Source organism: Numenius arquata, chromosome 8 (genome assembly GCF_964106895.1).
Source record: "Numenius arquata chromosome 8, bNumArq3.hap1.1, whole genome shotgun sequence".
In the NCBI taxonomy this organism is placed as follows: Eukaryota; Metazoa; Chordata; class Aves; order Charadriiformes; family Scolopacidae; genus Numenius; species Numenius arquata.
The window spans coordinates 13,536,066-13,674,322 of NC_133583.1; the positions used below are offsets into that span (position 1 = coordinate 13,536,066).

Sequence of the window (138,257 nt, forward strand, 5' to 3'; positions counted from 1 at the left end):
TTAAGGTGAAATTTATTCAGATGGAGCTGGTTGCAGGACAGGGGGTGAGGGATGCCAGGGGGTGAGGGATGCCAGGGGGTGAGGGATGCCATACAGGGAGGCACCACCTGGCCCAGGGATACAGGCAGTGACCCCTGGCAGAGAGCAGGGGGAGATTTTGAGGACCCGTGGTGGATGCAGGGAAGGGGAGGAGGGTGTTAGATGACGGAAGGGGAGCGCAACCATGCCAAGTCCCAGCTCAACTCCCAGGCAGCTGGAGAGTGGGCATGGGGCCAAGTGCTGTCCCATTGGCAGCAAATAAGTTAAAAATCAAACTGGGAACAGCCCAGGAAACCTGCAGGTGGGAAAGGGGGTTAAGAGCTTTGGGGGAGGGGGGGTGAGGTGGGGGTGTTACCATTTGATGAAAATTTCACCTTAACAGATAATAAAACTGATATGAAAGGAAAAACCCGTGAGCAGCAATAAGACACGTTAGAATAGCACCAAGTTCCTGCTGGGGGCTGGTGGGCATGCTGCCCCTGCCACTGTAGGCAGCCCAGCCCCAGCTGGGGTGGCAGCCAGGCCCCCCCACTGCCAGGTGGCCCTGTCTGCTGGGACACTGCCCACACCTACACCTTCGGCTGCCCTCCCACCTTGCTGCCGGCAACGCCGCGGGCATCTGCAGAGAGAAGTGAGGCGATGTCAGAGCCGAGGCAGGGGACAGCATTGTCCCCCTGGCTCTGGGTCAGCCGAGCCCACAGCACCAGGTGGGGATGGTGCCAGCCCTGCCAGTGCCGGTGGCCGTGCTGTGCCATGCCTACCTGTCCCTGAGTGCTGCCCGCAGTGCAGCTCACACTCCTCCTTGCTGTCAAAGCGGTTGAGGTTGCCCCGGCAGCCGCTGTAGACAAAGGGCCGGCACTCTGTGACTCTTTGGTTGTAGTACCACCGCAGCGTGTAGCGCTGGCAGTCCCCCTCATCCAGCGGCAGGCTGCAGGGCTCGGCTGTGGGGGCAAACGGCAGTGGTGAGGGCAGGCAGGAGCTGGCAGCGGAGGCAGCCAGATCTGCTTGGCAGAGAAGCAGAAACCCCAGAAGGGGAAGGCAGGGAATGGTTCCCAGCTGAGTGCAGGTAGGGTTGGCTGGAGGGGACATCTCCATGCCCTGCCCAAGAGCTGAGAGTGAGGGCAGGAGACTCTCTGGGCAAGCCTTCTACAAGGGGAAGCTCCCAGCAAAGGCTGGAGACAGAGCTGGGAGAGAGGTGGCACAGGGACATGACAGCCACAGTATCCCTTGGAAGGGTACAGGAGGGACCCTCTGCATGCTGCTGCTGCCACCAGGGCTTCCCTGCTCTCCTGGGGACTTTGGGATCACTCTTGTGGTGACCAGGAGCACAGGATACCTGCTAGGGCAGCAGATCTCACCAGCCCAGCAAACCACCTGTCACTGCCACTTACGGCTTTGGTCGGGGGACAGAGCATGAGGGTCTGCATGGCATGGGCAGCACAGTGCTGGGATGGGGAACATACACCCCACCTGGATGCCAGCAAGAGGGCTGCAAATCCCAAATCACCCCAGTGGGTGCGGGGACCCACTGCCAGATGGGATGTGAAGGCATCACCCCAGAAAAGCCTGGGCAGCTTCACAGTTGCCCCTACTGGGTCCATCCTTGGTGCCAGGTGGGTGCAGGGAAGCTCACCACCCATCGTGGGCTGCTCCGAGCTGTCCATCTCTGGGACCTCATCATAGTCCTCGTCATCCCCATACATGTTCTCGTACTCGAGGTCATCGGTGTCGAGCATGACCCGCCTGTCCTGCCCTGGGAGACAGCGCTGAGCGTGAGCAGCCCTCGCCTCCCCCTCCATCCTGCTCCCCCCAGCCACAGCCCCGGCTCTGCACATGCCTGCACACACATCTGCATGCCTGCACGCACACACACACACTCCTTGACACCCTCTCCCCTCCCCACTCTTTAATTAAAGCCTCCTGGGACCGGCAGCACAGCCACTGATGGATTATTCCTCAGTGCCTACGAGCGGAGCTCCGGGACGTAACCAGCCACACACATGGAGCAGGGGAAAAGGGGGACGACGACTAAAAGCACAGAGATGACACTCACCCTCCTCTTCCTCCGTGTGTGACAACTTGAGCACAGGGACTTCATGAGCGCTGCCAGCAGGGAATGGGCGGGTGGGGAAGAGCCCTGTGAGAAGAAAGGACACAGCGCAAGTATCAGGGAGGAGGTGATGGGGCCTGGGCACTTTCCCCCTGTCTCCCGGGGGAAACCACCCCTTGCAGGTGTGGAGCAGCCCAGCACTGCCCTGGCACTGCTGCAGTGTGCTGGGTACATGGCCAGGGGTGGGGGACCTACAGACAGCCCCTCCTACTGCACCACAGACCAAGACTGCTGGGGTCTCCCAGAGGAGGGACAGGCAGGAGGAGCTGCTGTCCAGTGAGACAGTGCCCACTGGGAGCCCAGCAGGATGGGGATAAAGATGGGTACAGGGGGGCACGTGCCCATGGGGCCGGATCTTGTATATCCCCTGAGCTCTCCATCACCTGTTTGGCCATGCTCCCTCTCCTGGCGGACGATTCTTCCTCCTCCCTGGGCAGAGTGGAGGCTGCTCCTGGCCTGAGCCCCCCAGCCTCCTTGGAGAGAAAGCACCCACCTCATTCCAGTCCACCCCTTGGACTGGAATCCCTCCATCCCACTCCTCCATCCCACCCTCCCCTCCACCAGTCTTGGCCCCTGCAAGCCTGCCTGCCCCAGCTCCAACACTCAAGCATGGATGGGCCGCAGTCCCCGTGGTCCCTTCTCGACTGGGCAGACCCTGGCAGCACCCAGACCCCATTGGCACCATCCCGAGCCAGCTTCCCCTGGGAGATCCCTGCTGCGCCATGACTTCTGCCATGCACCATCCCTCCTTCCTGCACATGGTCCCCCGCTGATGCTGGCCCTGACTGAGGAGGTCCCAAAGGGTCCCAGCCACCTCCAGCACTCCCAAAAACAGCAGCACACCTGGGTGCCAGGACCCCTTTGGTGTCACATTTGTGGGGCGGGGGGGTAGGAAGAGAGAGTCACAACCTGAGTGCTCACGTGAATCCAGGCGCCGAGGGAAGTTGCCGCCACAGGCTGCAGGAGAGACGAGGCAGGGGGTCAGGGGCAGTGGGGGCCAGACCCCCAGCCCCAGGGCAGCAGTGGGGGATGCTCACCACAGTGCTGGCTCATCTCCTGTCTGACGAAGGCGCGGATTTCCTCCTCCTGCCAGGCACATGGAGGGGCGAAGGACCCACATCGTAACAGGGGATGGTGCAGTTAGAGAAGAAGAAAAACCCTTTCCCCAGGCCCCAGAAGAGCCCGGAGGTGGGGGAAGCCCCTCTATCAGTAGCAGTGGGACAGATCTGGCATCTCTTCCCACCCCGCCGACCCGAGTGCCATGAACCTGAGCCGTCTCCCCCCTAGCTCCTTACCGTCATGGCCGGCTCCCCCTTCTCCCCACGGAGACCCTGTGTGCCAGGACTGCCCTAGGGACAAGCAGAAGGGAGGTGGGAGGCTGACCCCAGCTGGGGCTCGCCCAGGCAGGGCCAGGCACCCAGTCACCCACCTGCTCTCCTCTCTCGCCGGGGATGCCAGGCACACCACGAGCCCCTGGCACCGACTGCCCAGGGGGTCCTCTCTCCCCCTGCAAAGGACACACGCTTGGGATCTGGCTGGCGGCTCTGGAGCCTCTCTGCTCTCCCCGGAGCCATGCATGTGCTGCTTTCCCTGTCCCCGCACCCCAGGGATGCCTGTGCAGGTGGGGGTGGGGACAGGGACGGGTCCAGTCCAGCCACAGGACAAGCAGGTTCCCAACTCCCCAGGGTCCCATCCACTGGGCAGGGGGGCACAAGGGAGGACCTCTAAGCCAGCAAGCTGGCAGAGCAGGGAGAGAGCTGGGACATGGCTCCTGATGCCACCAACTCCTCACTCACTCTGGGGGCCCTCCCTTCTTCATGACGCCCGGACGGGGACCAGCAACCCATGGCAGGCACTCACCTTCTGTCCCTGTATGCCCTCAGGACCTCGTGGGCCAACGCTCCCTGGGGGCCCGGGGGGACCAGGAGCCCCGTCACTACCCCGGGGACCGGGGCCACCGATAATGCCTGGGGCGCCCTGTGGGAGAGCAGAGGGTGAGGCTGGGGGTGTGGGAGCCCCCCAGCCCCAGAGCAGGCGCCATGGGCATCCTCCAATCCCACAGCTGAACATTGCCAAAGCATTGGCACCGGTGCCTTCTTGTGAAGAGTGGGGATTTGTTGTCACTTATAGTTTAGTAATGTAATTTAGAGCAGCACTGGACCGCTCTTCCGGGAACATCAGGCTCTGATGTTCTTCTGACCAAGGCCGGATGCTGGCAAAAGCAATGTGGTGCAACACATTCCGTCCCTTTCCAGTCTGCTCACCCGGTCTCCTTTCTCCCCCTGGTCTCCTTTGGCTCCCTGTTGCCCATCGAATCCCCGGTCACCCTGTGAAGAGGAAGAAGCAGGCAGCCGGGGACAGGCAGACAGGGACAGGCAGCTGGGGAAGGCAGCAGGGGACAGGCAGCAGGGGACAGGCAGCCAGCCGAGTGGCTGAAGTGCCAGCACAGCTTTTCCCAGCACCGCCCTGACCTACCTTGGGTCCCATGAGCCCCTCCTTCCCAGGGATGCCCGGTGGTCCCGACAGACCCAGCTCTCCCTGGGGGACAAAGCAGATGTCTGTCAGCCACCAGTCACGCATTCCCATCCCACCGCGGTGTCAGTGTGGTGCTTACCGGCTCGCCTTTCCTCCCCGGCAGCCCTGAGCGCCCCGGGATCCCTGGTTGTCCCTACAGCAGGCAGAAGAGAGGCAGGGCAGTCAGTCCTGCACCCCTCAGTGCTCATCCCAGAGCTGTGGGCAGAGGAGGGGACCCCATGCCCCTGCTGCGGAGCCTCAACCATTTCCTTGAGCCTCCAGCCTCAACCATTTCCCTGCTCCTCCCGGCTGGCAGAGGGGATCCAAAGGACTGCAGCCCCCAGGCACCATCCGGGCTCCTGCGGCACCCCGCATGTACCCACTCACCTTCTCACCCTTGTCCCCATCGAGGCCACAGGCGCCTTTCATTCCTCGATCACCCTGCGAGAATGAGGAGGGGAGTCAGAGCCACACCGAGCCAGTGTGGGTCCTGGCCAGGAGAGCACTGGCAGACAGAGGAGCCAACCCACCTTGGGGCCACGCATGCCCAAGGGTCCTGTGTCCCCCTTCTCTCCCCGGGCTCCGGGGATCCCATCACGGCCAGGCTGACCCTGCAGGAGACCACACAGCGTGACGGGGGTCCACTCCTGCCCCACAGAGGGGTGGCAGTGGCACTGAGACACAGCTCCTCACCGGCTCGCCAGGCTCTCCTGACGCTCCAACCTCTCCCTGGAGAAGGCAAAGGCATCAGTTAGGGCCAGTGAGAGGGACAGTGCCCCCAGCAGCCCCCAGCAGTGGGGGGTGCCCCGGTTCTTACCTTCTGCCCACCAGGGCCGCGTGCCCCAGGGAAGCCCGTGGAGCCCTTCTCACCTTGCTCGCCCCTCGCGCCCTGTAAGCAGAAACCCAGATCAACACAGGGGAAGAGGGAGAGCTCTGGCCATGGCATGGACACAGCGTGGCCATAGTAGCTTCTAAGGCCGGCTTCAGCAGCTCCCTTTAGCAAGGTGCCAAACACCATGTCAGGCTGCCCATGCGGCACAGGGATGCCATCATGCCCTGGTCCCTCTGCCCATCACCCCATCAACAGCCCTCTATGGTCCCCAACCCAGCAGCCCCCAGCCCCCCACAAGTTCCACCAGGCCCATACCTTCTCTCCAGGTATGCCTTGCTCCCCCTTGTCCCCCTTGTCCCCTTCCGTGCCCTTCAGACCACGTTCTCCCTGCAAAGGGGGAAACACAGGGAGGGGTCAGCGGATGGGGAGACGCTCAGACACACATCAGGGTAGGGAGGACAGATTGCCCCAGGGCAGGGACATGGGGGTCTGTAGGGTGACTGAAGGAGAGGGGACCACATGCTCCGTGAGGGAGGGTCTCTCAGCAGTGAGAAGCCCCTCCAGCTCTTCTGGTAGGCGGAGATGTGGGAGGGGTGTCCTCTGCCACTTGGGAGAGGGGGTGCAGGATCAAATCCATAGGGCTCAGAGCTGCTCTTCACCGGGAGCAGGGTAGGCAGGGTCTTGGGGAGGGGAATGGACAGGAAATCCCCCGCCCCTCAGGACAAGGGGGACAACACAGAGGGGGACAGGGAGGATGGGGGCAGCTCTTACCGGCTCCCCCTTGTTGCCCCGTGCTCCAATGGGCCCTTCCACCACCACAGTATCACCCTACAAACCCAAAGGAGAGAGGTGGGTGTGAGTGGGAGGGTCAACGCTGCTGCCCACCCTCCTGCTGCTCCCTGCCCCGGGGACTCACCTTGTCTCCTTTGGGCCCCGGGGCCCCAACATCTCCCTGCAAGGAAGAGAAGATGGTGAGATGCTGTAAGGATGTGTGTCGCAGGGAACCCCAATTCCTGGGGGTGCATCGTTCAATCCCCTGGCTCTCCAGCCCCCAGGGTTCCTTACCTTGTCCCCGCGCTCCCCCCGGTTCCCAGGCAAGCCCTGTAGGAGAGAGAAGGGTGGTCAGGAAGGATCCCAGCTGGGGGGTGCAGCCAAGAAGGGGGGTATTTACCGCCGGCCCACGATCCCCTTCTGGTCCTGGACGCCCGTCTTCACCCTGCAAGAAGAAGGGGATAGGAAAAGGGACTCTGGGATGGGGACACCCCCATTGTCACCCCACCCTGGGGACAGGTGTGGTGCTGGCTCACTGTCCCTTCAAGGTTGCACCGTGGGATTTCCTGTCCCCAGGACACTGAGAGGGATGCGGGGGGAACTCTGGTGATACCTACCCGTGGCCCTGGGTCTCCACGCTCGCCTCTAGCTCCTGGCAGCCCGGCTCCTGGAGCGCCCTGCCGAGGGGAAGGCAAGAGCTCATCCCTGTCTTTGCTGCCCATTGCTCCTCCACACACACTAGGGGACACCCACAGACCCCCCAGTGCCCTGGGTGCCGGGCACAGAGCAAGCTCCCGGGTGCCACCATCCAGAGTGGTTTCAGCATCACCCAGGGGTGGCTGCAGCAGGGATACCCCATGAGATGAGCAGCCCCACTCCCCTCATGCTATAGGTCTGTCCCCTGTCTTACCTTGTCACCCTTCAGGCCAGAGGCTCCTTGTATGCCCTAAAAGAAAGGAGAGGGGTGAGCAAGCCACAGGAGGAAGGTGATGCTGGGCACCCCACAAAGCATCCCTGGGGCTCCCACAGCGGCTCCCACCCTGTGTCAGAACCCTCAGCAACCCCCAGCCCCAGGGCTGGGAAGGAGCAGGGTAGGTCCCCATCACCCTGCCCAAGCTGGTGGGGCAGCCAGGGCAGAGCTTTCCCCCCCGAGGGACACTGTGGCACCAGAGCCCCGTACTCACAGCTGGCCCTGGGGGCCCTGCAGGTCCCGGTGGTCCAGATGTGCCATCTCTCCCAGGAAAGCCGATCAAACCCTGGCAGGGAAATACTGGTGAGCAGGCAGGGGCCATGTCCAGGAGTCGGTGGGGCTTGCAGGGATCCCCATGGTGCTGCCCAAGGGTCTGGGGTCACCCAGACCAGTGAAAGCGAGCGCTGGCCATAGCATTTACCCTCTCTCCCGGGGGACCAGGGGGGCCAGGCTGCCCACTGTCCCCTCTCAGGCCAGGCTGTCCTGGCGTCCCAGCGATGCCTGCTAAGCCTGGGGGTCCTGGTGGTCCTGGCAAGCCAATGTCACCCTGGAGCAGGGAAGAAAAAGATGGGGCCTGTGAAAACAGTCCCTTGGGAGAATGCTTCTCCCTCAGCCAGCCAAGCCAGGGCAGTACCCAGGTGCTGGGGGCATGGTGAAAGCCAGTGTGACATGGGGACAGGGGTTACCTTCAAGCCTGGAGGCCCGTCCTGTCCTGGTGGTCCCCGTACACCGACACCCGGTGATCCCTGTGTGATGGCAGAGAGCACACAGTGTGTCCCCCAGCTAGCAGGTATGGGAGTGCTGAGGGCACTGTGCCACCTACAGTGGCCCCCCCAGAGCTGGAGAGCAACCCACACCCCTGGGACCAGGGGACACTTACCTTCTCCCCTTTGGCTCCTGACGATCCCTTGGCTCCCTGTGAAGACATCAAGTCACAGCAAAGGGCTGGACAGTGGGTGGCAGGGGCACAGGTCCCACTCCCAGCAGCATCCGCTGCCCCCAGCATCCACCCCCCAGTCCCCATGTGCCTCCTACTCACATCTTCCCCAGGATCTCCTGGCTCCCCAAATCGTCCTGCCTCCCCCTGGCAGGGGGAAACAAGCAAAAAGCAATGGCATGTCATGATGCATGGTGGGGAGCAGCTGTGGCCAGACCCCCCTGCCATGAGCAGGCAGCCAGGGAGCTCACGGCCACCATGGCCCCCTCACCACCGGCCCCCCAAGCAGTGCTCACCTTCTCGCCCTTGGGGCCTGGCAAGCCTCGATCACCTTTGGAGCCCTGCTAGGGGGGAGAGTGGCGTTAGGGAAGAGGGGTGGCCACAGGGCTGGCTTGTCCTCCAGAAGTCAGGGGGTGGTGGTAGGGGGGATAAGGTTAATGGGGGTGATGAGGTTAATAGGGGGGACAGGGTTAGTGGGGCCAACTCACGGGCTCTCCCAGCAGCACGCCCTCCAGCAGCGCCGGCTCACCCTGCAGTGACACGTGGATGCTCAGACATGCCAGCAGCAGGTGCCAGCACCCTGTGGACCCCTGCCCATCCCAGCCCTGGTGGCTTCGGCAGCAACCAGGGGTGGGTGTCCCTCCGCCTCCCACCCTGGCTCCTTACCTTCTCGCCTTTGGCACCGGGAGGGCCAGCAATGGCCTGGGGCACAGAGGAGAAAGGGGATAGGTGAGCAGGGCTGTATGGTGATGCTACCCCTCATCCCAGCCCAGGAACACTGGGGAAGCTGCCGGCCACTGCGGAGGCAGCTCTGCACTAACCTGCCCCGGTGCTCCGGCATCCCCTGGCTCTCCCTTGGGACCAGCAGGGCCCGAAGGTCCCGGCACACCCTGGTAAAAGCAGCACAGCCCTCAGCCTCAGCTGCAGACATCCCAGGCTGAGCCCCATGGGACTGCAGCTGGGATCGGTCGGGGTGAGAAGCAACGTACCATCTTCCCAGGCATCCCTGCTTCACCATCCTTCCCTGGAACGCCGTCCCTGCCCGGCACACCCGGCTTCCCGCTCTCCCCCTGCAGGCAGTAAGAACGGGGCTGGGGCATGGGGGTCCACAGCCCCGCAAGCAGCCCAGAGTGCCCACACTGATGGCAGCTGGGCAGAGGGGACAATACACTCACCACTTGTCCTGGCAGCCCGGGGACACCCGGTGGGCCCTGCAAGGGAGACATCAGCAGAAATCAAGTGGCAGCCCAGGCACCCGGAATGGCCAAGGGGCAGGTTGGGAGGGGACTGCAAATACCTACCCCTGGGCCAGGGGGACCGGGAGGGCCGGGCAGCCCCATGTTGCCCTGGGGACCGGGCAAGCCCTGCAATGGAAACAGCCACATGAGAGAGGGGATGGCACAGCCAGGACCGTGGCTGCCCCCACAGAAAGGTGCATGGTGGGTGGGCTGGCCAGCTTTGGGGGGAGGTGAATGGTTTTGGGGGTCCAGGTGGGTGCTGGTGGGGAGGGCAGGAGTGCTCACCCGGATGCCGGAGCCAGGTTCCCCTGGATCACCCTGCGAAGAGCATGCCCATGTCAGTCCCACCACCCCAACCCACCAGCCATCACAGCCACGGCCACGTCACCGCGCCTGCCATGGGGCTGGCTGGATCCAGGAGTGAAGCCAGCCTGAAATGTCCCTCCCTCCAGCCCAAAATGTCCTGAAATGTGGCCCTTCCAAACCTGGCAAGGCACCACTTTCATCTACCAGGTGACAAGTAGTGATGCCGATGCCATACCTTGGTCCCAGCTGGGCCCTGGGTCCCTGGTGGGCCAGCGCTGCCCTGCAGGGGACAAGGGGACACTATGTTGAGGTGGTGCTTGCTGGTGGCACAGGACAGGGATGGGGCAGCAGGGCAGCACAGTCCCAGTACTGCCCACCCACTCCCTGCCCTGGCTGATGTCCCCTTTGCATGACAGTCCCAGCACTCCTTACCGGAGGTCCTGGGGGTCCTGGGTCTCCCTGGCTGCCCTGAAAGGAGGAAGAGATCGGGTCACTGCAGGGATGGGTTTTCCCTGGTGGGTGCATGGTGTTTCCCCTGGGAGAGGAGACCCAGACAGTGCCAGCAGCTCTGGTAAGCACCCACACCAAGTGAGGACAAGCCTGGCCAGCTCCTGGCAAGACGCCTGGGGCCAAGCACCCACCCAGCAAGCGGCAGGTGGCAGAGTGACATGGGGGGCACACAGACACCTACCGGGCGTCCCAGCACGCCGGGGAAGCCTGGCAAGCCCTGCAAAGAACTATGTCAGAGCGAGCAGGCGAGCGGGAGCCTGCCACCCCCAAGCAGCCCTGCCTGCCCCCCAGGGATGCCCCCCATTCCTGGTGTGTGGTATCCAGCCCAAGGTATTTAAGGAGGGAGGTGGGGGTGGGCCAGGAGGTTCCCTAAAGCCCTGGAGACCCTGCACAGAGGGAAAGGAGGTGAACAAGATGTGAATGCACCTGCTGGTGCTGGTGGTGGCTGGTATGGGACCACAGGACCTTGCCCGCACCCCAGTGTGCATCCCCCCACCATGTCCCCACTCACCGGCTTCCCCTCGGGGCCAGCCAGCCCTCTCTCACCCGGGAGGCCCTGGAGCAAGAGATGGGGCTGGGGTCAGGGCCAGGCGGGGGACAGGGTCAGCGCCAAGTTGTGGGGACAGTGTGGTACTCACCGGGGCACCGTCCCTGCCCTTCTCACCAGGATCCCCTCGCTCGCCCCGCGGGCCACCTTCACCCTGCAGTGAGGACAGGAATAGGGTCGTAGGACAGGCAGGGACCTTTCTGTCACCCCCCGGGGTCTGCTGACACCCAAAGAGGGGTGCCCCCAGCAGTGCCCCTGCCTGGGGCTCCATATGGCTGCCCTATCAGTAGCAGGAGACTTACGACCACAGACCTTATCTCCTTTGGGTCCCCGCTCGCCCTCGGCTCCAGGCTCGCCCTGTGTTGGTGAGAAGACAGATGCCATCAGCCCTTGCTGCCCTGCCCCCCCTGGGGATGCTCACCCTAACACCACCCTCAGTCCCAGTCCAGCTCTTCACATTGACCCCAGCTCGGTTGCCTTGGCCACCCCACTCCTTTCTCCCCAGACACGCACCTTCGCTCCCTTGGGTCCAGCGGGGCCGCGCTCGCCTGGGAAGCCCATCAGGCTGCCCTCCACCACGTCTGCCTGCGGGCAGGGCACAGTCAGGGACAGCACCCAGAGGACCACAGGAAGATCCCCCAGGGGCACAGCCCTCCTCGAGCCCCTATGCCAGGGGACTGGATGTGGCCACCCATCCCCAGAGGTGCAGGCTGCCACCCCTTGGGGATGGTCCCAAGCAGCAGCCATCACCTACCTTGGGCCCTGGGGGGCCTTGGGGGCCAGGCAAACCGTCTCTGCCCTGGTTGGGGGGAGAAAAATAGGTCGAGTATCAAAGGGACAGCAAGGTACAGGGGGAGCAGAGCCATCCTGGTATGGCCACTCCTGGCCCCCATAGGGCATCCTCCGTCCCCCAGAGAGCCCCCTGTCCCTCCAAGAGGTACACAGCACGGGGCGGGCAGAGGGGACCATGTCCCCATCCCAGCTCACCTGTTCACCCCGGTCACCCTTCTCACCCCGGTCGCCCTGGGAAAACAACGTGGTGGCCATCACAGGGCTGTCCCCAAGCCCCTGGACCAGGTCCCCCAGCCCTCACCCCATGCCTCCGCACACACTCACCTTCTCGCCGGGCCGCCCGGCCTCCCCCAGCTCCCCGGCCCGTCCTGGCACGCCAGGGATTCCTGGCTTGCCAGGCTCCCCCGGCTGCCCAGACGGCCCCTCGGGACCCCGCTCACCCACAGCACGGCCTGTGGGGCCCTGGGGGCCAGGGGCACCTGGGTCCCCTTTGTCACCTTTGGGTCCTCGTTCACCAGGGAAGCCTAAGGAGCCCTGCAAAACATAACGCCGTGCTGCCAGAGCCAGCCCTGCGCCGTGGGCTGTCAGTCCTCCCAGAGCATCCCTGGGCTGAGCCGGCTGCATGGCCCCCCCAGCCAGCCTGGATAGGGTGACAGCAGGGCAATGTGTTTGGGCATGGCTTCACGCCCAGCTCCTCTCACCTCTCGGCCTGGAGGTCCCCTCTCTCCTGGCTCACCCCGGCTGCCCTTTTGGCCCCGCAGCCGCTCGGACACCGGCAGAAATGAGTCCGAGCTCCCGTCATAGGCACCCGTGAGCTCCTTCAGGGATGAAATCTGGGAGGGAGGAAGGAGGCACCAGTCAGGGGGTCAGTGCAACCCAGCCACAGTAGTACCCGACGGCCCCACCAACCCATCCCATGTTGCTCACATCTCCCACCACCTCCCGTGTCCCCCTTTCCTGCTGCTGTGCGGCAGGAACAGACCCCAGCCCAACAGCCAAGGACTACGTACCTTGATGCCAAGAGCTTCCAGGCTACGTTCAATGTTCTGCAATAAAAAGACATTAAAAACAAAGCAGGTGTTGGCCTGCTGCCACCGTGGGGGCTGCGGAGGGTCCTCTGTCCCCCGGCACTGATGTCCCAGCCCAGCAGATCACGGGGGACTCACCACTGCAGTCCCAGGGTCTCCACGTGCTCCAGGGTTGCCAGGTCGCCCCTAGGTTTGCAGAGAAAGAAGGAATGAAAGACGTACAGAGGTGCGGTAGGTGGGGTGAGCTGTCCTAAGTAGGTTTCAGAGTTAACACTGCTGGTGCTGCCTGGGTAGGGGCTGCAGTTGCCACCACCCTGGGGTTGTCGCAGCTTGTCACGCTTGGTGCTGGGTACTCACCGGCTCTCCTCGCAGTCCAGGCTCCCCCGGATCCCCCTAAAACACAGCAAAAGTGTCAAGAGGGGCAGAGCAAGGCTGCCCAGCACCGACTCCAGCGCCAGTGTCCAGACCTTCCACCTCTGGCACAGGGTCCCCCAGACCTTTGCCTTGGAGGGCTTGGGGGGCAGGAGCACACCTACCTTCGGTCCAGCCACCCCACGGAGACCCGGTGAGCCCTGGAAGACACAGAGGGGACACGATGGCACCCAGCACCCATTGACATGGGGCAGTGTCCTGAGGGAACCATAGGCAGGGGTCCTGCCTGCCCCATGGCAGCCTGGACTCCAGGGTCTGGTGCTGGGTGGCACTGTGGGCTCAAGGACTACGCACCTGACCTGGGGGGCCAACCTGCCCTGGGACGCCGGGGAGGCCAGGGGGGCCGAGGGGACCTGGAAGACCTCTGTCCCCCTGCTCACCCTTGGCACCACTGTGGCCCTGCCAAGAGAGAAGTGTCACTCTCAGGATGTGCGTGCCCAGGTCTGTCCCCAGAGGGGGCATGTACCCAGCACCACGCTGCTCTGCGGGGAGGTACTCACATCTCTGCCAGGGGGTCCCGCATCACCTTTGTCTCCCTAACCAGGAGAGAAAGGAGTTACAGGGATGCTGCTCCATCCACATGCCCCTGGATGATGCTCCTGGACCCAGGCAGGGAGGAGCCACTGGACATGTGGGGACCATGTGAGGACCATGCAAAGACTTCAGAGGGACAACTGGGGATTCAGCTCGTTACCTTTCTCCCATCTTCTCCTGGCGTCCCATCTTCTCCCTGGGGACACAGGCCACCAGTCAGCACCGACACCCCAGCACGGGCAGCACATGGGATGGGGACAGGCACCAGGGGCATGGCTCAGAGCTTTGCCACACTCCCCCCTCGCCTTTATGCTGTACTGGGATCACTGGCCCTCAGGACCCCCGGGTGATCCCCAAAGCCAAGACCCGCTCCTCCTACTCACATTCTTGCCATTGAGGCCGGGTTTGCCATCATCACCAGGTTTGCCCTGTGATGAAGCAGAAGCAGTGAGAGAGGCTCCCTGGTCCTCTCCCCAGCACCAGTACCCAGGGGTCCCTGGGCTCCCCTGTGACCCCAAGGTGCAGGGAAGGGGGAGCTGGGCACAGGATGAGTCCCAGCAGATGGATCCAGGGCAGGGTATCTGCAGACCCTGCAGAGAGCAAGGGCAGGATGCCCTTGGGCACCCAGGGCACAGGGTGGCTGGTACTTACGGGGACGCCGGGTGGTCCCAGGGGTCCCACAGAGCCAGGTGGTCCCTGCTCCCCACGCAGCCCAGGCAGCCCCTGTGGGGAAAGAACATGGGAGGAGCACAGGGTGGCAGGGCACCTGTGTCCTTCAGCTGGATCTGGGAGAAAGGACCGAGTCAGTGGCACCCTGCTGAGGACAGGGGACAGTCCCGCTGCACTGCCCCGGACCAAGCAGTGTGAGACGGGATGTCGGTCCTGTGCAAGTGCAACGGCCCCAGCAGGAGCTGAAGCCAAATCCGCCCCCTACAGAGGTACTTACATCCCGGCCAGGGTCCCCCTGCTTCCCCGGGTCCCCCTGCAGACAAGGAGGAGGTGAGAACAGGGACATCCCCACTCTGTCACAGGACCCCATGAGCATCCCCAACCCAGAGCAGAGGGTGTCTGGGGGGAGATGCTCTTCTCCCCCCATTGCCCCTCTGTCCTGCAGCCCCCACCAAGCTCACCCGCAGCCCGGTGGGGCCCGGGGGCCCGGGTTTGCCTTCCAGCCCATTGCGGCCATCCAGTCCTGGTGGGCCACGGTCCCCCTGTAAGAGAGCAGGGCAGGAGGACTGGAGCCGTGAGGCAGGACAGGGGTGCCATAGGGCAGCCTCTAGTCCCCAGCCCCCTCACCTTCTCTCCCGGCAGGCCTCGGTCCCCACGGTCACCCTGTGAGTGAGAAGAGAAGTGAGCATTGTCCTCCTTGAACAGGAGCCAAGCAGGATGCAGACCTCCCACTCAGACTCCCGTGGGGAAGGGGGCACTCACCCGTGCACCGGGGGGGCCGCGGGGGCCCTCCACACCCTGCAAGAGAGAGACACACTCAGCAGTGGGGCATGGGGGAAAAGGAGGGGGTCCTGGGTGCTCGCCCATCATCCTTGCACACTAGGACCCTCAGCTCTCCTGCAGAACATAGCCTTTCTTGCTGTCCCACTGCCCCCCACACCAGACACCCGGCACTTACCCTCTCTCCAGGCAGGCCAGGGGAGCCAGCATCACCTCGGGCACCCTTCGTGCCATCCTCACCAGGGTCCCCAGGGTCCCCCTGCCAGGGAAAGGCACTGCGGTTAGAAGGTACTGCTAAACGCCCGTGCCAGAGCCCACGCTGAGCATCTCTGCTTATGCTGCAAGGTTTAAGGGCAGGATAATAGCAAAGGTCTCAAAATAGAGGCACAGGCTGAAAAAAAGAGGTTGCTGGGCTCAATGCAGCTCCCAGGTAGCCAGATAGTGCTCGCAGAAGAATGCAACAAGCAGCACTGCTGCGCCAGGAGCCAGCTGAGCCACAGCTGGGGATCACAATGCCATCCAGCACAGAGCACAGCCCATGGCCAAAAGTGCCCCAAGCCTGAGCTGGCTTGTAAAAGCAGAACCCCCAGAGCGCAAGGTACTGCTGTGGGATCCCTGCAGGGCTGGGGAGCCATGAGCATGCTGGGTCCTTCGAGGACCTCAGCCCTACAGGGATCTCCTACCCTGGCATCCTGCTCCCTGCACTGGGCAGGAGCATCAGCCCACGTGTCCCCCTGGTTCCCATGTGCTCCCCTATCCCACATGGCTCTCAGCCGTGGTGTGTGTCATTTCCACCTGGCAGGGGCTGTTTTGGGCAGGGAGGGCTTGGTGCACCAGGATCCCAGTGCATGGGCAGAGCCCAGCAAGGGACAGCACAGGGAATCCCACCACCAGCATCCCAGGGGACCCACTCATTACCTTCTCACCCTTCTCTCCGCCTCCTCCGAGCCCCACGTCAACCTGTGGAGCAGAGAGGGGCTGTCAGAGCACACAGGGCTGGGCACCAGCCCGTGGGCAGGGAGAGGGGTGGGGGCAGAGCTTACAGTTCGTCCTGGGGGTCCGGGAGGCCCCTGAAAGAAGGGCAAGAGAAGTGCGTTAAGGGGAGCTAGCATGGCCCTGGGGAGGCCAGGGCTGGCTCCGGGGCGGGGGCCAGGCATGTGGCCCCACATCACTCACCGGCTCCCCACGGTCACCCTTGCTGCCTTGTGCTCCGGGGCTGCCCTGTGGGAAAAAGGGATGGGGTGAGGGCAGGACGGGACACATAGGGTGGTGGGTCCCGTGGAGTAGAGGGTACCCCTGGGGTAAGGGTGGGTGCAGGGCAATGGGGTGGTGGGTGCCCACAGGGCAGTGGGCGCATACAAGGTGGTACTCACATTCCTGCCTTCGGGACCTGGGTCCCCTGAGTCACCCTTCTCCCCAGGGGGGCCGCGGTAGCCAGGGAGACCCTGAGTGAAGGGTAGAGGGAGGGTGGGCATTAGCAGGAGCCACCCTGAGGCCACGGGGCATCTCACCTACCCCAGTGTGCCCGCCAGCCCCACACTTACCCGGGGACCCCTCTCTCCAGGTTTGCCAGGTAGACCCGCTTCGCCCTGTGGGGAGAGAGGGAGTGAGTGCATTGGCCCATCCCCAGTGCATCAGTGCATCCCCAATAAGGAGGGGAACAGTGGTCCCGGGGGGCCCTCACTTACCGGGGTGCCTTCATCACCCTTCTCTCCACGCTCTCCCTGCGGCACAGGTCAGTGAGCACCAGCCAGGGGGACAAAAGCACAGGTCACCAGCGTCTCCCTGCTCCCCACCAACCCATCACCTCCTTGGGGCCATGGTGCCCCAGGGACCTCAGTCCCATTGCCCCCCTCGCCCCATGTTACCTCCTTGCCGCGCAGCCCAGTCTGCCCTGGGGTGCCTGCTCGGCCCGGCTCCCCCTTCTCACCCGGCTCCCCTGGGTCGCCCTAGGTGGGGGGAGGAAAGGGGCAATGAGTCAGGGCAGCGTGGGGGCTGCTGGGGGGAGAAGGGGCTCAGCACGGCACCCTCCATTCCCCAGAATGGCATCGCAGCACAGCCCACAGGGACAGACCCTCCAGAGCCCACTGGATGGATGGACAGAAGGACAGACAGATGGAGGGGTAATGCCTCCTGCAGTGACATTACCTTTGGGCCGCTCCTGCCCGTGAGGCCAACGATACCCTGGTTGTTGGAGAGGAAGAGAACGTGTCACCAGGGTCTGGGGTGTCCCTGTACCAGGGAAGGTACCAGGGCCACTATCCGGTGCCCCCAGGACAGAGTCTGGCCAGCCCCAGGCCCAGGGCACACCCAGACTCACCCGGTCACCCTGCTCGCCTTTGGGACCAGCCGGTCCTGGAATGCTCAGGCCAGGGGCACCCTAGACATGAAGGTACACAGCTTGGAGAAACAGCATGGGCACCGTGAACCCAGGCGGGGTTGTGCCATACCCCCTGTACCCCCTGTCCCTGGCAATACTCACACGGGCACCTTTATCTCCCACATCGCCCTTGGGGCCAGGAGGTCCCTCTGGCCCTGGGAAGCCTCTCTCACCCTGGAGCAGACGAAATGGCACCATCACCCCCCCACCCTAAGCCATCCCACCTTCCCTCTGCCACAGCTGGGGACAGCCAGGCCTGGGGACCAGCACAGGCATCCCCTCATGTTGATGCCCAGCTGTGTTGTCCCCCCTCCCCAGCCCATGGCCATGCCCCAGGGGGTGCCAGCAAGGGGCCAGGGGGCATGGCCAGAGCAGGGTTACCTTCTCTCCAACACCAGCCACGCTGGGAGCCTGGGGGAGAAGAAGAGGAGACCATGCTGGGCACTGCCCATAGCTCCCTGTCCTGGGGATGGGGCAGGCAGAGATGGACCTGCCAGGCAGCATCACTTACCGGCTTGCCAGGTGGTCCCGGATCACCCTGCAGAGAGATGGGTGTCATTGCAGGCCCCTTCCCTGGCAGCCCCCCACCAGCCCACTGGAATCCCTCTTCAGCCTCACCTTCTCCCCCCGGGGGCCGGCCGGTCCCGGAGCTCCCTGTGGCGAGACAAGCGACGTCAGGGGGCTGGTGGTGCCTGGGGACATGCACCCAGGGCACGGCAGACCCCTGCTCCCGGGGTGCAGGGTCCGCAGCACTGCAGCCACTGCCCTGACTCACCTCTCTGCCCGATGGCCCCGGGCGCCCCGGGGCTCCCGCCTCACCCTGCAGGAGGGGAGGAAGAGAAAAGTGTCAGGGGCATCCTCCCACCCTGTGCCGGGGCAGCTGCTCCAGGGCAGGGCAGGCATCACCCCGGCATGGCCACGGCCAACCCAGCCCACCTACCTTCTCGCCCTCAGGGCCTGGCACGCCGCGGTCCCCCTGTAGAACAAAGCAGAGGAGAGTTTCAGGGAGCATTCTTCCCTCCACACCACACTGCACCCTGCCCCAGAGCCCCAAATCCCATCCATGACCACTGGGCTCTGACAGTGACCCCTGGACACAGCCACCACTGGGCCACAGGGACATGACGACCCACTGATGCTGCCGAATGGCATGGTCCCCCTCCGGCGCCATCTCACCTTCTCTCCTGTGTCTCCCAGCTCACCTGGTGCCCCACGGTCTCCCTGGCACAGGAGGAAGATGGGGTCAGGGGCAGAAGGACCCATTGGGGATGGCATGAATCCTGCCACGGCACCCAGACCCCTTTTCACCCTGCCAAAGGCAGGGCGAGAGCATCCCTTTGGTCCCCGTGCCACTCACCTTCCTGCCCTGCTCCCCCGGTGGCCCCCGAGGGCCCTGCAAAGGAGGATGGAGAAGATGTCACCTTCAGCATGGCACAGAAAATGCCTAGGCTGTCCAGAGTGGGGGCCCTCCAGGGTGTCCTCAGGGCTCGGCTCGCTGGCGGTGCCAGCTTCTGCCCACCTTACCTTCTCTTGGGAAACTCACCCGGTCTCCTGGGTCCCCGGGGCGGCCGGGTGGCCCTGGGAAACCTTCTTTGCTATCACCCTGGGGATGAGGAAAGGCGATAGCCATGCCCGTGAGATGGCGATGCCCATGAGATGGGGACAGGCATCCCAGCTGGAGAGTGGTGCAGGTTCCAGCCCCAGTATGGAACATCCCCACCACCCTCTTACCTTTTCTCCCTTCAGGCCGGGGGGCCCAGCAGGTCCCCGGGGCCCAGGGTCACCAGGTAGCCCCTGCAAGAGAGCACAGCTCAGCCCCTGGGGATGCAGCTCAGCCCCAGGGACACATGGCTGCCACGGCCCTCCTCCCCTCTGCCATCCCCGCTGCCCTAGGAGCTCAACTCACCGGGGGGCCGGGCTCCCCTCGAGGCACTGCCCCATCCACAAGTCCAGGGGGGCCCTGCAGAGACAGGGGTCAGCTCCTGTGTGATGGCCCTGGAGGGCTCAGTCCTTCCCAGCACCCTGGGGGTGCTGCAGTGCCCTCAGGCACCCATGGGACCTCTGTCCAGGAGGGCAGAGAAGCCAGGGAAACATGGAGCCACTCACCCTTTCCCCTCGGTCACCCTTCTCACCCTGCGAGGGCAAAAAATAGCAAGTAAGGGCAGGTCTTTCCATGTCCCCCTCGAACGGCAGGGGAACATGCTAGATAGAGCCCATCATCAGTGGTATCAGAGCACGTGCATGCCACGTGCCTCTCCCCATGCCAGCAACAGCCTATGCGTGTGTATGTGTGCATGGGCAGCACCGGTGGGGGGCACAACCCATGAGCAGGACCAGGAGGAGTGAATGGGGGAGCAGCTTCAAGCTGCTGGCTGCTCCTCCATCCGTTTGTCCACGCATCCCCCCAGCTGTCCCCACACAGCACTGGGGGGAACGTACCTTCACAAACTCTCCTGGAGGTCCCGGTGGCCCCACAGGTCCAAGCGGACCTGGGGGGCCTGGATCACCAAAGGGCCCCCGTGGGCCAGGGCTACCAGGAGGGCCAGGGATGCCCTGGAGGACAGAGATGCTCCATTAGCTGGGCCTGTGGCATGGGCTGGGGGTGGTGGCAGGAGACCCCTTGGTATCATGACCCCCGTACCTACCGGTGTGCCCGGCTCCCCTTTCCTGCCTGGCAGCCCCTGTCCTCCATCCACGATCACCCTGGGCTCTCCCTGAATGAGGAGGGGGAGGAAAAATCAGTGTCCCCATGTGCCCAGTTATGTCCCCAGTGCAGGACGGGGGCCACAGTGCCATGAGCCCGGCAGGGAGACAGGGTGACCCTGGAGTCACCCAGACACCAAGTACCAGGAGATGCCAGGGGCTGATATGTGCCCAGCAGGGTCCCCACTGTTCCCCAGGGACCCCCATGGGGCAGCCCCATGCCCATCACCTACCGGCTCGCCCTTCTCCCCCTTTGGGCCAGAAAGCCCCATCGGCCCCCGTGTGCCCTGGAAAGGAAGGATGAATGTGAGGGGGGGAAAGGGAGGGTAGTGGGGTTGAGGAGGGGTGGTGCCATACTCACAGGATCCCCTCGGGGGCCAGGGATGCCCTGGATGCCCTGAAAAACAACAGCTCAGGAGGTGAATGTGTGTCCCTGCCAGCCAGGGGAGCAGGGATGGGATGGGATGGGATGGGATGGGATGGGATGGGATGGGATGGGATGGGATGGGATGGGATAGGGGCTCCAGATAAGGCAGGGGTGGACAATCCCTTCCCAGCACACTTGGCCTGGGACACACACAGGGACAGCGGTGACCCTGCCAGCTATGGAGACACTCAGCACAGGGAAAGAGTAGGCAGAGGCCAGCTCAGGGAGCAGACAGGGTGATGGGAAAAGCCCACTACGCAGCACCAAACCTAAGGGACACCCTCACTCACTGGCTGACCAGGTGATCCAGGGTTCCCAGGGCGGCCGGGGCTTCCTGGTGTCCCATCAGCTCCAGGGAATCCCTGCAGGAGAGAGGAGCATCATGCCAGCACCCGGTGCACCCTGGCACTGCCAGACTCCACCAGTGCCCCAGGCAGTGCTGGTCCCAGCACTGGGAGCCCAGGACAGCCTCATGACAGAGCCAGATTCTGCCTTTCCCCTGCTGAGCTGGGGTGTGAGGGAGCAGCGTGGGGATGGACCTGTGGGGCTCTCCAAGCAGAAGCCTCCTCTGGCCTGGGTGAGGAGATGAAGAAGAGAGGGACGAGGGGCAGAGAGAGGCCCCATGGGGCCAGGTCACTATGCCCAGGGACCCTGGGGTGCCTGGGTGAGAGGGGTCAGAGGTACTCACCCTATCCCCCTTCTTGCCTGGCCGCTCGGCACTCTCTCCCGGCAGACCCTGTGGCCCTGGGGGTCCTGGAGGGCCAGGCAGTCCATGGCGGCCCTGGGGCGACAGCGGAGAGGAGAGGCTGGGTGGCGAGTGGTGGCCAAGGGATGTTCTCTGTCTACCCCTGTGTCAAGGGCTGGACAGGTCCCTGGCCCACACCCACCTGCCAGCAGGACAAGGGGATGCGGGGACCATGTCCATGCCCCCTGCCAGGGAGCTGCCCCCCATCTCCCTCCCCCCATCAGGATATTACCGGCTCGCCAGGGGGACCTGGTGGCCCCATGCGTCCTTGTGGTCCCTGTGGAGACAAAGTCAGTGGTGAGCACCCCCTGTGGGCTGGAATCAGCATGCTTTGGGGTACACAGCCCCCCCCAGAGCCACCAGCCAGGGGTGGGACGCCAAAGCACTCACTGCCTCGCCGCGGTCTCCCTTCTCGCCCTGTGAGGAGACAGAGGGAAGGGGTTAAGGGCTGCACCCCCATGCTCAGCTCCCCACTGTGCTGCTACTGGCAAGCTGGGGAGTCCCTGATCCATACTGAGCCCCTGTGGCACAGCACGGCATAGCACGGGGTGGAGATCCTTACCCTGGGGCACTGCACAGTGCAGGGCTTCGGCTTTGGCTCTGGCTCTGGCTCCGGCTAGCAAGAGAAGAGAAACCTGTGTGAAGCCAGCGGTAGGAGAAGCCCCTGGCCCCCACAGGGCTGCTCCCCCTCCACACCCCCCAGGGCACCCTGGCCCCTTACCCTGATGGAGATGATGGTGCAGAGGTCATCGGTGAGCTCTCCCTCCAGCTCTGCCAGGGCGCCACCGTCCTGATAGATGTACCGTGGATCCTCACTGGTGACCACGCGCCGGAGCTGCTCCTGGTCCGCCCCCTCCAAGCTCACAGCCAGCACCTGGACCCCTGAGCCAAGAGCACCCTCAGCACCCAGCAGAACTCCCCGCACACCCTGCTGGGACCCCATCCATCCTCACCCCCAGCCTTGATATCCCTGGCCGCAGTGATGGCGTCGTCCCCCGAGGGTCCGTCAGCCAGGACCACCAGCACCGCCGGCACGCCAGGTCGGCGTCCCGCGCCAGGGCTCAATAAGTAAGTCCTGGCAAAGGTGATGGCTGCCCCTAGGGAGGGATAAGGAGGGGGCAGACGGTCAGCAGAATCCCACCAGCCACTGCCCCGGCTCCCAGTGCCGCCTCTCACCAATAGCGTTGCCGCTGGGCTCCTCGTAGCGTATGGTGCGGATCTGCTCCAGCACGGTAGGCAGGTCACTGGAGCGGTTGAGGAGCAGCCAGGGCAGGCTGCGGTAGCTGTACGTGGCCAGAGCCACCTGCGAAGGTACAGGGGAGCAGTGGGCACCGCTGCCCACCCGTGCCCCCCACGGGTCTCCCACCACCGCAGCAGCCCCCTACCTGGGTGCCCTCAGGGCCCAGGCGCCCCATGGCGGACACGGTGTTGGAGAGGAGGGTGCGGATGGCATCAGCACCGGCGGAGCTGTCGCGGGTGCCATGCACCAGGAAGACGATGTCACCGCGGGCATCCCTGCAGACTGCGGGCAGGGCAGGGGTGAATCCGCCACCAGAGCAGAGACAAGCCCAGCCTGTCCCTCTAGTGACCCCACCGTACCTGTGCGCTCGCTGATGGAGGTCTCAGCACCCGGTGCGCTCCCCAGGAGCGGGCGAAGGGTGAAGGTGTAGCGCTGGCCCAGGCGCAGCCCAGAGACCTGCTGGGAGCTGGCAGCACCAGGCAGCGTCCGCCTCGTCTCCCCACCGGCTGACACCCAAGGGACAGAGTCAGGGGGGATGGCAAGCACCCCCTTGCCACTGTTCCATGTCCTGGGGCCACCCACCCATCTCACCTGCAGGGGGATTCCAGGAGAGGACGTAGCCGGAGGCACCAGGGACAGGGGTCCAGGTGAGCGTCACTGAGTCTCTCCGTACATCTGTCACGCGCAGGCTGGCGACACGGGCTGGGGCAGCTGCTGGGGAGGAGGAGGAAACGGTGTCCTGGCTCCACAGGTCATCCCCTACTCCACTCCCAGCTCCCCACCCATCTCCCTCCCCAGCCCAAGGCTGGGAAAGCCCAGTCCCCGGGCACACCTCTGGCCTCCAGCCCTTCACCGTGACTCCGATGCCCCCTTGGCACCACGCAGTCCCTTACCAGTGATGGCAGTGACAGTGGCTGGCTCGCTCTCCCGGCCGCTGGCCAGGCTGGTGATGCTGATGTGGTAGCGCCGTCCTGGCTCCAGCCCCCCCAGGTCGTAGGAGCTGGCAGTGGCTGGGAGCTGCTGGCTGCGCTGGGGGCCCCCTGCCCAGGGTGAGAGAGGGGTGAGGGGGTGCGGCACAGGGGTTGGCAGGGATGCAGGGGTGCCAGCCGGCCACACTCACCCTCAGCCAGGCGCCAGACCAGGCGGTACCCGGCGCTGCCGGCCGCCGGCACCCAGGCCAGGCGCAGGCGGTGCTCTGAGGCCTCCGTCACCTGGAAGCTGCTGACGGGGGGCAGTGGGGCTGCCTCCGCTGTGGGACAGAAGGGTAGGCGTTAGGGGCAGGAGTGCCCAGTGCCATCCCAGGATGCTGCCTTCCCCCTGCACAGCACTCACGGGTGGTGACGATGATGGAGACAGGGTTGCCCTCCCGGTTGCCAATGAGCGCTGTCACCTTCACAGTGTAGGAGACACCTCCCTCCAGGTCAGGGATGTCAAAGGAGCTGGTGTGGCCGGGAACCCGCCGGCTGTTCTCCGAGCCCCCTGCCAAGGACCATGGCATCAGCTCTCCACCCCGCTGCCCTTGCATCCCGCCTCCATGCCCATCCCACAGTACCGTCCCTGCGGCTCCACACCACACGGTAGGCAGTGGCTCCCGGCACACCGACCCAGGTGACACGGGCAACGTTGCTCCTGGACGCCTGTACCTCCAGCTGGGACACCGTCCCCACCTGCTCAGGCGCTGTGACACCGAGAGGGCCATTGTCACCTGGGCTCCCAGCAAGCAGCACCAGCCAGCAGTGACGGGTAGGGGGGACACCTCACCTATCCGTCCTGTGGCAGTGACAGGGCTGCCCTCACGGCCATCCACAATGGCTGAGACACTGACGGTGTAGACAATGCTGGCACGCAGCCCCTCAATGGTGAAGGTGGTGGGGTCGGCAGGGAGGAAACGGGATTGCTCCACACCTAGAAGAGGTGGCCAGGATAGGGAGGGCTCTGGCACCACCGCCACAGTATCCCGTGGTCCCACACTCACCATCACTGCCTCGCCAGGTCAGCAGGTAGCCCCCGGCGCCCGGCAGCCCTCGCCAGGTAACCCGCAGTTGGCTGGGACCGGCCTCCATCACCTGAAGCTCTGAGATGCTGCCCACCGCTGGGTACTCTGCACCACCACACAGCACCGTGGTGTCACCTCAGGGTGCCCAGAGGAGCCCCACAGCCACCGTAGCACCCTGAGGGCTTGCCAGAGGACAGAAGACAAAGGCATGATGGGGGAGTAATACAGTTCAGGGACTCTCGGTGCCAAACCCTGGCATGGACTTACTGAGGCGGATGGTCAGTGTGGCGGGACTGCCCTCCCGGCCACCCACTAGCGCCGAGACACGCACCAGGTAGGCAATGCCCTCCCGGAGGTCACCCAGCTCCAGCCCTGTCTGGCTGCCCGGGACGCGCCTTGTCCTCTCTGTGCCATCTGCCAGGAACGAGGTGGCCGCAGACCCTCAGTCCTGGCCAGCCAGGGTCCCATGGGTGCTGCCTGCACCCCTGCCCGCACGCTCACCTTGGTTGTTGCGCACCACCACTTTGTACTCGGTGGCACCGGGGACGCTGGTCCAGCCCAGCCGCACTCGCCTGCCCGACTCCTCAACAAGCCGCAGGTCTGATACGGCACCCACAGGCACCTCCACACCTGTGTGGGGACATAGTGAGGCACGGCTGGAGCCACACAGCCAGGATTGCATGGCCTCCATCCTCACCCTGGCCTGTGACTGGAGAGATGAGGGGTCTCATGGCCCAGGGTGAGCAATGCCACATGGGAAGTTCCTCCATCCCAATGGCTTGGAAGAGGGAGGGAGAACCCAGGGTACCCACAGTGATCACTCACCTGTCTGGAAGGTGGTGACGGGGGTGGCCACCTCCCCACCATCGTAGAGTGTGTAGAGGGTGATGCGGTACTCGGTGCCTGGCTGCAGCCCCGTCAGCTGGTAGGTGTTGACACTGCTGGGGAGCAACATCGTCCTGGGGGGCTCCGGTCCTGCAGAGAAAAAAGAGTCATTGCCAGCTGCCAGCACGGGGGGTCTGTGGGGGTGACCAGGCACCCTGAGCCCACCTGTGGCTCTCTTCCACTCCAGGCGGTAGCCACGGGCATCACGAGCGCCAGTCCAGAGCACCTGGATGGACGTGGGGCCCAGGATGTTGGTCCGCAGTGTCTGCTCCAGACCTGCCTCTGCAAGAGAGACCCCGTGGGCCAGGCTGACATGTGCTGCTCTGCCACAGGCCACCCACCCCGGTGTGTCACCAGTCCTGCACATGGCAGGGTGGGGAGCATCACTGTGTTGGGGGGCTCATGGGGGATGGTCCTCACCCCATCCTGCGGCAATGGCACTGGGGTAGAGCTAGAGGCCAGCGGCAGGATGGCATCACCCGTACCAGCCACCTACCTGTCCTCTGCCGCACAGTGGCTGTGGGCCCCTCCAGCTGCCCGAAGAGTGGGGCCACCGTCACAACATATTCAGTGTTGGGCTGTAGCCCCCCCAGTGCATGTGATGTCCGCCCGGCATCCAGGTCCACCCTGTGCCTGTCCTGCCCTGCGAGAGCCACCACAGAAGTCCCTTGGGGGGGTCTGGGTGCCACCACCGCACTCCTGTTCCTCCTCCCTGGCCATCAGCAGAAGGGGGGTAAGCTCTGGGATGGGTACCTACCTGTGAGGGTTGCCCAGGAGAGCCGGTAGCCGGTGGCACCGCTGACAGGCTGCCAGGCCAGCAGCATGCTCTGCGCCGAGATGTTGTGGACGGCCAAATGCTGCACACCCAGCAGGCGTCCTGTGGGCGAGAGGTGCCCATCACATCCCCCACGCAAGAGCAGGGCAGGGGGAAGCACCTTCACCTGCAAACGCACCTGCTCGGGGTGGGGGGAAGCCCCCTTACCCCCTCTCATGGATGCTGAACCGCACTGAGGTCAAGGAGCGCAGCCTGCGCCCAGGCGGCTCCTTCAAAGCACCCCCGCTCCAGCAAACTGGAGCTCAAACGCCTTCCTCTTAATGCCTTAAATACTTTCTGCGGGTTCAGACTGCCTGGGGCAGCTGCAGGAATCGGTTTGCCAAAATTTGAGGCTTGTAAAGGTGTTGCCCTGGGGCCTCACCCCGGCTCCTGCCCGGCACTGCTTTCCACCACCCTTGCAGAAAACGTGCTTTCCTCCCAGAGTGCGGTGCTTGAATTTGTCAAAAAAAAAACCCTGCATTTTTTCGGTCGACATTTTTACGTCACGTGGGGAAAGCTCCAGCGGAAACACTCCCACAAGGCTATGAAGGAGGTGGGAGAGCACACAGTGCTGCATCCCCTCCGGGAGCACCTTTTGGGGCTGGGAGCATCCCCTTGTAGTTGCGCTGGGACAGTGACCGGAGGGGTATCCTTGTGCTGGGAACTCATCCCAGTCCCCGGCTGAGCCCAGGGACGGGCACGGTGCTTACGTGTCCGGGTGGTGAGGGTGGTGGGGACACCCGGCTGCTGTGCGTAGCGGGGCCGGAGCATCACCACGTACTCAGTGTCGGGGCGCAGGTTGCTCAGCGTGGCTGACTGTGCGCTGGCCCCCAGGCTCTTCTCCTCCTCTTGGGCTGCTCCTGGGGGGGGGAGGGAGGCGGAGGGGTGCGGGTGGGCGCAGGGGCACGGCATATGCCAGGCCCGGCAGGGAAGGGGTGTCCACGGGCCGGCACCCTGCCCCGGGGATGCCAGGCGGTGCCAGGGGTGGGGAGCGTGGGGTGAGGCTGGGAAGGCGGCCAGGGCAGGGGCACCCCCCGAAGCGCCCGGGGACAGGGAGGGGCTGCCAGGTGTGCGGCTCCAGCCCAGCGCCTGGCTGGAACGGGGGTCTGCCACCCGCCCCCCACATGCAGCAACCGTGGGGGCACATGCAGCAACCATGGGGGCACACACATGCCTGCACTCCCAGCCCCGGGCCGGGGCACACACTGGACCCCTGGCCGTTGTGTGCACCCACACGCACCCCTGCACACCAAAGCCTCTGGGTGTAGGAACACACACGCCGCCTCCACGCCTCTGCACACACGCATGCCCCACAGCCAGCACACGAGCGGCAGCCACCATGGCGAAGGCAAGCACGCACACAGCGGTGGTGCACTCAGCATGCTCCCCTGCATCAACCCTGCCGTGCACACACCTCCCCGTGCATGCACCCTGCCCTGCAACCCCCTGCATGCAGCCCCCTGCCATGTCCTGCCTGGCCCCCAGGGCTGCGCAAATGCAGGGCATCCAGGCAGCACCATCCCCTCACCTTTCACGGCGTAGCTGAGGCCGTAGCCCTGGGGGGGCTCGGGGCCGGGCTGCCAGGCAAGCCGTAGGAAGGTCGGTCCAGTCTCCACCACACGGAAATCCATCACAGAGCCGGCACGGCTCTCTGGGGGCACACAGAGCCAGGGATGAGCCCCCAGCCCCGTGTGCTGCGGGCACCCAGCACCTGCCCGCGTCCCGGTGGCATGGACACTCACGGGTGCGTGCTCGGCCGGACACCGACTCGCCGATGCTGTTGGCGTACTGGGCAGTGACAGTGACCAGGTACTCCGTCCCCACGCGTAGCCCCCGCAGCACGGTGCTCGTCTCCCGTGGCCCCAGGCTCACCTGGGCAGGGACAGTGTCACCCCCTCGCCATACCCAGGCCACACACAGAGCCACCGAGGACCCCCGGGGACTCTGAACAGTCAGGTGGGAGCACTCACCTCCTGCCTCTCTGCCACGATCGGCTGCCCCAGCCCCGTCAGCGGCACACGCTGCACCCGGTAGCCGGTGACGGGGCCGCTGGCCGCCGTCCAGCGGATCTGCAGCTGGTCAAGGCCCTGCTCCAGGATCTCCAGGTTGGAGGGGCCTGTGTGGCTTGGCCCATCTGCAGTAGAGCACAGAAGCCATCAGCTCCAGGGTCCGTGGGGCGGGGGGCGAGAGCTTGCCAAGGTGGCACAGCCACATGCCCAGCAGGACAAGATGGCCAGGAGGGCATTTTGGGGAGGATGGGTACTAAGTGTGTACCCAGGGTGAGTACAGCCCGACATCCAGCACCACCGGCACCCACTGCCTGCAGGGAGGAGGATAGGGATCCATACCCAGCCGGCGCAGGGTGCCTCCAACACTCGTGCACACCCTGCGTGTCATCAGTGGCACCAATGTTCCTAGCAGCTTGAAGTCACCAACATAGAAGAAGAAGGCATCGGTGGGCATTGAGGCCACGCGGATCAGCTCCTTGTGGTCAGCGTTCTTGATCCCTGGCAGAGACGGAGATGATGGCTGAGGACAGGGACCCTGAACCCACTGGGAGAGCCCCTCTTCCGGCACTGAAGCCTTGCTCACCTACGGCAAAGATCTTGATGCCCTGGTTCTTCAGCTTCGCTGCTGCACCCTCAGCATCATCCTGGGACTTGCCATCTGTGATGAGGATGCAGATCTGCAGCATCAGGCAAGAGCTGTGAGACCCAGCACAGGGCCACATCCCCCCCGGGGTATCCCCAGGGCCACTGCCCTGCACATACCTGGGGGACCCCAGGCCGGAGCTGTGTGGGGCTGAAGAAGTTGTCAGCAACATAGCGGAAGCCGGCACCAGTCCGTGTGTTGCCACCCTTGTAGCTCAGCTGCTGGATGGCCCTCCGGATGCTCATCCCGTCAGTGTATTGGGAGAAGGAGAACTCCACCCTGAAGGATGTAGGGGGACATGTCATCTCCTGGCCCTGCTGCCCCACTGCCCTGCCTGCCTCTTCCCTGGGGCTCACCGTGGCTCGTCGCTGTACTGTGCCACGGCGAAGCGCACCGCCTTCTCACCCACCACCTGCACGAAGGGCCCCACCAGGTCGTCCATGAAGGTGCGGACGGCGCGGAAGTTATTCCTGCCGATGCTGGACGAGCCGTCCACCAGGAAGGCGATGTCGGCCTCCAGCACATCCTCACACACTGCTGCGGGAGGGTGACAGAGCTCAGGACACGGTCGGGCACCAAAGCACAGTGGTGCCAGGCCCCTCTCACTCCCTCCACACCCAGTGCTCAGCACCTACCTTGGCTCCTCTTCTGCGCCGTGGCAGCCGGGGGGCCCAGGAGCGTGGGGAGCACGGCGAGGAGCAGGAGCCTGCCGCTCATTGTGGGAGCCTGCAAGAGAGGATGCTGCCATCGCTACCTGGCCTGTGTCTGGCCAGGTGGGCGCAGTGCCAGTGGCTGTCCCATGGCATGGCACTGGCCGGTGGCAGTGCTGGGCACGGGACGGCACCGTCGCGTGGATGCTCCACGCCAGCCAGCACCTGGCCCCACTCCAGTCCTCCCCGTGCAGCCTGGCCGGTGGCCCCGCTTGCTGCCCGATGCCCGGGGAGCCGTGCCCCGGCCGGTGGGCGGCTGCCAGCCCCGGTTGCAGGGTGTGCGCAGGCTCTGCCTCCACAAGCCCTTCCCGCTGCCTCCTGCCTGTTCCACACCTCGGCACCGGCTCACCCCGGCAGCTCCTGCCCGCCGGTCCCCCATGCCTGCGGGGGCTCCCCGCAAAATCGGGGTGCTCTAAGGGCAGCGGGGAGCCAAGGTGGGCAAGCCCTGCCCGCGACACCCCCACTCCCTCCATGCTCCTCCGCTTCCCACGCACACGGCTGCGGTGGGCGCGAGGCTGCGGGTGGCACCCGGCCTGACACCACCGTGATGGCCGCGCCGGGTCCCAGCCCAAGCACAGCCCGGCCCGGCTGACCCCGGGAGGTGCGAGCCCCGCAGTCGCCCCGGCGCGGGAGGGCGGGCGAGCGCCCACGGGTGCCCGCCCGGGTGGCTCGGTCCTGCCCCGCAGCGACCCCCTGCCTGCAGCGGGGACCCCCCCGCCACCGTCCCGTCCTTCCTCCCGCCTCCCCAGCCCCCAGCACTCACCCGCCGCCCCCCGCGGGGCTGCACCGAGCCGTGCCGCTCCGTGCCGTGCCGTGCCGTGCCGAGCCGGGCGCAGGCGGTGCCGGCGCCGGGCGGCCCCCGGCGCTCCCGCCCCTTTATTGAGGGCGGCCCGGAGCGCGGTGCCGGGAGGAGGTAATGGGGGGGGAGCGGGAGAGGAGCGGCCCCCGCTCAGCCCGGCCCCCCAAAAGAGCTTTTCCCACCCGCTCCGCGGGGAGGGGAGGAAATAAGTTTTTCGGGCTGTTTCCCCGCAAAGCGCTATCCCGGCTTCCCGCGCCGGTGGAAAAGGGTTGGACCCCTCCAGGCAAGGGTTTCTGCTGGGCTTGCAATGGAAGAAGCCCCTGTGAGGCTCAGGGTAGATTTCCCTCCAGCATCTCCATCCTCCATGTCCTTGGAACGTGGTGAGTGGCTCCGACCTGCCAGTTTGCTGGCTGCACACCTCCATCCATCCCGAGGGAAAGTGTCCCTAGGAACCTCAGGGCAATGCCTGGCCCTGGGCAGAGCTGGATGGGGTAGCCACAGGGACTGAGCCCCTGCCCCCCTCCCGGTTAGAGCCTGGCTCCAAGCACCAGCCCTGGGGAGGACGATGGTGGTGGAGAAGGACTGCTCCTCATGCCAGCGCAGCTCCCACGGGGCTGCAGGATGGCAGGACCTCGGCCAGGACCTTTCCTGCACCCACAGGTCATGGTACCCATCACATAGGACCCTAGTACCCATGGCTCAAGTACAGAGACTGCCCAGGAGCCTGCTGTGGGGCATCTTCTCACCCTGATCTGGACACCATCTCCCACCAGAGCAGACTGATGTCCAAGACCTACCCCAGAGCTGGAGAAACATGCTGGAAAGCCACTGGTGATGTGATTGCAGTTGGTGGAAGGTAGCAAAAAGGAGAGGATGCCCAGCAAGGTGGGCAGGGACCCCGTGCTGCCCTGCCCTCACTCTCTTCCCACCCAGCAACTAGCAGGACTGTCCCATGGGGCTCATCCTTGGCCCAGGGTGCACCCCATGGGACCACACTGCTCCTTGGGACACATCATGCTGGACCCCACCCTCCCCACTGGTGCCTGTGCTCACCTGGGGCTGTTCCCAGCTCATAGCCCCAGCATTTGCTCTAAGCCACCTTCCCTCTGTCCCCTTGGCCACCCTGTATCCCCCTGTCTCCATCACCCTGCATACCTGTGCCCTCCCGGCCACTGGCCCATGGACTCCCCTCTGGCTCCTGGCAGAACAGCAGGCAGGTCCGGGGGCATCTTCCTGCAGGCAGCGAGGGAAGCGACAGTGGGGGTCCTTGGGGCCCAGGGCCACCTCACAGCTGGGGGCCCAGGGCAGGGCCACCTGCCACCGGGCAAAGATGCTCCAGGGCCGGCTGCAGGCAACTTTCCCAGGCACACACTGTTCCCAAGCAGGGGAGGAGCGGTGATGCCCCCACTCTTCTTAAAGGCACAGCAAGCAGTGCATCCCCTCCTCTTCATAAGCCTTCCTCTCGTTAGACCCCAGTCCACCAGCTTCAAAGTTCACCGTGGCCACAGGTTTCCCCCTGTCCACCCCAGCTCTGTGGGTCCAGCCGTGGGTCCAGCATCCCCAGGTCAGGACCATCCCCAAGCCCTCCTCCCACCAGAGCTCACTTAATGAAGACAGGGCGGCTTGTCCCAATTAGACAAGGGGCTTCGCTAAACAGGGAGTGGAGGGGTCTGCCAAGGGCTCTGTGGCTGGCCCCGGGCCCGGAGCTGGCGGAGCAGCCCCACAGCACGGTGTCAGCAGCAGGGCACAGGCGGCCAGGGGTCACGCTGGCTAACAGGGGCAGCGCTGGGGTGAGCATTGCCCAGCGGGCACCGCAGGCAGAGGCACCAGGGCAGCAATGCTTTGCAGCCATGCCGGGGACTCTGCCTGCCTCTTCAACTCCCAGGAACGTGGCAGGCACTGGTGTGGGGTGCTCCCCAAACGCTGCTCCCCCAAAGGCAGCCCGGCAGCCCAGGAGCATCTTGGCCATCTTACCACCAGCCTCCTCCTTGCATTGACATTGGAGGGGGGTTACACAAAGGGGATGGTGGGTCCCCAAAACCAGAGTGCCTCCCCCTCCGTGGTGTTTCCCAGCTCACCCCCACATACCAGGGCTGGGGAAGGAATCTGCGGCCCCGGGCGCAGGATGGTGCTGCCTCAGTGGAGGGAGAGCACCAGGTGTGAGTGACTCATGCGGCCGTCCTACGCCGCTGCACGCCAGTCCCTCCAGGAACATCCCGAAAAGCTGTCGGCCCTTTCCCAAGCCTGGAGGGCTGGCAGACACCAGTCCTCATTCCCACAGCCCAGGCTTGGGCTTCCCCATCTCCTGGCTGGCTTGGCCCCGAAGCACGGTGACTCCTCTCCACTGACACTGATCAAAGCTTGCAAGGCTGACCCTGACCCCAGCCCCAGCCCCTTGCCCTTGCGTGCCCTGTGGATGCCATCCCAGTCTCCAAATACCACTTACCAGCTGGCTATGCACCCTCCACCACGGCACAGCCTCTGCTGCCCCGTAAGTCTCAGATCACAAGATGTCCCAAAACATCTCCCCAGGTCTCACCAGCCCGGCTCCCTGCAGGGCACTGCCCTGGCTGCAGGCACAGGGGGAGCACCAGCTCCAAGCCCCACAGAGGGCCACCCTACCCCCAGGAATGAGAACCCCCTGGTTTGAGGGTGGGCACACGGGAAGCACCGGGGCTGAGCCTCTCCCTGCCCTGCACTTGCCAGCCAAGCGGCCTCACTGCTGCCTTAGAGGGAAACAAGAGGAAAATCTGTTTTCTTCAGCCCCAGGTGAGGTTTCAGCTCTGCATCAGGGAAGATGAGTCACGCAGCATGGTGAGACGTGTGCTGGGCTGCAGAACCAGCTGCGATCCCATCATCTGCCCGCGTCCTGCAGCCACTGCCTTTGGTGCTGATCTGGCACGGACTGGGATTTGGCACAACCCTCACAGGATTTTAGTTTCCTGGCCCTACGGGGGTCCGACAGCGCTCCCTGCCATGGTACAGCATAGGCATCCCCAGCTGGCAGGGGTGCATGGGGCAGCCCTGGGGTTGCTGGAAGGGAGCTGCCCCCTCTCCAGGCCCTCTTAAATCTGAGGGCTTTCAGGTGGAGGGGAGCGATGGGGGTCTGGCGCTGAGGCGGGCAAGGGGAGGAGGAGCTGGCCGGAGGGGGAACCTCGCCTGCCGCAGGGACCAGTTGGGACACGCTCCAGGAATGTCTCCCAGCACCAGCCACCACCAGCTCCCTGCTGCGGCACTCAGCCGCCTGCCCCCAGCATCCCAGGAAACGAGCCTCTGGACCCCCGCTGCCATAACCAGCCAGCTCGGGGAGAGTGCTGGAGGGCCAGCACCACGCTCATGGTGTGGCCCCAGGGACCCCCGTGCCACTCCACGGGACTCCCCAGCAAGCCCAGGGGCCATGAAATGGGCCAGGGAGAGGACCTGGTCACCCCTTACCTCCTGCTGACCTGTCCCAAGGGATTTGGGGTGGGAGATGGCCGTGCCAGCCCTTCGGGCTGCGCTTCCCAAGGGGAACGGACAGCAGGTCCCCAGCTCCTCTGTGCTGGAGGGGACATCTCACAGCACCCCCTGTCCTCCTGCTGCCCAAAGCCACATCCCTGCAGGAAAAGCAAGCAAAGGATCACATCAGGGTGAAGCCATGACTGGCGAGCTGCCCTCTCTGCCCAGCAGCTCTGGGGATGCTCCCAGCTATGGGACCACAGGGGCTGTGGGGGCAGCAGCAGAGAGACTCTGGTTGGTGAAGGATGACAGAGGCTCACCATGGGGCAGGCGTGTGCCCTGGCTCCCCCCACAGCTGCTGCGGAGGGATAGGAAGTTTTTCCTGCTTGTAAATTGTTGTGTCTGGAGGCTGCTGCTGGCATGGCCAAACACCAGCATCTCACGAAGCTTCGCTGGACTGTGGCCAGGCCCCTGCTGTCCACACAGACAGGACTCAGGGAGGGAACGGTGGCACCACGGGGATGTGACACCCCCTTTGCTGAGTCAGGCAGGAGAAGGCAGCCCTGCTCAGGCTGACCACAGAGACTGGGCTGGCTCTCAGGGACAGTGAGGGAGGGGAAGGGCTGGTGGCACTTTGCAACGGCATGGGGCCAGCATGCCAGACAGGGAGGGTGATGGGGGAGGACACAATGGCAGCGGGATGAGGAGCCAGCAGCACAGCGTAGGGGCCCAGAGTCCCTAATTAACAAGCTGCTTTCATCAGCTGCATCCTGTGGCTGGGCTTTGGGGGTTGCTCGGGATGCCCAGAGAGGCTACACAGTGGCTGGGGCTGGGTGTTGGGGATGCAGGGTGCAGGCAGGGACTGAAGTGCCCCCAGAGGTGATGTGGCCCCACCACGCAGCCTGCCTCATCCTTCAGGAATCTGGCTTCTCAACTGATTGAGGCAGGAGCTGCTCCCCTTTGCTTCTGGCCCTGTGGGACCCCACCCACAGCAGGGATCAGGCTCCATAAAATAAACGTGGCTCACACCCAAGGATAGGGATGCAGGAGAGGATGGAAACTCGGGGACCGGGTGCCACAAAGCTCCCCCAGCACCTCCATGTGGGGCCAGAGCTGCTTTTTCCCCATGCTGACAGCCCCATGGGGTGCACATGCCTTGGAGATGCCCCAGCCAGCCCAGCACACGCTGCTGTGGAAGGGAAACTCTTGGTCGGGACAGACAAATTGCCTGCCTCGGGGGCACAGAGGATTAAGGCACTCCCGGCCCAGCCCTGCCTGCGGGATTTACAGGCAGCAGCAGGCAGCATCCAGGGCACAGCTGGGCTCAGGGTGCACGAAGGGGGACCCATCGTGGTTCCAGAGCAGGGGCTGGCAAAGTGAGCATTTACCCCTTGGATGTCTGCAGGAAGGAGAAGATGAAGAGGAGCCAAGGAAGAGCTGCCAGCCCAGGGCACGCGCTCAGGGCATGTGCGGGCTGGGTCCCCGGTGCGCAGAGCGTGACTCAACACGCCGGGGCTCAGCCAGCCCGTGCCCGCCCGCACCCACCGCTGATGCCCAGCCTGCCTGCCCACCCCGCACGGCCGCAGGGGGCCACAGGGACCAGCACGATCCGTGGTGCAGCACCCTGGGCCCGGCAACAGGATGAAGAGGTGAAAGGTGGCATTCCTGCAGCTGTCCCCTGGGAGAGTGGTTTGGGGCAAGGCCAGGTCATTGGTGCTTCCCGGCAGGGCCAGGGATCTTCTAACCTGCAAACACCAAGGTGTCACATCCCTGGCTGCCTCAAGCCCTCACCAGTCATCTCCCCGGGAAGGTGTGCAGCACATGGCGCAGCTCAGCCCCCAACTGGGTGCTGGGGGAGGCTGTCACCCAGGCAGGGGCTGCTCCTGGCATAGTACCTGCCACTCTGCACCAAACCCTGCTCCCAGGGGCAGGGCAGGAGGGGCACCACGGCTTCAGGGGACTGGAAGGACACACAGGAGCCCAGCATGGCTCCCAGGAACCTCACAGAGAAACTCACCAACGCCATGGGCAGGATGGTACCATTGATCTCTCCTTCACATCAGACTGCCCCAGTGAGCAGCTGAGCAGGGGCATCTGCAGGAGCCCAGGACACAGAGCCCAACCCTGCAGAGCTGGGGCACTTGCCAGCAGCACAGCAGCCCTTGCCACACATGGGGACAATCTGACCACAAGGTCCCAAACCCCACAGCACCTCCACACCCCATCAGAGGGGGACGAGCACCATGAAGCCATGGCTGCCCCATCCCTTCTTCCCCAGCCCCAGAGCTGGGAGCAGCTGGTGTAGGGGGAGATGGGCAAGGCACCACCACCTTCCCTGTGCACGGGAGCAGCTCTGCTGCCCGACACCAAGATTTTTCCCCTCTCAGGGTAGGGAAGCAGCAGCTGCTCGGCTCTCAGCATGGTACCCAGGGCCACAAGGCCAGCTGAGGACTAACCTGGCCATGTGAGTCTCCATGGACCCTGGAGACCCTGCAGGAGCAGGCGGCAGCATGGCAGGGGTCATGGGGGGAGCAGGGTGGTGGCAGGGGCACACAGCAACCGCTTGCCAGGCAGGCGAGAGGAATGGCAGGCAGGCAGTACATCAGCCTGGGAAGCTGGAGCTGTTCCCGGGATGCTGCCAGCTGTGCTGCAAGAAGCTGCTCCTCGCAGGGGGTTCACACAGCTTCATGGGGCCAGGAGTATTTGTTCCTCCCTCCAACGGCAACAGCAGATGCCTCTTCAGCTGCAGCGGCTCAGGGCAGCTCTATTCCCACGGAAGGAGCGTTGCCAAGAGGAATAGCTAGAGTCCAAGGAGCTGACCCTTGGGGGCCCCTATCCCAGCCCTGAAGGACGAGAGCAAGGACACGCTGGACCACTGTCCTAGGGCCCTGCTGCTGCACCAGGGCTCACTGTGGACAGTCTTCCCCAGAGACGGAAATAACGAGTCACTAATGGCTAGGGCATGAGCCCTCCTGCTGCCGAGCCGCAGGCAGAGGCAGAGGCACAGCCAGCCCAGGCAGAGCAGCAGCACAAGAGGGAGTTTGCCCACCTCAGCTCTCCAAACCCCTCTCCCACTGCCCTGTGCCAGGGAAAGGCTGCCCCTTGCTTGCTCCCCTTTTGGCAGATCGTGCTTTCCGTTCACCACTTTCGAGTCTGGGATGTGGTTCTGGTGGCTGGGACAACAGGGTGGTTGCTCAACACTTCCTCTCTGCCTCTACTCAGGCGTTTCACAATCTGCACCAACACCCCCCCCTAAAAATTACCTGCGGCTCCGTATAAATTTCTGGCAGGGCTCATGAAAGAGCCCCCATCCTGCTCTTCATGGGGCTTGGCCCCTCCTTGCGCAAGGGGGGCCCCGATGGAGCCGTGGGGAGCATCACCTGGGGCTGGAGGGCTGGTGGGAGACGTGCAGGGCGGCACTGCAGCCCAGCAGGCAGCCGCTGGCACATGTTCCACTGGGGAGGGGATGGCGCAGCTCACACCGAGGCACTGGAGGGAGCCCTGCACAGGACAGGTAGGGGCATGGGAGGGGGTATGTACTGCTGGTGAGCTGGGGGCATGCTGCAGCCCCCCAGGAAGGGGCTTTTGCAAGTCTTGGGTGCTGGTGAAAGTAGGTGGATGGCACAAGCTCCTTTACCATCGCACCTTCCCCCACCAGGGTGTGCCAGCTAACAGCGCTGGACCCCCAGCAGCTGTAGGATACCACCCCAAGCGTTTCAAACAGCAGACATGGTCCATGGGAGGGATGATAAAGGTTTGACCATCAATCTGCTGGGGGGGTGAGGAAGGTGGGGGGGAACGCAGCACCCAGGGGCCCAAGAAAGGCTGCAGGATAGGCTGGGAGCACCCTTTACCTGTGGGGCGGCAGTCAGGGCACAGCGGTGGGGGGGGGGAACAACTGTGCTGCGAAGGGATTTGTGCAGTTCACGAGACCAGACTTGTCCTCATGGCTCTCCCCCGTGAGGCTGTGCCATTGCTCCTTCAGCTCCTTGGCTGGGTGCCCAACTCCAGAAGAAAAGAATAAAAAGGACGGAGCACCCGCCCTGCCCCGCCGGGGTGAATCGCTGTCTGTCACCATGGGAACTCCTCCCCCCGCAGAGCCCCCCCCGGGATGACTTCATATCTCCATCGAGCAGGAGGGCTGCGTCACCAGGATAGCACGGGGCGAGTGGCCACGTACATACATCTCACGCAAGGACCTTCGCAGACGTGGCAACGGGGGACACGAGGCAGGATGCTACAGAGCTGCAGCAGGAAGACTGAGCAGCCCAGGCGGGGGTCCCACAGAGGACCACACAGCGCATCTCCAGAGGAACAATGACAATGGGCTCTCAGAGCTCCAGCTCCTTGCAGAAAACATGTCTGCAGCCCCTCTGCATCCCATCTCGTTGCCATAGAGGTGGGAGGAGTACAGGATCCTGTCTCTGCCCCCCCTCCACCTTTGGGAGTCACCAGCCTGGGACCATGGGGACCTCATCTCTCTCCATCCTCCTCAGCAAAGCTGGGGCAAGGTCACCTGTGAGTCACCACTGCGCGTGCGAGGCAGAAACAGGAGATACTTGCGTTCCCATGTCATAGAGGCTCCTGCCAAGCGCTGCACATCTGGAACAGCCGTAAACAAAGCAGGGGAAGTCGGAGAGCCACAGCAGGGAGCAGCGGGGACCTCCAGCCTCGCAGCAGCAGAGTGGGGGGGAATGGGTAGAAATAGATGTAGAACCACCACATGGAGGCCAGATGCCCAGGGTTTAAGCACACTCACCCACCACCTCTTCCTGGAAGCCCCTCGGCACAGAGGGCATCTTCTGCACCAGGTGAGCGGAGGCAGGATCCTGCCAGGGACACACTGCCTAGGCTCTGCCAGCTGCTCTGGCTCCTACAGCCACTGCCCACCAAGCCTCCTGTGAGAGGCCCCAGCCCTACGCATCATGTCTGTGGTAAATTATCACTTCACAGATCCCTCACCTGGAAATCACACCCTCCAAGTTTCATCAGTAGCACCAAGTCTGTTTCTCAATCACCACGAGCACTGCTCAAGAGCAATGCAGTCCGAAAGGAGAGGTCATGAGCTTGGGATATAAGAATCTGTGCAATGCTCAACTGTACACTGTACCCTGAGAAACTCCGAATACAGTTTTCTGAAGCTGAAATCCATCAACTCCTAAATCTTGAGGAAACACAACTTTAATTCCCTAGAATAAACATTCAAATAAGGAAGAAAAAATCCCCCCCAAGAAGAGTCAGCTTCCCTAAATATAACAAATAAAAGATAAGCAGCATGTTCCCCTTATAGCATTATCCAAGTGCCTACTCTGAGTAAAAGTTACATGCAAAGTAGAAACTAGTGCACAGTCTGGGGCTGTTTTACACACCACTTTGCACATCTGGGTCACTGTGTGCCGAGGGCAGTGCACGCGGAGCGGCTTTATTCTGTGCACTGCACCGAGTGTCAGTACCACATTCACAGCAGGGCAACGCAGCGCCCAGAGAAGCTAAACGCTCGACATCACACCACAGGCTCTTAGCGAAACTAGGAAGAGCACTCCGATATTCAGGCTCCTTCTTCAATATCTTAATTAGCCTCACTCAAATCAGGTCATGTGGCATTTGATCCAGCTTCCTTCACTGTCCTTGTGCTGTCTGTGCTATGCCGTTCTCACACCAAGGCAGCGTGCAGAGCCTGTCCCGGTTTGAAGTAAAACCGAACCAATTTTCTGTTCTGTAACTTTACATCCTAGCTAGGCCTCCTCTAACTCTCTGAAATTAACGGCATATTGTGGAGAAAACTGCTCATTTTCAGAGTGATAAGACCAATGTTTGTGCTCCATGCCAAGGAACAGTATGCAGGGAGGCCCTTGCTTATACTTATTGCTATAACAACCAAGGTCAGCCAATTTCATTATTTGCCCCCTTAAACAATCCCAGAGCACAGCCAAGGCTCAGCAATGGATGGTGGGACACCGAGCAGGAGCAGCATCTTCAGAGCATCTGGCAGATGATCCAGCACAGGTACTACTCCTATCGACACCACTTTGTACAAAAAAAAATCCTGCCTGCTCTCACAGACCAGGGCTGGGACCTCCTCATGCTGCCACCCCCAGCACCCTAATGCTGGGCCACCAGCTCTATTTTCCAGTCTTAGGCAGGTGAGGAACCTGGGCAGATCCTCCTCCAGGCACCACGGTTCTAGTAGCTTTTCTGGGCATCCCCAGCCATGGGCTCAATGAGCAGCAAAGCAGAACTTCAGCCTGGCAGCCCCACTAAAAACCTCAGAGCTGGAGGAAGGAAAATGTGTAAGGGGAGAGAGCTGGAAAGAAGAGATTTGCATGGGAAAGTGAGAACTACTGATCCTCTTTGGATGGCGTGTGGGGCAAAGCAGCTTTTAATGAGGGTGTTCAGGGCTCAGACTCGCCCCCTTTCAGACACGCCACTGAAGAGAGAGCCGAGACAAAGACAAGTCCTGCTGCCGAGCCCTGCTCAGCCTCGTGCCTCACAGCAGCCCGGGACGGCTGCTGCTGGCAGTCAGGCCTGGATGGGCCCTTTGTCCCTTGCTTTTCCACCTAATGAATACGCTAAAGCTTTAGATGAGCTGTTTCCTCTTCAAATAGGATACAGGATTTCTGGATATGATTCCGGATGCCGCAGCTCATCTTTCCTCTCTCCTGGTGTACAAAGTCCCCACGGTGCACGGAAGGGCAGGGTGAAGTGCAGGAGGCCTGGGCAGGGCGAGCCTGGGAGTCTGCCAAGCATCTGGTACCACCCTCGCCCTCCTGGGTGACACTTCATCACAGGGAGAACTCGGCCCTCCTCTGAGCAAACCACAAGATACAGGGGCTGGCCAAGGTGGTGCCGACACCTCGGTTCATCCCTGCACCAAGGGGTCCAAGCAGCGTGAGGATCTGCCAACAGGAGACACCAGCAGAGCTGCGCTTCTCCTGCCCTGTCTTCTAAACCCTGCCCACCTATGGCTCCCACTGCCATATTCCACCAGCCTCGGCAGGAGAGCGGGTAGAGGAGCAGGCCCGGAGGGCTGTGGGCTCTCCTCCCAAAAGCTCTTTGGCACCAAAGAGCGGCACAGCTCCAAGCCTCTCATTTCTGTGAAAGCCTCTCTGCAGCTCCCTGCTTCCCCGAGGACAAGCTTGGCTCAGCACCTATGATTAGTATCAACTGTACTTTCCAGGGGGGGTAATTAGTTCAGGTGAGGCAACTACTGACAGTTGGCTGCTGTGGCCCCTCTCTTGGCAAGCGCCCGGATCCCAAACAAGCAGCTCACATATCAAAGGGGCTGCCTGCTCCACGAGCAGATCCACCCTGTACATCTGCCCTGGCCCTGCAGCCCCACGCTGGGGGTACCAGCAGCTTCTCCTGCTAGAGACCAGGGAAACCTGGAGCACCCAGCACAGGGCACTGGCAAGCACTGCCCATTCCCACTGCTAGATTTTAATGTACCCGGAATAGCTTTGTATGCTGGAAAAAAACTCACTGAAGCGCTGTGCGGGTGGCATTACAGAGCCTTGCGTTGGGTGCACAGAAGGATGCACAGCATCCTCTCTTCCAGCCAAGAGACAGAGCGGCAAGGTGTCAGAGAGGGCAAGCAATTGCCTAGAGGGAGGCAGAGGGTGCGAGCTTCAAAGAGGGAACTTTACCGTGAGAGGACAAGACAGTTCACACTGCGCAGAAGGGGAGGGAGCAAAGGCCAGTTCATACACCAGACTAAATTTATCATCACCGTCTAATGGGATCCCAAGTAACCTTCCAAGTGAAGTAGCAAAACAAAACACTTAAGCCATTGAAAACTAGACTGGTCAAAGAGCCCCGCTGAACAATCCTGCATTGTCCAGGGAGCCAGGAAACAGATTTATTAGGTCACCCAGGCCATCTCCAGTTTCAGTGAAATTGCCCTGTTCTAGGGATGGTTCCAACTCCCTCCTCTGGCACTGCCACTGTCCTTCACTGAGCAGCGGAAACCACAGGAAGGGGAGGGGAGAGGTCCAGCAAAAGATCTCGATTTTCCAAGGTTCGGGAAAAGCACTGAGGTAGGAACACTTCCACCATGCCAGAAATTTCCCATTTTGGATTCCCTTGGACTGAGGCTGCTCCGGTGGAGGAACAGAAACACACCCCTACGGCTCAAACAGCAAAAGACCTGCAAACAAGATCAGAGCTTCAGTTCCTCCAGCACCAAGGGATTCAGCTGCCAAATGCCTGACAACTCTGCACTAATTCCATGTTACACTTCCCAAGCCCCTCACTATAGCTCCGAGTACGGGTGTCTCTGCCAAGCAATAACACTCTCCACTCCTGAATAGGTTTCCCCTCCCCACCTTTCAGATCCCCAGCCTGGCTGTTTCTTGTTTACCAAGCAAAAAATGGTATCGCAAACCTTTCAATTCTTAGAGCTGGTGAGACGCCCACGTTTCTGGAAGCAGAGACTGCCCCAGCACCCGAACACGACAGCCACTACAAGGCAGAGTGCCACTGGAACAGCAGCCAGATGATGCCGGGCACGGTTCAGCCTTGACTCCAGGCTGTGGGCACCCAACACTGCCCTGCACCCAGTGCCACTCACCAGGGCATGGTTCCTACACCGGATCAGCCCAGACACTCAGATTTCTACATGGATAAAAGCACCTACAAAACGCCCTCTAACCCTGCATAAACCAGCCACCCTCACAGAGTTGCAGCCTCCTGGTCAGGAGGGAGCGGGTGTCAGTCCTCACTGGAGCACTGGGAGCACGCTGCTCAGCGCAGCCAGCCTGCTGCTTTGGCAGAGAAACAGGGCAGGATGGAAAGCAGCTGTCACAGAGGGGTTTGAATCTGTTCCTAGTACAAAGCAGTGCAGGAGGGCCTGGGGAATTACTCAAGGAGAACAACCATTCCCATGCAGATACCTCCAGAGAAGAAAACTTGTAGGAAATGCTAAAGCAAGGACGTACATATCCCTTTCCTTGTATTTCTCACCAACTGCAAAGCACCCTGGAAGCTCACCTGGGGGAAGGGGAAACATGTAGCAATGGAAGACAAAAGAGGATTACAGTCTGACTGTAGTCACAAAACCAAGACAGAACCATTTACTGGTTCCACAAGGCTTGAGGCGTAAGTGAGATTGTTTAGTTTTTCAGCCCTCAGTGCACTTGTAACGAGCCAGAGCTTGCGACGATAGTTAAACCCAAATTGCATCAAGAACATTTAACAGTTTCAAACTTGCCTAGTATAAGCAATGAGTTCAGACACACTGACTCTCTCATCAAGAATCCAGATTCAGCACAAATGATTTAGTACACTGGATTAGTCTCAAGTGTAATGACTAACTCCTAGAAACTTTTACACTATTTTTAAATCCCACTTGCCAGGGCAGCACCTGGAAATTAAACGAGAATCCCAGGGAGATTTATCCCAAAGACAAAAATTAAAGAGGAGTACCTCGCAGCTTCCAAAGGTAGCTCCGACAGACTAGTGCCACCTGGTGGGAAGCTTTTCTCCATCCCCCTTGCTCAGTTTCATCCTTTCTGTTCCATGTTCCAGCTTCCCAGAAGCAAGACAATGGAGCAACAACCAGATTAACACCAGAAAAAGCACGAAGGGCTGGGTAGCTCTTTCAACTACTCAGACCTAGATATTATCTTCCAGCTGTAGGCCAGGTCACCCTATACTTCAGGCAGCAGCTTCTCAGCTATTTCATAGCTGAGATGGACTGGATCATCTGCAAGAGGAACGTGTAGACAAAACCCAACATACTCCATAGCAATCTCTACTCATTATCAAGCTGGTTTACAGGTAACAAGCAAGCTTAAGATGAGAGGTAACATATCCCCGTACAGGCTCTGGAAAGATGTTTGCTTAGCAACAGCTCCACCTCCTCACACCATCCTGACTCTGCTAGAGATAACCACCACAATTGTACTGAGACATCAGCAGGCAAGGCCAGGCTGTCACCAGCTTCACCAGTTAGGGAGAAAGGGGTTGCACAAACTGCCCCTCCACAGAGACAGTCACTCCAACAAGGGTGTCACAAACAGCCAGGCCAGAAACACTACCACCACATCCCAGGGACAGGAAGCAGACCACTTTTTCACAGATACATTTTGATCTCCTTGACAAACAGGAGAACACAGAGGTCCCCCTCAGCTGAGGGCCCTTTGTTCTTAGGTCTCTACAAACAGCAACGCTACAGCCCAAGTTTGACCACGCTGCTGTGTGCACAGAAGGGCACAGTGGAAACAGCTAGAGGTACCCTGGCAGCCTCATACCGGCAGAAAGACTACCTTCAACCAGCCTAAAGACAGAGCTCTGAAGACACTGCCAGGTCAAGACAGAGGAGGCGGGGCTGCAGACAGACACACAGACAAGTTTCTAGCATAAGCCCTGACAAATCAAGACTGATTGACCAATACCTCACCAATTTGGCAAGATTAACAATGTCTACACGCACAACCCAGCAAGACACAGTTGACTCCCAGCAGAACCAACTCCATATAGGATACATTTATTTTTATACATTTAACACCGAGAAGACAGCCATTTTGATGGGACTCATCTTGCCCCTGGTGCACAAGACAGTGCCAGAGGGAACCTGTCACAGTCCACAGCTTCATTACTTCCAACCTGCGGGGACACTTCCTAGAAACGGACCCAGTACATGCCACTGCGGATACGGTTGTAATCCAAGAGCTGTTCAATGGGACCTGGGTGAACAGAAGAAGAGTCAGTCATTGGAGATGTAGTTAAAATCCCTGTGCAGATTCCTATGGTCTTAAAGCAGATGGTGGCAGAGCAGGCTGTGCTCACTATCCAGAGCACAAAACCAGGCAACTACAGCTCAAACCTGCACAGGAAGACCAGCAGATACCATTGTCTGACAGAGAAACTGTTAACTTGTTTCCTCAGAATAAGTTATTTTCTCATGCAGCTCCACAATGCTCAGTAGAGCTCTACATACAGGTATGAAATACAGGGAGCCACCAAGTCACTGAGATTGTGGATAGTTCTTTCCAACTTCCTGCTCAAAACCCCTCTCCTTTTTCCAAGCTGCTTCACTTTGAAGGCCAGAGGAAACAGCTGCACAGAGGAGGGGAATCCACAACACACAGGAGGGAGGCAGCAGAGCAGAGCTGAGCTGCTCAGGCAGGTTTTCTGAGAGGAATTTGTCCTTGGCCAGACAGACATGCCAGAGCAGCGCAAGAGAATCAGGTCCCTTCACTTCCCTTATGTAAACCACCATGACCCCAGGGTAAGGACACCTGGCAGACGCTGCTGGGCCCACACCCAGCTATGGGACTCCCAGTCTTAGTCACAGCTCCATGGCAAGTAGAGAGGTGGGAGGACAGCCAGCAGCTTGCTGCCACTGCATCTCCATCACCTGCAGGTTCCATCTCCTGGCAAACATGCCTTGGCACATCTAATGTGCAGAGGTAGGAGAATACCAGCAAAGAACCAGAGTGGTTTGGAGGCCAGAACAGACACACACGAGAAGTGCCTGCAGCTCACCTCCACGCAGCTCTTGATCCCTACCTGTTTTTTGAGCTATGGTGTACTAATTGCCATGTACTACTTACCAACTGCTGCAATTGCTGGGCATTTGTCATAAATGTATTTACTGCAGACTTCTCTCACCATTCTTGCATCAACGGCCTAGTAAATATCAAACAAGGAATTAACGACCCTTCTAACAGACCTGTATTTCTCAGAGTTGGAAGTTACTGTTGCCTTTAGATATCAAGATCATTAGAGAGATACTGTCAGACCCTTGAGAGCCATCTGTATCAACTGTGCAGCTCTCATCTGCAAGGAGGGCCGATGTTCTACACGGCACACTCTAAGGGTACAGAGGACATGGCAGTCCAAAATCTGAACTCTTCCAAGGGATACAGTGGCTGCAGAATTACACAAACTAGATGCTGGTCACCTCTAGGGAAACTGTTACGGGAATTTCAAGTTGTGCTGCCTAACACAGGCGTATGCCTTCTTTCCGGGATGGACTACACCCAGCCACAGGGACACAAGATACATTGAGTCTATGCCAGAGATTCTGACACACTTGTATTAGCATCAGTGAGCTGACTGCCTGGACTGCAGGCAGCTTGACTAAGGGGTGTGTGCCATGTCACTGCAGCAAACTAAGCCCAGAAAATGCTGACATCACCCACGCTCAGGTACCCCAACCAAAAGAAAAGAACACTTACAGCAATCCTGGCATCCCATTCCTCCAGAGGGATACGGCGGCCGTAGTTTAAGAGATGGCTTCCAATATTCTCACACACTGGGGTAGTACCTAGGTGTTGAAGATAACCACACGGTCAGCACAGCAGAAAGCCTTCCAGAACTGCACAGCCTGATCATCATTCAAAGCAGACAGAAGAAACTCTAGCCGTTAAACTGGCCTCTAATGAAGTACCAGCCATAGTTACCACTCTGAGCAGCTCTGGCAGAGGTTAAGCAATACAAAGACCGCTTCCCCAGTCTCCCAAAGCGTTACAGCCAAGGCAGACCTGTTTGAGGGTCGTGATTCTAACTTTACTCTAACAACATAATAACTAGAAGTTTACAGAGTCAGAGCCAGCCTGGAGCACAGCAGGCTGGGGTCAGCTGCTTTGACATGGCAGGAAGGATGCAGAGCAGGGGAAAGGAAGTTTTGCCCAGTGCCTGCCAGCAGTACTGCTATGTCTAGCAGAGCTCCTGCTCCCCAGGAAAGTCCTAAGGGGTAACCCTCTGAAAGCTGCACAGTGGTCAACCCATAAACCAGAACATACCATCCAGTTGAGCCACCATGGCATTTCGGAGATAGTTCTTGGCTCTCTTCACCTCTGACTCTGTGGCACTAGTGCACAGACGCATCCTGGAGAGGAGATGGAAAGACCACTAAAGCTCTTAAAGGTGTTTGTCTGATCAGACACAAAGTGAGCTCCTCCCTTTCCCAAGCCTCTGCAGAAATGAGTTATTATCACCACCGCTTGTCTTGCGGGCTTGAGATTCATTCTTTATCACTGCAGAGCAGCTAAGAACTGGGGAGCACTGAAAAGCAGCAGGAAGAGCTCAAGCTTACAGGCAGGGGATATCAGCCAGCAGCTCACACTCGCAAAGGCCTAAGCAACCCCGGTGCCGGCTGTAGCCTGCCCGTCAGGCACAGTGGCAAGCAGCCTGCGGTTCGCTACATAAGAGAAGGAAGGCGTGTGAGCTATTCCCATACATGGCAAGCTGCTATGGAAACTGATGCTGAAAGAACAAGGCATTTCCACAGAGCCTGCTTGGACTCCAGCTGCTAAATCCCTTCCTCCCCTGCCAACTGCAACATCTCTGGGGCAAGGGCTAACTCCATCTGCTCCATACACAGCACAGCTCCAGATCTCAAGATGTATCCTCAAACCATTAGTGGGATATACATATATACAGTAAGACGTATAAACAGAAGGCCCCCAAACGCTGGCATGACTCCAGCAGCAGGGCATTTATCAGCCACGACAGTCTGAGAGGCAGGAACTCTGCTGGCTTTGCTCAGGCTTAACAAGACAATGGAGAGACACCTCTTTGGCACCTGGTAAAGCCTTGTCTCTAAGGAATAATCTCACTTGTATATCAAAAAAACCCCAAAGCCTCAGTGCTAATACTTGGAAGCATGAATGAAAGACCTGAAAAGTCCTACGGGATTAAAATAGCTCCTCAAAACATTTTCAGAAACCACTTATAGGATCACTTAACCAGAATGTGAGCTACCAAGAAGTTCATAAAGAAACACAGCTCTCTGGAGAGCTAATATGCTCCCCATGAGCTCAGTATCCCACAAGAAGGTCAGATTTTAAACAGGAACTTTTGCCAAAGTTGTACTTACCACTCCCCCTGAGCACAATACATCATATCATCTATGGACAGAGGATCGGAAACAAAATGGAAACCAAAGAGACCAGTATCGGAGTAAGAGGTGTTGAAAGTCTGGAAACTGTGGCAGAGATTATGCTCCACAGCAAGCGTAGCCAGCCTGCTGGACTGATTCTGTAAACAAGGAGATACTGTCAGCCATTTCAGTTTTACAGCTTCCTCACAGCTCAAATTCTTTCCAGCTGAGCTGTCTTCACAAAGACCACAGACAAGACAGAGCGGAACAGTTTGCTGAAGGAGAGCTTAATTTAGGACCTTCATGTGGTCAACAGATGAGATTTGCTGGTGGAAAAGCCACAGACAATGGCCTGAGAGCCCATCCAGCAAAAGCATTTCCTTTCCCAGCTGCAGATGAGGAGCTGGAACGCATACCACCGTAGGAGTGGGAGAAAATGGGAAATGCAAGGTCTCCCAGTAGCAGGGCTTAGAACAGTTATGCAGACCAGACAGATTTCAGACAAGAATGGATGTAATGTTGAGGTTTTTCACAAGTTCCACCTGCTTTGAAGTGGTAAGGCAAGCTTGCAGCATAAGACTATAGACGACTCTGTCCTGCTTCCATCACCGCCCCCACTGAGTGGTTAGTTTGTGAGTACAAGAATAAGCCACTGAGAATTCATCGGCTAAACCTCTTCCAAACTTAGCAGAGAAGGCTCAGTTCATCTCCCAGCATCACCTTGATTAGCCTTGATTGCACTTCTATCTTACTTTCCAGAATCCTAGCCACTTCACAGCTGGAAGCCAACCACGACAGCCTCCCATAAAGCTCACTCACCCAGGGTCTCCCTAATATTTAACAGTTCATATTAAAAGGCTCCAGGTGCTCCTTATCACAGTCATAAGCCTCTTACCTTACCACCTCCAAACGTGCGGTCGTAGCGTCCAATGATAGCATTAGCCACATTGAGGACAATGTTGTCTGGATCAGCCCATCCTGGCCCCTCCACAGCAAGAGCAATATGGGCAACAGGCAGAGCATCATCTCTGGCACGGATCTAGAAAGTCATCAAGGAACAGGGGAGAACTGCATGAGCACTGTGGCTTTCTCTGCAGCCTGCTGTGACGCCAGGCCGACAAACTGGAGGACTTGATAATATCCCAGTGAAATGACATAGTCTCAAGCACTACTGAGCACAAACCAGCTGCTCTGGTAAGAGTTTTCTAGCAGACGATAATAGAATCATAGAATTGTCTAGGTTCGAAGGAACCTTTAAGATCATCTAGTCCAACCATCAACCTAACTCTGATGAAAAAACCATCACTAAACCATGTCACTAAGCACTAAGGTGTGAGCAACAGCCTCATGTTCCTAACTCATCTGAGTTCTAAAAGGCAACATGTTGGGGAAATAAGCCCCAAGAACAGAGCATGGAGGCACTACCAAGATGCTGTCTCATCAGCTTCTCCAAGATTTACAAACAGTTTTTTCCTCTCAGAAGCCGCTATAACTGGTTTCACATTCATTCAACAGTTTGGCAACAGCTGCTTGTTTTGTTCGGGATCAAAACAACTTTACCTCACTCCCAGTGAAGCGACAGCGTGGGAGGGCAGGCACAGCATCCTCTTTGTATGTAAAAGGCACTCCACTGAAATGTTGCCTCGCTGCATCTACCAGCTCTTTGTGGGAAATACCTGGCAATGCGAAAGAGACAGATTTGCAGTCATAAACAGCTTTAACAAAATCATCTGATTTTACATCAGAGATGCATTACACAGGTCCAATCACCAGCTTGAAAATACCCAGGCTTCCAAGAACCACAAGGATCTAGAACTTACCTCCAGCAGCTGCCAGGACCATACGAGGTGCCTTGAAGTGAGTATCAACGTATGAAGCTAGATCTGCCCGAGTCAGATGCCTAGAAAGAACAGAGAGACCTCATATATCAGCATTTTGGAGATGGAGGGATGAGAGGCTTAAGAGAAGCAAGTTCACAGTGCAGAGACAGCAATGTTGTTGTTGATTCTCTTAGTTGTGGGGTAACAATACTTTTTAGAAGGAAGACTACACTGTCCCTGCTTTCCCTGTCCTCTAATTCCTAAACACATAGAACAGAAAATAGTGGCCAAGGCGGAGAGTTAAGGATAAACTTCAATACAGAATAGAGCACTGACCCTGGTCACTGAGCTACCAGTATCCTAACAGTGTGTAGGCTCAAGGCCACCGCTTTAATGAGCACTACTGGCTCTTAATTTCTCTAATGGTGTTGAACTGACAGGTGTGGGAGAAGGTTCAACCTGGCCCTACCAACCTCACATCTTAGATGAGGAGGATCCTAGAGAAGAATGCGTGCAGCATTACATTTTCACCAGCACTAACAGAGAAAACAGAGTCAAGACACAACAAGAAGCCCATGGCACAGATCACCTCTGTGCACAGACTGGTTTCCTCATGCAGTCACCACTGCTGAGAAGCAGCAGCCGTGCACCCCAAGGACTGAACCCACGAGCTGCATCCAGCCTGTTGCTCACTTGATGTTCTCTGTGGTCCCCTCGACAGTGCGGGCCAGTGGAGTTCCCTGGAAAGCAGTGGCATGAAGGTAATCAAAGGTAACATCCATCAAGTTGCTGTCGATTTCTTTCATCTCCTGAAGGATGACACCACGCTCCTTCTCGATCTGAGACTCCTCCAGCGCGCAGTTCTGCACGATGTCAGCCAGAAGCTCTACAACTGCAACATATTTCCTACGTTAGCAATCCCACTGCCTGACTGCTACCCAGTGCTGCTGACAGGAGAAAAGACACACAGCCAGCAAGGGCACCAGAAGAGGACCGAGCAACAAACCACACTGGGGAGTGGATGTAATGTAACAGAGATGCGTGCTACCCATTCCCACAGCACCAGAGAGACAAACAACACTGTTTAAGCATGAAGTCTCCAAGTCAGCTTGCCAGCTCATCGCTGCCAGTGGAAAAGGCAACAACTGCAGAAAGGGAAGCATGTCAGTAACAGGGTATTGTTGCAGAAACATGCTGAATGTTTATAGAGAACTTGTGACATCTACAGCGTAGCCCACATCCACAATAGGGCCCACAGCTCTGACTGTAATCAGCATCTCTGGACAAAACCCACCCAAAGAGGAGTCTGCACATGGTAGCACAGAGCACAAGCAACACCCGCAAGAGCTGCACCGAGCACTCCTGGCACACTAGCTGTCGCTGACCTCAGTTTCTCAGCTCCATAAAACAGCCACAGGCTACTGAATCCCCCCCTCTCTCTCCTGGCAATATAGTGCAGCCTAACATAACAAGAGCTTTGCAACACTGGTTTTAGGAACACATGAACTTGGAGCCTTGAAGCACCCATCGTGGCAGTGCTCTCTTCAACTACCAACTAGAATCTCCAATTTAGCTCAGCTACAAGTTCACGCCTTGTTCTGTTGTTAGAAAGGACGCTGGTGGGGGAAAAACACAAGCACACATGCTCGCTTCATCCTTAACCTCCGAATGAGACTTTGCCCGCTGGCTACCCTACCTTTGGGCATGTCCTTGGACAAGGCTTTTATGTAATAGGCAGTCTGCTCACGCGAGGTGTACCCGTTCAGGTGAGCGCCCATACTCTCCACCTCCTTCTCAAAGGCAGCGCAAGGACGCTTCTTTGTGCCCTAAAAGAAAACAAGTAAACACAATTATGAAATGAACAGATTCCCCTCTTGGGTAGAACTAAAGCAAGGAAAAGAACAATAAAGACCTAAAACAATAAAACCTGTCACATGATTCATGAAAGCCAAGACCAAGTGCAGAAAGCAAGAGATTTAAAACATGGCTTATTTACTCTAACTAAAGGATGGCTGAAGTGTATTTTGAAAGACCAACAAAAACCCAGCATGGAAAGAGAAGATCTATGCTAAGAGACAACAGTGGCTGAAGTGACATCAGTGGAAGTAAACCAAGAACAAGCCTAAACCAAAAATAAGCAGGTTTCTAGCTACTCATGTAGCAATATTCAGAAGAAGCCAGAATAGGAGCAGAAAACTACTTTAACACACAGCTCATCTCTTAAGGAGCAAGCCAGATGCTGTAGTTGCTTATGATGGCACAGGCTGGACTTGAGTCAGCAACTCCCAGGTTTAGATGCCTTCTGCCCTAGGACTGCTCAGCAGACACATTATTAGAAAAGTAAGAGCTGTAGGCTCTAAACTTGGCTGGTCCACTAAGAAAAACAAATTAAAATAAATGGCTACAGGTAATGATGCTTTAAGCTCTGCCTGCTAACCTGAAGAAACATGCTTCATAACATAGTCCTGTATGTACGCTACACGGTGGCTGAGATAGTCAGGGATTGGAACTGCAGCGTCAAAGACTCAGTCTCACTTGTTATTTAAAATATTTTTCCCTTTAAAAGGGGAAATACCAACTATTAAATAAGAGTTGTCTTAATTCACGCATGCTTGCAAGTTGCTGCATATGCAAAGAGCACCACATAGGCTAGATACTTCACACAGTATAAAAATGAACTTCAAAAGGTATCTGGGACTCAGATGACCTGATTTACACTCTCTTAACAGCTACAGCCTCTGAAGCAAGAGCGCAATATACAAGTGAATATTTAGAACAGCTCTCCATGCAGCCCTGTGCCAGACCCAGCATACCTCCTCACCTTAAAGGCCAGGTGCTCCAGGAAGTAACCAGCTCCGTTGTTCTTCTCATCTTCATGGCGGCTCCCCACCCCGATCCACACGCCCACCTAATGGCAAAAGCATCAACTACACATATTAGAAAAGAAAACAAACAGCTTGCTCAAGCCTCATTCCACAGATATAAGAGCAGGGACAAGAGGTGTCCTCCACAGACAAAGCACTAGTAGCACCAAAATAAGAACAAGCACCATACACTGTTTCCCATAGACATTTTGGCTTTTTACCTAGCAGCTTTGCAAAAGCCTAGTTTTACCAGAGATATGACTACTACTGGTCACTCACTGCTCACACAAACAACATAAGGCTAAGAAAACTTGTAGGGCATGAAAGCCGGACTACAGACTTACACTATGCCAGACTAAGCCTTCTACTGCTACATTAATCCCACCAGTTAACAAAGAGAAGGGGTAGGGATCTCTGTCAAAAGCTTCAGTTCAAACAGAGGTTTGCTACTTTTGGAAAACGAGCTACAGTCTAGGCAAGGCTGACTGTTCCAAGGTGGGCCCTTAACCTATCTAAAACTTACCGTACACGTTGGCTGATTGGACTCCTCTGAAGCTACACGGAGACCATTGTCCAGAGTGGTGACTTGGGTCTCAGGGATATTTTGGAGTGTCTGGGCATAGGTGGCAGCACCTCGGTTCCTTGTCAAAGTCAATAAAGCTGCCTGAAAAAAACCCCACAGACTGCTGGGCACACAGCTGACCAAAGCTAGGCCAGACGAGCGCTTTCACGTTAATACCTCTGCTTTCGCGTTCCTACTGCACACTGCTTGTTAACCGGAGGGTTGGAAACCCTCTGCAGCGGCAAAGGTTTCAAGCAGGTCGAAAAACCCAGGGAAGAGTCCCATGAACCAGTTAAATCCCAGTACCGGGGCGAAGGACGGGAGAGGACGGCAGGCCGCCAGCAAGCCCCGCAAAGGATGAAAGCCACCGCTGCCCCCCGCCCGGCCCGCCCCCATTCCGGAGACAGGGGCTTCCATGGTGACGGCCGCCCGCCCCGCACCGGCCGCCGTGTCCCCGTGACCTTCCCGGCCGGCCGGGAGGCTGGGCCCAGCAGCCTCACCGCACGGCAAGGCCTCCCGCTTCCCTCACCGGCCTCCCCCCGACCCGTCTCGCCGCTTCCCCCGCCGCGGTGACTCACGGAGGGACGAGAGCCCCGCAACAGGGCCCGTCCGACCGCACACCCCGCCCGGCAAACAGAGGAAGCCGCCATGTTGTCCCTGCCGCCGCCGACCGACCGGGCCGCACCGCGCCTGCGCAGGACCGAGGGGGGCGTGCGGGAGGGACGGCGCATGCGCACGAGGCCGAGCGGCAGCCAGAGATGCGCATGCGCACGAGTTGGGGGCGTAGGCAGAGGGGAGCGCATGCGCAAACGGGGCGGTGGGGCGTGCGGCGGCGCCCCCTGGTGGCGGGAGGGCGCGGCGGCGGGTGAGGCCAGGGGAGGGACCGGAGAGGGGTCGCTCGATGGGCCCCGAGCGGGTCAGAGGAAAAAGTGGCAGAGAAGGGCGTGGCGTCACCTTTATTGAAGAAAATGTGTTAAATCGAAGCCTGAGTAACGCCACAGGGTTTTATCCGCGACAGCAACCGCGCTTGGCCAGGTCTGGGGGTCCGTCCGTTGCCCCCCAAACCTGGGACGGGCCCATGGCGGGGCACGGCGGGGGCTCCCGGCAGGCACCTCGGCGTGATGGCCTGCGGGGGTCACACCGGGGGCTCACGGCCGGGGCAGGGCCCCAGCTCCCAAAGTCCGGAGGGGCCGGTGGAGGCACAAGGCCTCCGAGCCCCAGGGTGGGTGAGTCGATGCCATCGGGGCGGCAGAGCCCCCTTCGTCCGCCCGGCTCCGTGGGGAGACGTCCCCCTCTCGCAGGGCTACATTCTGGTGCTGCGGTCCACCTAAGGGGGACAGGCAGGGAGGGTCGGCTTGGCTGCCCCCCCCCTGCATGGCAGTGATGGGGACGGTGAGGCCAGGTGCTTACCGAGGCCTGGCGCTGCTCCCCGGTGACATGGAGCACGGCGTCATGCACCGAGGGGAAGAAGCAGTGCTTGGTGATGGCCGAGCTGAAGAAGTTGCCCCGCTCCAGCTGGGCGAGGACGGGCGCTGTGTGGAGGGAGAAACGTCCAAAGCTATGGCACCCGTCTGAACCCCCCACCCCAAGCAGCCTCCCTCCCCTTGTGCTGCGGGGGCACCGAGGCCTTCACCAGGGATCCAGCTGCCTCGCAATGGGCTGCGGGACTCAGACAGGATCCCTGGGACAACCTGCGTGACCTGTCCCCAGGGGAAACCCAGGCAATGGGGACACCATGGAGGGCAGCGAAGCCCCAGGCCAGTGGCTGCATCCCGAAGGGGTGGGCATGCCCGGCAGGGGCTGGTGGTTCTGCAGGGCCACCTCACCCGGGCAGCAGGCAATGAACACGTCCACTTCTATCTCACGGAAATCCCTGAAGATCTGCAAATAGCAGAAAATACGTTTCACCCAGGAAGAGGGACAGGCAGCAGCCAGCAGGCCACTCCCTGGGACACCCCCAGCGAGGCTGCTGGCCTGTCTGCTCCCCTGGTCCCTTACATTCTTCAGGATCTTGATGGAGACAGTGTCCACGAAGCTGACAGGGCTGAAGTCCAAGATGACAGCGTGGAAGTCAGGCTGGGGCAGCCCCAGGGTGTGCAAGGTGGGCTCAGGGGGTGCACTGCCCTCTGCCCCGCTCAGCTCGATCACTGACACTCCTGGACCATTAAGCCCATCCTCTGCGCCCTGGGAGAGGGGAGGAGACCCGGCCTCACTGTACGGGGGGCTGGCGGCACCCCTGGCTGGGCAGTGTTTCCCCCTGCGCTCGCCCTGCCCTATAGCGCAGTGGGGCCAGGCAAGGCTCTTTGGCTGGGCCAGGGCAGGGGCAGTGGGTGGCCATGGGAGTGGGTGACTCCCTTGCACCTTCACCTGCTTTTGGGTTCTTCCCAGATTCCTCAAGATCTACCCCTCTCCCCAGTGACCGTCTCCAGAGGTGGGCTTATTAGCTGGCGCCAGGTCAGCCTTTGCTCCTGCTCTTAATTCTGATTAACTCACCAGGTGGCTAATCACTCACTGGCTCCAACACTTAATCATTAACGGCCCAGCTTTCCCCATGGACCTTGGGTGTGACACCGTGGCCTAGTTTTGCCCCAGTGCTTCTTCTAACCCAGTGGCCTCAGATCGAACCGTGAACCCCATGGGCCACCGAGCCCAGCGAATGCATGGGTGGGAGGGCCAGGGCCAGGCAGGGAGATGGTGCAGGGTAACACCGGCAGGGTCCCCTGCAGCAGGGAAGCACCTTCTTTTTCCTTTTTGCCTTCTCCTTCTCTGCTTTCTTCTGTTGTTTCTTCAGCTTCTTGAGGGCCGCTGCCTTCTTCTTGATCAGGCGATCCACGTCGATGCCGCTCTACGAAACAATGCAGTGCTGTGTCCCCAGGTGCCCCACCACCACCCTGGTGCGGGCAGGCAGGGGGACACAGGGAGTACCAGGGGGTCTGGCGGCTCTCCTACCTTCTTCTTCAGAGCCTCAGCATACAGCTCCACATTGGCAAAATAGAGGGTGGAGGAGGAGCGGAAGATCTTCACACCAGGGATCTCCTGTGCCTGGGGGCAGATGGGGAGAGCACTACCCCTGGATGGGGCCCCCTGCTCCCCTTCCCTCCCTCCCCCAAAGTGCCCCCCGCTCCTTTCCCCAGCAAACAGCCCCTGGGGGTGCTTTTGAACCACCACCACCCCCAGTTGCAGGCAGCTCTTCTCCCAGCCCCTGGTGCTGTTACCATCTGGTAGTCAGACACGTCCCTGTAGACTTCGGTGTCAGAGATGCGTCCCATGATGGAGTAGTGGGGGCTGTGGGGAGAAGAACAAGGGGCTGAGGTCACCATGGGCAGCTTCCCCTGCCCTCGGGACACAGCACTGGCCCCAACCCCGCCATACTCACAGCTGGGTGCGGAAGATGACAGTGAGCAGCCCAAAGGCCACTGAGGCCCCCAGGCCGATGTCCAAGTTCAGCATGAGGGTGGCCAGGAATGTCACAACCCAGACAATCTGGAAGGGGGACACCGTCAGGTGCAGCTCAGCCTCCTCTCCAGCATCTGCAAGCCTCAGGGAGGGTGGAGAAACCCTCTCCAGGGACAGAGCAAAGCCCCCAGGCCCATCAGCACCTTACCAGGTCCACCCGGTTGGACTTCCAGAGCATGCGGATGTCTTTAAACTGCTTGAACATGCCATGGAGGTTGACAATGATGATGGCAGACAAGATGGCCTAGGAGAGAAGTCCCTGCAGCTATGAGGGCAGGTCTGAGGGGGGCCCTTGGCTGTTCCCCTGCCACACCACCTTGTCGTGGGACAGGCACGGGGGTGAGACACGGCACAGAGGCTGTGGGACCTGATATACCTTGGGCAGGTCCCAGAAGAGCTCTCCGATCTTCAGGATGGTCACCAGGATGACCAGGGATGCGATGACACCAGCTACCTGGGGGGAAGGAGAGTGGGATGTGAGGGGTGAGTCCCCCACTACTAACTGTGCTCCTTGCCCCCCATCCAGCCCCACAGAGGGAGGCAGCACTGCCCAGACCCACCTGGCTGTTGCCCCCTGTACTCTCCTGTACCAGGCTCCGTGACATGGAGCAGCTGATGGCGAAACATTGGAAGAAGCCACCCAGGAAGTTGCAGAAGCCCAGCGCGATCAGCTCCTGCAGGGACATAGCAGCAGTGGGGGAGCACCATGCCTCCCCCTGGATGCAAGAACACGCTTGGTTTTCCCCCGAGGAAGGGGCCCTGCACATCCGAGCATCACCTGGTTGCTGTCCACTTTGTAGCCATGCTTCAGGGCAAAGATCTTGCCCAGGGAGATGCAGATGGCGTAGCCCACCACAGCAATGGCGAAGGCATTGCCTGCCACCTGCCCAAAGTGGCTGAAGTTAGGGACCACGGGTGGCTTCAACCTACAGCCAAGACAGGGAGACAGGGCTCAAAAGGGGGGGTCCTGTGGGCAGAGCAGTGCCCCAGCTCAGACACCCTCATGGCCTGGCACTGCTCACCCACTGGGGATGTTGCCCACCACAGAGATGCCAAACTTGGCATTCAGGTTGACGCCATAGGAGATGCCGGTGGAGACGATAATCTGGGGGAGGATAACTGGAGTGAGGCAGGGTCTTCCTGTGCAGGGACCATGGTGGAGGAGGAGGGGACACATGCCTTGGAGCAGCACTCGCCAAGGCACCTCATCCCACCCCTCCCCACCCTGGAGGGGATTGGGCCACCCATGGCTGCATCCCCACAGGGAGCTGGGGCAGCTCTGGGTACCGTGATAAGCTCGATGGGGATGGGCATGGGCAGCTTGGCAGCAAACTTGTGGTTGAGCTCTTTCACAATGAAGATGACCACCATGGCAATGATGGATGTCACCAGGGTGCCCACATTTGTCTCTGGCAGCTTCTGGCAGATCTCGATGAAGGTCTAGAGGACACAGGAGGAGGAAACAGGCTCAGGAAAGCAGATGCCTCCCCTGCAAGTGTTTGGGGGCCTCTATGTGCCCCACAGGTGAGCATCCAGGCACCTGGGCAGCAGCGAGCCCCCACTCACTGTGAACAGGGAGAGCGGCCCCGAGTGCTCGCCCAGGGAGATGCCGAAGACATTCTTGAGCTGGGAGATGAGGACATGCACGGAGGCAGCGGTGGTGTAGCCACGCACCAGCGGTTCTGAGAGGTAGGTGACCACAAAGCCGAACTGCAGGAGGCCAAGGGCTACCTGGAAAGAGAGGTGGCAGAAGTGACCCACAGCTTGCGGCCCTGGGGTACCATGGCTCCCTGTTCTCTGCCAGACTAGGCTGGGGCCCTTTACCTGGAAGATGCCTGTCAGGACAGTGATGGTGGCCACCAGCTCCACCCTGGCAGCATCCCTCTTTTCCTCATTGACCGTCATGTTGCTGCCATTGACAGACTCCAGGAAGTTCTCGCTGGGCACCAGGGACTCCGTCAAGCTCCCAATCATGACAGAGATAACAGCGAAGGGGCCTGGGGACAAGCAGGGTGTGGGCAGGGAGCCCAAGGTCAGCACCAGGACCTCTCTGAGGTCCACAGGCAACTCCCCCTTTGGGCCGGGCTCAAAGCACGCCCACTGCACTTTGGGTCTGCTATGGCCAACCACCTTCTTGGTGGATAAAGGGAAGAAAGGTTCCCCCCCCAGCCCGTTGATGTGTCAATGCTGTGCCATGGATAAAGGCTCATCCCCTCATCCTCACTTCCTCCCCACCATCCCTGTGGGAGCACGTGGTCCCTCAGCTTACCCACAGAGTTGTGCCTGGACGTCCCAAAGAAGAAGTAGAGGAAGACAGGGTAAAAGGAGGAATAGAGTCCAGTGACGGGAGGCAGCCCGGCCAGCAGCGCATAGGCAAGTCCTGGATATGGTAGAGCAGAGAGACATGTCATGGATGGCCAAGCCCTTGGCCCCCCACCTGTGAGGAGCCCCTGGCAGCCTGGGCATGGCATCGCTTACCCTGGGGCAGGTGCATGATGCCCACACTGAAGCCCGAGGCGATGTCCCCTGGGAGCCAGTCCTTGATGGGGTAGCGGGGCAGCCAGGTCAGGAAGGGCAGGAACCGGAAGAGCAGGGACTTGGCAGTGGAGACTGAGCATCTGGCAGGGAAGGAGCAGGAGACAGGGATGAGCACAAGCATGAGAGCTTGGGGACATCAACGGGGGTGGACAGGGCCTCATGGGAAGCAATGGGTCTCACCAGACCCCCAGCTCCAGCTGCTGGAGCCAAGTGTCCCTCCAGGCAGGAGGACAGTGTAGGGACAAGAGTGTTTGAGCTTGAGGGAACCAACCCCCAGGTCTGGACCATTTCTGTCACAGAGACCGAGACAGCCAGAGCTGGGGTCCCTGTGGCAGCAGGGCTGGGGCGCACAGTGCCTGGGGGGGTCTAGACACATCTCTCTGGCCAGCACAGTCCTACCTGGTCTTGTGGAGACAGCCACGCAGCGAGGGCTTGGTGGGAGGTTTCCGCTGCGCCACCTCCTCCAGTTCAGCCTCGCTCAGCACCTTGTGGGGCACCCGGTGGTTCAGCGCCATCTCTGCTGCCGTGGCCACCTGGCCCTCCTGAGGACTGGCCCGCTGTGGGGAGATGAGGGATTGCTCAGCCACGTCCCCACAGCTGGGGACACCCAGAGCCCTGCCCACCATGCAGCCCCTCCTGCAGCCCCGCTCTCCTCACGGAGCCATCCCATCCTGGCCAGGTGTGCAGGATCGGCCCCAACGCCAGGGGTGAGCTGAGTTTTGAGAGTCCCGAAGCAGCGGCAGGAGCTCGCACCGGAGAGTGGCCGGGAGCCGGCATGGGGGCAGGGGGGGAGCCGAGGCCTCAGAAACCAGCACTGCCCGCTCCTGCCCCACGCCAGCCCCATCGCCCCGCCGGGGTGCATGGGTGGGGGCCACCCAGGCAGAAGCCCCCTCGATGCCAACCACCCTTTTTCTCCACATACCACAGCGCAGCCAGGGCAGCAGCTACCACAGCCACCGAGCAAAGCCCCAGCCACCCCACAGCCCCGTCTGCAGACTTTGTCCCTTTACACATGAGGGGAGCAGGAATGTCAATCCCCGGCGAGCGTCACGGGCTCGCCATCTCTCCACCAGCGCCCTCCCCAGCCCCCCGCGCTGCGGAGCAGGCTGAGCCCACGGGCAGGGAGGAGTGGGGCTGGGACGGGGTCTGTCTTTTGGATGGTGGGACTGATGCGTCTCCATACGGATCTGCAGCCGGACCTTGCTCAGGACTTAAGCTGAGAGGTGCCACCGTCCCACCAGGCTCGCCCAGCTAAGTCCTGAGATGCTCATCCACTTGCCATCAGACCCGCGATCCACTCGTGTGGTGCCCCAGGCTGTGCCAGCCCAAGTCCCTGCTTTGCCCCCAGCCCTCCTACCTGCTGTGCCCCAGCCGGTCAGGTGCCGCCAGCCTGGTGCATGCTCTGTTCCCTCTTATTAATAACTGCTCGTGATCTTTGAGACACCAGTCCCTGCCTCCTGCCCTGCCTCCTGCCCTGCCAAGGAGCTGCCTGCTTCCCAGCCCCGCTGCTCTGTGGCACCCACCACGCTCCCCCACTGCCCTCTTGTGCTGGGCGCCCCCAGCTGTGGCCCAGGGCTGTCACCGCTGTCCCCAGGGCCATCCCATCCTGAGGACTCTCCTGGCCAGCCTCAGCTGCTGGCCCACAGCTGTGCCCAGGTTCCCGCCATGCCCCAGTGCCCGTGCCAGGTGCAGGGCAGGGGTCTTCTGGCGCATCCTGGTGCCAACCTCCTGCCAAGGGCTGCCAGCACTCACCTCCCTGGGGACTGCTTACCTGCTGCAAACGGGAGTACTGCGCCCTGTGGACTGTCCCACTCTATCCCAGCACAGGGACCCAGCCGTTATCGTGTTCCAAAGGTCCCCAGCGAGCACTGGAGCTCTGCTGAACCCATCGCACCTTCCTGGGCTCCACCACGATATGGTACCACCACTGTTTTCAGAGAATGGCTGAGTCACGCTTGGCCCATGCCCACAGGAACACAGCAGTGGAAATGCTGGCATCCGTGGGCTGGGCTGATGGGTGCCAGGGTGAGGGGTGAAGTTGGTGGGCAGGGCAGGCACCTGGAACTCCTGGGTGCCCTGGGTGGTGGGATGAGGCTGCTGTGTGGCACGAGTGGTGACCATACTCTCTGAGGTTGGAGAGACTGATTCCCATCCCTGTTGGCTGAGGGGGAGGCAGCCTGTGGCCACCCTGGCTCGCAGGACCTGGGTCCCACAGCAGCCACATGTGGACGACTCAGCTGCCTTTCAGCAGTGGGGCTGCACCCCCACCGTGCCCATCAGTCCCACGGTGGCCAGGTAGCGGCATGCAGATGCCAGCACAGGCGCCAACACGTGGTGGCTGCCTCCCTGTTGTTTATCTGCTCACCTGGCATGGAAGCAAAGGCCACCCCAGGGCTCCTGCTTGGCAGCAACTGATAATGCCGGGTGCCATTTACTGCCTCCTTATTGCTGCTTCCTGTGCCCCAACCTCCAGCCCCCCACCAGCACCCCCAGATGGGCTGGCTCCCCCTCGGCCACCCCAGCCCCCCTCCAGCCCTCCCTGTCCCTTCACCCCCAGCCAGCCTTGGGAAGAGCTGCAGGACAGGACCACCCAGCACCACCAAGGTGGGATTAGCCAGGGGCCACAATGATCCCAGCCTCTGGTGCTCAAGGGCTGCCCTGTGCTGGGTCAGGCTCAGGCCAGCACCAAGGAGGGAGCCTGTGAGGGACAGAGGGTCTACAGCTCATCAGTGGTGACCCTTGCTCAGGGTGCCATGGATCAATACTGCCCTTTGCTCACCTGCTCCTTCCCCTTCAGCAGCAGGAAAAGAAGGGACGGAGGGCACTGGGATCACGCTTCCTTCTTCCACTTCTCCTTCCCCGCAGCCCAGCTATGCTGCCCTTGGCCTCACCCAGGCTACTGGCCAGGGGTGCCGGCTGCCACTACACAGAGGGTCCATAGCTAACCACAGCCATCGTGGTGCCTGTCAGCCAGGGCCAGGGCCACTGAGAACCACTGCAGCCAACCCCATCTCTGGGTGACCTGGCCTGGACACAGCCACGTTCAAGCAACTGGCAGCACCTGAGGTCACCTCGCCCCAGGGCACGGTGACCCCCTTTCAGCCCAGAAGCTGGCTGTGAGCTCCTGCCCAAGCCCCCTCCCAGCATCGCCTCCAGCCCAGGCGCTGTGCCTGCAGCTCCAGCTATGGTTCCCGAGTGCAGGGAGAGATAGCAGAGAGGCCAGCACTGTTTTATAGACTTTTATTTCCAAATCTGGCGCTTCCATGATACACTTTTACACAGCTGGGGCGGGGGGGGCCACGAGCATCTCCCCGCTCCCTGCCCACAGAATCGGGAGATGGAGAGAGGGGAAAAAAAAACCAAACCAAACCAACCAAACCCCCCAAAGAAACAAACCCAAACCTAAATCCAAGGAGGATGCTCCCCAGAGCCCAGGCCACGGCACTACAATCAGGGACCGAGCCACAGACTGACTCCTGCGCCTCTTGCCTGCCCCAGCTCTGTGGGGACTGACACCGGCTCCGCTGCCCTCTTCTTTTTTGGCACTTGTCACTTGCTCTCTGTTTGGCACCAACACAAAGCACTCTTGTGCCAATCTGGCAGAAAAGTGGGCCCTACAGCATGGCAGGGACAGGACGTGGGTACCCACTGGGGTGCCAAGGGGGTAACATGGCACTGGCTGAGGCACAGGCCAGGGCTCCGGTGCTGCGCAGCCAGAGAAAAACATGTAAACAAGATTGTTCACGAAGGCAAAGATGGGCAGCACAAAGGAGCCCAGCTGTTCCTGGCACCCGGGGCCGGCAGGCTTTCCCTCCGCGTGCCGGTCCCAAATGGCATGTAAACACATCAGCAGGCCCTTCCCTCTCCATCCATGGGAGAAGGGTGGCAGTGAGCCTGCCATGGCACCCCCATCACCCAGCCCCTCTGTCCCCTCCCTGTCCTCCCTGCTGACTCAGGGACATAGCCAAGAAGCTTTGGCCTGCCCAGAGGCCAGCAGCACAAGTCCTCTCCCGTAAACACATCAGGCTGGGCTGGAGTGAGAAGCTAGAGCAGCGTGGCAGTAAGGCAGTGGGGAGCGCGCTGTCACGCAGCCCCAAGAGCACCACGGGGGCAGCCGAGCAGAGGCACCACGCTCGGCCGGTGAAAGGGAGCGTGCCGGCCCCCCGAGCCGGCTGCCCCTGCCCCAGGGCTGGGGTAGGCACAGAGGAGTGTCACCTTGCGGTAGGGCCAGTAGGAGCCCAGGGCCAGGCTCCCAGTTGAGCAGAGAAACCATCAGGGAGGCCTGAATTTCCAGAGAGGGCAAACTGCTGTTTATCCCCGTCTCCCAAAATCCAGGCCGCTCTGAGCTGGGGTCCTCGGCCAGTCAGAGAGCACAGGGATGTGTGCGTATGTACGCAGAGCCCACAGGGAACCAGCTAAATACAACTTTTGTGGGCAATGCTGGACCCCGACACTGGAGCCACATCATGTTCATGCAGATGCTAATCCCCCACAGGGCAAGACCAGCTCTGGGAACAGCCTACTGCAGAGCAGGGCTAGGGTCATCCAGCTCCTTGCCTGGACCCACAAACCAACAGAGGTTTGCTCTGTAACAACACAGGCTAAAGAGCACAACATACAGTGGGTAAAAACATACTGCTCATCTGCTGAGTGGAGGAAACCAGCACTTACAGGAGTGGGACCATCCTGGTACAGGACAGGACTGAACAGCAAAGCTTGTTTCCTCCCCCAGCGGGTCCCTGATGCCGAATTTGCTGCCCCGCTCGCTCGTGCTCTTGCTGGCACACAGCCCTGGCTCACAGATGGGGGGCAGCCCCAAAGGTGGTCCCATGGGAGGTCAGAGGGGGGCCTGGCTGTGGGGCCAGCACAGCTGCAGGGACCTGAGGGACACCAGGCAGGAGGACGGCACTGAGACGCGTGGAGCTGCACGGTGGGAGGGCGAGAGTGGCAGCAGGGCCAGCTGCCCTGCAGTGGGGATGGGACGGAGCGGTGCTGGCAAAGCCATGAGGGCTGCCTGGCACTGTCCCTCCAGCCCCCCAGGATCACAGTTCCTGGTTCCCCCAGGGAAGCCGGCAAAGGGCTGTTGGTGAGACAAATGCTCCAGGTCCTGGGAACAGACCATCCGTAAAAATAACCATAGAAATTTCTCTTTTCTCTGATTACAAAGATACAAAAAGGTAGAAAACCCTCCCCCACCCCCACATCCTGGGCTCCATTTCTGTCTCCCTGCCCCTGCCCACCCTGTGTACAAATGGGTCGCGGAGGAAGAGCTTGGCCCCAAGGGGTCGGAGAAGCCACCCTTGCCCGAGCAGGCTCCTGCTGTACCCGTCACACCGGGCAGGCAACAGGGAGCATGGTGGCAGCCGAGAGCCTGGAGGCTGCTGGCGGTGGGAGGTGCAGGCTGCCGACCCCCCAGCCCAAAGGGCAGGGGAAGGCAGGGTCAGTGTTGGGCCTCTGACCACCATCAGTTCTGGCCCCTGCCCCCTGGGGACACCAAACCTCAGCTGGCAGCGCCTGGATAGGCGAAGGGCCCTGCTGCTTCTGTCTCTCTTGTGGACAGCTTCGGCCCCTCAGGAATGGCCCTCGTTTCTCGTTATTCTTCTCGGAGGAAAGAAAAACAGTATTAAGCTGTGGCATCTCCCCTGAGCTTCAGCTGCCTCCCCCAGCTATGCCAGATGGGGACAGGGCAGAAACCCATCCCTATGTCGGGGCAAGAACAACTGTCTCCAAGCCCCTGAGTTCAGGGAAGAGGAAAGGAGGGATGGGATGGGAACAGTACCAGCAGGGAGCAGAGCTGGAGGGGAAGAAATGACAGACTGGGACAAGGTCCCTGGGGAGAAACTTGGCTGGGGCAGGCAGGGCTACTCAAGGACTTGGGCGCCCTCCTCCTCTCCAGCCACCCTGGCCCTCACACACATCCACTCATCAGGACTTACAGCTGACATTGAGCAAGGCAACAGCCATGAGGTCAGCCTGGCTGCACAAAGCATCCTCCCTGAGCCCCGATAGGCCACAAGTGAGGGCCATCGCCTCTGGCAAAGCAAGCAGACTCAGACACACTGATGTTTCTGCTCGTGCTGCACTACAGCACCCAGAGCTGTCACACTTGAGGATTTTCCCTGCCCGGTCACAATTCAGGACCAGGAGACACCAGCCACTCACCCTGGGGGCTCACCCCTATGCAGCCCTCTCCCCCCAAACCAAACCCTCCTTGGGAAGAAGCCAAGCAGGCCAATGGTGCACAAGACCAGGTGAACAAGGCCTGGCTGAGGAAGGGACACACTTACTCTGAGTCTGGTGACAGCTCTGAAATGCTGTGGGAGGTGGCGGAGCGAGGCGTCGAGGGACACATTGCGGAGGGCGTCGAGGTCTGCATGGCAGAGGGGGTGGCGGTGGTCTGGGGGCCTGAAGGCGTGCTGGAAGATTGCACCGAAGACAGGACGGAGGAGTTAAAAGAAGCAAGGATGGAAGAAAGGATATCTAACTGTTCAGTGGAAGGATGTCGGCTGGGAACGGCCTCCAGGTTCTCTCTAGAAGGCTGTCTCCTTGACAGCGGCTCTAGGCTTTCCCTAGACAGCTGCCTCCTAGAGAGACTCCCCAGGTTGTCCTGCGATGGATGCCTGCTAGGTACTGTGTCCAGAGGCTCTCTGGAATTAGATCTTCTGGAGAGAAAGTCCAGCTGCTCCCTTGACGTTTGTCTAGCCGATGCTAGCTGATCCCTTGAAGGCTGTCTTCTAGAAAGCAAATCCAGTTGTTCTCGAGAAGGATCTCGACTTGGCAACGTGTCTATTCGGTCTCTGGACACTTGCCTACTTGGCAATGTGTTTAGCCACTCTCTAGAGACCTCCCTTACTGGCCCACAGTCTAGCTGCTCTCTCGACCCAAATCTGCAGGGTAAAGTGTCGAGGTGGTCTCTGGAGCCCTGTCTCCGGGGCAGCGTGTTCCCATGATTTCTCTGACTGGGCCTAGCAGCCAGTAGATCCAAGTTTTCCCTAGACCCGTGTCTGCTTGGGATACTTTCCAGGTGTTCAGTGGAGCCATGCCTGCTAGGGATTGTGTCCAGCTCCTCCCTGGACCCGTGACGGCTGGGCATGGCTTCCAAGCACTCTCGGGAGTTGTGCCTGCTCAGCTGCTCCCGGGACATCTGTCTCCTCATCAGCATGTCAAGCTGCTCCCGTGACGAGTACCGGCTGGCTGGCTGCGACAGACTGCCTGCCCCAGAGTAGATCCTGCCATAGGAGGCGGCGGGGACAGCCCTGTGACCCAGCGTGGAGGTCTTGTACCATGTCAGCTCGTTGGTCATCCGGCCGACAGATGGCAGGCCTTGGAGAGTAGGAGGGTACTGGAGGCGGTTCTTCAAAATCCCTGCACCGGACAGAAAGAGAAGTCAAATCTCTGCATAACAGTGAAAAGTGCATAAAAGCCAGGGGAGATAAGCCATACCTCCCCAAGGACATGACAAGATGGAGCTGATGCTGAGCCTTCAGGGCCATGACAGCCTGGGACAGGCCAGGCCACCCTTGCCTGCTTGCTCCAGGCCGTTACCTTTTCTTTGCCGTTGGGTCTGGGTGAGGGAGTTCTCATCCCCGCTGGTCAAGGCCAGGTCTGGCTGATTATTGTTGGCCGCATCCTTGTTGATGTCGAAACCCAGCTTCCGCTCAGAGCCCCACTTTTGCAGAGAGCAGGGGTGAACCTCGCACTCGCCCAGAGCCGGCCAGTACGACATGAGGTCATTGCCATCCACATCTGGTGAAGAACACAGCAAAACAGGCCCCAGGAAAATGGGAGAGAATATTTCTGTGAGCAGCAATTGAAGTCATCACTAGACACAGCCTGGCCCCCAGGGACCTGAGCTCCCCCCTTTCCCCTGTCAGAGCCCCCGGGACTTGCCTTTGGGAGCGGTGTTGGTGGGGTCAGTGAGGAGGCGTTCGCTGTGCGCCGCCCGCTTGAACTGGCGCTGGAAGCGGCCCCGCAGGCGCACATTCTCCTCGCTCTCTGAGGATGGGATGGAGAGGCTGCGCTCTTCATCCAGAGACAGGTCACTGTCCGAGTCCGAGTCCTGGTCTGTAGGGACACAGGGGGCATTGGGGAGACATTTGGAATGAAGGTGGGTGAGGCTTTTCAGCCCAAATGGGGAAGGACAGACGTGCGTGTGAGCATTTGCCAGTTCAATGACTGAATCCCCAAATGACGGAGGCAGGGAGGGACCCAAGGGTCTCTGCTCTGACCCCTGCCCAGGGCAGGGCCAGCCAGGCTCTGACTGCCTCCGGGAAGGCAGAACCACCCCAGGGCTAACCACCCTCGTGAGGACAACAGCCTGTCTGACTCCTCACTGCCCTTCCCTCCACAGCAGCCTGTGCCTGCTCCACCTGCCCTTCCACCAGGCACCTGTGAGAGGAACCTGGCTCCATCTCGCTGCACCTCCCTGTAAGGCAGCTGCAAACAGCTGTAAGATCCCCTTTGCCGCCTCTTCCTCCAGGCTGAGCAAACCCACCTCCCTCAGCCTCTGCTCGCCTGTCCCACGCCCCAGCCACAAGGGTGGTCCCCACCAGTCTCACTCCAGTGGGTCAGTGCCTGTGCTGTACTGGGAAGCCCAGTGTCCTCACAGACCCCACGACAGCCTATGCCCCTCCCTGTGCCTCCTCCATTTCCAGCTCCTTGGAGGCTGGCCATGCCCTTTGCTCTCTGTCCAGGAGGAGGCTGTGCTACATGACACAGCTGCTGCCTCTCCATATCCATAGCGTGTTTGGGGGTCACACCTGAACACAGGGTGAAGGATGTAACCGTACAGCCAGAGCCTGCACCAGGAAGGATTTCCTTAAGCCAGGAGTTAATTTGGGATGTGCTGGGTCAGCCCCAAACCCGGGCACCGGGCTGAGTCTTACCTCCCCCAGCATCACGGTGGAACATGGCCACGTCGATGTCCGTGGGGCCAGCGTGAGCCAGCAGGCTGTGATCCAGAGCCGAGCCCTGACGCGCCGTCACGTTGTCTCTGAAAGAGAGGAGGCCCGAACGGTCATGGCGGCAGGAGCCCTCGCCTCTGCCCGGGTGCTCCCGGAGCCCCGCGCCGCTCTCACCTGAGGTAAGCCCGCTGGCTGGAATAGGTGCGGGCAGAGCGCACGCTGCTCACCGACGAGATGGTGGAGGCACCCAGGGTGATGCGGATGAGCCCGCTCTCCTCAAACAGTGCTGTGTTGTTGTAGGCGTTGGGGCCCTGGAGAGGTGGGGAGAAAGGGACATGCCCTGTTTAGAAGGTATCGCGGCAGCCCAGGGATGGCCTTCCCACCCACAGCAGGGATGTTCCTGTCAGCTCCTGTCCCAGGCAGGGAGTCCGTCCCCAGATCCCTGGGCTGCTCCAGCTCTTGCCCACCTGGGTGCTCCTTGTGGTCTCCTCGCTCTGCCCCTTCTTGCTGAGGCAGGCCAGCTTCCAGGCCTCCCGCACCTCCTCGTTCAGCACGCAGAACAGGATCAGCACTGCCAGGCCCTGCAGGGAGAGATGCTGTGAGAGACAACCCCTTGCTGCTGGCCAACCTGCTCGCCCACAGCACCAGATCCTGGCCGCTCCCTGGCTCCTACAAAGCCCAGCGTGTCAGCCCTGGTGGCCACCAGGACAGGGACACACGAAAGTTCCCCTCAACACTGATCAGCACTAACCCCCATGGGTGAAAGAGGAAAGGGTGGGGTATCCCCCTGGCTGTCAGCAGCCAACAAGCGGCTGGCAGGGTCCTCTGCAGCAACACCAACCATGGTGGTGGCAGGAGGTCTGGGGGATGCTGCTGTGGGTCACATTTGGGGTGCCTGATACCTCTGTTGCAGGCCACCCTCTTGCTCTGCTCTCCGAGAGCAGGAAGAACCATTCCCTCCCAAGATGGTCCTTGCTGCCCCCTTGGATGTCACCTCTGAACCAAGCACCTTACAGCTGCCTCCTGCTCCATGCCACCACTCACCACGGGCACCGCAGCGAGGACTGTCAGGAGCCACTCGCTACCACAGCAGTGACAATGGAAGGGACAAGGAGCCCAGCGGGATGCTGGAGGCTCAGCATGGGGTGCCCACTCTCCACAGATGGCCACGGGGACCACAGGGACGCTCTCCTGGGCTGACCCGTGCCCTCCCCTGGCAGAGGCCAGGCAGTTACCTGGAGGCTGCAGAGGACAGTGTAGAGGTAGTGGAAAGCCAGGACACTGTTGTTGACAGCCAAGAGGCCAAAGAGCCAGGTAGTGCTAATAATTAGAAGCAGAACAAAGGAGCTCCGTAACGTCATGCTGGAGAGAGAGAGAGACAGACAGGCACACAGACACACACCGAGAGGTTAGTGCGTGTTGTTAATCTACAGTCTAGTGCTCGCAGACAGATCCAGAGGGGAAAGTACACTCCTGCCCAGCCCTCCCTGCTGCACCCAGCGCTGCGGGCTCATCTCTGCTCCCCCTGACTCCTGGCCTTCCCTTCTGGATCACACACGGCAACACAGGGGCCCAAACGACACAGGTCATTTGGAGCCACAGAGAGTGGAGCGAGGCTCCAGTGCTGGCCCAAGAGGGAGCAGGGAAAGGTCTCAGAACGAGCACGTAGGAGAAGAAAAAGCAGGTGCTGAGAGTTGATAAGGGCTGAGCGTTGAATCCGAGCAGACATAAGGGGTGGCTGTGAGGGCAGGCGGTGAGGGGGACAGGCTGGCAGGACAGTGTGGAGATGGGGACGTAGGAACAAGAGGAAAGGACAAAGTTTAGGAAGGGTTAATGTGACCGGTAGGTGTGGGAGAGGAGAGCAGCTGCAAGGCTGACACTGATGCACAGATGCTCTGCAATGGCAAAAGAGGGAGGATGATCACTGAAAATGCTAAAGCCCACACGAGCTCTGCTGGGAGTTTGGCCACTAATACTCACAGAACTGATTTCTTCTTGGTCTCCTTTTGACCTGGGGAACAGGACATCTTGGCCACAAGCAGGAACATGACCCCATTCATCTGAAAGCGTTGGCGCTGATTAGAAGCTGTGCCAAGGGCCAGCTCTAGCCTGACGTCCCCAGCACAGAGCATGGGCAGACTCCAGGTCCACCAGGCCCATGCAAACGTCCCCTCCTTTCCCCTCCATGCCTGAGCCATGGCCTCCCCCAAGTGGAGCGAGGAGGGACAGAGAGAGGGCCTCTGACTGAGGAAGGAAAATACAGAGAAGGGGGCAGGCAGTGGGCAGCCAAGGGAGGGGGGAGTGCCCATGGTGCAGAGAAGGGAGGCAGGAGAGGGCTGTGGGTGAAACAGGACAGGGTTTTACCACAATGACGACAGTAATGGGGCCTGCAAAGCTCCAGACCAGCTTATCATGAATGGATATCCAGCAGAAGTCAGGGTTCCCGTAGCCTTCAGGATCCAGGCCAACAGCCAGCCCTGCAGAAGGAAGAGAGAGGTCAGGTCCAGACCGAGGAGCTTTGGACTTGCCCAAGCCATGTCGATCCCATCACAGCATTGAAGGCCACGAAGGGGCTCTCTCGCTGCTCCTTGTCCTGTGCACAGGCTTCCGGCCACAGGGGAAAGAGCCAAGACTACGAGCCCCAGCTCGGGGCCTTTATTTCCTTTTCTCCAGGAGTCCCTGACACAGCCCAGCCCAGCAGGCATTCACTGCCAGCAACAGATCATTCAAGCATGCAGGCCTGGGAAATGAGTAGACCTTAACCACAAGCTCTGGGACAGCAGGGGGCCCATGCTCATTGACCAAACCATGGGGACATGTGCTGAGGAACTATTTCTCCCCAGGAGGCACGACAGCAGTTCTTGATAATGTCGTTCTCAGCTGACCACCACAGCACTGCTGGCTGTGGCAAGCCCATCCTCAGCTCTCCCCACTGGGTGAGCTGGGCAACACCAGGAGATCAGGAGGCTGCTGAGGACCAGCGCTTTTGGCGTGGCTGTAGGACAAGTAGTTCTTACCGGTAATGATGGCGGGCACTCCCCAGCCGATGGCATAGTAGAAACGCATGGCCCCAAAGTTGACATTGCGGGCTTCAGTCTGCATTCGGTAGATGTGGAGGCCCTGGACGAAGAGCCAGGCGAAGGTGGAGAGGAAGAAGCAGTGGAGGAGGATGGCAATCACAGTGCAAAGAAACTGGGGAGATAAAAGCCACTCAGAGATGGTCCCACTGTGCCAAGGCTACTGCATCATCCACGCCTGACCCCCACCCCAAGGACGTGCTCATTCAAGCCCACAGACCTGGTTCTCGGTATGGTTGATGCCGAGGAGAAAGAGCAGCTCAGAGAAGAAGAGTGTGACTGATATGTTGGAGTGGATGCTACGTGTGTTGGACTTGAGGCCTTTGAGGCAGGTCAGGAAGGAGAAGGTCAGCAGCAGAGCCACCAAGGAGAGAGACACCAAGGAATAGGTGACAATTGCCAGTGTCTCCAGGTCACCTTCCAGTTGCTGCAGAAGCAATGAACCAAAGGCAAATGGCTGTGTTAGGGGCAGATGCAGGAAGCCTGCTGAGCTCTCAGACTCTACTTGTGTCCCACAGGGAATTTTCTGCCTGTGCCTGCTTATTCTGGGACCCAGTGGCTAACAGCCCCCACCACCGCCCACAGCCCTGCGGGCTGAGGTTACCTCTCGGTGCGAGCTGTCCATCAGAACCCCAAAGGTGCCAAACTGGGAGCACTGGCAGTGGACGTGTGTGGTGTTTCGGTACACAAGCTCACAGTCCCTGGCTGTCCAGAAGCCGGAGGGGTTGGTCCTGCAGCCACCAAAAAGCAGAGCGCACTTAGGAGAGAAGACAGATGAGTGTGGTGTGTGGGAAAGGAACCACAGAGAAGAGGGGCAATTGGCAAGGCTTTTCTACCAGCAGATACAACTGCACTCCTACAGCTGAAGTACTGGAGCCAGAGCCCTGCAGGGACCCTCCCAGCAGGAATGAATGCCCTGGGAGAGGGTGGAAACCCCCATGTCCCAATGCTGCCCAGGCACACAGCCTGTCATGGCCAGGGAGACTTGGGGAACAAGGAGGTGCCTGGGGAAAGCAGCTCAGAGTGGCCCAGCTATGCTTGACTCACGGGTTGGAGTGGTTCCACTGGACGCAGAGAGGTTTGCTCCTGTTGGCCGTCTCCAGCAGGTGAAATTCCAGCACAAGAGGGGTGTCCAGGGGTCCCCGCAGGAAGGTATGATTGCTGAACACAGACACACTCACGATGGGGGAGTTCATCACAGGATTCTTGGGGAGCCTGCAAGAAGCAACAAAGCTCTACCATCACCGTGCCTGGCAGCTGCAGCCCTCTGCAGTGGATTCACAGACATCCTGCACTAATGTCCCAGAGGGAACAGCTCTACCCAGCTCACACCATGCAGTCAGGAAACACGGGGCAGAGCAAACATGGGCCAACGTGGGGAACAAGCAGAGCACCGCAAGATCGTCTGGCTGTGAACCAAACCCAAGCCATTGCAGACAGACTCAGCAACTGCTGGAGGGGGCACGGCAGAGCCCAGCCAGCCTCTCTCCACTGCTGCTTGTGGACGGCACAGGGAAGGCGGACGTACCTGATGCTGCGGCGATCCACCTGGTAGCGTGCAGGCAGCAGCCCCCCCAGGGTGCGGTACATGATGAGGATAATCACAGTGAGAGCAGGCTCGGGCTCTGGCAGCGCCTGCCTCGGGGAGGAGTTCTCCACAGTGTAGTTCCCTTCACCCCCAGGCAGTGTAGGCAACGCCGTGGAGGCAGCTGAGGCACACAAGGGGATGGTGAGAACACTCACATGTTGCTCTGAAGGCAGCTTGTGAGCCCACCAGGAGCCTTTGGGATGTGGTGAAGTCAGAAGCTCTAAGCTCTCAAGGCTGACTTGTGGACCTCTGACAAAGCCAGGTCTCAGGAGGAGCACATCTTCCCTTCCACACCCACCCCTGCTGTTCCCTGAGTGATGCTCACATGCTCACCTTCAGCTTTCAGGGGGCTCAGCACTGACAGTGGCAGCACAACATGAGTGTGGGGGTCCCAGGCGGGCTGGCCCCGGAAGAGGCTGCTGTGGTAGCGAGGGTAGCGCCGGCGGATATGGGAGTGGTTCTCCATGCGATCGATGCTCAGCACTGCAGGGGAGCAAGGGAGTGAAAATCAGCTCTAGGACAGCCACCTGGAGAGCAACCATGCCCCGGTGCACCCCAGGTTTGAAGTCACTGGCGAAGCAACCATATGAGCCACAGGCTGGGTTGTGGATGTGTCCCGTGTTTGGGCATGATGTGAAATCCCAGCACCCACAGTGCTCCTTCCCAGCCCAGATCCTTGCTCTGCCACTGGGCAGGGTACTTCTGCCACCGAGGCCAGCAGCTCATTCACTAGGCTGGGAGATAACAAAGCAGGCAGCACACTTCTAGCTCTGCTGGCTCTTGGTGGTGTGTCATCTACACCAGGCAGGGATGGGACTAGGATGTCTCTCACAAACACCTCCCCACATTTGAGAGCACAAAAAAGGACATTATCAGCACTCTCGCTGAGGTGAAGTGAGATGAGGAGAAGGGGACAGGGTGTGATGGAGGAGTGGCTCTGCACCACTGCAGCCAGGCCCCACGACCAGCCAGCTCCTACTCACTGATGTTGGGAGTGATGACACCGACGGGGTTGAGGTAGGTGAGTTTCATGTTGCTGGCCAGCGTGCCCGAGTAGTCCCGCAGCTGCTCCATGAGGCTGGCGCTGCCATGCTCGCTGCGTGGCAGCATGGCCCAGTGCTCCCGGTTTTCAGGCGCCAGCACGGAGCTGCCTGCACGCAACAGGTTCTGCACGGGAGACACATGGGGACAGGGGGTGAGGGAAGCACTGCCTTTGGGTCCTGCTGCAGCCTGGGGGTGGTAAGGACCCTTACCCTTACCCTGGGGGGGTAAGGACCACCCCCAGGCTGCAGCACTGTGCTCTCTGCCCAGCTTGCTGCACAAGGGCTCAGGGAAGAGAGGTACTTTCTGCTATGATGGGCCCCCACCCACAACACTCATCAGTGTCCTACAGAGACATCTTCCCTGTACCCCTGCCATGAGGGACTTGCAGGTAGCAATAGGACCTCTTTTTTCCTTCCCAGGCTGAGCAAACCCAGCTCTCTGCCTCTCCTCTACCCTGTGCTCCAGCCCCGACCATGCAGGTGGCCCCCACAGGTCTTCCTCCTATAGGCCAATGTCTGTGTGGCACTGGGGAGCCCAGCGCTCCTGACATGGTCTCACAACATCCTTGATCCCTTCAGAGACCCAGGCTCAGGGTAGCTGATAAAGAGAAGCAGCATCAGAAGCCACTCTGATCTGGGGGACGCACCTCGTTGAAGTGGGCATCCTGTGTGGCTGTCAGGCCAAAGCCACGCTGCCGGCTCTCAAAGGCCATGAGACGGGACAGCAGGCGGAAAGTTATGTGCACATCATTGCCAAAGTAGTGGTCCATGTGGTCTGTCACAGCCCGGAGCCGGTGGGCCAGCTTCTTGGCTTCAATTGTGTTCAGCTCAGTCTCGTTCCTCTCCAAGCCCTCCAGCTGCCAGTGGGGGGAGAAAGGAGGGGATTAAACAATTGAGTTCCTCACTGGGAAAATGGGATGCTGCAGGCCCCGCTTGGCCTGGAGATTATTTTTGAAACCACGGCACAAGCCATGGACGCTCACAGTGGTGGCCACTATGACAGAGAGCATCTCTGACAGGCAACCAGCCTCCAGCAACACATTAGGGGTTGCACTGGCCCAGCTAACCCAGTGCTGTGCACAACAGAGGCCAAGGAGATGAAAGGACAGGACAAGCATCTAGTGATACTTCCCTAGAAACTCTCCGGGCTTCAGTTACAATTCAGCCTAGGCAAGATGCAAGTGTTTAATAAAGTTGCCTGGATATTTCAAACGGATATGTCACTGACAGAGTCTGGGGGCTACAGATGTCCCATGGAGCAGACATCCCACCAGCTTCAAACAGTTCAGGCCTGTTCAGGGTTATTTGTTTTCCTTTCAAATACTGGGGCAGGACACAGGTCATTTCTGAGGACACTTGGATTAGATGAAGCCAAGTGAACTTCAGGTCAGATCAGTGCTCCCACAGGACGGGCTTGGGGGCAGAAGATGCGAAAAGAAAGGTGCTGAGCACTGTGCCAAGGCCCTCTCCTACTCTAGGTGTCCATGGAGAGCTGAGCTCTTTGAAACCTGGCTGTGAGCCCTTGCTTATACAGCTCCCGCTCTGTCAGGGCTGCAGAGCTGAGAGAGGATTACCAGTATGGAGAGCTCCTTGAAGGCAGGTGAAGTGCAGTTGAAGAGATCTGGCTCCAGCCAGCCCTTCTCCTCATCACAGTGTCTGACAGCTGCACCTAAAACCAGGAGAAAGGACATGTCTGAAATTCAGCACAGGATACGTGGCTCCCCTGCTGCATCCCTCCAGCAGGGACCCTCTGCACTAGCTAATCCCAAAGAACAGCACCGGCAAATGATGGGAGGGCCTGTAACACCCCAGGGCCAGCCTCCTGCTTCGTACCAGTGCAACCCATTCCACCCTTGGTTTGCATCAGCTCAGCAAGCTGCTGCTGCCCCCTCCCTCCAGGAGCTGGGTTTCTGTATGTGCTTCTGGGCTGCATCACACCAGGTGCCATCACACAGAATTGCAAAGAGGAATAAGTGACCTGGCAGGGCTCAGGCTGAAGAGGCCCCTGGTTCCTGCTGGATACGTCTGTGTCGTCAGGGCACATTTGACCCAAAACTACTGAAGCCCATGCAGTTCTAGGCATCCCCTGGCTGACAGCTTGCAATGCCTGCTGAGGTCCTGCCTCTCTCTACAGAGCCAAGTCACCCCAGGAGGACAACACCCCTGCTGCGGGGCAAACCCACCCCACAGATTAGTCCCTGCAGCCAAGTGGGATGGAGGGGGACCCATCCAGTAGTAGACCCAGTAGACCCATCCAGTAGGACCCAGTGCAAGACCCCAATCCCTGGCTGGGGCCCAAGCACTACTGCCCAGCAATGGTGATACCAGTAACGAATGGGATCAGCTGTTAATTGCCACCAAAATCGCTGCTAAAGCTGACATGGAGAGTAGTGTCCTGGGCCAGGAGTGTCTCCACACACATTTTGAGCAAAAGGAACCCAGGCGACCTCAGTGTACCTGGCAGGACTGTGGATCCTCTCCTGGGGAAGGCACCAGGGCACAGGAGCCCACCCAGGCGCCCGTGGCTGGGAGAGGGCAGCAGTGTGGCCAATGCGAGGAGAGGGGAGCCTGGAGTAGACTCCCATTGCTTCTCAGAAAATCCCCAATGACTAGTGTGCCCCCTCCCACCACCTCCAGCTCCCAGCTGTCCTCCCCAACCACCTTTCCCCCGGCTGCAGAACCACAGGGACTAGTGCCATTGCAGCTGGGAGCAGGGAGAACAAACAAACCTTCACACTGCTGGCCTTCACCCGGCGGAGAACAGAGATTGGCTCAGCTGCAGATCTGGGCAGGATCCAGCCCCCCATGTCTGTCTGCCTCCCCGTGCCAGCCAGGCAGAGGGAACAGGACCTTGTGCTGAGCATGTCCATCAGTTCCCGTCTCCATCCTTCTGTCCCCTGCTCAAACAGCTTCCCCTTCCTCCACCCCATGGCCATTTCTCCCAGGCCTCACTACCCATTCATTGCTCATCACCAGCTCCTTCCCCTCCCAGCCTAAGGAAGCAGGTACCAGCCCAGGAGAGCCAGCATCCATCCCAGCCGGGGAGCAGCGCACGGACCTGCCCAGAGCCAAAGCTGCAGGCTCAGGACAGCGGGTGTCAGGGGCTGCATGCGGCTGCAGCTGGGTTTGTGCTGGTTAGTGTGCTGGGAGCAGGGAAGAGGTGTGTAGGAGCGATGAGGCCAGGCAAAGCGTTGGGAAGACACTTGGCAGCTCCAGAAGCAGCAGGAAAAGTGCAGGGGTGTGCAGGGTGCCAGGCAGGGAGCAGGGAAGGAAAGCTGCATGGCACAGCCCTTATAGCACAGGGGAGGGGAGATAGGAGCAACCTTACCTGCACCCCTCAAGCCTGAACACGGAGGGCGAGAGAACCAGGGAGAGAAGCGACAACAGTTAGGAGCCGAAACTGCCTCCTCCTGGGGCGAACGGCTGGAGAAGGACAGGGTTTGTATTGTCCCCTGGAGCTCACACTGCCCTACAGTCCCAGACATCCTGCTCACACCTTTGCCGTCACCGAGGACGGCCTCCTCCAGCTCGGGATGCAACTCCTAACCGAGACACTCACCCAACGGCACACTGTGCCCTGCTGCCCTCACAATGCACACCAGGGATGGGGCTGGCTGAGCCGCAGCAAGGTGCTGCGGGTGCTGAGCTGCCAGGCCAGCCCTGACCCCAGCCTCAAGCCCAATGAAACCAAAAACTAGCAGGGAGCAGGTGTGGACTAACACCAAGAGAACAGCACAGCCCAGGGGCTGGGTGATGGGCCCAGACCCTACAGCCTGTTCCCAGCCCCAGCCCATGGCCAGCCCCCTCTGGTCTCCCCCAGGCTGTGGCATTTTCTCCTCCAACTTCTTTCCCCCAAGCCCTCAAGCCCAGCTAAACAGGAGTGGGAAAACACAAGAATACAGCGATATTGTTGGGGCTGCTACAGCCCCCAGCAGAACAGTCAGGCTGTCCCCTCCCTATCACATCCCCCACTCACCCAAGGAGCCTTTGGGACACAGCACCGCAGCCGAGAAGCCAAACTTAGTCTGGGGCCACCACACACCCGCCTTCAGGCTTTTGGGGCAGCCATCGTAGAGCACTGTGGAGACACGCACCCCGAGGGGTTGGTCACAGGGGGAGGCCCCTGATGCCAAGTCCCACAGCACCAGCTCCCCACAGTGCCCACACTCACCCTCACAGCCGCTGGGCGTCACCTCGGCAAAAGGGCTGTCACAGCTATTGCACTGGCGCCCGATAACCCCAGGCCGGCAGTAGCACCGGCCCGTCTCCTTGTCGCAGGAGCGTGAGGTGGAGCCCACGGGGTAGCAGTCGCAAGGCAGGCAGGTGTCACTGCCTTTGGGGCGGTAGTGGAAGTCCTGGGGGGAGACAGGGACAGCCATCAGACAGCCTATCAGGACAGCAGCTGAGGCTGGCACCCGGGGAACTGCAGGAGCTGGGGCAGAGAAGGGCCAGGCTCCCACAATTTGCAAGGACCCCCACTGCTCCCATAATCACTGTGCTGGGGCAGGAGGGCCGCACAGGAGAGGTGAGCATGGATCCAGCCCAGAGGTGGGCACACAGAGCAGTGCCTGAGCATCTGCCAGGCCTTTGGAGGGAACAAGGAACAGCATCAAGGACGAGCAGGGATCCAGGCAAGCCATGGGCCACATCCCCATGGGCACAGCTGCTCCTCACCTTGCAGTGGCACTGCCCGTTGGTTTTATTGCAGTCAGGGTCAAAGCCCTTGTTCACATCACAGTTACAGGGCCCACAGGTCGGGTTCCCCCACCAGCCCTTTGGACACTGCTGGTCCATCCTAGGGAGAGAAATAACTCTGCTGTTATAACAACCAAATCCCATGAGCCTTCTCCTCCCACCAGCCCGGCTGCTCAGCAGCTCCAAGGAGCCAGGGTGGCACTAAGAGGCCTCCGGTCATGTAGCTAGGATGAGAGGGCAGCACAGAGCCAGGCACAAAGCCACAGCCCTGCCCTGTGCTCTGTGTCTCACCTGTGCTCGCAGTACTGCCCAAAAAAGTTCCCTCCGCACTCGCACACGTAGCCCAGGGGTGAGCCTGGCTTGCGGCGACACACTGACTTGTTCTTGCAGGGGTTGAGGTGACACACATCCACGCAGTCCCCTCCGTAGTACCCTGAGGTGTGGACAGACAGCATCGTGTAAAGCAAGCACCTTCCCCTTGAGAGTAGCCAGAGCACCAAGGAGTGGATTCAGAGGGCTCTGGAAGGATTTTGTTCCCCACAAAATGAGCATCTGGTGGGGATTTTGGGACCCAGGAGGGACTCTTTATCACAGAGTGTAGCAACAGGATGAGGGGCAATGGGTTTAAACTGAAAGAGGGGAGATTTAGATTAGATATTAGGAAGAAATTCTTTACTGTGAGGGTGGTGAGACACTGGAATAGGTCGCCCAGAGAAGTTGTGGATGCCCCTTCCCTGGAAGTGTTCAAGACCAGGTTGGACGCGGCTTTAAACAACCTGGTCTAGGGGGAGGTGTCCCTGCCCATGGCATTGGGGTTGGAACTTGATGATCTTTAACGTCCCTTCCAACCCAAACCATTCTATGATTCTATGGCTTGCCCAAGAGATGGACAGAAGAGCAGTCACAGGCCAGGAGGGAGCCACAAGGGGAGAGGAGAAAACACACAGGCGTGTGAGCAAAGGGGTGGCAGGGCACTGCAGGCCCTACCTGGCTGGCAGACGCAGGAGTAGCTCTGCCACTCGTCCTTGCAGACGCTGTTGGCAGGGCAGGGGCTGGAGTCGCAGGGGCTGGGCACGCTGCAGCCAGCCTCCACCCGCAGGGCATGGCTGGGCTTGGGCAGCGCGATCCCAGTGATGCTGTCACCCAGTCGCACACCCTGCAATGCAGGTGACAAATTCACGGTGAAGCCAGGGCACACGTGCAAGGCTCCAGTCCTCCTGCCCTCCACACACCCCCAGGGACAGCCACCGCCCATCACCCCTGCTGTATTGATATATGGCTGCCCCACAGCACCTCGGAGGCCTGAATGCTCAGAGAGTGTCACCAGCAGGATGGATGCCAGCAGCAGCTGCCAGGCCTGCATTCCCACCCCTCCATGTAACAGATCCACTGGAAAGGGAAGGCTCAGAGCAATGGACTCACCTGTATGCAGCCCCTCAGCCCGTTCTGCACCTCGCCAGAACCCAGGACTCCCCCCACGTGCAGGTGTTTCACCTTCAGGCCATGCAGTTCATTTCCAACAACCACTGTGTCCTGTAGAAGGACAGGGAGTAACATGGGGCAACTGGCATCAGCCCTGCCCCAGCCCTGTCCATCTCTTGCCCCAGCCATCTCCGAGGCTGCAGAGGCCCAGCCCAGTCATATATGCCAAGCATCCCTCACGGTTCCCGTTCTGGTACTGGGGTCTCAAGCAGCACTTACCTGGTAGAGCCCAAAGTCCAGGGTGAGGGTGATGACGTAGCGCGAGTCTCGCCCACTGCGGACGTCCCGCAGCTCCAGCTGGAGGTCGTGCCATCTCCCATCGCTGAGCTGCAGCTGGTCCAGGAGGAGGCTGGTGCTGCGCCCGGACCCCCTGCTCACCATGAAGGAGAGCAGGCCCCCAGCCAGCTGCAGAGAGGAAGCCAGCAACGGCAGCAGTGAGCGGAGGCCTCGCCAGCTCTGGGCTGCCTCCAGCCTACCCTCCTCCTGAGCTTTGAGCAAGGGGAGGAAAAGCCAGCCCTGCTAAACACCTCTCCCCACAACCACCCTCTGCTTGGGCTGGAGTCAACACGGAGGGCAGGGTCCTCCTGCTCTCCTGGGGCAGATGGAAGTAGAGGCTGGGGCACAGTGCTGCGGCTGAGGCTGTGGCCCTACCTGGCAGAGCAGGGTGGTGTACTGGCCAGCATGGGCCTGCAGAAGCACCCCATCCAACTGGCGTGTCCGAAACGCCAGCCCCAGGTACCAAGGCACTGAGATCTTCACGTCTGTCTTGAAGTCCCAGGTCAGGACACTGTTGCCCTGGAAATAGTGGGCATGGTGCATGGCTGGAAAGGAAAGTGGAGGTAAGGAGAAGGGACGGGCACTGCACAGGGAGCCCTAGACACAGGGACAACAGAACTAGTTCAGCTCACATGGACCCCTTACTCTGCTTCCACAGCAAACCCAGCAGTCTTGTCTGTACCCACCCTGCCCATGCCCAGCAGCACCCGCTCACTCACGGTGGCGACAGTCTTTGCCCCCGAAGCCAACAGGACAGAGGCAGGAGTAGGTCCCCCAGCTGACAGAGCAGGTGCCACCGTTCTTGCAGGGGCTGGAGTCACAGAACGCGTGCTTGGCATGGCAGCCTGGAGGTATCAAAGTCACCCATATCAGCCATGACCTGCTACCACCTCCCTCCAACCCACATGGAGAAGCACCCACCAGCCCTTTCCCTGGCTGCCAGAGGGGCAAGCCCAGCCTCTCAGCACAGACCTTGCCTGCTCAGGGATGAGGATCAAGGCCGTTGCTTCTCCTTATGCCAGAAGAAAGACATTGCGGAGCTGCACTGACTACCTAGCATCTCCCAGACAGGCCACCTCTGCAGGCTCTGCACTTGGGATCAGGTGACGTTCCCAGAACATTAGCTAGAATGGAGACTGGCTCATTTAGGGTGATCTAGAGGCCCCCTTCCCTGATGGGAAGCTGTTCAGCTCCAGCTGTGCTGCCCCACCACTGTTACAACCCAGCAGTGCTGCTGTGTGAGCAGGAGGGGCAATTCCCAGAGCAGGGGTGGCAGGAGCAGAGGCACTGGTACCTGCAGTGGTTCCGTTGTTGGCAATGTAGGAGGCCAGGTCGATGCGTTTGCTGTCAATGTACAGGTCTCTCATGCATCCCACAAAGTCCCGGTGAGTGACGGGGAAGTTTTCTGGCAGGTTGGGGACCCCTCCAAGGAGCAAGGGACCTGTGAGGTCCAGGGACCTACAAGGACAGAAGTCCAGGGCTTTAAGAGCCACAGCGACCTCAGGTCAGCCTGCTGGCTCCCCAGCGTGAGGGGCTGGGAAGCAGGCATCCTTGGGGACCGGCACACACAGCCACGGTGCCAGATATGAAGGGCTGACCCCACAGGGGACCCAAGTGCCCTGCTCCTCTCCCCACCACAGCACTGCCCAGCAGTCCCTGAGGAACTCACTTCTTCGAGCTGGTCTGCACACCCTCTGCAGCACAGGAGTAGTTCCCAATCTCACTGCCAAACTGCAGGGCCACTGAGGCGTCACATTCGTCCACTGTCAAGATGGCCACCTTGTCCTTGGAAGGGCCCTGCACCACCCCCAGGGCACTGACCTTGGGCTGAAACCAAACACAGGGCGTCAGCAGCACACATGCCCCCAAACCCTGTCACCCAAGGGCTCACATGACAGCAAGGAAAGGGCCTGAGAATGGCTCAGGCACCGCCACGCTGCTGGAGGTGTGACCGAAGCAGGCAGGACATCGGCCGAGCCCAGCAAGCAGCGCCAGAGATGGACATGGGCAAGGACACTGCCTGGAGCCCATTCCTGCAGCCTCCAAATGTGGTCCTGAGGGTCAATCTCCCCCTGCACCCAGCTGTCTGCTCCACTGCATCCATCCCCAAGGGCAGAAAACCACCCCTACCTTCTCTCCACAGCCTGCCCCATGGGGCAGGGGCAGAGCCACTCACTCATGCCTCACAGGGAGAGAGACCCACGCGCATGGGGGGACAGCCAGGGTGCACGTACCTTGTTGTAGTAGCGGAGCTGCAGCGTGTGCCACTGCCCATCGCTCACACCTCCTGGCAGGTAGGGGCTCACCACCGTGCTGGACTCTCCTGTGGAGACAGGGATGGTGGCACGCTGAGGAAAGCCAGACAGCCCTCGGACGCACCCGCCCCTCCTGCAGGCACCAAACCTTCCATGTTGCCGATGCCCTCATGCAGGGATGGATGCGCTGAGCTGGTGGGCCTTGCGCTGAGGAGACCAGCACAAGCACAGCAGCAGCAGGATGGCCACCAGGCGCTGCGTGCAGGGAAGAGGGGATGAGCACTGGACACAGGAGAGGAGGGAAGCCCCAGTTGTTAACATGGGGGCCCAGTGCTCCTGGCAGCTGGTCCTGACACTGAGGGCAGGCAAGATGGGCACAGCAATGGCAGGAGGCAGGAGGGATGACATTAAACAAGATACCAAACACCCTCCCAAGAGGCTCCTGCTCTCCAGACCGGCTCATGGCAAGGCAGGAGATGAACCTCCCAATGACATAATGGAGCAGAACAGCAGGGGAGACCCCAAAAGGGAACATCCCAGTTTGTGCTCACACTTCCCCTGCTGCCCCTGCACTCCTAAGCCTAGGGATGGTCCTGAGACACACACCTGTCCTCTGTGCCATCCGCTGACACTCACCAACACCTCTCTTAACCCTGGCTCCCTTAGCATGGGCTCCATCCAGAGCAGCACCCCGGTTTCCCCACTCAGCGTGGGCCTTCTCACAGCTCCCACGGCACAAATCCTGCAACAGGCAGGGCCAAGCCTACCTGTGGAGTATTTTAGCTGGACTTGCCCCTGGATGATCTCCACGGCCAGGAAGTCGTGCCTCTCATTCAGGCGCCCGTTGTAGAGCAGGAGGCCACTGGGCTCCACAGTGCTGAACCTGGGGCAAGGGAGGAAGCAGGAGGGAAGGTTGTGCACAAGGAGCATGCGGACATCCCCGCTCTCCCATGTCACACACCAGCGTCCCAGCACAGGGACAGGGTGAGACCCGGGTCTGGCCCCAGGTGCAAGCCCAGCTGGGAAGGGGCTGGAAGCTTGATCCAGAGGATGCCTGGAGAGCATGGGGGCCTGCCATGGACGCAGAGAGCTGGCAGCAGGGAAGGGCAGAGGCGCTGAAGGAAGGGATGAGCTGCTGCCAAGGGAGACATGCCAGTGCAGATTCAGAGCCCTTTGGCTAAAGGTGCCAGGGCAGCCCCATCGTGAGGCAAAGCCAGTAACGCAGGGGTCTGGGGAGCATGAGAGTCCCTGGACAGGCCCAGAGTGCACAAGAGCCACCAGAGTGGGGCCAGGAAAGCCAGTGGGTGCTGGTGTCCAGCGGAGGAGGGAGAGGACTCACGAGAGGGCGAGGGTGAGGTGGAAGCGCTGGCGCAGACCCCGGAACATGATGAAGGATCGCGGTGGGAAGGAGCGTGTGGACACCTCGCAGAAGGGCATCTCGAAGCCACCTGCCGGGCACTGGCAGCGGAAGCCCCCGTCGGCGCCATTGGTGCAGGTGCCCCCGTTGCGGCACACACCGGGCATGCAGCGACCCGAGCGGCTGTCCACTTCGCAGTTCTCACCTAGGGGGAAACAAGATGGGAGGCTTGGGACACATCCTGGGCCAGGGGCACCCACGCAGCAGCCACCCATCCACTCCTTGCCCCAGGAGCGCAGACCTCAGCCTGGGTTTGGGGCAGTGTAGCCAAGGAGCAGGAGTTTAGGGGGTGGCTGGGGGCAGGCGAACAATGTGACAACCCAGGTGTCACCCAGGTGTTCCCCACAGTAGCCAGCAAGCTAGCTACCAACGCCAGCGCTGCAGCCCGAGCCCCTGGGCTGGATGGGATGTCAGCTCTGGCTGAAGAGGCAAGTTTGGATGCAGGATGGCATGGGAATGGGACAGGAAGGGACTGGCCACAGTTGGGCTGCACAGTCCCAAGGATAAAGAGGCAAGGAGAAGTCAGGGAAGACCTGAAGATATCTGCTTGGTCAGTGCCACCACACAGGCCTGGGACAGGCATTGCAGTCCTGGCTCCAGGATATGGGAACAGCCCAGTGCCACTGAGATCCCCTGCCAATAGCTATGAAAGTCTCACCCACCGCACCAGGAACCTCTTGGACCTCCAGGAAAATAGGAGCAAAAGCCAAGTGGAAACCAGCCAGATGAGGTTATATACCCTTGCATGGGTATATATACACCAAATACCCTTGTACATTGCTGGCATGGGTAATGGGGATGCCCAAAGCCAGCTCAGCAGTGCAGTGCAGGGGGTCTGGCCAGCCCCTTTTCCCGTGCTGTCCCCACACCATGCAGGGAGCCACTCAGCTGCAGTCCTACGCCCCAGGCCCTGCTCCCATTACTTGCTCCGTGGCATGCAAGAAGGATAAGGAGACAGCATGAAGTGACAGGGAAACGAGCTCATTAACCCTTCTGCTAATGGCTGTTCACGCTTCAAATGCTGGGGGTTAATTACCACTGACTCTGCTTATCTCACCAGGAGCCACCAGGAGAGCAGCTCCAAGGCAGCCATCTGCTGTCGTGCTCGCTTTCAGCAGAGAAGGCAAGGTAGGGGCTCCCTTCCCAATAGCCACAGGCCACCGTTCCTCACCCCCAGGTTGCCAGTGGCCAGGCATGGGCCTCCACAGCCTGTTGGGGACTTGTGGCCACAAGGCACTGGCCAGCCCAGGGATTCCCCCCATGGCTAGGAACAGATCTGCCTGGATCAGATCCTGCCTGGTGGTGCTGCTAGGCCCAGCCTTCTCTTCTGTTTTGGGTGGGCAGCAGCTCACTCACGGCAGATGGGGCCAGCATGGGCTCCACAATTCTGCCAGATCAGCTGAAGATCAGCACAGGCTGAAACAAGCACCTCGGATGGGCCCAGCCCCCCATGGGGCAGGGCAGAGGAGCCTCCTGTGCCCCAGCCTGGCACGGTCCAGCTTGCTCCTTCTGCTCTGTGAAAAAGGCTGGGAGGTGGTAGCCAGGGTCCCCAGGAGCCCTTCATGCCACCTCCCTACAAGACAGATTTCTATGGCAACCTCAGCCCTGCATATCCAGCGCCATGGAAACACGGAGAGGCGGGAGCAGAGCCGGACCTCGGCAGGCAAAGAGGGGCCCTGCTGGGAAGAGCACCCCACCATGGTGACAGCAGCACCAAGAGACCCACACACTGGTGCCCCTGTGGCCCCCAGCCCCAGGCACTCACCACTGAAGTGCTGGCGGCAAACGCACGTGTATCCTCCCTCCTTGCGGGTGCAGATCCCGCCATTCAGGCAGGGATTGGAGTAGCAGAGGTTGATCTCTGTTTCACAGTAGTCCCCAGTAAAGCCCTGTGGGCAGCGGCACCGCAGGCCAGTGATGGGGTGGATGGGCCGAAAGAGGGTGGAGGGGGAGGCGATGAAGGGGGCTGAGCTGTCGAACTTGAGGACGGAGATGCACTTCATGTAGTTCTGGCAGGGCTCCCGCAGGCAGACGTTGTCATCAAAGGGCAGCACCTCCAGCATGGAGGCACCTGTCAGTGCCATGCGCTTCATGTACAGCTGCTCCTGCAGCTCCTCTGAGCTGAAGTAGCGCCCGCCCCGTGGTGCCAGGGCCGAGAAGCTGACGTTGAGCACCGTGCCACCCACATCCGTGTCGTTCTGGATGTTGAAGATGAAGATGTCCTCCTTGGGCGTCGCGAGCACGGTGGCCACCCCTTCCAGGAAGGTGGACAGCAGCGGGGAGAGGAAGCGCTCCTGCCACATGTTCTCCAGCCGCACCGTGATGCTGTTGGCCAACATGTCCTCTGTGATGATGATCACCCGCAGGACGCACTGGGCGGTCACGCTATGGATCCCATCTGTGAGAGGGAACAGGTACACACTGCAGGTCTTTGCCTCCTGCCTGGAGGGTCTCGTCCCTCCCACCCCAGGGCAGAGCCCTGCACCCCAGTGCAGCCTCCAAAAGGCCTGAGTTCTTGGCTATGGAAGCTTGGAGCCTCAGCACTGAGGGCTAGTAGGGTGCCACTTGGGCTGGATGGAGAGCGGTCAGTGTGGCTGCACCTTCCTCTCTCCCATCAGGCTCTCCACTGAGATAACTCTCAGGTTTCCTCCCTGTCCTGGATCTCAGCAAAGTGAGCTCTCAGGAACAAAGATGCTCATGAGAATCAGGCAGAAGGAAGTCCCAGCAGGAGGCTGGGCAAATACAGGAGCTGATGCCAGGGCCCGGGTTGTTCTGCTTCCCCACTGCGCCCTGGCTGCCTCCCCTGCGCTGCCTTTCCCTGCGCTCTCCTCCTGCCATTTCCTTCCTCTCTCCTCCAGGGTCTCCAAGGCTTTTGTGCCGGTCTCCCTGCTTTCCCCCCTTCTCACCATCTGCTCCACATCTCTTCCTCCCTCAGTCCATCTCTGGTTTGTTTAATTCTCTTTAATCTTTATTTTCCTTGGAAACAAACTCCCTCCCCTCGGGATCCGGCACCGTGCAAGTTATCTCCCAGGCAGGAACACGGGAGCATGCCTGCACACTTGGAGTGTGCCCACCTGCTCTCTCCCAGCACCTTGGCCGTTCGCAGCATCTCACCCCCAGGTTAAGCACACTCCTGTGCCAGCAGCTCAGGCTGCAGGGGCACAGCACAGCACCTGCCCGGACAGGCAACGGTGCAGCACCCACCGCAGCAGCGATGCAATTTGGGGGCTCCCACTTCACCCTACCCAGCCAGCTCCCAGAAATCCAACAGATCCCACTACCGTGGAGCATCATACCCTACTGCAAATTAGGAAACACTGGCCAAAATAGGAGCTGGACAGACAGATGTGACCATGTTCATAATTCCTCCACGAAACACCTGCTACAAGCACAGGCAGGCACAGAGCACCCCTCCCAGCGAGACAGAGACTGTAATTACCCCAGCTGGGGACTCGCCAGGCAGCAAGCCCCATACCTTGCTCAGATAAAACTCCCACCGGTCCCTTCCAGAGCACAATTGCCCCAGGCCGTTCCCTGGCCTCGCCACTTTACACTGCCCAAATGCAAGCTGCCTGGCCCTTTTGCCTTCCCCCTCTCTGCCCATGCAGCAGTTTGGGCAGTGGTTTTATTTTTCAGTTATTAACTCTCCTTTCCATGTGATCCCAGTCAGTGGCTTTGCCAGGAAGTATCCCACAAAGCAGCCTGCCAATGTCCCCCTCGCTCAGGCCACCTGGGCACCTTTGCTAGCAGCTTTGGCCAGGACATCCAGTGGGGAGAAGCCTGCCTGCTGCTCCAGGACACCTCCTCTTTCCCAGTCTCCCTCCTTTTGGGCCGTCCACCCCCAGCACAGGCTCCAGCAGCAGGCAGAGCCAGCCTTCAGCATGCTGAAGCAAGCACCACACCAACCCCCAGAAATGCTCGACAAGGTTCATCAAAAACCTTACTGCTCCTGTTGAAATGGGGCGATCTGTCTTCCAGCCCATTGCTAGCACCCCAACACCAGCAGCACAAGGCTGTTGCCTGCTGTTCCCATCTCCCACCCCACATCCACCTGAGAGCCCCAAACCCCTGCATTTCCCTGGAAACCTGGCACTCTATCATCATACCAAGACAACATTCACATCAGCACATGTCAACAGCAACTCCCAGAACTATCCCTGGGTACCAAACCTTGGTGTAACATCCCCTACAAGTGACCAATGAGTGGCAAACGCAAGCCATCCCCTTCTCCTGGGGACACTGGGTTCAGCTGCCTGTTCACAGCCCAGGGGGCAGCCTTGTGGGCTATAACCAAGCACACTGGCATCTCCAGTCCGTTAGAAAGGCCTTGCACCAAAGGTGCCACGGTCCGGTCTAGCCCGCGGTGGCCCCGGATGGACAACATTGCATTGCTGGTGTGAACACAGGAGAGAGCTGCTCATTCACTCGCACACTGTATCTCTGCCCGTCTCTCGGCCCGGGTATGACACCACCCTGTGCTCTTCAGAGCAGGGGGGGACCCGCAATCTTGAAGGTGATCCTGTCCTCAGCCATGTGGTACATCTCCCATGCTTCCAGAAGTAACCTCAGTGGCTGCTCAAATGAGCGCTGCTACCAGGATGCACAGGACAGACTAACGAACCAGACCATTGCCACCAGACAGCCCTGGCCAGCCTGTGCCGAGGCCATGTGTGGAACGAGCCTGGCAACCCCAGCCAGACCCTGCTCAGCGCTGCTTCATCCCCTGCAGCCCAGTGCGAGGTGGCAGGAGGGGCACAAGGCTTCCTGGCAACCCCGTCAGCCCCAGCCCCGACAAGGAACAGGGGTGTAAACGCCACCCCCCGTCCCCCGCTCGTGTCCCAGCTCCAAGCCTCATGTGCAAAGCTGCCTTTACTGCTCCTCTCCTCTCACGGCTGCTGCACTGCAAAGCCTTTTGATTTCCCTCAGCCCCGTTTGAAGTTTGCAGTGCAGGAGGATTTAAAGATTGAAATGTCTCCCTTTCCCCCCCACCCCCCTTCTGCTCTTCAGAAGGTGAAAGCTTTCTGGCGACCCTGCAAATTCCTGCGCAAGCACCAGCCTTCATGCTGGGGCTGGTGCTGTGGAGATAAGGCTCGCACCGGGCTGGGGGAGCAGCGGTGCCAGAACAGCCACCCAAGAGCTAATCTCCTGGAGGAAGGGGGGGTTGCTTCTCTCTGAAATCAAACTGCTCCCACCCCGTATGGAAGCAAGGTGAGAAACCACTCCCCTGTGTGACACCCTGCCAGCTCTGACATGGAAGGCAGCATGAGCATGATTACCAAACAGCTCCATCCAGCACCTGGTTGGATGTGCCAGGGCGTTCAGATGTGCCTGGGCTCAGTGCAAGGAACCCGCACCATCACCTGCGTTCCCTTAGGCACCTTCTCTCTGCAAGATGCTCATGGGCTGCCAAGAGCCCCCAGCCCCGGGGAGGTGGAGTGAGGGGAAAGCCACAAGCGTGGCTCAGCCATGCTTGGCATAAGATGTTCCCCAAGCCACCAGCAGCCTCGCATCCCTCCCTGAGGAACCACCAGCTCCCTTCTCAGCTGGAAGCTGAGCCATGTCTCCACTCCCTCTCTTCTCCCTTTGTCCTCTCCTCGCAGTTTGCCTCTCTGGCCAAGGCAAGCACCAGCTCGGTTTGAGCCCAGCTGCCCCCCACTCTCCTCTCTCTAGCTCATGGTTCACCCAGAAGCAGCCATGAGGCCTGAGGGACAGCTCTCGCTCTCCCCAAAGGCTGCTCAGTGCCCAGCAACAGGCAGGCAGACGTCCACCTGATTTATGGCTGTTATTAGGCCTTGGCTGATGTGATGCTGAGTCCTGGGGCAGGCTGGAGTCCAGCAACGCCTCCAGGGAGCAAGGAGGCCGTCGCCAAGGAAGAAGGCAGGCTGCCTGATGCCTTTGGCATCACCCAGCCCAGAGCAGGAAAGCCCAAGTGTCCCTTTCCTGGTTCCCCACAGCAATGTGGGGCCAGTCCTGGCCCTACAGCCCTGTCCCATAAGTCCCCTATAACACGCTGTCCCACCTCTGCATCGCACCCAGGGCTGCCCACCCCTCAGCTCTGTCCAAGGGAAAGCAGATGGTTAAGAGAATGACCCACTGCAAATGGGGGGGAAAAAATAAAGCTACCAAAAGAAAGCCCAAAGCTGACTGGAGGCACTGACCCCCCTGGGAGGCATTTTAATCACGAATGCTCAGCCTTTCTGATTAAATCCTGTGGCTGGAGAGCTGGTGCCTGGTGAATATTCATGCAGCAGAACTGAGGAGTCCTGGAAACATGCCTACAGGGACAGGAACAGAAAGAAGGGACACGAGAGGCTCTAACCCCCGTGCTGGGCAGCACCAGGTCATTGTGTTTGCACTTCCAAGACTGACAATTACCAGCTTCAAAAGCAATGAAGCTACAGAAAGAAGAGCTCTGGCCAGAGAGCGGGGTGAGCAGCAGACTCCTGGGGATCTGTGCTGTCAGCCTGGGAATGGAGCTCCAGGCCTGCACTGGAAACCTCTTGAGGAGAGCAGGGCTGCCGACCGCTGCCCAACAATCTCCTGGGTCTGCCAGGACAAGAACCCATCTCTCTTGTCACCCCCTGCTAGAGGCTCTCTGGATCCCTGGGCGGCACCCCAGCCTGCCATGCAGAACAAGCATGGGCTCCAGCCAACGCTCCACTCCAACAGCCTCCGAGCCACTAGCAGCGGTTCCCCTTCCCTTCCCTACAGCAAACATTTTGGCCTTCAGCCTCCCAGGGAGCTCCAGGGATTGAGAAGAAGGCAGCTCAGCTCAAACAGCTTCCTGACCCAGGGGGGCACACACCACTGTCCCTCATTTTGGGAGACCAGGAGCTCAGAAATAGGCTTTGGTGCATCACCACTTGCCCTGTCTTCAGAGCAGCAGAGTCAACATCCGAGACACACACCACTCTGACCCCAACACCCTGAGCAGCCAACTCAGAGATGGAGAAGGTGCTGTGGGGACAGATGGGGGTAGCTTTCACGTTTGCAGCTGAGGAACAGTAAAACACCTCCAGATGGAGAAGCTAGGAAAGGAGGAGAAAGGTATAGGTAAGGTGAACATTCCTCATCACTTCTGAAGGGCTTTGGCAGACCTCTCAAGATTTGGATGATGCTTGACAGGTTAAAAGATCTCAGAAGTAAATCAGACTCCCCTCACCCAGCACAGAGTATGAATGTCACTTTTCTGGTAGCCCTGAAGACACGGACTAAAATATAATAACAAAGACTTCTCCAAAACCATTCCCTAACCAGGAATGAAAATCCTTAAGTCTCCCACCCTAACTTTGTGGTCCGTACCTCCAGCTGTGATGGACCTAACAGGGGAGGAAGCTCCTGAGTTGTGAAAGCCAGGGCAGCTCTGAGACGTTACCTGGCTTGAAAAGACAGCTCTGATGCGTTCAGACATAGGACAAATGTGCTCGAGAGGGGTCTGCCCTGCCAGGCTGGGATTTTAGGCGAGACATCTTGGACAAATGGGTCCCCTCAGCAGGGCCAGCCCCTGGGCTGATGCCAAGGGGAGCTGTGGACAGTGAGGAGAACAGGGGCAATGCAGGCTTGCCGCCAGCCCAGCAGCCTGGCCCAGAGAAACCAGTCTGGAATGGTTTAAAATCAATATCATGTCAGTTTCCTGCAATGCCCTGATCTCACACAGTGCTGCCGGCCACAGACACAGCCCCATCACCCCACTGTCTTGCACCCTTGGTGGCCAAGAGCAGTTTTTAGCAGCCATAGGTGCTCACACGTCCACGAGAAGGTGGGGTCAGTTTTGAGGCTGTCGGTCCCTCTGGAAAGGCACTGGTTTGTGATGGCCCAAGTCTTCCCTGCCTCCTACAAGGGGCTGAGCTGAGAACACACACAGCTCACAGGCAGGCAAAAAGGCCCGTTGTCCTATGTTTTAGGGGGATCCAGCCTCCCTCAAAGGGACCATAAAGCTCACAGGCAGGTAGGGAAGCAGCTCCCTCCTCAGATGCTGGGTGACACTCAGGTCACCCACCTAGGTGCTACTGTTGCCTTCCTGCAGGAGGAAGGTGCTCCAGCGCGGTGTTGAGCTCAGGCAGACAAAGCAGCTGGGTCTGGATGTCCCGGCCAGCTCTGCAAACCCCCCTGCTCACCCTCCCCCTGCACACAGCGACAGCATGGGGCTGACGGGGCTACCAGCTGGGCGGGGGGCTTCAAACAATAAAGACAGAAAAACCAAAACCAGACCTCCAGAGCCAGTACCAAAGCCAACAAAAGACCCATTTTCCAGTGCCTCACTTCCCTCCCCGATACAGCTCTTCCCCTTCCATCTTCTCCCCTCCTTTGCGAGTGCACCTCTCCCCGTCTCCCCTCCTGCTGGAAGATGACGACACTCTAATTGCAAGGGCCCCCTGGCCGCGAGGTGGCTGGATGCAGGACTTCGGGACGTGATTGCCTTCTGCCTTTGTGCAGGGTTAAGTGTGCGAGGAGGCAGGGCTTGCATAAACACACTCGGGCTGAAGCTGGAAAGGTCAAAACCACCCCCCATCTCCAGAGATGGGCATCCTGCGGTTACAATTAACCCCCAAAGAGCCCCAATCCACCGACGGGCTGGTGCTGGCCACGCAGGATTGCCTTGAAGAGGTCTCCTCTTAAAGCCCTCGCTTCATCTTTTGAAAGAAATCCTCCCCCCTTGCTGAATAAGCTGGATAGAGAGAGGGAGAGGGTGGAAAGGGAGGGCAGCTGGTAGCTGATGGTCAAGGGAGCATCACGATGTAATGTACGGCTCCCCAGGCACTCTCGATAATTTCAGTGCTTGGCCCCTCCAAAGAGGGCTCTCGCCCTCCCTCCCCCGGAGCTGCTCCTCGGTTCAGCGATGGACGGATGCCTCCATTTCAGATCATGCATCCGCAAGCAAAGAAAGGCTGATGGTGAAGGCAAAGCTCAGGCAGCTGGGAGCTCCAGGTCCAAACCCCGCTTGCTCACAGACAAGCCCCTAGGTCCACCTCTGCCCTGCCCTCAGCTTGGCCGGAGGGGATGCCAACACTCCTCAAAGCCACCCTGGCAGCCACCGCAAGCATCTGCATTTGGACACTCTGGCAACACACACAACACGGGAGTTTTAAGCACCACGCTCCAAGGTTTGTTACACTGTCTCCCGTAGCACTAAGGTTGCAGAAAGGTGGTACCAGGGTTTTGTCCCGGTTTGCCCAAACCACGACAGTTTTAGAAGCCCCACCAGAAAGCACAGGTGCTGGTAGGTGCCACAGCCAGAATCCGGACTGAACCAATTGCTACCAGCAGACAGGTATTTTTAAGAGGGGTCCCTCCACGCCGAGTCCAATCCCTCCCTCCCAAGCACAGCCAGGGAAGCGTTAGGTCCCAGCAGGGAGAAGAGCCACCCAGGCTTGGGAGTGAAGCAGCATGCCAGCCCCTGGTCTGGCGGCTTGGCCACCCTGGGAACCAGCTGCTTGCCCAGCCAGAACCCTACAACACACACACCACAGCTTCACTGGTGACAGCACCTCCAAAGGTGTCTCACTAGCAGCTACGATCCTCACAGCTGAGTAACGATGCTTTGTTCTTGCAGACCACCTCCGGCCTTGGCCCCCTTACAAAGCGCTCCCCTGCAGCAATGTCCCCACTGCCCCCCTTCCCAGCCCCTCCGGCATTTCCTCGACTTGAAGCAATTCCCAGTTCAAATCTTCTTGCCTGTGCCCAACCTGCACCCCCAGCGCAGAACAGGCTGCCCAAGGGGGACCACACAGAACCCCCCCAATGGAACTGCACTGAAGGTTTAATGATTGTCACACCTTACCTGTGACGGTCACCAGCATGGAGGCCACAAGCGGACGGTTGTTGTCCAGCTTACGGCTCAGCCTCAGCTCCCCGCTCGATTGATTCACAATCAACAAGTGAAGTTCATTTCCCCGCTCAAAGGTGTAGAAGAGGCGGTCGGACACATCTGGGTCATAAGCTGGGACCTTCCCTATGACCCCTGAGGGGAAGGTGTTGGACTTATTGGACACATAGTTATTGAACAGGATCTGGAAGTTCTTGAGAACAGGGCTGTTGTCATTCTGGTCAATGAGTTTGATGTGGACTGTTGCTCTGCTGACCAGAGGGGCTGAGGTGGCTTGCACTACAATCACGTACTCGGGTTTCGTCTCATAATCCAGGTCTATCAAGGCTGTGAGCTCCCCAGAAAAGATGTCCATCTGGAATATCTCGGGGATGTTGCCTTCCACAATTTGGTACATGATCTGGGCATTGGGTCCCTCATCTGGGTCAACGGCTGTGATTTGGGCCACGACAGAGCCTACAATGCTGTTCTCCTTTACCAAGACCTCAAACTCTTCAGCGGGAAAGACAGGGGCATTGTCATTCACATCCTGAATGGTGACCTGGATATGGACAGGAGTTCTCTGAGGAGGGATGCCCCTGTCAACAGCGTAAGCAGTCAGCTCGTAGACGGGAACGTTCTCACGGTCCAGCCTGCGGACAGTGCGAATGATCCCTGAGGTGGGCTCTATGGTGAAGTCTCCGTCCCCATCCTCTCCGTTCTGGAAGGTGTACTGCACTCGCCCATTGGTGTGGGCATCCCGGTCAGTGGCAGAGATCTGGAGGACACTGGTGAAGGGAGGTGCATCCTCAGAGATCATTCCCTGGTAATGAGGGCTGACAAACTGAGGGGCATTGTCATTAACATCATTCACCATGATTTCAACATAGGTGGTGTCCGCTTTCTGGGGGATCCCATTGTCCTTGGCAGTGATAGCCAGTGTGTAGGTGACCTGGTCCTCATAGTCCAGTTCTGCCTGGAGAGTGATGGCTCCAGAGTCTGGATCAATGCGAAACTGAGGGACATTGTCTTCTAGATAGTATGTGATGCGGGCATTTTCCCCCACGTCATCGTCTGTGGCACTGATCACCACCGCAGTGCTGCCCACGGGCCGGTCCTCATTGATGCTCACAGAGTAGTGAGCACTCTGGAAGACGGGTCGGTGCGTGTTGGCATCGGTGATGTTGATGTGAACATGGCAGTTGTCACGCAGGGTGCGGTCGGAGGCCGTCACGGTGAGCACATAGCGCCTCTCCTGCTTGTAGTCCAACGGCAAAGAGAGAGTGATGAGCCCCATCCCACCCTGCGTGCTGATGGAGAAGCGGTTCCGCGTGTTGCCCCCTGTGATCTGGTAGGTGATGGCACTGTTCACATCCCGGTCAATCGCTGTGACGCTGAGGACACTGGTGCCCACAGCTGCATCCTCGTTCAGGCGGATGAAGTACTCCTTCTGGGTAAACTCAGGACGGTTGTCATTGACATCCATGACAGTGATGGTGACACTGGCAGAGGCAGATAAAGATGGAGAGCCGTGGTCTCGAGCCTCTACCCCAAAAAAATAGTGCTCAACCGACTCCCGGTCCAAGGGCCCGCTGACCGTGATCCACCCCGTGGCACTGTTCACCACAAAGGGTGTGTCGGCCGAGACCCCCGTCAGCTTGTACTCCAGGCGTGAGTTCTCACCATAGTCTGCGTCCACAGCCTGGATGTGGATGACAGAGTGGCCGAGAGGAGCATTCTCCAGGACAGAGATTTGGAAAGGTGTGCTGACAAAGATGGGGGCATGGTCGTTGATGTCCACCACCTGGATGCTGACCATGCCGGTGTTGTTAGAGAGGGGAGGGCGTCCCGCGTCCTGAGCCCGAATCCTCAGGGCGTACTCCCGCTCCACTTCAAAATCCAGCGGGGCCACCACCTGTATCTCCCCAGTGATGCTGTCAATGGAAAACTGGCCCCGGCTGTTCCCGCTGATGATGTTGTAGTGGACCAGCGCGTTGTTGTCCTTGTCCAGGTCCGTGGCAGTGACACGCAGGATCTCAGTGTGGGGCCGTATGTCCTCCCTCACCTGGACGATGTAGCGCTTCTCACTGAACTGAGGGGTGTTGTCGTTCTCATCAAGAACCGTGATGTAGACCTTGACCGTGGCAGAGCGGGGCCCCGGCTCCCTCCCTTGGTCGTTGGCCTCCACCACCAAGGAGTACCTCTCCATCTTCTCCCTGTCCACCGGCCCACTGGTGGTGATGAGACCGGAGCGGGGATCGATCTCAAAGACGGCGTGGGCAGCCCGCTCGTTGACGAAGCGGTAGCGAATGTTGGCATTGGGCGGGGAGTCGACGTCAGTGGCCCGCAACTGCAGGATGGGGTATCCCTCCTCTACGTTCTCCCGGATGGTCTCCCGGTACTCGCCCTGCTCAAAGACCGGGTCGTGGTCGTTGCGGTCAGCCACGGCGATGGCCACCATGGTGGTGGCGGAAAGCCGGGGCGCCCCGTGGTCGGTGGCCGTCACGCGGAAGTAGTGGAGCTCCATGCTCTCCCGGTCGAGGGCCTGGGTGGTGGTGATGAGCCCGGCCCGCGGGTCGATGCTGAAGAGCTCCAGCGAGCGGCTATTCATCAGGGCATCCATGGAGTACACCAGCCGCCCCGCCTCGCCCCCGTCGGGGTCCTGGGCCGTCACCGCCACCACCGCCGTCCCCGCCGGCTGGTTCTCCGCCACCTCCGCCTGGTAGTTGTACTGGGGGAACAGCGGGTGCCGGTTGGGGGCCGAGCGCCGGCCCCGCCGCCCCGGGGACGGAGCCGGGGCGGGCAGCGGGCGCGGCGGGGCGGCGCGGGGCGGGCAGCGCCAGGGGGACCGGCGGCGCGGCGGGGCGGGCAGCCCCGGGGGCACCGCCACCGCCCAGCAGGGCACGGCGGCCGGGCAGCCCCCACGGGACGGCAGCGCCCAGCCCGGCGGCGGCGCGGCGGCCCCCAGCCCGGGGGGGAACAAAGGGAGCAGCAGCAGCGGCGGTAGCAGTAGCAGCAGCAGCAGCGGAGGCGGCCCCCGTTGGTGGTGGCAGCAGCAGCGGCGGCGGCGGCGGCTCGGGGCGGCCACCGGTTCCTCCGCCGCCATGGTGGCTCGGCGGCCGCCGCCCGGCCCGGGCGCACGGCGGCTGGGCTCGGCGCCGCCCCCGCCTAGCGGCGGCGATGGCCGCCCCCCGCGCCGCTGCGCCCCGCCGCTGCTGCTGCTGCCGGGGGTGGCGGTGGCGGCGGCTCCTCCCGCAGCCCCAACATGGCTCCCGCCGCCCCGCCCCGCCCCGCTCCGCCCCCGCCCCGCGCCCCCGCCCGCCCCGCCGCCGCCATCTTGAGGGAGGGCGGGCAGCTCCTCCGCCCGGCCGCGGCAGGGGCGCCTCTCCGGGCCACCGGCCGGGGGGGGACCCTGCGCAGCGCGGAGGGGCATCCCCGCTGAGGGGGGTAACGGGCACCGTGCGAAGGACACGTCCCCTCGAGTGAGGGACCGGGACCCTGCTGTCAGCCCTGCCACGGGCTGTGCGGGGGTGCCGCCGCCATGTGTGGCACAGCAGCCCCGGTGCCGGGTCTGCCCACCCTCGAGTGAGACCTGCCGGCCATCGTGCAGGGTGCGGGAGGCACACTAGCCCCCCACGGCAGTCATGCCGGCCCTCACAGGAGGCGCGCTGCCAGGCAAGGCGAGCTGCCTGCCCACACAACCCGCCTCCCCCTGGGGCTCACAGCCACCCACCCGTGGCTGCCCCTGCAGGGCCCGGCGGTGCCGGATCCAGTGGTGGCCACCGGCACCATAGCACAGGCCGGGGTTGGGATGTGAGGGGCCACGTCCCAGCTGGCCCCCAGTCCTGCCCGGCGGGATGCTTGCCTGCACCTCAGGCAGGGGGTCTCCGAGCCTCTCGGCTGCAAGCAGAGCTGGGTGGGCGGGGGTCCCGGGGCCCACGGACGCCGACCTTCAGCACCCACCTCCGCTTACGCCCACCAACACCGCTGCTGTGGCAACTGCCGCTGCGCCAGGTGGCAAGCAGGGTCCTTGTGCCACTGCTCACGTCACTGCTGGTGCTTTGCAGCCCTAAGGGCTCCCCTCCGCCCGCCCATGCCCGCCCGCAGCACCGAGTTTGGCATCTTCAGGGATAGGTTTTTTACTGCGTGTGTGAGAAAGAGCATCCCCAGGCCCCTGCAGCAGCGTCACAGCCCCTGCCGCTCCGCTCCGCCACCCGCGGGCACCCCGAGCTTTAGCTGTCGCGCCCCCATGCCCGATGCAGGCCTTGGCCACCCCCGCTTACCAAGTGAGGCATCAACGCTGGGGAGAAAGCTGCAGGTTTTTCTTCCAGCATCCATGAAAAAAAAAACCCAACATTTTTCCAAGGAAAATTGAGGTTGGGGCACCACCTTGCATCAGGGTGGTTCATTGGCGCATCAGCCTTGCAACTTAGCTGTTGGTTTGATCTCAATCAACTAATATCGCAGCCTAATCCACTGAAGCTTGTAATAGGCTTAGGAATAACAGGGGTTTACGTCCTCATTAGCCTTCACTGTGCTGAGGTGGGGGGAAGCATCCTCGGGCACATCCTGCTGGAGAAGAAGGGAGCCCAAAGCATGGTGACTGGGTCACGTGCTGGGGAAGAAAGAGGCGTTTTGGGGAGAGAAATAGAGTAAATTTGGGAGATGGGGGGAATTTAGAATGGGGAGGGAAGGGCAGAGAGTACACAGGACACGCGGTGCTTCCATGCACATCTCAGCTCCAGGGGGGCTGTGAGAGCCCCCGTGCCGCTATGCTGGGTGGGCTGTGGTTCAGGGAGCAGGGGGACCCCCCTGCCAACACCGCAGCCAGGCTGGCACCCCCCGGCCCCCCTTGTACAGCCCCTGCATAGCTCCCCCAAAAGATGTACGAGTAACAGTGGGATGGATTCACAGCGGAGATGCGGCTCCTCTGCTCGCTCAGCCCTCGCTCCCCACACCGCAGGAGCCGCTCGCACTCTCCAACACTCCTGGGGAGCCAAACACGCTCCCACCCCATGGGAAAACTAGTGGGGCTGTGCAAGGTGCCGCGGGCCCTCGGCAGAAATATGAGTGGCCACTTTGGAGCCGCACGCACAGGGCAGGCCACCTGCACAGCAAGGAGGAGGTCAGAGGAGACACGTTGACCCCTGAGCATAGCGGGTCCCCAGCTGCCATTGCCTTGGTGGTGGCCTCTGCACCAGCTGCACCCCACATGCTGCCGCCGCTGTGCTGAACGCCGGCGTTACCAGCGCTTTGCCTCTGTCCTATACCCCCTCTTCCTGTGCTTCCCTGCCAGACATGGCCACCACCAGCTCTCACCCGGCTTCAGTTCCACCGATGGTGACAGATGGCCCCCTATCCATTATTGTTAGTGTAAATGAGGGGGTGGGAGGAGCACATGCTGCCCACCGACAGGGGGTTTGACTGCAAGTAGGCTCCCACTCCCAGGGTGGAAACCAAAGGAACACAAAGCGGGGTCTGCAACATGGCCAGCAGGTCTCCAAACCACCTTGCACCACCCTCACAGCTGCTGCCTCCCTTCCACCACCATCACCTACACAGAAGCCAAGGCCCGGCTACCACTCCGGCAGTGGCAGGGTGAGCAGAGCAGGCAGGGCTTGTCCTTGCCCCCGTGCCTGGCCTGAGCACGTGTTTTAGGGCCACCACAGGAAATGCCAAGCAGGCCCTAAAGCTGCGGTTAGTGGGGCTCGGCACGTGCCGGAGAGACCTTCCCATGGTGCTTACACAAGGCTGGGGGCTGGCACCTGGTGGGTGTGGATTTCTAAGCCTCCGGAGAAGCTGGCATGTTAATTTATAAACTCCGTAGGATTCCTGAACATGGGTAGTCTGCTATGATTAACAACTCAGCCACCACAAAACGCCTCCAGCTTGGCTGGTCCAGCACCAGCACTGACGGGTACCCTGGGGTGATGCATGTTCTCCCCCTCCAGGTGCCCAGCCGGGCCCCCCCAGCCCCGTTAGGCCAACACCGGAGCAGCCTCGGCCCCGGGCGCAACTCACGCAAGAAACCCCATCTGATAAAGGGGTCGCAGCACCCACCTACGACAGGAACCCGCCGGCTTCACCGTTATACATCCCTCCTCAAACTGGGGATTTGCCGTCAAGAAACCCAATCAGGAGAGAGGCGATACTTTTGAAAAAATGATGAAGGCTTTCAAGTTTATTTGTTCCAATTACCCAGCTGACAGCTCAGGGGAGGAGGAGAAAATCATCAGGGTATTACTGCCACAAAAGAGTTGTAATTTAATAATTCCAGACAATAAAGCAGAGGTGTGGGTCACAGGCAGCGCGTCGCTCCCCCCGCGCCAGCCCCCCAACACCCCTCACTGCTGCACCGCAACAAAAACACACCGATACGAAGAGATACTGCTCTAATAGCAGCCTATTACTGCTAATGGAAATGCAAGCGTGTTATCTGCGCCTGTCACCCACACACGGAGCAGGAACCACTGAGCAGGCTTGGGGATAATGAGTTTACACGCTGCGGTTTGATTCCCTGCCATGCGCAAAGGCCCTCCCTGGGCAGGGGGTGCAGCTCTCCCCCAGGACGCCCCACAGCAGGCTGCCCCCGAGTCCTTCCAGCCCTGGCTGTGGCAACAGCATGGGGGTGGTGCAGAAGGGGTCATGCTTAACTGTGCAGCAGGGACACGGGGTGAGGGACCCCCAGGGGATGGCAATGGCTCAGGAGCCACCAGCTCTGCCTTTTCAGGCTCAGTCCAGCCAGGGCTCTCTGCTGTCGTCAAATGCTTTGCCCAGGCAGTGCTCCTGGCCAGCAGAGCCCATGGGTCCTGCCCGCTTCTGGGCTTCTGCTGGGCTCTGGGCTTGCCCCAGCCTGGCACTGCAAAGCCTGGGCTGCATCACTGAGGGCAAGTGCCAAAGGAACACCCCACCGCTGCAGCAGAAGCTCAGCAGCTCAGGGAGATGTGCAACCATTCGTCACACAGAACAAGGGGGCACAGGAGAGCCACCACGGGGTGGGCACCCATAGGCACTGGCAGCCCTCACCTATCATGATTTCCCACCCCCAAGGTGTGCAGCTTGAAACACTGCAAGGCCACAAGCCTGGGCACCTGGGAGACACTGGCCAAAGAGGCAGGAGCTGGGACGCAGCCCTAGCCCCATTCCTGCAGGCAGCCGTGCTTGGTGCAGCCCCCATGTTTGGGGAGGGCACAGCCTGCACATGGCATTGACACCCCTACTCTCGGCCCAGGCTATAGCCCATTGCCCAGCTGGCAGCCAGGAGCAGAGACCACCTTCCCTGCTGGTGCTTTATCCAGCACCTGCCACCCTCCCACCACACCCCCCCCCACCATCCAAGGCACCCCCTGAAGCACCGCGTGCAGGGCTGAGGTTTGGGAAGAGACATCCGCAGCCAAAGCGCGACTCATTAGCACCCGACACAGGCTGTTAAACCCTCGCTGCACGGGCTCGCTGCCTCGGCAGCTCTGCTGGGAGCCAGCTGAGGCTGCACGTGCCTTGCGGGAAGCGAACGGCCGAGTCCAGCTCTGCCAAACCCTTAATCTGGAGCAGCGATGCCAGGCAGGCCCACGGGGGCAATGGCTGTGCCCCCAGCAAGGGCTGCTGCCCTCCACCCTCCTCTTCTGCCAGTAACGTGGTAGGAAAACACAACGCAAGGAGCTGAGTGTGGGAAAACTACTGCATTGATTTGAAGATCAGCACCCACCGCTGTGCCTTAAAGGGCAGCGGGCACCCAAGCTGCCCCCACCACTTCTGTCCCCCCATGACAGGACGGGGCAGGCAGGGCTACGTTCACAGAAGTCCAGTTTAAGACATTTTTATTCCTCTGCATGTTACACTTAGTGTTTAAGAAAATACAGGATCCCTTTGGACATTCATACATTTTTACAGGGGAAAAATAGGTTTCTCTACAGGGTGGTTATTAAGCTTGGGCATTCCCAGGCTGACTTCAGGAGGTCCTCGTGCCCCCTGGTTGCCAGACCACCCCCCTCCATTCCTCAGCATCACTGCCCCAGGGCCCAGAGTCCAGGCCTGAAGAGCAGAGCTCGTGTCATCGCCTCAAGCTAAAAAAAAAATAAAAAATACAGTGCCTAGTATTTCCAGTTCCACTTTCCAATAGCTCCTACACTGGATACTGCAAAGGAAGAGCTGGGGACAGGGAGTGACCAGACTGCGTACACAAATATTTAAGAGACCCACGTTAGTGTGTGTGTGACTATCTGTAACAGGGAAACAGGTTAATCCCGTTTTCTAGAAACCTAAAGGAAATATAAATAAGGGTTCCCCACACTCGTGCATAGTCACAAACAGCTACTGGACACCAGGCTCACGCTGCCTCTGAGCGCTGCCACCTGGGGAGGGAGGGCAGCAAGGCAGAGCTACTATGAAGCTCAAGGCAAGAAATCCACACGCTGCACGAAGAGAACGTGCCGGCCCACGCACAGCCCCTCTGCTGGGGGCCACACTGCGAGAGAGGTGGCAAGCGGCGGCTTTCACTTGGCAGGACACGTCTTTGCGCTGTGTCCGGCCCAAAGGCTTTTTAAGGGCAGCGTCACCTACGTGGTCATTACTTCTAGGCTGCCAGTGTGCAAGAAATTCAGATTTAAATATCACTATAGAAAGCAGGTTGAAAAAAGCAGCTGCTGGGGCAAGACCTCTATGAGCTCTAGGTGGGCTGCTACCCAGAGGCAAAGCTGAGGGCCAGGAGGGAGTGAAAGGCTCACCAGACGAGGCGTTAGACAGCGAGCGAGCTACCTCCCCTTGGCAGGGCTGCAGCACATTGGCACTAGCAGCAGAAAACAAAACAGATGTTACGAAAGCTTCTTCCAAGTACCAGCGGACTCCACTTGGTCACTGCAGGGGGAGAGATGCACATGGAAAAGAAGTGATACCCTAAGGCAAAGGCCTTTCTCTTCGGGACCTTGGGACACCAGCGCAGCTAAACATCCCCCCCACCCCGGCTGCTAAGTCCCTCCCCAGCTCTCTGCCCTTCCCACTAACACCAGCTGCCTAAATACCCCCTGCCCGAGTCCTGCAGGCAAACCACGCACCAGCACCCACCCTCTCTGACTCCCCCCGAGCTCCAGGCCCTGGGGGCACCCCATGTCCTTTCTGACGCTGGCGTTTCTAAAGGGACAGTGAACGCTGTCCTAACCTTAGGCCTCGCATGGAGGGATATAAGGTATGGAAGGGAACGGGGAGAAAGTGTCAACAAGGGACGTCATCGATCCAAGTGGTTCTAACTCCAGTCCAAGCTGAGGGGCGGTTAGCTGGTACCGGGAGAGATTTCTGGGAACTCCTTGTAAATCTCCAAGATGATCAGTTTGTCCATCTGGCACTGCTGGCCCTCCTCCTCCTCCCCCAGGATGCGCTGCAAGATGCCCTGCAGGTCAGCGAGGCGGTGCTGGTGCTGCAGATAGGGTGTGGAGCGGATGATGGCGTGCATCAGAGAGAGATACTCCATCCTCAGCTGCCAAGTGGGAGGGGAGACAAAACACAGAGCACAATGAAAGATTTAAAGTGAGATAAACAAGCATGCCAGCCTCCATTACAGCGTGAGCACAGGAACAGCTGCTGCTGCACCACCAGCCAGAGAGTGACTCCAGGGGCACCTGCTTTTCTTTAAGGCTCATTAGTAGCTATGGACAACTCTGCTTTTCCCACAGCAACCCAGTGCTGCTCTTCACCCGCTCTCAAACACGTGCACATCCCCTGCCTCTTGCAATACCAAAACAGAGAGATCCCTCCTACTTGTACTACTCACTGAGGGTCCCTGTTCCCAAAAGTCCCTAGACAGAAGGATGCAGACCACTAGCAGCCTGGAAGATCTTTCTCCAAACACACCTTTCTACTGCTATGTGCCAGGCAGGATAAAACCTGCCCCTCCCTCCCCTCCCCTCCCCCCCCTTCCTCCTCAGCCCCCAGAGTTGATTTGAGCACCCAGAAACGTGCCCACCCCAGGACTCCACTCTTGCCTGCATCAGAACAGGCCCCATGGAGGGCCAGGAGAAACACCGCTGCTTTGGGACTGTGCTCCCTTCCCCAGTGCCTATGGGTTACTGTAAGCACCTTGTCTCCTGGGGAGAGATCCGCAATCTGCCGCACCAGGATGTCTATCAGGACCATCATGTCCGTGTGGTAGAAAATGCTGGCTGTGTCCTTGCTGGCAAAGATGTCCTGCAGAAACTTCAGCACTGAGTGCGGTGGCTGAGGCTGGTGCTTGAAGATACAAACTGGATCATCTGGGGGAGGCAGAGAGATTGTGCTGAGCCACACGCTCCCTATTGCCCCCATCCTCCACCTTCAGTGCACACCCCTTTGTTAGATCCTTCATAGATTAGGCTTTGGAGAGGAGGCTGCCCCTGGCCTTGGCCAGCTACTCCCTGCCCGTGGCTCGGTTTTGTGCTGGCAGTGCCTTGCACAAAGCTGCGTAATCAGGATGGCAGCTCTGCAGGGTACCAAGCCCAGACCAAACTCATTAGCATTAGCATTAATCATTGTTTATGTTTCACCTACCACCCCAGGTAAGACCTCATTAACACATTGCCTCTCAATGCCTCCCCTTTTTGCTCAACAGCTACCACTCATTTTCTCCCCAGTTTATTAAGCCTGGTCCAATGACTCCTCTGAAAAGCCCATCAGAGCCCATACCAGAAACGAGCTTTCACCACAGAGACCAGGCTAGTACCATCCCACAAGCAAGAAAAGAAACGCTTCCAAGTTTAAATGAGCCGCCACATCCTATTCTCTTCTAAAACACGTCCCTGCAGACCCCAGGAGGGGTTCTCGGACACTGCAGCCCCTCCTCCCCCCCCAGCAGTTGTCAGGAAGGCAGGCATAAGGCATCTTCATTAGGTTGTGGCCCCCCTCTTTCTTCCCTCAATCCCTCGAAGTAAGGTGATCCCTGCAGGGAATCCGGCAGGGAAAGGACTAAACAAAGGCTTTGGGAGGAGGCCAGACAGAAGAGCACTGAGATGCCGGCTGCCCTCAAGCTGATATAGTGTGGAGATAGTGATTTGCAACCCCAAAGAGAACTAAAGCCAAGAGTAAGATGAGCTGCAAGCATCACAGGATGAGTTATTTACCCGCAAATCAACAAATGGATCTCAGGCAGCAAAGCCCCTGTGCTCCAGAAGGTATTAGAAAGCACAATAGTGGCATGCAGCACCGGCAGAAATACCTGGCACTGCTCTTCCTGCGGAGATCTCCAGCTTTCTAGCAATCTGCTTTGCAAAAGCTCTACACGTACAGTGGATTTCACTCTACACCTGGAGCGGACACAAAGCTAACCCTCTGCCGGTGATTCTGAAATAGGAAGTTCCACTCTAAGCAGCGTTTCGGAAGACAAGACCTCCCTCTGGATCTGTCGCCCGAGGCAGATGGTTGCCAGCACAGCCTGAGGTTTGTGTGCCAGCACTGAGGGAGTCCTGTCTGTCCAAGGACAGGAGTGGCCCAGGACCAGCTTTCCTCCCAGACTAGAGCTTGCCTATGTTGCAGCCAGCCACACCATGAGATGGGGTTGATCTGACCCAGAAGTACATGGAAACGGCAGCCCAGAGGCCTCTTCTCTCTTCCTAGATGCCATCAGCGTCACTTTCTTCTTTGTGCAGCTCCAACCTCATCCAGGCAGCCTGTCACCCCCATAAACTCACAAGGAAGCAGCACGTCCCGACTGAGCCGACAGCTCCTCAGCTACCTGCATCCCCGACACATCCCACCCCTTAATGAGCCACGGGCTCCTCTCCCTGCGTCACCATTAGCTGCACCCCCTGCCAGGCGTGGAATAGTGCTGCAAACACTCACCTCCCCTGTTCAGCAGCAGCAGCAGCTTTTCTGTGAAAGTCTTGACATTCGAGTGCTTACTTATTGTAGTCATGATCACACTGTGTTCTGGAACTAAGGAAGAAATCTGTTCAGCACATCCCTTTGTTTCCTGAAGGCCACAGTAATAATAAAAAAAACCCCACAACCATAGTGGAGAGCTCCTATTTCACATCACTGCTCTGCGGAGCTTTGCGGAACCACAGTCTATCAGCTCCATGAAAAGTTTCAGCCCCACAGAGCGGGCAGGCAGGGAAAGGGAAGGTGAAATAAATCTGGAAACAACACATGAAACACTTGGGACTTTGTGCTTTCTGTGTGGATCTGATTCACACGTGGGCTCCAGTCCTGCCAGCCAAATGCTGTGAAATACCTTGCAAAGGCTTTATGTTGTCAAACATCACCTCTGCTCACAGCCCTCTGAAGCCAAGGGCTCTGCGCTCTGTTATCTTCTTACTTCATATCAGCAGCCCCTCACATCAGAGCATCAGTATAAAATGCTTTTAGGAGAGGTTTTTAACTAATGCTGCACCACTGAACTGTAAGATAGATTAATCTTGCAGACAGAGGAACAAAAAAATTCAATCCACTAATAAGCAACCTGAACATCGTTTAACATGTTCTTAGCATCAGAGAACAAGTCACTGCTCTTGGCTACACCCCAGGTGGGCAATAATCCCCCAGAAACACACTGCCTGTCATGCATTATTGCCTAATTACTGCAGCCAGGAAGTATATGGGTAAGTGTGAGAAGGGGTAATGAATGAAAGCAGCAGAGACTATACTTAATCAGTCTCTGTGCAATCAACTTTCACATGAAATTAGAAACTTTCACATAAATTTTAATGAAGCACAACTCAAAATAACAGGTAAATTACTGGACACATCCTTGCTGCTTTATCCTCCCCTCTCTCCATGAAGCCAAGGATAAAGCCATGAAGCAGAACAAGAGGAAGTAATTAACTAAAGACAGTTGGAGGAACAGGAGATTTTGGGTTAAGGAGTGGCCTCTCTTAGCAGGACCTGGAACTACTCTCCAGTCTTCCAACAACAGGCTTCAAAACTCGCAGAGAGTTTTGAAGCGAGAGGGCAAATGCCCTCCTCTAGGGACCAGACGTGTTGTCTGTTCTCAAGGAGCTCAGCCAGGGAGGGAGGATGGAGGATGAGAGCACTCAGGAGAGGGTGCAGCTCGGGCCAACGTTGAAGAGCCTGGCCGAAACACTTGGGCACTGAGTGAGCTTAAAGAGATGCAGATGGGTAAGCAGGTTTGCCAAGACCTACAGAAGGCAGAGGACTTTCTTTCTGGACGTGTACCGAGAAATGCCTGCTGAAGCATTTTCTCTTCCAAATCAGCTGTGCCTGCGAGTTAACCCCACTCATGTTCTGCAAGTGCAGCCCAGCAACTGCTTTGATCCAGGCAGTGTGGAAGTACAGAGAGAAATCTGCTGGGCTTCACAGAACTGCTGTGCCCAAGGGTCAGTTGGTTGGACATGGGCTCTCAGACAGGTTTTTCCTCTAGGATTTTGCACAATATTTAAACATGGTGTATTTCCAGAGGCTAGGGGAGCTGCAGAGGTTATCATAGCACCATGAAGACCCAGTAAGATACTCCCTCCCCATTCTTCACGCCCTCACTCCAGACCACTGAATTCCAGCCAAGGCAAAGCAGTACCAAACCGACCTGGAATGTGGAGATTGAAGGCCAGAAGAACATTGACAAATAAGTCAGGCAGCTGGTCGGTGGTGTCCGAGGGCAGCCCGTCCTCAATCACATCCAGCAGGAACTGCACAAACTGAGAGTTGAGATGTTCTGCGCAAGGAGAAAGAGGGGCATTTACAGCACAGTGAAAATAAACCGAGCAACAAGGGACCACGTAAGCCAGTTCTCCGTGCTTTTACACTTAAAAAACCATTAGTGGAGTGCCAGTGTCAGCCTCCTGGGAATTAGCAACCCTGCAAGTGGACGAGACAGACTACCGAGGTGTCTTTGTGCAAGAGACAAGTGGCTCAGAGAGCTATCCACAGTGCAGGGGAACGCTGGAAGTTGGTCCCCCACTGACAATTTTTTTTGAGTAAATAAAACACCAAATCCTGCTCTAGCTGTTGTTGCAGCATCACCGCTGCAAATGAAGGCTTCAGGTAGGAAAATATTTGTATTCCTGACCACTGGTTTAATCCATCTATAAAAAAAAATATGTAATCATCCAGATCATTAGTAATAACCCATTTTTCAATTTAGCTATTAGGAAAGCTCAGGAGCTCATGCAAATAAGTCCACCTGCAGGAAATAATTGTCAGGGTTACACGAGGAGAGAAAAGCAGGAGGTATGGAGGCTCACTCCACAGTCTCTACTGCACCAGCTTAAATCTTGTATGTGTTTACTGGGGTGTTAAGGTGAAGCTGCTGAGGAGATGCTTATAGAAATTTGTACTGCATTTCTAGGAAAACTGAGCCCAGAGTTTCCCAAACACAGGGAACACAATATGGCCTGGGGAAGAAGCCAAATGGCAGGGCTTTCTGGCTGAAGGTTGGAATGAAAGGACAGAGGATAAAACAGGCAGATCTGGCACAACGTTTGCCCTTCCGTACTGACTGTAATACCCTTAATCATCTCCACTTTCCCTAAGAGCTTGAAATACACAGGGTGGCACTGTCCTGTTAGAAGGGAGACCAGGAAGGGGCCATGTTATGCAGCTGACAGCTTTAGTGGGTGTTCATTGAGCGATCCGGGCTCTCAGCCTCATCAGCAGACAGAACGTCTCCAAGGCAAGTAAGGAGTGTGTGCTTTCATGCAGGGCAGAGGCAAAACAAAATGCTGCTTAGTCACAGTGATGGGCAAATCCACCTCTTCTGCAGCACGGCATCAGTCCTCCACTGCCCTAACCCAGATCTGTGCTGCTTTCTCTGGAAATCTGGCATCTCAGCCCAATGTTTCAGCAGCCAGGCTCTATTGATAAAGAGCAGACTTTACTCTTGCCCTGCTCGTGCTGGGCTTTCCCCTAGCTGTCCCCACCTTGGCCACCAGGAAAGGTCCCTTCCCTGTGTCTGCTGGCATGCCCTAGATGTCCCACCATCAGCTCTGCTGCCCCACCCAGCTGTAAGCACGAGCTGCTCTTACCATAGTGATGATATGGCAGGGGCTCCCCCATGGAGAACATCATTGCCAGCACCAGTGCAGAGTAGCACATCTTTTGATGATCTGCAAGGTAAAAGGTCCTGCCATTAGTTCTTCTGAGGATGTGAAACACTGTTCCCCAGCTGCAGCTGGGAAGTCACACATTTAATACAGACAATTAACACTGATTAGACTGCTCCTCATTCCTGTATTTACTGAGCTATAAGGGTGTTTTTTCCCCTGTTTAAGCACACCACACGCCTTCTGTGCCATGCGTTTCCAAAGCAATTTAAAAATAATCACAACAAGAATTCTCAATTTTTTTTTTCTCCCTTCACTTAAGAGGATCTGGCCAAACTTGATCTGAATAATTAAAAACCTCCCCTGCACAGTCCCAGGACACATCCCATAGTTATGCAATTACTGAACCCAAAAAAGCATCCATCTGGCCACCTTGAAATACTGCCTGTTCCAACCAACACCACCCCCGGACAGCCACACTGCTTGTCACTGTCTCCGCATTGCTCTGCTCTGCTTTCGCTACCTCAGCTCTGCCTGGGGGTATAGAAGGTCTCTGGGGAGGCCAGATCACTGCTCACGACTTGGGCTGTGCATCTGCCCACCTCCCAGGCCACGCATGTCTCCAGCATCAATATGTCCCCCAGCCTGCTAGTCCAACACAATTCTCGCTGGCAGCAGCTATACGTGAATGCTCCACAGAACCACAGCCGGTGCCTTTCCTGAATTTTAATTAACAGATACCCCTCAATAGGCATTTGCAGAAGAAAAAAGACATGGAATAGGATCTGTGTCATCACCAAATGTAGCCTCCATCCAGTTCAGCAAGTCTGAAGATGATAGGAAAAGGAGTATTATTTTTATAAAGTAGGTTACCATGCATACTGTCTAAATAAAGTTCAGCTACATCTGCCAGAAAGAGCCTAAGGGCACTTGTTACAAGGAAAGTGAGAGTGCATTTATAAAAAACTGACCCAAACTGCTTTTCACTAGAGGAAAAAAAAGTCCCTTCAAGTACGCTGCGTCTCCCAGCAGTACCACTTCCCTGCACGATACATGCTGGTTCCAGTACCCCCTCCAAACCCTTTAAGACATTTCACTTCCCTGTGCACAAATCGATCTGTCTCTAAGCACCTGCACCCTGCAGTTTGGTTTTGACTGCACAGGCTGATGCCTTCAGTGTTTCCCAGTACTCCTGGGCTTGGCCAAAGGACTTGCAACACTTGGCAGCTCTCATATTTACTGTTAGCACAGGGGGAAAAACGCTTGTGAATCATTCCAGCCTCATGCCCCTGGAATGTCAGCTCCACGAGCAAAGCCTCTATAAACAAAGAACGTGCAGACTTCATCAGAGCTCCACAAGATGCTAGAGTTTTCAAATAGCAAATACTTTCAGTAAAAATAGAACATTTGGGGCTTAACGAGAGACACTACAGCGTTAACAAGATTAAGGGTTTGTAGGAGAACACTCTAGACCATGTGGCAGCAAAGGAAAGCTGGAAACTGCTGTTTACTCTTGGGTAAACAGAGAGGGAGGATATTCAATGGCTTACATACAATTCATACTTATGTAAGAACCCCTCAGCTATAAGGTGTCAGTGATGCCAAAGCTCACTGTAGCAGAAAAAGCATCTGACAAACTGTTTACCATATGATTTCTTCATTCTTTCCTCCACAGCTTCAGGAGTTGGGTATCAGAGGCAGGATACAGCAGTAGGTAGACTCAGGGACCTGCTGTCTCTATGTTCCTCGTAAGGCTTTCATGAACGAAACATTTTTTCTCATCGCATCAGGAGCGATGAAATAATGATCTGAGAACCAGAAGCCAGTGATAAACTTGTGGTTGTAGCAAATATGGAGGAAGAGATGAATTAGAGATGGGAGGGGGGAGTGTAGTTTTACATGTCTTTGGCCCATCTGCCATGAACTGATGTCCATTCATCTCTGTTGACAGCAGACTTCACTACTAGGTGGCAAATCTTGTCATATTTGCCTAATGATGCCAAACCAAAGGATGCTGAAACCAGTCAGAAAGCTGAAGTTGTAGCAAATCCAGATTAACCCGATGCACTCACTCAGCACAGACTACAAGTTTTTGGAGTGTCCCAGCTGCAGCGAGACTCACCCAAGACCCACCATGCTGAAGAAGAGAGTAATTGCCAGTCAAAGCCCAGCTTTTTGGTTTTTCCTTCCAGAGCAGCACCAGTGGCTGCAAGAAAGTAAATAGCATTAGTACAACTCCCCTGAAGCAGAGGGCCTCTGCTGATGACAGACTGGCAAGCATCACTCAAGTAGCCATGAAGGGCAGGAGAGATGCGGATGTTTGCTCCCCAGACGGCATTTACAAAGCCTGCTGAGGCACCGGTAAGAAAGCTGCTATTACGTATGAAAGCTATTTCTCAGAGGCTTTCAAAGACCTTGCTTCCAACCTCTAAAGACAGCAGGGCAAAATCCGGGCACTGGGACACAACTGTCTGCAATTGAAGTGAAAAGAGCCCAACAGCTGACTCGCATGTACGCTGAGCTGCAACAAGGGAGAAAGTCATGATTACAGACTGGATTATCCCCTTCTGTTTTCTTTGGAATTGTTCTGGCTAATTCTGCCTTGCTGTGGCTTATTATAAGCTCTTCTAACACTGATAGATGCGCAGGCCAGCTTCAGCAGAGGGAGGTGGCCGTCCAGAAGCAATAAAGCAATAAGACCCAAGCATCTGGCAGAAGAACTGGCCCGCAGCCAACACGCCTGCATCAGCCCCAGGGTGTACTGCCTTCTCATCAAAGGCGCCCAGCATCCACGCACAGAGCTTCTGCCTCGGCTGCTCTTCAGTAACAAGCCAGGAGGGATCCCACAGAGCTGCTGCAGCCAGTTCAACACTCCCCAGTTGCTTAGTGCTAGCACTGATTGCCCTGGCCCCCGCCATCCACAGAAGGGATTAGCTCTTCCACAGTATGTCACGGATCAGCTGCTATTCCCCAGTTTTTAGTACCAAAATAAACTTAAGTTATTCTAGGATTCAAGGTCATGTTTTCACACAAGGTACCACTTGCCATTTGCTGGCAGGACACAGAGCAATAAGCACCAGCATGGCAGGAGGGAACTACTAATGCCCTAAAACACCTCTGAAGGACAGGCACGATTGGGTCAAGGATGGTTACTTCTCTGCAGCCCTGCTGTGATGGCCAAGAGGAATGGATGTCACGCAGATGACGTTTGTGCAAGCACCTGCCATGAGCTTAGCACAAGGAAGGAAACACAGGATCAGGACACTGATTTGGGAGGCTCCTGTAACCCAAAGTGGTCTGTCAGCAAAGAAAGAGCAGCTTTTCATCCTTCAACTGTACTGCCCATGTATTAGAACAAGGAGAGAAGAAACCCCACACCTTGAGATGAAGCTAGGGAAAGAAGAGAAGCTGCAGGCTGGCAGTTTGGAGACATAGCAGAGCCACTTTTCATCCACTTCCACTGCAATGCTTTTTACGTCCCCAAAGCAGAGCTAACACTTGCTGGGAGATAGGCCTGCTTCAACCAGAAGTGCTACATGGAGATCAGCAAAGGTCTGCAGAAGTCACCCAGGCCAGAGCTCAACGGCCCCTCATACCTGCCTGCACGAAAGCAGCTCGAGGAACAGAGCAGGAGACTGAAGCCTGTTTGGTCACAGCGCAGAAGACACTCATCTGGAGACAATCTTTATGAATTAGTGATGGATGCACCATAAAGTTTATTTTTGGCAGCTTAAAATCGGAGTAATGTTGCCACAGAAGCACAGTCATAGTCCCATAACTGAGTATTATTTGCTTCTTGGGCAGTGGAGCCTCAGCCTAGAGAAGCAGCTTCTCATGCATAACCAGATAAAACACCGACAGAGTGGTAAGTTCACTGTGCAGAACCGATAACCAGCCATAGCTCAAAGGGAAAGTGTAGTCAACACAGGTCTAATGACCTCGGTCCCGTACCACACCAGGCTATTTTTCAGGCACTCCCCACCTTTGAAATGCCTGCACTTCAAAGCATCTAAGCAAAGACGAGCACAAAGCCTTCTACAACTGGCTTGATTTTCACCTCTCATCCCCCTTTCCAGACACCAGATTAACCTCATTAGTCCTGTCCACCACACAGCTGGGTTGGCACAGTGTGTGGTGGGATGCTGGGGACAGGGATATCCATTATGCACATCCAAGGTGGTCATCTTGGACATTTATTTGGCTCACATGAAATGGATGTGATGGTCCCTGTCCTGTGCAGACTTGTCAATCCCTACACAGTCTCATCCCCAAATTATACTTCTCCACAGCTGCGTGATGCCCACAGCAAACCAACAGGCTACAGACTGCAATCGGGGCTCCAAACGCTGGTGCTCTTCTGATTTGATCCACATGGTGATTCAACGGCTACTTTAATTACCAGTCACAATTAGCACAAGACAATGGATTTTCAAAATCCCTTTAAGGGAAAAAGTAGTACATGCTACTGCCAGCACTGGTGGCCAACAGGCTGACTTCAAAATGGCAAGCAAATCTGTGACTGCCCATGGCCAGGCAAGTGTGGGAGCTGGAAGGTAACATCTGGGGAGTATTACTGCATGTTCACCTTGTTCTTAGGCTCTTCCTCAGCATCTGCTCCTGGCTGCTGGAAGATGAAGGACACTGGGCTAAGTGTCCAGCAAGGAACACCTCAAAGATCTGGTGCAGAGTGCTGGGAAAAACTGCCTATAAGAAGCCGCACAGATCTTCCGTGAGATCTGCAGGTATCTCTTGTCAGCATCACGAAACAAAACTGGAACAGCTCAAAACATGCTTTAAGACATCTACAAGAAGTGATGCAGTTCATTAATGGCATGTTCAAGAGCTAGAGGGCCTTGCACCACCAGACAGAAACACCCCCTCCCATGCATTCTCCACTTACAGCTATAATAACCTGAATAACTTTAAAAACAGACACCATTCTCCCCAGAGCACTGGGCACAGAGCAGTCAGGCAACGAGGAGCCACACATATGTTCCTGGGTACCCGGGTACAGCAGCTCTGGCTCACCTTGTGTGTGAGTCTGCATGTCCCGGGCCAGCTCCATCGGCAGCACCGAGTTCACAAGCGTTGAGATGACTGCGGCATCCAAGTTGCACATGGCTCCGAAGCACTTCAACAGCAGCAGCCGTAATGGCACCCTGTGTTCCTGCAAACACAATTTATTAGATGAAATGATGTCCCAGACAAGGGCTCGCTCTAAGGCAGAGACATAACTATATATAGGGAATGGCTTCAAGCTCCAGCAGGGTAGGTTTAGACTGAACATTAGGAAAGAATTTTTCACAGAAAGAGTGGTCGGGCATTGGAATAGGCTGCCCAGGGAGGTGGTTGAGTCACCATCCCTGGATGTGTTTAAGAGACGTTTAGATGTGGTGTCGGGGGATATGATATAGGGAAGAACTTTGTAGTGTAGCGTAGATGGTTGGACTCGATGATCCCAAGGGTCTCTTCCAACCTGGATGATTCTATGATTCTATTCAGAAGTTCCCGCTGTTGGGAAGCCACAGATCCTCCCACGGTGACAGTGAACCCAGAAGCTCTACTAGCTTTTAACAACAACTAGGTTTTTTTTAGTGTATTTTACGCTAACGTTCACAACTGGGCTGGCTACAGGTTGTTGGCACGTGTGGTAGCCAGAGCTCAGATCTGAAATGCCCCACTTCATCCACTAAATGAGATACAAATCCACAACCTATACCTGTCCCCAGCAGACAGAATTCATTTTCTGGGTAGCCAGGATTCTCTGAGCACACTGAGGTTTTTCCAAATGCTGCTCTGAAGGAGGTTTCCTGACAACACAGTATTTGCAAACCCTCTTCAGCACATGATGGTTAATGAACAGGATGGGAGCAGCTCCTCCACTGTCAAGCTGTCTGTTGGGTTTGTGCTGGGAGCAGAGGGTATAACCAGAAAGTTTTGGGACATGCAGGGATTCCAGCAAAGACGAGGCTCAACCTGCAGCTCCCACACAGGAGCCCTGGTGCTGGGGTAACCTTCATACTGCAGCCTCAGCCAACAACTCAAGAGTTCAGAGAACAGAAGTGAGCCAAGCCCTGGCACTGGGCAAGACAGGAGCCAGGACAGGAAGCCCAATTGCTCTCCACCTGGTCAGGCTTCCTTGAAATCCTGGTCAGAGAAGAGCAGGCAGTGAACCCATCCGGGTCCGTTATGCCCAGCCTGCCTTCCCACTGCTCTCAGATGCGCTACAGCCCCCTGATGCTGAGCTCTGGGTTCAGACACAGAAGTGCCAGATGAAAGCTAAATGCCACAAGGCTTGATGTGCTGTAGCTGAGGACTCAGGGACAAGATGGGGACAAGATTCCAACCCCCATGGAGTCCTACAACAGCACGTTCCAGGAAGGAGAGGGGCAAAGCAACACCGCATAGGCACTGAAAGCAAAACTTCCATTTCTTCCTCTGAATACTAATTTCCTTCCTCGCTCCCAAGGCTTCCACTCACAACCTACTTTCCTAAGCAAAGCTACTTACTAATGCACAGGAGTGCATCAATGAAAAGAGGAGCAGTCACAGCCTGTCAGCTTTCCCAAGGCATCCTTGGAAATCCTTCCTCTAGATATTAGCGGTGCCAACTCTGGCCCTCAATGGACCTAATAAAAGCAGCAAGCTTTACCCTTCACAGTGCTAGCTACAGCTTCAAAATCTATAGCATCCTCTGCTCTTCCATACAATTCAGACGCATAGCATTGACGTTAGCCAGCATGCAAAAGGGATGAGCTCTAACTCCAACTCGTTCATGGAACTGCCCCATCCAGGAGGAATATCTTCCATATATTCACAACAGCAACCCTGCTCTTTTGCATCTTCAGGGAAATCTCAAAAAGAGAGACTGGATACATTCTGCCACCTTACCATCTGATAATATGCCACAAGGGACAGGACAGATTCAAACTCGTTCTTCTTGCACATTTTCTTGCAAACTTCTGGGTCTGCATCTGTCTGGAAGCAGGAATGAACAAGTCAGTCCAGTAGCACATCAAAGCAGCAAGGTGCCTGCTGCAGGGACCTCGAGGGAGGCCAGCTACTTTCAGATTTCAGTAGTCCCAGCCCAACCATCTCACAAAGAAACTGAAGGCAGAGCACAAAGGCGGCTCAACAACTGCCACCCTGCAGATTCTCCATCAAAGTGAATTCTTGAGAAACATCTCTGCCATACAGCATGTCTTGGGCTGAAAACAACTAAATAACCCATGACCTGAGAAGCACCTTGATGAGTGCATCATGCACCTAACACAGGGCAGCTCCAGAACTGTTACCAACCTGAGAGTTATTGTACATCTCCTCCCCCTAGATTATGAGGAAACAGTTGCAAAAATCCCCCCCTGCCTTGCCCTGCAGGCCCACAGCGAGGCGGCACAGGCCATACATTGAGTGACAAAGACACTGGCATTTATTATGCAAAAAAATATCTGTTCTGCTTATGTCAGAATTGGACAGGAATATGAAATAGGTGCCAGAGCAAAGCCCGTACTGGCACCTGTAACACACCACATCACTGCGCAGCAGCTGCCATATCATCACACTCCCCATATATAGATGGGCCTGTATGTGCCAGTGACAGCCCTGGACCTGCTCACTATGGGGATGTACCTCTCCTGTACGCACAGATGTGGTGGGATACTTGACACTTTTTCCCAAAAATAGCTTTAGTGTTCACTTTCAAGATAACCAAAGAATTTTCTTCCCATTTAATGGGTCTCATCCCGCAGGTATTTCCCAGCCACAGAGGATGATTTAAACGGAAGATGTTTGAAAACAGGACTAGTGCAACAGCAGACTTCTAGGTTTTCTGTGGGAGGTTGGGTTTTTTTTTTTTTTTTTTTTGGAGGTGAGGATTTATATTCTCCTGTGATAGATAAATACTGCAGCTACCATGAGAAACAGCTTTGTAACTCTTTTCAGAACGGCTTTGCAAGGTGGAGTGGAAGGCAGCTCCAGACTGCTGCAGACCCCACACAGGAGGGCAGGGTTTCACATTGACGGTAAAGGATGCACAAGAAACCTATGCCCCCCAAAACAGCAGATCCATTGGCAACACAAGGCCAAATGAGGTCAGAAAAAAAAGGAATTTCAAGGGGGCTGCCTGCTCTGCTCTGCCTGTAAAGAGAGAAATTTACTCACCAGGATGCGAAGCAGCTCCTCCAGGTAGCAGCAGATGACGTTCTCATCCTCGTAGAGCGCCCAGCTGCGCTGCTGAGCATCGTCCTTGTGCCTGGCCAGATCTGCGAAGATCACCTCCAGACGCTGCTCATCGTGGCAGATCTGTCCCGAGGGCAGCCCCGCACTCAGATTCTGCACGATAGCAAAACCAGTGGTTAGTGGGGTCCTGACAGCTAGCCGTTGTTTGGGTGCCCGTTGCCTCTAATCTTTGTCTCGGGACTGGCAGTTGACCTCATTCAGTCAAGAGCTGGCAGCAAAAGACCAGCAAGTTTAAGACACACGTTATCTCAGCTCTCATACTTTTGGGGCCTCTACCTGCCTCCTTTCCTTGCACAGCTAATGCAGTGAGTGAATCAAAATAGGTGTCAGAACCAGTGCACCATCAGAAAGTCTTTAAATCCAAGCTGCCACCATCCCGATGGAGCATTAGCTGCCTTCTGAGGATGCTCAAGAACCCGAGAAACCTCAAACAAAGCTACACCCCTTTTTCCTTATTGCATTCAGTAACTTAAGGCTGACCCAGGTAAGCCAACGTTCCCAAAGCCGTGGGAAATTGTACCCAAGTCCCTCCTAGGTCACATAATTGTAACCTTTTAGCACACATACACATCACAAGCTTCCCCATTTCTCTTTGCAGCAAACCAGAGGGTGTTTGCAGAACACCACCAGATAGATCCCTGCCTGCCCTGGCAGAAAGAGGGATGCTCATTTCCTACAAGAGAGGAACTTAAAGCAAGAAGCCAACTCACGATGACCACAGCCCTCTGCACGTTTCATTACACTTAAAGAAAACCCAAACTGCTTGGCCAGAGCACTACGCTCAGTGCCACCTAAACCCTCATTTTCCCTTCCCAGAGGGCAGTGAAACAACACTGCATCTTTCACAAGAGTGGGCCAGCACGCATCAAAAACACAGGGCAACCCAACCTCACTGAACCCGAAGGTACTCTATTACCCCCTACAAAACAAATAAAACACTGGTTTCCTTCTAGGTGAGGGCATCAGGCAGGTGTTCAGAAGCCCTTCAGAGGACGCGCTGTAGACTCTGAAAACCATCCTGAGAACTGGGAAAGCCAAGGAAGCCTGGCACAGGCCAGGACCGCTGCCAGGCAGTGGCTGAGCACAGCTCCAGGCTCACCCCCAGTAAAACACACGTGTCCTGGACACCAAACCACCATGCTGCACAACTGCCTCCAGGAAGGAGAAGTTCCCTTCACTGCCTGCTCCCTCTAGCCTGAAAGGGACAAATCTTCCCGTAATCCTTGACTCGGGAGCAAGCGCTTGCACGGTTCTCTACACACCAGCTGCTTAGCACTAGGTCTGCCACCTTCTGCAGCAAGGAAGGGGAACTAGTTCATCTTGGGCTGCTTTGGTTCTGCTTTCTTTCAAGCAGCAGAGCTCAACCACCGTTCACAGCAGCTACGATGCAGGTAACTCAGCAAATCTTACCGCACATATTCCTCTCTCAAAATGCTGTCAACTGCAGCCCCACCACTTCTGCCTCACACATAACCCTTCCCATGGAGGCTTCACTCTTCAGCTGTTTTTCCTATACTTTTCAAGAGAGAGAGAGAGGACTAGTCAGGCAATAGTTAATGTGCCCCAACAGCTGCTGTGGTCTGTGATTTAGAATAAGCCTCTAGGACCCTGGTATTTATATGAACTACCTGGTTTCCTGAAAGCAGGGCAAGAAGGTGGGACCAGCACGTGGAACCGAGCTGATTACAGGTGATGAGCCCAGGCACCATTAAGAGAGTTAAGGACTAATTTGGAGAATAACTTAAATTATATACACAGGGGTTCGGCAGCAGTGACAACAAGCAGCAGGAGATCAGCGTGGTGGAAAAGAACCGAGCTGAGAAATTCAAACAGGGAAAACCCACTCACTGAGACCAAACGCTTAACAATTTTTGGATGAAGATGTCTTGCAGCGTGCAGTGAACAAGTCACAATCATCCAGTATGAAAAGGACTTTACTACTACCAGCCAAGACACCCTGCTACTGCACGGTGTCTTCTCCAAGAAACCTAGAGAAGACTTTGTCCTGTCCTGGCACAGCTCCTTCCAACAGGGGCAGCGAGCCTTGAAGCAGAGCTCATGCTGCAAGCAGAGCAGCAGGATTTTGTCCAGAGACAGGAGCCCATGTTCTGTGTCAGCAGTGACACACGCACAGTTGCACACCCACAACCCCGGCACTGAGACAGCCGAGCGCAGGAGCAGCACCCTTCCTGCACACCCTCCACCCCCCAGCCCTTCCTGGGAAGCCACCCCAGGTTTAACAGTAACGCCTCGCCTGCTTTATTAGAGACAGAATTGTTAGCAATTTTCTTTGGGGTATTTGGGGTGTGAACTAATTAGGACTTCAATTCAGTGCTTCAATTCTATAATAAAAGAGTATTCTTGCTGTCACTGCTCACTACATAACTTTTGTCAGGCAGGTAACAAAGGAAGATGCTGCTTTAACACAAGCCTCTGTACACTCTTAAAAAATTTTGGGAAGCTGTGGGTGGTAGCAGACAACCAGGTAACCAGCCGTGAGAGAGGACAGCAGCTTTCCAGAGCTGAGCACAAATGCAGGAGAATCTCCCTCTGGATGGTGATTTATCACAGAAGCAAATAGTTAGCAGACTCGCCTGGTCTTGCGAGTCTCCTCCTCTCTTTAGGAGGACCTACAAGAGGGCAGTGTCGCCTGCCTGTCCTCATGTGTCCCAGCTGCTTGGGAGAGGGTTCTCCATTTATGTCCCTTACTCCTCCTCACCAGAGCAGTGCAGCTCTGGTCCTACTGCAGTCCACTGCTGGGATATCTTTTTGGATGAGCATTTTAATGAGTACTCGTTTTAATGATCAATCTATTCAGCCTCTTATCACTAATCTGCTTCCTCCAATCCTTCATCTGCAGCCCTTACGACTCAAGCTCCTAATGGACTCGGATGAGATCAATCCATTAACAAGCTCTTCAATCTGACCGGAGTAACTACACCACACACCGTCTCGATGCACTCTCAGCACCATTCTCAGCCCTCTCACCACCGGGGTCAGGTCTCTGCTTATTAAACATCTTGGCAGCTACTACAACCTGCAGCCTCGTCATATGGCCGTTTCCAGGAATCTGCTGCAGAGCCCATAAAGCAGGAGGAGGTTTCAGTACTTCTAACACCACCACTTTGCATTATTTTGCTGCTTTAAATCTTCTACCTTTTTTCCTCCCCCTGGACCAGCAGAACCAACTGCTGCAGGGATCCTCCCAAGCAGCCCAAAATAATTTTGGGAACCTCATCACACCCACACTGCTCAGAGGTGGTCATGCCTGCCATGCAAGCCCAGCTGCCACCCTGCTGAGCTCTTCCTCATCCTCTCCCATGCCTCTCACCCCACCACCTCAGCAAGCACGGTGGATCACCGGTGCCACAGGTACACACATCTACCAGCAGTTTCCCTCCGGATGAGCCCAGATCCGCCTCAGGTAAACGATATAGCAGAGTTTTAAACATATTTCAGGGGGACTACTCTGTGAATTCTCCCCTCCTTTGGGCAACAGCAGGTCTGCTCCTGCCTGGGCACGTTGAGGACACAGCCCCATCACAGGGAGAAGATGCCTGCCCTGCACAGACCTGCAGGGTGTCATGGGGAGAAGGAGCACTTGGCTGTCAGCCACCACGTTAGCTTGCTTCAGTAAAGTCTCTGCAGCCTTCCCTTTTGAGGTGTCCCGGCCATCTGCAGCCCAACGCACATTTGCTCCGCAGACGTACTCAGCAGTGGCTCGCTCTGGATGAGTGTGGCCCATCTACAGCTGAACTGAGATGGCCACGTGTGAAGACGCTGGCACAGGCCTTCACAAAGGCTCCTCTAGCAATCAGCGAGCAAAGGACTTGCCTAAGCACTAATGCATTCCTCCCACCCTCCAGATTCACTTTTATTACATTATTTCACTAGGGAGGAGCCCTGCAGAGGCACGCTAACAGCCCAGCCAAAGGACTCGGCCTTGAAAGCACTCGCCCTGCTGACCTTCCCATTGTCCCAGGCGAGCAGAGGGACAAAGCTCCCGCAGGGAAAAGCTGAGCCCCGGCGCAGCATTTGTGTCTTCTCAAAAGCAAGTCTCCTCCAAGCAAAGCCGAATCAATGCACGAATGGGAACTACACACAGGAGACAGGCCACATGGATTCGGGGGAAGGAGAGGGAGCTCGGCCACATCAGCCACGAGGTTTGTTAGGGCTTGTTGGGGACAACAGGTATTGGTGATGGGCAGCCAGGAGCAGGTCACAGCCCAGCTCTACAAGGGGAACCCCCTCCAGAAATACATCACCTCCCACACCAACTTCCTAACTGGTTCCTCCATCTCCAACACATTCAAGAACATTCGACTCCTCCCAGCAGCCTGGGCTGATCTGTAAAACTGAACCAAATTACACGCCTTGGTCAGCGGTTTTCAAGCTTAAATTCAAGTCAACCAGAGATGGGCCTGAGTCACAAATGCAACATAGCAATGTTAATTTAATAAATTGTAGATAAGTAATTTTTAAGGGCTCTCTCTCCAGGTGTAGCTAGCTATTGTATTAGGCAATTTTGCTTCCCTCACACTCAGATTAATAAATCCTCAAATCAACCTCCCTAGACAAGACGTCTATGGCAGTACCCCCTCCTCTCAGATGGGAGATAATTCAGCAGCGCTGAAGGCCATCACATATCACCAATACATACTAATCCAAGTGATTCTCTAGATGTTTGAAAACCAGGCAGCATCTACATTATCTTTAGTTACATCCAAATTTCAAACGAGTTCCCACGAAAGCCAGCTCCAGTTTAGACAATCACTACAGCAATGCCTTTGAAAAGAGGTTTAATTTCCCTTTGTGCATCTTGCTCAGTCACCACGGCACTCATCAGGAATTGGCTCCAGGACAAGAAGAGGGGTCATTTCCAAAACCAGGCCAAATCTTGACATGGGGAAGCTAACTGAGCTCATTTGTTCCTGCAGATCAGGCTTTCCCAAGTAGTCTGGTACCTTGGAAGCATCTTTCCTAAGGTGTGAGCACCTCAGCACCCTCCTTGTCTTTGCTGTTTCCCCAGCGTAGCCTTATGCTACCTCTCTAAAAGCAGGAGCACGATGTTGTCCCAGCAGAAAGGTCTTTTGTTCTCTTGAAAACACGTGCCTGGGCAGACCCCACGCTGGAGGACCAGCAAGGTAAATAAGAAGGAAGTGCCACTGCAATTCAACCTTCAGAAAGCACTGGGGATAGGAGCGAGGTAATGGATTCTGAAATTGATTTAGTAAACCAGCGATCTGACTTCAAATTAAGACTGGAATAGGAATAGAAAGGATATAACTAATTAAAGAACATGATACAAAAGGTTGAAGCAGGTATGGTATCCACTATGAGCAGAGCAAAGCTTTAAATAAAAGCTGATCTCTTGCTCTGTTTTAGGGGGTGGAAGAAAAACATTGAAAAATACACAAAAGAAGAATTGACCACATATTTGCATGGATTGGGGTGTAGAGGGATTTCAGAAATTACAAATTAAAGAAAAAAAAAGAAGCCCTTGACCTAGAACTGACGACTCAGCAACAATTATACACAAAAACCCCTGAAATCATGGGACAATTTGGTACAATGAACAACACAAAGTCAACATTAATAATTTGTACCATTAAACGCTGCTAGTGAAGCTACAGTAGTACAGTACAGTCACCCCACAGCTACACGTGTGTACCAGCTACAAGCGGTACCCTTACCACTTCCAGAGCTGCTTTTCCACACCAGGGAACCACCTCATCTGGGACCAGGCCCCTGCGTATCAGCCAAGCTACATTTTCTGCGTGGGACATGGAGGAAAAACGCACACCACAACCACAAGGTTTACACCTGAGCCCTGTGCGAGCCCACCTAGGCTCTCCTGAAAGCAGCACCGCTCGAGATGGGTATGATGAGGTATTACAAGATGGGACAGGATCTTCTGCTGTGTCTCCATACAGTACTGAGCATTTTTAAGTCCCACGGATGTCCTAAATGACAGATACCATATCAGTTCCAAGTAGATACATCCTCATCCCTGCACCGGCATCAGAATTTCTTCCCATCTGTTTCAGGCTGATCTGCAGCAATGGCCACGAAATTGAGGGTTTCATATCCCCTCTGCAGAAACCTGGCACTAACTGACTTCTGTGGAATTAAGTTTATTGTATCCCAAGAACAAGTATTAAAGATAAAAATAATATTCAAATCTTGTCCAAGGTGCAAATAACAGAAAATTGAACTTCTTAACGCGCAAGTCAGAGCCAGAACATTTGCTTGAAACAGCTAAATTTTTTTTTTTCTGAATCTAGATCGCACATTGACACGGTACTGTTATTGAAGTAGGAAGCAATTAACTATTGGGTTATGGCCACAAACCGAGACTTCATGATTGCTTACAGGACCCTTTATTCAGCACAGTTAACCAGATTATGATTTGATCTAAAATCTGAATGTCATTAGTTTTCCATATTCAAATGCCTCTGAACAGTTCATTATAATCTTGCCATTAGCAATGGAACTCCAATCTTAGATGTTTATACGAAGTGTGCTCCTCAGGGCTGTATTTAGCAAGTGGGAGATGAGATTTATTATCCCTCCAACTAAAGCAGGGGGCTGCCCAGGTGCACTTCACCATTTCAATGACTGCTGCAAGAAGCAACCTTTTATTTCCCTTCTTGTGTATCTGCAGCAGAGGAAGGAGGAACATACGATCGTTTTGGCATAGGGTTTATTTAGAACAAGCTCAAGATAACACTCTTCCTCCAGTGGCTGAAAACCTATCCTGCCACAGTCTTTTAAAAAATAGCAGGGCTGAGATGTGTGTTATGGAGTAGAGAGATTTGCATCTACGGAAAACTAGTTTTCATCGCTTTGATGAAAGGCCAGGGCAGACACACAGAAGTTTCAGGTGCTCCATTGTCAAAAGAGACAAGAATCCGTGCAGATTTATAGTATGCGTAGGTATGCTGAATCTACACAGAGGATGTGCAGCACCACAGAAGAAAACAAGTTTAGACAATGCATTATTTTATAAAAGGTTTCTATACAGAAGCACTTACTGCAAAGGCTCCATTTTCCTCAGCTTGTATTTGTCACATTTATAACAGAAAACACCTCTTTAAAAAGTCACTATTCACTTCTTTCTCTGATTTTATGCTGCCACAATGGTCCTCCATGAGCTTTCACAATCAGCGGTCAACAGCTCATGTCAGACCTTTCTCTGTGTGCCTCAAGTCCAGCTGCATCCATTACCACTGCTGCTTTGTCACCAGTGCTGTCCCTGGGACCTGGAAGGTTGTCATCTCCCACTTGATGTGCTCATGTGGTTCAATTCACTGCTGTCCATCACCCTCTCCCCAAACTGCAGTCTCTGAGACACCCACTCCTCCACCATAGCTTACCACTGCTTCCCAGCACCAAGGACCCTCTCAGCTGGTTTCACATCTCACCCCCAGCTCCAAACTCAAGGTCATGTCACACATCTGCAGCTCACCAGGGGAATAAACTCACCCGTTCTCCACTTCCCTTCTACCAATACTTCGACTTGGTTTAACCCCCTGGTTCCCTTGGCTAGACATTAACCCCCACATAGCACCTCTCCCCTTTCCTCTGGGGTCTCGTTGCACTTCTCATCCCAAATGTTAGGAGAGCTTATAACAGCTTCTGCCTGATGCTAGGAGATGGTCTGCAGCAGCCCCCCGGCCTAGCTCCGTGCACGTTACCTTACTCTCCACCACAGAGATGAGAATCTGCTCCATGATGCTGCTCGTTGCTGGGACAGAGGTCTGGATGTGGCCGATGACCACGCCGATGGCCACGCGGGACAGCTCATAGCTGAGGTGGGTGTTCCTGCGCACCAGCTCGATCAGTTCGGCACCTATCGTCTTGGGCACGGATGCCACCAGACCACTGGGTTCTGCTGGCACTGGCTCCTCCACAGCTGCCTTCTTATCCTCCAGGCAGAGGGAGTTGAAGGCATCCAGGCTTGCAGGGGGCACTGGGGCAGCTTTCTTCACCTGAGAAGTCTTCTCCCCATCCACCGTGTGGGACCTCTGGGTCCCCCCTTCAGCTGGCGGTGCTGGGGCAGCCCTCTTGCTCTGCGGAGATTTGCTGGCCCCATCCTTTGGGGAAGTCCCGTAGCGGGAGTGGGCCACAGAGCCGGTGTCCAAATTGCGTGTTATGGTGGTGTGGACGCTCCGGCTTGGGACAGGGGGTGGGGTGTTGGCAGGGCTGGAGGTGGCCGTCGGGAGAGCGGTCTCTGACACAGAAGAAGCCGTGTACAAGGTATCCAGGGATGTCGTGCTTACAGAGGAGGCACTAGAAGCTGACCCAGGGATAATTTCAACAGCGTCTGAAAGGGAACAATTAAAAATGCCTTAGCAACAGCATCAAAGGAAGAATGAAAAAAACCCCACAAATTGCTACAGTGAAGTCCATTAAAAGGCTCATTGTGCATGCGACCAGAGCAGTTTAACTCCTCTTCCTGCCTCACTTATCTCAAAGCAAAATTCTAACAGTTCTCTCTAGAGCATTCCAGCACAATCACCTCTTTAGAAAGGGGAAAACTACTCTATTGAGATGAATACCCTTCAAAGGGCTCTGTGTTTTATGCCAGGGAAGAGAGGGAGGGAGGGACAGGACAAGACAGAAAAGTCTTTTCCTCCTGGCTTAGCAAGGGCCTTTTTCTGCGTTCAGGATCTAAGCTCTCACTTTTACGTGATGGTGCCCAAGAACCGCAAGACACCAAAAGCTTCACACACCAGCCCGCGCCTCCCTCTCGCACGAACCTCACCGACTGCACACAGAACGGTGAAGGAAACATCCGGCTGACAACATCTCCAGCCTCTCCCTTTCAGCACTCACCAACATTTGATCAGGAGCCCCCCAGCGTATACCACTTTCACAAGCCTCCATGTTACCTGCTCTACTGTATTTCTCCCCCAACCTCTAGTTTTAACTAGCTCTAGCAGTGGTAGCTGTCCCACCTTCCAAGGAAAAAATCCACTACAAGCAGAGATGTTAAGACTTTTCTTTCCTTTAACCTGTCCTAATATAAATTTTTGGTAAGCCTGATCCATTCATTTCTAGGGGGCAGAAACGTATCCAAGTCCTTCCCTGACTATGAAAACAGTCACCTGGGCAAACACTGAGCTACCTTCATCTAGAGCTTCTCGAGAGCAGCTGATGTTAGTGCTGGAAGAGAAGGAGCACCCTCATGGGGAGCCCACCTCTCGGGGAAGGCAGTTTCCCCCCACCAAAGGAAGGACCATTGGGACAGACACGTGAAATGCCTTTGCTGCGCCTCGGCACAACTACAGCCTTTCCTGCCCCGTATGTCCTGGGAGCCCTCCACTGCTCCACCCACCACTCCACCCCAAGGCAAGCACAAGCTTGGCAGAAAAACTGTGTACTTCACTCCCACAGGCATTCAGCATCCCTCTCCTTCACTCCTCCTCCTCCTCCTCACAAAGGAGCATTCACAAATCATAGCTCCCACCATGCTTCATTAAATCAAGATAACGAGTTGAAGGAAACTAACCTTTGCAAATTTCCACCACCACAGTGAAAAATGGCTCAATACCATTACAATAAGCTGGTGCCAGGCTCAACTTTCAATTAACTACCTGCAAGTCAACAGCTCTGCCCTGCTCCTCACGAGAGGATGAGTGGGCTTGAAATGGGCTGTGTCACTTAATGGCATGACCGTCAGAGCATGGGAGAGCACTTGGGCAAGCTGACAGCATCTCAGCAGGATGACCACTGCCTCTGCCAGCCCAATGGCACTGAAGATAGAGAAGCTCCTGCTTTGGCCCCATGTCCTGCTTTGCTCTGAAGCTCTCACAACAATCAGCTCCCCTGCCTGTGGACAGCATACGCTCGGCCATGCCCCTGGCATTATTTCCACTCCTTACAGACACCAGCCACCACTTTTATGGAAATCTCATCCAGGCACTGTACAAAGAAAGCACCCGACAGACTGGGAGCTAAAAGCAGCCTTGGCCTTGTCCTAAAACCGCTACCAGTGAGCTCCCCCTGGTGAACACTCTGTGCTGCCAGGGAAAACCCACTGCCTTGCTGGGAGATGACCACAGTGCCTGTGAGAGAAAAACACTCACAAGCATCTTAAATCACTGGGGTTGTGTGCCGGTCAGATTAGCCACGTAAGCAGGCAGAGAGTTTGCTCCTTGGAGAGCACCACATTTCCCAGGGCTACCAGCACCGGAGGATCAGGAGGATGCTGTACCAGCATCCATCCGCAGGTGCCAGGCTGCCCAGGCCCTCCTGAATCTGACAGGACATGGAGGAGCGCTGGCCACCAGCTCATGATTGTTACCATTAAAACCTACAGAAATTTAGGAGATATATATACATACACACACATATATATAAAAAGGGATATAAAACCTATAGGAATTTAGGATATATATAAGGATGCCCTTCTAAGCACAAAGCAAAACTGTCCAGGCACCATGACTTATATTGCCCAGTGTCCGTTTCATGCCCGAAAAGCAGTTTGTCCTTACTTTTAATAGGAGCAGCAACCTGCGCGCTCTTGCGCTTCTCTGGAGGTGGCGGGGTGACAGGAGCAGCACGCCGGGGCTGTGGTGGGATCTATAAGGAAAGATTTCAGAGCAATCAAAGGAGGTTGACAATAAAGACATTCTCTGTTATGAAACCTTCTTTCTCGCGTGCGCGTGTACATTTGTCCTTACGTCTCTCTCATCATTCGGGTAAGTTTTCTCAGGAGGACAGATATTAATAGGCAGCTTCCTAGAAGAACAAAGCAGGACTCAAGCCTGCTTCATCCCTTCCCCGTGACAGGCAAAGCAGCCCTTGTTTAATTGCCGTGTTCAGCAGCACACAGCACACACACCGTGTAGACCTGTCAAGCGTTTACTCCTCCTTTATTCCAAATGCAATCCCACACACTCGCCGTGACTCCACATTACTCTCAATAGCTCCACAGAGGCTGCAAACAGAGCGCGTATTTAGACACTCTTCTGGAGAGATCCATTACATCAGCTACAAATACCCTTGCAGAAAGACAAAGCCAAGGACTGGAGACATGTAAATGCCTTTTCCATGCTTTCAGAGCTATTTCTGCTCATGCAGGGAGAAAATAGGGCTAGACCTTCTGTGCAATGCTACGCTACCTATAGCAAGACCCACTGGGAAAAGCTTTTGACAGGGAATTGCATTAATTCTCCGCATCTGGGATTTCTCCTGTAAGTCCCCTCTGCTAGGAACGCCAAGCCAGCAGCATATGAGCCCCAGACCCAGCTTCCAACTCTTGGATCCAAACACCATGATCACCGACATCACTTTCACCCAGAATTACTCCGGTAAGGGGTAAGCTCAGGGTTAACCTCTGATCAGTAAGACGCTGCTGAACACAGCACATCGCATCAATACTCTGATCCTCACATCCCAGCAGCTCAGGGCCAAGAGACTCAGTTCAGGGTCTCTCAGGAGTTCTGCGATTCAGAGTCTGCTGCCTGCAACATTTATCTGTTTTTATAGGATATTGCAATCGCTGCCTGCAGCAAAATCACGTAGGGTGGCATGGGAAGGGAGAGGAGGTGACGGCCTAAATGTCTCAGGTAGCCCAGGCTGAAGCCAGCTGGAATCTATAGTGACATTCAGGCCATCACACTGTGCCAGTTTGCCAGGTTTGTTTAGCCCTGGAAGAGATGTTTTTCTGTGACCTGTCAGTGCTGAACAGCGCTATAACACCATGCAAGGCACAGAGCAATGCCAGGTGCCACAGCGAAAGACCTGAGACAGACCCCAGAAAGGTGTCTATTTTAAACAGTTCAGAACAAGGAGAATGAAAAACGTACTTTTGTTTTCCCTGGATCCAGAGGGCAAAAACCTCCTCTGAAATGGAAGGAAAAATAATCCTGGAAATAAGACAACTTCAGGAGCTACCTTAATTTTTCAAGACTCAATGCCAAAAGCTGACAATACAGTGCTTGCAGCCCATGTCTGGAGCCCACCAGACAAGTGAAGACACAGCAGTTTGCACAGCTTACAAAGACTTTTAAAAAGGCATCTCTTGGTCCCTTTCTCCCACCCAACACCTAATATATCCAACCTTTTACTATGTCACATAACAAGTCGCTTCTTTACAAGTGCCTTTAGCTGGTGGATTAGTAGGAGATACCGCTGCAGGCTCCCAGCCTGAGCTCCTCTGTTCTTGTCAATCCATCCCACATTGTTCTCTGGGTAAAACGCTATATGATACTTGCATTACAGCTTCAAAAATTATCCATGTTGGTCCCAAAAGAGACTGCACAGCTGACAGCGGCCAAACAGATCAGGAGGGGTCTCTGCAAGGCATGGTTGGAAGGCTGGTCCCAAATCCGGAAAGCTCAGCTGTGCTAAAAGCAGAGCCCTCTCTGCGGAGCGCTGGAGTTAACAGCACGAGTCGGAGCTGCTTGGCACGGCACGGCACGATCACAGCAGCAGTGGGATTTAGCAGACAGGCAGGCTCAGAGCTGAGAGCAGCAGCGTGATATTATTCAGAGACAGTTAGGGCTGGGTCATCCTGGAGTATTTCCATGGCTTCATTAGCCCTTCCAAATTTACCATGCAAGTTTAACACAGCTATTACAGACTGGTGCTTAAATTAATAGATGTACACCTAGTGTTAGCTCAGAGCCCTGCCAGCCTCATTTAGATGGCCACACACCACAGCCCGAGTGACCGCGAGAACATGAAGCATTACAGGAATTTCCCTGTGCTGCCTCTGCCTGAGCGATAAGTCACAGCATGAGCAGGAGTCACAAGGGGTAACCGACGGCCATCCCCTCCCTCCCACCCCATGTCCCAGCTGCTGTGTGGGGCCAAGAGGAGGATGTACACCAAAACCCCCCTGAGGGAAGGGGAGAAAACATCCTCTCTCCAGCTGCCAAGGGGAATATGACCATGCAGGAGTCCTTGCAGCCCAAATCCCTCCTGTCCAGAGGGGAAAAGAGGAGGGACTTTGTCCAGGGTCCAGAGAGAAGCACTTACGTATGAGTTAAAAGCCTTCCTTTCTCCAGGCCTTTACAAGGGGGCTGTGAACCTCCCCAAATCCATGGATTTTACACATATGCTTCCTCTCCTTTTCCATTTTGCAGGAACTGCTAGCAGAGGCTCTGCTCCCAGCGCTGCTTGAGACAAGAGCTGACTCAACCACAACACTCCCATCCCCTTTCCAGCAAAAACCACCACCCCTCCTTCAACTCTAACTCCTGGGGATTATGCTAGTATAGTAGGAACATTTCAACAACAAAAAAAAACCCAACCAAACAACAAACCAACAATCCCCTGCCCACCGCCTCCTCCAGGCAAACTCTGCCAAGCCAGACACACAAGTCTACAGCAAAGGCTTCTGGAGATGAGCATCACAAGCCCACTGAGCATTGACAGATGCAGCAGACTGACTAAAATACTCTGAGAGCCCAACCTCCTCGCTTGGCAGCTGGCGTGTAACTGCCCCAGCTTCCCACCTCATGCTAACTATGGAGGAGCTGAAGAGAGGCTCAGCATGGGCACCATCAGCAACTGCTTCAGTCAGTTCAGCCCCTTGGAAAGCAAAGTCACAGACAGGAAAACTGTACTTCAAATATTGCTTAAGTTTTCACATGCAAACACCGAACACACTCAAAAATCTAAAGGAGTGAAAAAGCACGTCCCAAGACCTCTGCTTCTCCAGAGTTAGTGGGAAAGTCTAGATTTCAGTAGGTCTCCTCTTGGGCAGCTGCATAACCAGTGGAAGAAAGCAGTGCTGCTTCCTCCATTTCAAAGCACACAGGAAATCCCTCGACAGAGCTGTTAAAACCTCAAGGAGCCCTTTCAGCACAGGGCAAAGCTGGAAGCCCTTCGACTGCACCCTCAGTGCAACCCAGGCAGAAACAGCTCTTTGTCAGCCAAGGAACCTGGCAAGCAACCAAACCACAGACCAGATAAAGACAGGGAATCGGCACAGAGAATGGGCCGTAAGGTGGTCCATTCGCTGAGCCCGTAATGCATGGGCTTGAGAATGCAGCTGGTTTGGCTGCCCAGAAAAGAAAATGAATATCAAGGAGAAAAATGGGGTTTGTAGGGATTGCCGTGTTCTGCATGAGCCTGATTTACCTTTCATCTCTGCAGAATCACAATTCCTCAAGCGCAAAACAAGCCTCATCTGCTAGGAGTGACAGTGTATCAGTACCTTATAAACGCTGCCTCCAAACACTTATCCCAGACAGATGAAGAAAAACTATAGTGCACATGTTCATCTGGAGGAGGAAAAAAAATATCTCCATGCTCATCCTTGCTTGGCACCTTTAGCCCTAACACCCAGCTATTCCTACACAGCGTGATCAGCCCCATCATTCATCCCAACAACTGCTGCATCCGTCCTGGGCTACTTCTTCAAAGCCTCGCTGGCGCCACACAGTAACCTTGGACCTGTGTGCTGCTGTGATAAAAAAAAAAAAATCTGCTCTAAATCATATTTCCTGCAATTTACCTTTAATTCATCATGACAAGGAACATTCACACAAAGCAGGATCTTTGGTTTTTTTGTGTTTTGTGTAGTAAAAATAGGCAGCCATAGCAGATAAAATGCTTAAGGACCAAAGATCTTGTGCAGATTTAACAAGGAGGAAACACAAAGCAGTGCTGAGTACTCAGAGGGAGTATTCATGTCAAAACTGTTTTTCAAAGTATTCTCTAGGGAGCTTGCAACTCTTTTAGGAAGTTGTCAAGAGACAGTCATACAATCTAGAGCAGATCTCGCATGTGTCCATGAAACCACAGACCCTCAAGGATCCCCAAAAGCATCAGAAGTGTAAATGGCAGAGGGATTGTTCCAGACCTCTTAGACAGAGACAGCAACAATGCACATTGCAGCAATCCCAGGTCACCAGCACAAACACTTGATTTGTGACTTCAGCTGCAAAGACATTTTATTAAACAGGACAGTGATGTCATACCACCTGAGGAACCTAGAAAGTGTCCGGCCACTGTTACCTGATAAAGACCTTCATCCTCCTCCTCGAACTCGGTGTTTGGAAGACTGTGATGTCTCTCATACCCCGTCCGGCACACCCCGTTGGGCTGTCGTGCCACATCCAGGTGGTGATCGCTGGAGGACTGCGTCATAACCATCCCCTGCGGGGTGGGAGAGTGACCTTTGCGGGACACGGTCTCCTTCCGGTGATGGATCAGTTTTCTGAAACGGAATGACAATGTCAGGAACAGCAAAGCTAAAGGAAGGGAGTGACTGTGCTGCAACATTTAAATTTTATATTTCAATGATTTATTGCATTTGGGCTATATATATCAAAATGGGTTAGATTACTCCAAATTCCAACTCCAGTTTCATTAACAACTAAGGAAGCACTTCTGGGGGAGGAAGGAAGAGGCCTTGCAAGAGCCCATGATTTATTCATCAGTTCACTGGAGAAAAATGCCTCTTCCTCGAGGGAGAATCACATATTGCATTGCAAGCGTCAGAAATTGCCTGCACTTTAGAATCACTGTTCAACTGAGATTAAACCAGCGTGCCTCAGCGCAGAATGTGAGGTGTCAGAGAAAAACAAAAATTCTCCTCACAAGCAATTATTTGAGAACATATTAAGGGCCTTGTGCCACACGCCAACAACCTCTACAGTTCCTGGCTGGCAGAGAGGAGAAAACGCATCCGGAAAGGCTTTGGATTTCTCCTCTAAGCCTACAGTGCAGCTGAGAGTTTCTTCTTCTTTACATGCACAGGGATAGAGGGGGGAGACTGAAGTACCACTTTGCTGGATGCGGTTGACAGGAGGAGCAGCACCAACCAGCTCAAACACGGGGAAGCTCTCTGAGCACATCAGCACTCGGGACTCAAATCAACCATGTCCGACTTCATCCCCAAGAATAAAAAAAGACACAAGCATCACACTGTCACCACTCTCCATCTGCCAGCTCCCCCAGACGCCCGTCATACTTACTGGAGGACATCTCTCTGCTCCAGGTTGTACTTTCCCCCATTCTTCATGGCCGCATTGTGCACAGCCTCAATGGCACGGTCAATAGACTGGAGAACCACATCCTGCTCCAGCACCTGAGAAACACAACATCTCACATGTTACTGTGCCGCTTCAGCTGCAGTTCTTCTACACCAGAGCTTATGGCAGGAGAGCCCACAGTATGGGCAACCCACAGAGCAGGACCACACCAGCCAAAGGGCCAACAAAAAGCTCCCAGAGCCAGAACCCCATCTTAGCACCATCTCACTTTGCCCTCCTTCCTCCAAAGGAAACATATTTGAAGCTGTGCTTCAAACTGAGTGTGCTCTTTCAAGGATTATGGTTGGAAAACAAAGTCGCTGTCACAAGTGCTCAAGTCCAGGGATCACGACAGGAACACCCGGGGCAGAGCCTCAGGACCACGCAGGAGCCCCGAGTATTCAGCCTGCTTCAGGGAGCTTTCCAGATCCTACTGCAAAGCCCAGCTTATCCCAAGCTCAGTTCTTGCTGCCCTTGCTACGAAGCAAATACACAGCTGTGAACGCTACAGACCCGGTCAAAATCTGGTGGCCTTCAGAGTCCATTGGCTCTGGGTTTGCATTTTTGCTTGCTTTTTTCTTGGTGGTTTTTATACTTGTTTTGCAACTTGAAATGCCTTTTCCAAATCTGTCATAGCAACATTTATTCCTCCTGCCAGCCAGTTTAGCACTCGTTACTGCAGCTGAAATAAACACCAGCCTTGGAGCAAGAAATACCAAAGATGACATTCCCTGGGCTTACGCAGGAGGCTGGGAGCGCTGTGGTGGAGGGAAGGTAAAGCCGGTTTCCACACTTGGGACATCCTTCAAGGCTTTGTTCATCACCAGTTGACATGCCTTCAGAAGAAAAGACCTTTATAGGATGAAGGCTGAAGGCAAAGGAGGTCCTATCGAGTCTTTGCCCTGGGTGCACCAGACCCACAGGTCTGCACCGTCCCTTTGGTACCACCGCTGCCAGCCTCAGCCCGGGCAAGGGGGGACGGGAGAAGAGGGCAGTGCATGGACCCCAGCGCTCACTGCAGCTGTTTGAATGCTAAAATCCCCTTCATCTTCTTTTGCTTTGCCCCCTCCCTGCATCAGAGCAACCATTTATCCAGCCAAGGAGCGGCTGGAATCTCATCAAGAATGCACCTTAATTGGCCTTAGGGGGCTGCAGAGCAGCAGAAGGCAAGCCCTCCCCACCGGGGCAGAAAGTACCTGCCTCCATAGCACTGGCATGCACTTTTCTGATAACATGCTATGTATTATTTATATCCTGATTAATTACTAAACCAAATGTGAATTAACAGCAACTGCAGACTGTGAGGGAAAAAACCCAACCTCCGAAAAAGGTGGGGATGAGAGGCCCCTTCTGCAATACTCAGCTTTGGAAAAAGAAAAATGTAGGGGTTTTTTTGGTTGGTTTGTTTTCCCAAGAAAGAGAGGTAGGGAAGGAGGCAACTGGGGAGAACTCTAAAAAATAAAACCAGGTATGTTAAAATACATCTACCGAATTCGCTTAAGTATCAGATCAAAGACAAAACCAACTCAGAACCCAACTTTGGGATGAAGCCCCCAAGCAGCCCCTAGGGAGCATTTCACCACCGCTAACTACAGATCTAAGCAAGGAAATGGAGCGAAGCTCATTTGAACACATTTAAAGTAATGTCGGAAGGAAAGGCAAGTTATTTCAGAGAATGCATCTCATTTTCTGAGGAGGTAAGAGAAAATTACAGCAAGCTGCATGTTCTCTCTGGGAAAGGGGAGCAGTGCGGAAGTCTCCAGCACTGCTGTCCCCAGGGAAGAGCCCCTGCTGCTCCGAGCACCGGAGACCCCTGCCCTGCGCACAGCCCGCCCACCCTCACACTGCTCCCATGTGAGCTCCCACCCCAAAATTCAGCACAACTCCTGCTACAGCCTCCAACTGCCCACCCTGGCGCACTCCCTAGTCCCTCACATCCATCACCACCCCCTCCAAAGCCACCCCCTCCATGAGTTGCACCCCTTCGTGCTGCCTTCTCTCGCCCTCCCCAGCCTGCCAGGCTGTCACCCATATGGGCTTCCACCTCTCTCAGCCTGATCTTCCCAGGGAAGATCGCACTACGGAGCTGAGTCCCGCTGAATGGCTCAGCATCTCTGCCCTCCTCCAGAGAGCACATGGACATCGTCCACAGCCCACAGGAATCCACAGGCTGGAGCTGCTGCTTGTGGCGTGATGCCATTTGTTACAGAGAGGGCGCTTCTTTTCTGATAAAACACAGCATTTTCACACTAATGTAGCAGCGCTGTGACAACCGGCTTTTAGCTGCTGTGCTCCTTTCTTTGTTTCTGCTCCCAAAACCCTCTATTAGCAGGGCCCTGTCAAAAGGGCTGGAATAAAAAAGCAGCATTAACTTGCCACTTGCACTTTATGACATTGTTGATGCTGCTCATAAATCATCTCCTCCTCCCTTGCTCAGCTGAGCTGGGCAGGGCCTTCAGCACAGGGGCCGCCTCGCATTCGGGGTTTGTAGGACACCCAGCATCGGGGGTCCCCTGCACTATAGTCGTAAACTTAAAAAATAAAATCAATCCTGTGATTAAAAGGAATCTGCATGCTCCTCGGGTTAACCAAAATGGCATTGCTTTGTTTGAAGAGGATGGACAAAAAAGCACATTGCAGTTAAAAGGAGCATAGATTTCACGGGGCTGAAAGTCAGGTTTGCCAGTGTCCCACCACAAATCACCTTCTCCCTGGGACTCCAGGACCCGCTCACAGCAATTCAGGACAATGCACGTGCCTCCCAGCCCCATGCGGTTTGGGGAGACCGGGCAGGGGGTTCCTGCCTGCACCCAGCACCCGCTCCCGAGGATGCCCGCAGCTGGGACACGGGCAGACAGAGACCCCAAGCAGCATGTCCCCACCTCCTCACCCTCCGGCGGGCAATCCTGGACACGCAGGGCTCTGCAGAAGAGAGGTCACAAACCGGCACCAAGGAAAGAGAGCAGAGTCTTTGAGCCCAGGTGGGAGAGATTGGTGCTCAGCAGCCTGCTCTTGCCCCCGAGCTCAGATCCAGCCCCTGCTGCCTCCTGCGCTCCAGGATACAGAGATGAAACCCTGCTCATTGCAGACTAAGCTACAGCTCACATAGATGCTGGGGAGCGCATGGAAAGGGCATGGCTGTACGGTGGGGCTGTCAGAGGAGACACACCACGTAAAGCCCAGGAATCCAGCTGGATTTACTGAAGCTGTGCTGGTAACCTCATGGGTGGGGGCTGGCAGAGCCCAAGCAGCCACTGCAGCTCTTACTGACATCCTTCACCAGTGGCACAGCCACACCAGCATCTCCTGGAAGGCGGGAGTGCAATGACAGTGGTGGAAGATGGCAGCTGTGCGTGCCCACCTGGATGGGGTGAGCACAGGGGTCTCCTTGGTCAGCGGGGGGTGGCACAGCTACCAGGATGCAGCCGAGAGGCATCATCAATAGGACACCACCTTCTGCCCAACGTACCATGAGAATGGAGGGGTATTTTGGCACACTCACATGGCATCTCATCCCAAAAAGAAGTGGCCGCCACCCCCTCTATCAGATATTTCTGGTTTAATCAAGTGAAATGCTGCAGCAGAGAAATGCTGGGCTCTATAAACAGCCTGTCACGACCAGCCTGGCTACACTGAGAGGCAAGGGAAGAGCAGAGCAGTGACCCCTGACGATCATAGGCTAGGCTGGCTGATGGGGTGCCGCATCAGAGAACCGGGGCACCATCAGCACCCCGCAGGCGAGCCGCCCTGCAGGAACAAGTTACAGCTCAATTAGAGCCACGAAAATCAGCCAGGAAACAGAATTTCTTCCTTTATAGCCCAGCGTAGGAGAATCACAGAAGCATCAATAAATCATTACTTCCTCTCTCCTTGCTAATAACAGGAGCAAACAAAGGATTTCCCCAGAGCCCGCTGCCAATTTCCTCCTGCCCCCGTTAGCAGGAGGGGGCTCCCCACCCAACGAAGGACAGAGCCAGACCTCAGCACTTCACTGGGGGGCTCTGCATGGCCCCCCTCTTCCTGAGGCAGGCGGGGAAGGATGCCTTTCCCAAGGCCAAAGCCAGGCTTTCAAAAAGCATCCTCCTAGGATGTCTCGGGAGTAGGTGAGCATGGCTAACGCCTGGCACGGCTGTGCACAGGCATGGATGCATTCACCCCCACGGTTCACATTGCTCTCATCCTCTCTGCCCCAAGAGCAGCATCCCCAAAGACAGCACACACGTACAGGATGTGTCACACGCCTCTGCTTCCCCCAGACATGGCTTGATAAGAGACCCAAGCATTTCAGAAAACGCTCTCCGTGTCCCGGCTGCGCGACCTCCTCTCCTGCTACCCCGGGGCTATCGAAAATGTCACGCCCCTCCCTCTTCATTTTGAGTCCTTCCACACATACCACCAGTGTTGTTTAAATGCACTCACACAGAAGAACTTGCTCAACAGTCTAGAATAATCATACCTTTCAGAAAAGCATTTTCGAGACAAACAAGCTGACGGCTGCATCAGCACAGACAGGCTGAGCCACCCTGCGTGTGCGAGACTCCCACATTTATGAAAGTGGCCCATTAACGTATGGCAGGCTTTTCTTTGCCTCCGCAGGGGGCTGATCCAAGAAAACACGACATTTTTTTCTCTTCCTGCCTCCCCAGTTTTTAGTGATCAAAGGCGTTTGCTCTCCTGCATGTGCCGGAATCAGCGCCCTCATTCCTGAAGCTGCTTTTGCAGCCATAGGGGTGCCCAGGCAGGGCTGCTGATTTTCATTCACCCTCCTGTCATTGCTCCAGCTCTCACAACACCACAACAAAAGACAGACAAAGTTTTGTCCCCAGTGACAGCTCAGTTTTCACACAGCTGCACTGACACGGACCACTGCCGAAATTAGGATATTTATCCTGCTGGCATACACAGGCACAGGCTGGTTCTTTGTTACTCAAGTCGGGGACAAACACCACCTCTTCGGTCACATGCCATTCGTCCCCAGTCACTGCCAACTGTCTGCACGCTGTATTCCTTCCAGATTTAAATGATCGCTGCAGCAATTTACAAAAATCAACTCTCCTTTGTCTGTGGCGGAACGACGTACCAGATATGGGTTCTTCCTTCTGAACCACAGAGCTCAAACAAATGGGCCGAGTTTGGGGTTTTGCGTTGCTGGGGGAAATTCAACTCCTTCTTCTTCCCCTTTTTTCAGCCCCAATCAGAATTTTTTAGTCCCCAGGTTGCTGGCTAAGAGCTATGCATTAACTTATTCTTGTCGGCAAGAAGATATTGTGCCTTGCAGCACTGCAAAATGCACGATAAAAACGCAAGTGAAACAATGGGCAACTGTCCTGGTTATTGAGCAAATAAGATAAGAAAAGCTCCAAACAAACCTGCAGCATCTCTGCCTCGCTAGCGAGCGAACAAAGGCATGGCTGAGCTCTCCTGACAAAGAGGCAGCCCAGAAGCAGATCTGGAATTCCTGCTGATACGCTATGGTGGGTTTCTAACAGATGGGTGCTTTTCTGCTGGGTGCTGACAGCAGCCACTCCAGCGGGCAGCCTGCACAAACGAGAAGTGAAGAGGAAGAAAAGCCGGGAAAAGGGCTTAAGTTGTGCAAATCATGCTAAAGCAAAAGCCAGAGTTCCTGGCAAAAGAGACAGACTAACTAGAGACATTTGGGACAA

General features: G+C 57.3%; 5 protein-coding genes across 6 annotated transcripts in view; all 5 read right to left on the bottom strand.

Moving 5' to 3' along the window:
* Positions 1–608: 608 nt before the first annotated feature.
* On the bottom strand, positions 609–42,372 carry COL7A1 (collagen type VII alpha 1 chain). The gene is given in 124 exon segments (XM_074151684.1): positions 609–658; positions 801–980; positions 1,673–1,792; positions 2,093–2,176; positions 2,533–2,622; positions 3,059–3,106; positions 3,187–3,235; positions 3,445–3,498; positions 3,579–3,656; positions 4,010–4,126; positions 4,414–4,476; positions 4,625–4,687; positions 4,764–4,817; positions 5,051–5,104; positions 5,194–5,274; positions 5,357–5,392; positions 5,481–5,552; positions 5,811–5,882; positions 6,267–6,323; positions 6,412–6,447; positions 6,561–6,596; positions 6,667–6,711; positions 6,884–6,943; positions 7,177–7,212; positions 7,451–7,522; positions 7,658–7,783; positions 7,923–7,982; positions 8,117–8,152; positions 8,276–8,320; positions 8,470–8,514; positions 8,662–8,703; positions 8,840–8,875; positions 8,995–9,063; positions 9,163–9,243; positions 9,349–9,384; positions 9,475–9,537; positions 9,697–9,729; positions 9,953–9,997; positions 10,150–10,185; positions 10,409–10,444; positions 10,739–10,783; positions 10,866–10,928; positions 11,087–11,131; positions 11,288–11,359; positions 11,529–11,573; positions 11,762–11,797; positions 11,891–12,100; positions 12,268–12,399; positions 12,577–12,612; positions 12,733–12,780; positions 12,952–12,987; positions 13,131–13,166; positions 13,321–13,425; positions 13,527–13,562; positions 13,721–13,756; positions 13,944–13,988; positions 14,212–14,283; positions 14,507–14,542; positions 14,691–14,771; positions 14,857–14,892; positions 14,992–15,027; positions 15,188–15,268; positions 15,928–15,969; positions 16,053–16,079; positions 16,186–16,230; positions 16,383–16,454; positions 16,554–16,598; positions 16,698–16,733; positions 16,878–16,958; positions 17,158–17,193; positions 17,330–17,389; positions 17,492–17,563; positions 17,771–17,800; positions 17,901–17,927; positions 18,008–18,043; positions 18,165–18,209; positions 18,330–18,365; positions 18,566–18,610; positions 18,747–18,782; positions 18,933–18,992; positions 19,121–19,183; positions 19,296–19,349; positions 19,496–19,522; positions 19,829–19,942; positions 20,035–20,103; positions 20,326–20,379; positions 20,454–20,489; positions 20,810–20,881; positions 21,208–21,300; positions 21,497–21,541; positions 21,655–21,681; positions 21,827–21,874; positions 21,986–22,146; positions 22,218–22,361; positions 22,441–22,567; positions 22,650–22,786; positions 22,864–23,010; positions 23,096–23,215; positions 23,398–23,544; positions 23,625–23,753; positions 23,837–23,983; positions 24,057–24,182; positions 24,266–24,409; positions 24,480–24,605; positions 24,768–24,914; positions 25,002–25,130; positions 25,326–25,475; positions 25,551–25,667; positions 25,882–26,028; positions 26,143–26,262; positions 26,910–27,059; positions 27,728–27,850; positions 27,942–28,071; positions 28,170–28,333; positions 28,548–28,706; positions 28,792–28,885; positions 28,971–29,130; positions 29,208–29,388; positions 29,487–29,577; positions 31,516–31,593; positions 31,885–31,963; positions 31,965–32,021; positions 32,023–32,130; positions 42,365–42,372. Coding segments are annotated over 124 exon segments (9,444 nt in total).
* Positions 42,373–44,245: 1,873 nt separating this feature from the next.
* On the bottom strand, positions 44,246–53,559 carry UQCRC1 (ubiquinol-cytochrome c reductase core protein 1). Of its 2 annotated transcripts, none has more exons than XM_074152876.1 (13): positions 53,448–53,559; positions 52,831–52,971; positions 52,265–52,351; positions 51,140–51,269; positions 50,137–50,335; positions 49,444–49,523; positions 49,184–49,299; positions 48,519–48,662; positions 47,621–47,781; positions 46,545–46,630; positions 45,978–46,066; positions 45,351–45,426; positions 44,246–44,480 (listed from the first exon to the last, which is right to left on the bottom strand). In XM_074152876.1, exons 1-13 carry the CDS (start codon positions 53,517–53,519, stop codon positions 44,416–44,418), a joined length of 1,446 nt encoding a protein of 481 aa, XP_074008977.1. In that variant the 5' UTR covers positions 53,520–53,559; the 3' UTR covers positions 44,246–44,415. The 2 variants fall into 2 exon arrangements, with proteins under 2 accessions (XP_074008977.1, XP_074008975.1); XM_074152874.1 differs by having other exon boundaries at positions 44,251–44,480; positions 52,831–52,967; positions 53,399–53,519.
* Positions 53,560–54,172: 613 nt separating this feature from the next.
* SLC26A6 (solute carrier family 26 member 6) lies at positions 54,173–60,044 on the bottom strand. Its single transcript, XM_074151685.1, is given in 20 exon segments — positions 54,173–54,196; positions 54,280–54,401; positions 54,696–54,750; positions 54,868–55,053; positions 55,607–55,714; positions 55,819–55,911; positions 56,085–56,154; positions 56,246–56,352; positions 56,474–56,569; positions 56,702–56,779; positions 56,886–56,999; positions 57,104–57,251; positions 57,348–57,430; positions 57,613–57,765; positions 57,892–58,056; positions 58,150–58,322; positions 58,595–58,705; positions 58,804–58,943; positions 59,263–59,420; positions 59,769–60,044. Coding segments are annotated over 20 exon segments (2,460 nt in total).
* Positions 60,045–64,433: 4,389 nt separating this feature from the next.
* On the bottom strand, positions 64,434–96,510 carry CELSR3 (cadherin EGF LAG seven-pass G-type receptor 3). The gene is made up of 36 exons (XM_074152500.1): positions 93,381–96,510; positions 85,365–85,997; positions 83,522–83,744; positions 82,950–83,065; positions 82,162–82,250; positions 81,597–81,754; positions 81,222–81,385; positions 80,647–80,772; positions 80,303–80,472; positions 79,871–80,056; positions 79,592–79,702; positions 79,157–79,325; positions 78,461–78,602; positions 78,149–78,269; positions 77,646–77,829; positions 77,451–77,552; positions 76,803–76,817; positions 75,049–75,143; positions 74,122–74,331; positions 73,415–73,598; positions 72,765–72,914; positions 72,372–72,552; positions 71,891–72,058; positions 71,448–71,574; positions 71,064–71,270; positions 70,784–70,958; positions 70,131–70,243; positions 69,747–69,826; positions 69,002–69,128; positions 68,234–68,347; positions 67,941–68,077; positions 67,749–67,855; positions 66,754–66,927; positions 66,409–66,609; positions 65,151–66,228; positions 64,434–64,461 (listed from the first exon to the last, which is right to left on the bottom strand). The coding sequence occupies exons 1-36, from the start codon at positions 96,508–96,510 to the stop codon at positions 64,434–64,436; spliced, it is 9,495 nt and encodes a 3,164-aa protein (XP_074008601.1).
* Positions 96,511–101,205: 4,695 nt separating this feature from the next.
* NCKIPSD (NCK interacting protein with SH3 domain) overlaps positions 101,206–138,257 on the bottom strand; it is a 52,887-nt gene continuing 15,835 nt past the window's right edge. Inside the window, exons 2-14 of the mRNA XM_074151686.1 lie at positions 132,538–132,650; positions 131,576–131,777; positions 127,118–127,186; positions 125,931–125,964; positions 124,297–124,925; positions 116,522–116,692; positions 115,253–115,339; positions 113,390–113,528; positions 108,344–108,424; positions 106,906–107,034; positions 105,207–105,299; positions 103,473–103,645; positions 101,206–102,873 (exon numbers count right to left, since the gene is read on the bottom strand). Coding sequence (XP_074007787.1) covers positions 102,670–102,873; positions 103,473–103,645; positions 105,207–105,299; positions 106,906–107,034; positions 108,344–108,424; positions 113,390–113,528; positions 115,253–115,339; positions 116,522–116,692; positions 124,297–124,925; positions 125,931–125,964; positions 127,118–127,186; positions 131,576–131,777; positions 132,538–132,650 — 2,124 coding nt within the window. The 3' untranslated portion in view covers positions 101,206–102,669. The remainder of the gene's footprint in view (positions 102,874–103,472; positions 103,646–105,206; positions 105,300–106,905; positions 107,035–108,343; positions 108,425–113,389; positions 113,529–115,252; positions 115,340–116,521; positions 116,693–124,296; positions 124,926–125,930; positions 125,965–127,117; positions 127,187–131,575; positions 131,778–132,537; positions 132,651–138,257) is intronic.

What these genes read in the sequence shown, in the direction of transcription:
- UQCRC1 (XM_074152874.1), bottom strand. Translation starts at nt 53,519, where the DNA reads ATGGCGGCTTCCTCTGTTTGCCGGGCGGGGTGTGCGGTCGGACGGGCC. An exon ending in TGGAGCACCTGGCCTTTAAG is followed by an intron (nt 51,270 to 52,264) that starts GTGAGGAGGTAT and finishes GTTTTCTTTTAG; the next exon opens with GGCACAAAGAAGCGTCCTTG. An exon ending in GTCCAAGGACATGCCCAAAG is followed by an intron (nt 50,336 to 51,139) that starts GTAGGGTAGCCA and finishes AATATGTTGCAG; the next exon opens with TTGTAGAGCTTCTGGCTGAC.
- CELSR3 (XM_074152500.1), bottom strand. Translation starts at nt 96,510, where the DNA reads ATGGCGGCGGAGGAACCGGTGGCCGCCCCGAGCCGCCGCCGCCGCCGC. An exon ending in GGCTGAGGGGCTGCATACAG is followed by an intron (nt 79,326 to 79,591) that starts GTGAGTCCATTG and finishes CCTGCATTGCAG; the next exon opens with GGTGTGCGACTGGGTGACAG. An exon ending in GGGCAGTACTGCGAGCACAG is followed by an intron (nt 78,270 to 78,460) that starts GTGAGACACAGA and finishes TTCTCTCCCTAG; the next exon opens with GATGGACCAGCAGTGTCCAA.